We start from the raw sequence: 144,179 nt of genomic DNA, 5'->3' as shown, positions 1-144,179 counted from the left end.
TTAACAAAAAAATGTTTTATAAATATGTTCTCCATTTCTGTGGGTTGCCATTTCACTGTCTCGATAGTGTCCTTTGACGTGCAAAATTTTTTAATTTTGATTTTTTTTTTTTAAGTGTCACTGATGAAGTTTTTGAGTGTTGTGTCCCTAACCCTCTTTTTCCCATAAGCCTGTGGTTTTTATTGCACAATTTTGTACAGCATGGTGATTTTTAGGGATGACTATGTTGCATTACGGTAAAACAGAAAACCCCCCATGAAGGGAAAGTTTGTCTCCTTTGGACAACCAGAAGTATTTCAGTGTGGCTGGGGCACCTACCAGCTGCAGAAGCCCAGACAGACAGTGGCTGATACTCTGTGAGTCCAGCTGTGTGTGAGGCACTGCTGAAGTGTTCGCCTCACACCTTGACTCAGCAAACCCTCAGGATAACCTTGGAGGTAGGTCCTATTTTTACCAATATTTTACAGACCAGAAACTGAGGCACAAAAATTTGAGGAAACCTATTCAAGTCAACGAACAAATCTGTCTTGGAAGAAGTACAACTAGAATGCTCCTCAGAAGCAAGGATGGTGAGATTTTGTCTCACATACTTTGGACACGTTGTCAGGAGGGACCAGTCCCTGGAGAAGGACATCATGCTTGGTAAAGTACAGGGTCAGTGGAAAAGAGGAAGACCTTCAGCAAGATGGATTGACACAGTGGTTGCAACAACAGGCTTAAGCATAACAACGGTTGTAAGAATGGTGCAGGACCAGGCAGTGTTTAGTTCTGTGGTACATAGAGTCGCTATGAGTCAGAACCGACTCAACGGGGCACCTAACAACAACAACATTCAAGTCACGTGGAGCCCTACTGTCACAGTGGTTAAGAGCTTGGCTGCTAACAAAAAAAGGTCCGCAGTTTGAATCCACCAGCTGCTCCTTGGAAACCCTATGGGGCAGTTCTACTCTGTCCTATAGGGTCGCCATGAGTTTGAATTGACTTGACTGCAATGGGTTGCTCAAGTCACGCAGGGATAAATGGCAGAGGCAGCATTTAAACCCAGAAATCCTACCGGAAGCTCACGATCTTAACCAGACCCCAGGACACAGAATATTTTGTTTCTTTCTCTTAAGAATGTGCTGCAAAAAAACAAAATAACAAAAAACCCTTTTTCTTCTTTTGCCATCTCTTTTACCTTTTTCTTCCCAGGTCTTTTTCACTTATGTTCTAATTATGCCTGAAAAAAAAAAAATCGCTGATTCACATGTACCATAAAAGGCTGCTTAGTTCATTGCTCGTGAGTCAGGCAGACTTGGGTGGCTCTAACACTTGATAACTGTATAACCTTGCCTCTGTGTTTTAGCCTCAGCTTCCTTTTTAGTTGTTTATTAATCCTTGACTGAACAGCTTCTGCGGGATGTCTAATAGACATCTGCAGCCAAAACGGGGCTCTTGATTCCCAGTCTCAACCTTGCCCCTAACCCATCACACAGAGCCTAGTCCCAGGTGATTCTTCACCAAGCCTTCACCAGTTTAGTCAATGGCACCAATTTCTACCCTGATGCTCAAGCCAAAATATCAGGATCATTCTTGATTACTCTGTGTCCATTACCTTTCCCCAGCTCCTCCCACACACACATTAAATCCATCACCACATCTTTTAACTTGATTTCCAGCCATTACCTCCATCCCGGCTTTTGCCTTTCTATTCCCAGCCAAAGCCATCATCATCTCTGACCTAGAATCCTGGAATAATTCCTTCATTTGTTTCTGGGTCTTCTCTCTTGCTTCTCTTTAATCCACTCTCTACAAGGACTACAGTACAGGACTTTTCTTAAAAATTTAGCCTGACCAAGCCACTCCTCTGCTCAAAACCCTTCGAAGACTGTTGCTGCTCTTAAAGTCTGGCTTCCTTCCTGCATCCTACAGAGGTTCTACATATGGGGACCTATTTTTCCAACTTTACTTCGTACCACTCAGCCTTGATCTCCATGCTCCAGCCCTATTTCTGTTCCTTAAACAGGCCAGCCTCTTCCCCACTTCTGCTGTTCTCACCTTTCATGTCTCAGCTTAAGCCTCATCTTCTCAGAGAGGATCCACCTGACCTTCTGAACTAGGGTGGTCTCCCCCAGGCAGTCTCTCTCTTAGCACTCTGTTTACATCCTTCATAGCAAGGAGGTCCACATGTGATTATCTTGTTTGCTTATTTACTTGTTTCTGTTTATCACCCTGTTTGTTTGTTTTTTGTCTCCTGTGCTATAATGTAAGCTCCAAGACATCGATGACCTTGTGTGTCTTAGTCACCAGGCCTTGGCGCATGGAGGCCCCGTACAAATGAAAATGGAAGAGTGTCTCCACCACAATAGTGACATAAACAACAGGGAGGCATTGGGTTTGGTTTTGGTTTATACTAGTTGCTGGGGTAATTAAGACATCTTGGTTGTGAAAGGGAAGGCAGAAACAAAACAGGTAAGGTAATTACTATACTAGAGAGATAGAAAGATAGACAGACAGACAGATAGATAGATACACATATGAATATAAAGCCAGAAGGGGATGTAGATCAGGGAGTAATTAATTCTATTAAAGGAAGAGGGATACCAGAGAAAATACAGAGGTGAAGTGCCATGAGCTGAGCTTTGAGAGATGAGTGTGCCTTACAGATGGGGGAAGAGGTATTCTAGGGCACGTACGATGGTGTGAACCAAGGCGGAGGTGTAACTAACATTCCTGGTGTGTCTGAGATACAGCAAGGGACCCAGCATGCTGGACCCTAAGGTGACGTGGTAAGGGTGGTTGGAGAAGAAGCCAGTGGGTAGGCCGGACCTGGTTATAAAAGGCTGTGGGGGTTTTCAGCAGAGTTTGAAATTTTTGCTACCAGGCAATCGCTTTAAAGAAGAGGAGTGACATTTTCATTTTAGGAAGGTCTCTAACAGCAATATGGTGCGGACAAGACTGGGGTCAGGGAGCTCAATTAGAAGGGCACCTGAAATGTGGCAGAAGGCAAGGCAAGGAGTACGAGGTGCATTTCAGGGGTAGAATCCACAGGACTTTGGACAGGTGTGTCTATGAAATGAGGGAAAAGGAGTCTAGGATGGTGCAAATGGTTAAGTGATTGACTACCAGCCAAAAGGTTGGTGGTTCGAACCCACCCAGAGAAAGCTTGGAAGACAGGCCTGGCAGTCTGCTTCTGGAAGGTCATCGCAGCCTTGAAAACCCTACGAAGCAGTTCTACTCCGCACACATGGGGTCTCCATGAGTCGGAATTGACTTGATGGCAACTAACAGAGAGGGAAAAAGAAAAATAAGAGTCTGTCTGTAGGTTTTAGCTTGGGTAAAAAGTAATCCTGCTGTTAAGCATGTTGGCGTGGTTAAACTCCAATGCACCACCCCCCATCATAGATGTAGACCTCACGCCCCTGAGCTGAAGTGAATTGTCCAAGGCCGTGTAGAGAGTTGGTGAAAAGCCAGGGCTGGAGCTCAGGACAGTTAAGTGCTCCACTGTCTACATCAGTGCTTCTCAAACAATCAGGGGGGAAAGGGTTCTTCTAAAGCTTCTAATCCTTACCTAACTTATACTTTTGTAAAATAGGGTAAAAATGAATTACTAGAAATGATATTTCAAAAGCGACCCCAACATTTTTATTATTAATTACGAAATCATCTTGTCAGATTGCTGTAAAAGTTTCTAAAGGCATACTCTCAGCTTCTATACTTATGACAAACCATTGAGAATCAGTTTGCAAGTCAGCAATGGTTTCCGTACCACACTGAAGGAACAGTGGGATATGAATTTACAAAGATGATGAGATTAAGCAAAACTGAGATTAGCCCCGCTAGACTGCCACAGAGAATGGTGCAGCCTGTCCAGTTTACCAAGTATGGCCACTAACTGAAATGTTGGTGGTTCATACCCAACCAGAAGATGCCCCAGAAGAAAGGCCTGGCAATCTGCTTCCAACAAAGCACAGCCATGAAAACTCTGTGGAGCAGTTCTACTCTGCACACATAGGATTGGCATGAGTTGGAATTGATTTCATGGTCACTGATTTTTCATTGGTTTATTTTAATCTCTAGTAAAGCTGCTCTTTTGCACTGCTCCCCCTAGTGCATGGGAGGTCTTTCTGGCACAACTTTCCCTGTAAGGGGCCCTTGGGATCTTCATAAAGAAATAATTTCCAGTAAACCCCATCAGTCGGTTAGTGGCCATCCTGAATTTCAATCCCTAGGTAACTGGACATGTTCCATATATGGATTAGCAGGTGGGCAGGCTTCTTGGTTCAATATTCCTGCCTGCCAAGGGGAAGAAAGTTATGACTCGTTGCTTGCTCTTTCTATTCCTGCGCAGGGAAGAGAGGAAAGGATCTCAAACATTGCTTGCTGTATCAGTGCTGGAGGGAAAGAACTAATGTGCGCTTACACAATCCAACTTATTCTTGCATAATCCACTGAAGGAAACGGCAGAGTGACATTTGCACTAATACTTCCAGGGGCTGTGACTAAGTCTGCAAACACAGAAGGAATGCACGTGGTTGCCTGGCACACGGGGGCCAATGAAAGGTATTTGACAGGAAGGTGCACCTGCAATAAAGGCTCACACGGTGTTTTTTAAAGAGCTTCTTGCCTCTATGTTCCTCAAATGGAAGCACAACAAATAACCCAACTGGTGCAGAGCTGGGAAGTGGGCCACAGGGCTGAGTATTCCCGGGGAGATGTGGGGTGATGCAAGGAGAGAGATGAGATAGTTTGGGGGCAGAGAACCACAGGACCCCAAGACTACGTGGACGTGGTAGGATAGGACTGTGCTCATTTTACGCAGTTGCCTTGACTTTCTTCTCTACTGGGATCCTGTTGTGTCATCCAGGTGGTATTTCCTTGTTCCTTATTCAGATGAGAAAGGAGGAGGCCTTGTGTAACTGTCTCAGCTCTGCAAGGAAAGAGCACAGCAACGCATCACACGGGTGTCCTTTATTCCGCCTTTGGCCATCTCAGGACTGAACGGCCACTGTCTTCTTTTTGCTGGTTTCTTGCACTTATTTTAATGTTTTCTTTTTTTTTTTTAATGAAAAAATTTTCATTTTCAACATGTAATGAAAAGAATAGATGTTTATTGTTATTAAAGATTCAAGCACTGTGGTAAGAACAAAGAAAAAAAAATAACAAATTTTCCCAGATTCCACCACCTAGAAACCAGTGTTTGCAGTTGGTAAACGTAATTCCCAACAGCTCTTTCCCCATATAGACGGAGGCATAGATGGGAAGTTAGGTGGAACTTTTTATAAGAAAGGGATTATTCATTACACGTTGTTGCTGTTTGCTGTCGAGTCATCTCCACTAACAAATGTTTTAATGATAAAACAATAGCATTCTAGGGACAAGGATTGAGATTTTGGCCTCCTTGGTATTCTTCATCGGTACCTGTTTGGGTTCTTGTAGTTAAGTATTGTTTAAACTCGAGTTAGCTGTCATCCATCAGCTATTTTGACTAGAAGAAACCTCAGAGGGACTCCCTGTATTTACTTGTCTTTCATCATTCCAGTCACGCTGGACTGACCACCTCCGTTCCCTGGATTCTCCCCCATCTGCTCCTCTTAACGTAAGCACCCTTATACCAAACATATCCTCTCTCACTTACCTGATTATGCAAGATAGGAACTTAGGAGACATCCTGGATTCCTTTTTCCTCATTTCTGCCTTGACACTCATGTGTAATCAATCACAAAGTCTTACCAATTTTGTCCTTTGTATACTTTTACTCCAAATGCCTGATTTCTTTCCCTCATGTTTCACTATTTTTAATAGTTTTTTTGTTTGTACTTTTTTGTGGTAAGATATATATAAGATTGACCATTTTAACCACTTTTAAGTAGAGGCATACCTCCGAGATATTGTGGGTTTGGCTCCAGAGCACCCCCAGGGAGAGAGTAGAGTGACAAAGTGAGTCACACGAGGTTTTTGGTTTCCCAGTGCATATAAAAGTTATGTTTACACTGTCTTGTAGTCTCTTAGGAAACTCTGCTGGCATAGTGGTTAAGAACCACGGCTGCTAACCAAAAGATTGGCAGTTCAAATCCACCAGATGCTCCTTAGAAACCCTATGGGGCAGTTCTACTCTGTCTTCTAGGGTCACGATGAGTCAGAATCGACTAGACAGCATTGGGCTTGGTTTTCGGGTTGGTACTCTATTAAGTGTGCAATAGCATTGTATCTATAAAAACAATGTACATACCCTAATTAAAAAATACTTTATTGCTTAAAAATGCTAACCATCATCTGAGCCTTCGGCGAGTCATGATCTTTTTGCTGGAGGTGGGTCTTGCCTCCATGTTGGTGGCCGCTGACTGATCAGGGTGCTGTTGCTGAAGGTTGGGGAGGTGTAGCAATTTCTTAAAACAAGGCAATGAAGTTCGCCACATGGATTGACTCTTCCTTTCATGAAAGATTTCTCTATAGCATGTGGTGCTGTTTGATAGTATTTTATCCACAGTAGAACCTCTTTCAAAATTGGAGTCAGTCCTCTCAAACCCTGCCCAAGCTTCATCAAATACATTTATGTAATATTCTAAATCCTCTGTTGTCATTTCAACACTGTTCACAGCATCTTCACCTGGAGTAGATTGCATCCCAAGGAACCACCTTCTTTGTTCACCTGTAAGAAGTACCTCTTCATTAGTAAAGTTTGATCATGAGATTGCAGGAATTCAGTCACATCCTCAGGTTCCACTTCTAAGTCTGTTGCTATGTCCACCACATCTGGAGTTACTTCCCCTACTGAAGTCTTGAACCCCTCAAAATTATCCATGAGGGTTGGAATCAAATTCTTCCAAACTCCTGTTAATGTTGATATTTTGACCTCCGAATGTTCTTAATGACATCTAGAATGGTGAATCCTTTCCAGAAGCCTTTCAATTTATTTTGCCCACATCCATCATAGAAATCACCATCTATGGCAGGTATAGCCTTACAAAATGTATTTCTTGAATAATAAGACTTCAAAATTGAAATTACTCCTTGATCCATGGGCTGCAGAATGGATGTTGTGTTAGCAGACATGAAAACAACATTAATCTCCTTGTACAGCTCCATTAGAGCTCTTAGGTGACCAGGTACATTGTCAATGAGCAGTAATATTTTGACAGGAATCTTTTTTTCTGAGCAGTAGTTCTCAACAGTGGGTTTAAAATGTTCGGTAAACCATGTTGTAACCAGACGTGCTGCCATCCAGGCTTTGTTGTTCCACTTATAGAGCACAGGCAGAGTAGATTTAGCATAATTCTAGGGGCCCTAGGATTTTTGGAATGGCAAATAAGCATTGGCTTAAACTTAAAGTCACCAGCTGCGTTAGACCTTAACAAAAGAGTCAGCCTGTCCTTTGAAGCAGATGTTGACATCTCTCCAGCTATGAAAGTCCTAGATGTCATCTTCTTCAAATATAAGGCTGTTTCATCTACAGTAAAATCTGTTGTTTAGTGTAGCCACATTCATCAATTATCTTAGCTAGAACTTCTGGATAACTTGCTGCAGCTTCTACATCAGTGCTTCCTGCTTCACCTGGCCCTTTTATGTTATGGAGACGGCTTCTTTCCTTAAACCTCATGGACCAACCTCTGTTAGCTTCAAACTTCTCTTCTGCAGCTTCCTCACCTCTCTCAGCCTTCATAGAATCAAAAGAGAGTCAGGGCCTTGCTCTGGATTAGGCTTTGGTTTAAGAAAATGTTATGGATGGCTTGATCTTGTATCCAGACCACTAAAACTTTCTCCATATTGGCAATAAAGCTGTTCCGTTTTCTTATCATTCCTATGTTCACTGGAGCAGCGTTTTTAATTTCCTTCAAGAACTTTTCCTTTGCCTTCACAATGTGGCTCACTGTTTGGTGCAAGAGGCCTAGCGTTCAGATTGTCTTGGCATTCAACATGCCTTCCTTACTAAGCTTAATCATTTCTAGCTTTTGATTTAAAGTGAGAGACCTACGACTCTTCCTTTCACTTGACAGTTAGAGGCCATTGTAGGGTAATTAACTGGCCTAATTTCAATATTGTCGTGTCTCAGGCAATATGGAGGCCCAAGGAGAGGAAGAGAGATGAGGGGAGCAGCCAGTCAGTGTAGTGGACAGAACACACACAACATTTATAGATTAAGTTTGCCATCTTGTATGGGCACAGTCTATGGCACCCCAAAATAATTACAATAGTAACATCAAAGATCACTGATCACAAATCACCGTAACAGATATAATAATAACGAAAAAATTTGAAATATTGCCAGAATTACCAAAATGACAACACAGAGACATGAAGTGAACACATACTATTGGAAAAATGGTGCTGATAGACTTGCTGAATGCAGGGTTGCCACAAACCTTCAATGTGTAAAAAACGCAGTATCTGTGAGACGCAATACAATGAAGAACAATAAAACGAGGTGTACCTGTATACAGTTCAGTGCTGTTAAGCACATTCACCATGTTCCCTCATGAAATCCTGCCTGGACTATCACAGTACCCACCCTCTATCCCCACCCACCACACACCTGTCTCATCACCTGTATTCTGTCCCCCTCAGATCCATCCTCTTCACTGTCACCAGGAAATCCACCTAAAACACAACTGTGATCGTGTTCCTTTCCAGGTTAAAAACTCTCCAGTGGCTCCCCACAGGTAAGAGGACAAAGCCCCTCCCCACAGGGTGTTGGATGTGGGGTTTGGGTCATGAAGCTAAAGCAGGGTGGTGAAGTTCCTTTGGCCTTTGCCTTCTTTCCCTTCTATTCATTTTTTCTTCTTTCTTAACGTTGTTGTTAGCTGCCTTCAAGTCGGCCCCAACTCATGGAGATCCCATGCACAGCAGAACAATCTGCTGCCCAGTCCTGCAGCATCCTTATGATTGGTTTAAGATCAGAGCGTTGTGATTGGTAGGGTTTCCATTAGCTGATTTTTGAATGTGAATCACCAGACATTTCTTCCTAGCCTATCTTAGTCTAGAAGTTCCACCGGACCCTGTGCAACATCATAGTAACATGCAAGCCTCCACTGACAGATGGGTGGTGGCTACACCTGAAGAACATTAGCCAGGAATTGAACTATGGAAGGCTAGAATTCTACAACTGAATCACCACTGTCCTCTCTTCCTCAATAAATACCAGTAATACTTAAAAAAAAAAAAAAAGAAGGCAAAGCCCCAGCTTTCAGCATGGTAGACGAAGCTGTCTTTGACCTGTTCTCTGTTTTCTCTATAGTTTTTTCTTTCCAGACCCACTGCTGATGGTTACTGGCACAGACGACTCATAACTGCCTAGGGGGACCCTGCTACTTCACGCTTGTTTCCTTCCCTTCTGCCGTGCTGTCTCAACCCAGGTTTCCTCCCTGACAGCCCCAAGTGGCTTAGGCTCTATGCTCCTTTATCATACTTTATTGAAATTATTTGTACCTGGGCCTGTCTCCCGTACTAGGCTGTGAGGTTCTTGAGGGCAAAAACAAAACAAAAACCAGTTGCCATCAAGTCAGTTTTGACTCCTGGCAACCTCATGTGTGTCAGAGTAGAATTGTGCTGCTAGGGTTTTTAATGTGGAGTAGATTGCAAGGCCTTTCTTCTAAGGTGCCTGTGGGTGGACTCGAACCTTATACCTTTTGCTTAGCAGTGGAGTGTGTTAACCATTTGTACCACCCAGAGATCCCTCTTGAAGCAGAGACTTTTCAACTATTCCCAGGACCTAGTTTAATACTTAATACCTCCTAGCACTCAGTTAGAGCCCTAGTGGCACGGTGGTTAAGAACTCGGCTGCTAACCAAAAGGTCTACAGTTCGAATCCACCAGCTGCTCCTTGGAAACCCTATAGGGCAGCTCTACTATGTCCTATAGGGTCGCTGTGAGTTGGAATTGACTTGACGGAAATGTGTTTGGTTTGATTTAGCAGTCAGCTAGTGTTTGCTACACACTCTGTTTTTCCTCCTTATTTTATGTTCATTCCCTGCATAAGCCAAATAAACCAAAAATTGTTTTTGTATATTAAGAAGAGAATTTGCTTGTAAGAAATGATGGTAAAGCATTTACAGTGAAAGAAATGTGTGTGTGTGTAAATCCTGACAGAACAAGACCCCAGGGGATCTGTGTGCTCCTAAGAAACTTAAATATCACCAGAGCCTTTATTCTGTCTTGTTATTTCTGATTTATTAATAACAACTAACAGTTACTTAGCATTCTAGAAGTACTTTGTCCTTCAGGATCTTACTCAAGCCTCACCATAGCCATGAGATGTCATTCTCTTCATTTTGAAGATGAGGAAACAGAAAGGTTAAATGCTGGGTCTTCTGGCTCCACATCCAACATCCACTGCTCTTCTTGCTCTGTGAGGTGAAACCACCTTAGGTTTAGGGGCTGGGATGATGAGGCCTCTAGCTCTTGGCATGTGGCTAAGTCACAGGGAATTGGAGTGTGTGAACATTTTTGTTTCTTTTATTTGACTGGTACTGAGGAGGAAGAGGATCAGTGTCACCCCACTGGGTGACCATTGTCAGCACTGAAGAGGTTCGTGGAAACCTCAGGGGGACTGGGGAAAATCAAGCCAGGTTTTCTCATAAAAACCTAAGAGTATGAGTTTTACAGACAGAAGGACTAGTTGGAACTACCACTTTTGTAACCAAGTTACTTAACCTCTCTGAATCTTAGTTTCCTCATCAGCTAAATGGGTTAAATCAGGATAATAGTGGTATCTATTTCATGGTGTTGCTCTGAGAATTAAATGAGATAATGCATTTAAAGCTCTTATATTTAATTTAGGTGTTAAGGATCATGGCGTCTGCAACTTACTCTCAAGGGGCTGAGCATTAAATATAGGAGAGAGAGCACAAATGTGGCAGAGCAGAGACAGCTGGCGAATCTAGGTGAAGGATGTTTGCTGTACATTTCTTATAATTTTTATGCATTTTTCTAAATTAAAATACATATATAACATATTTTAATTGTATTATATATGTTATAATATATATTTTAAAAAAAGAGCTCAGCACAGTTATTTTAATCTAACAAGCACTCAATAAATAGTAGCTATTAGTTCAAACCCCCACGTGCCTGTCAGTTTGTTGTACTGTGGGGGCTTGTGTGTTGCTGTGATGCTAGAAGCTATGCCACCGGTATTCAGATACCAGCAGGGTCACCCATGGAGGACAGGTTTCAGCTGAGCTTCCAAACTAAGACAGACTAGGAAGAAGGACCCGGAAGTCTACTTCTGAAAAGTATTAGCCAGTGAAAACCTTATGAATAGCAGCAGAACATTGTCTGATATAGTGCTGGAAGATGAGCACCCCAGGTTGGAAGGCACTCAAAAGATGATTGGGGAAGAGCTGCCTCCTCAAAGTAGAGTCGACCTTAATGATAAGGATGGGGTAAAGCTTTCGGGACCTTCATCTGCTGCTGTGGCACGACTCAAAATGAGAAGAAACAGTCGCAAACATCCATTAATAATCGGAACCTGGAATGTATGAAGCATGAGTCTAGGAAAATCGGAAATCGTCAAAAATGAAATGGAACACATAAAGGTCAATATCCTAGGCATTAGTGAGCTGAAATGGAGTGGTATTGGCCACTTTGAATTGGACAATCACATAGTCTACTATGTTGGGAATAGAATGGGTGTTGCATTCATCATCAAAAAGAACGTTTCAAGACCTATCCTGAAGTACAATGCTGTCAGTGATAGGATAATATCCATACGCCTACAAGGAAGACCAGTTAATACGATTATTATTCAAATTTACACACCAACCACCAGGGCGAAAGATGAAGAGAAATAAAAGATTTTTATCAGCTGCTGCAGTCTGAAGTTGATTGAACATGCAACAAAGATGCATTGATAATTACTGCAGATTGGAATGCGAAAGTTGGAGACAAAGAAGGATCAGTAATTGGAAAATATGGCCTTGGTGATAGAAACAATGCCAGAGATCAAATGATAGAATTTTGCAAGACCAACGACTTCTTCATTGCAAATACCTTCTTTCACCAACATAAACGGCGACTATACACATGGACTATAAACTCTATGGGGCAGTTCTACTATGTCCTACAGGGTTGCTATGAGTCGGAATCGACTCGATGACACCAAGGGTTTTGATACACATGGACCTCGCCAGATGGAACACACAGAAATCAAATTGACTACATCTGTGGAAAGAGATGATGGAAAAGCTCAATATCATCAGTCAGAGCAAGCCCAGGGGCCCACTGTGGAACAGACCATCAATTGCTCATATGCAAGTTCAAGCTGAAACTGAAAATCAGAGCAAGTCCACGAGAGCCAAAATATGACCTTAAGTATATCCCACCTGAATTTAGAGACCATCTGAAGAACAGATTTGATGCATTGAACAGTGGTGAGCGAAGACCAGAGGATTTGTGGAATGACATCAAGGACATCATCCATGAAGAAAGCAAGAGGTCACTGAAAAGACAGGAAAGAAAGAAAAGACCAAGATGGATGTCAGAGGAGACTCTAAAACTTGGTCTCGGTCGTTGAGCAGCTGAAGCAAAAGGAAGAATTGATGAAGTAAAAGAACTGCACAGAAGATTTCAAAGGGCATCTTGAGAAGACAAAGTAAAGTATTATAATAACATGTGCAAAGAGCTGGAGATGGAAAACCAAAACGGAAGAACACGCTCGGCATTTCTCAAGCTGAAAGAACTGAAGAAAAAATTCAAGCCTTGAGTTGCAATAGTGAAGGATTCCATGGGGAAAATATTAAACGATGCAGGAAGCATCAAAGGAAGATGGAAGGAATACACAGTCATTATACCAAAAAGAATTAGTCGATATTCAATCATTTCAAGAGGTGGCATATGATCAGGAACCGATGGTACTGAAGGAAGAAGTCCAAGCTGCTCTGAAGGCACTGGCGAAAAACAAGGCACCAGGAATTGATGGAATATCAATTGAGATGTTTCAACAAACAGATGCAGCACTGGAAGTGCTCACTCGTCTATGCCAAGAAATATGAAAGACAGCTTCCTGGCCAACTGACTGGAAGAGATCCATATTTATGCCTATTCCCAAGAAAGGTGATCCAATCGAAAATGGAAATTATAGAACAATGTCATTAATATCACACGCAAGCAAAATTTTGCTGAAGATCATTCAAAAATGGCTGCAGCAGTATATCAACAGGGAACTGCCAGAAATTCAGGCCGGTTTCAGAAGAGGACGTGGAACCAGGAATATCATTGCTGATGTCACATGGATCCTGGCTGAAAGCAGAGAATACCAGAAAGACGTTTACCTGTGTTTTATTGACTATGCAAAGGCATTCGACTGCGTGGATCATAACAAATTATGGATAACATTGCGAAGAATGGGAATTCCAGAACACTTAATTTTGCTCATGAGGAACCTTTACATAGATCAAGAGGCAGTTGTTTAGACAGAACAAGGGGATGCTGATTGGTTTAAAGTCAGGAAAGGTGTCCATCAGGGTTGTATTCTTTCACCATACCTGTTTTGTCTGTATGCTGAGCAAATAATACAAGCAGCTGGACTATATGAAGAAGAACGGGGCATCAGGATTGGAGGAAGACTCATTAACAATCTGCGTTATGCAGATGAGAGAAACTTGAATGCTGAAAGTGAAGAGGACTTGAAGCACTTACTAAAGAAGATCAAAGACCACAGCCTTCAGTATGGCTTGCACCTCAATATAAAGAAAACAAAAATCCTCACAACTGGATCAATGAGCAACATCATGACAAATGGAGAAAAGATTGAAGTTGTCAAGGATTTCATTTTACTTGGATCCACAATCAACAGCCGTGGAAACAGCAGTCAAGAAATCAAAAGATGCATTGCATTGGATAAATCTGCTGCAAAGGAGCTCTTCAAAGTGTTGAAGAGCAAAGATGTCACCCTGAAGGCTAAGGTGCGCCTGACCCAAGCCATGGTATTTTCAATCGCATCATATGCATGTGAAAGCTGGACAATGAATAAGGAAGACCGAAGAAGAGTTGACGCTTTTGAATTGTGGTGTTGGCGGAGAATATTGAATATATCATGGACTGCCAAAAGAATGAACAAATCTGTCTTGGAAGAAGTGTGGCCAGAATGCTCCTTAGAGGCAAGGATGGCGAGACTGGGTCTTACATACTTTGGACGTGTTGTCAGGAGAGATCAGTCCCTGGAGAAGGACATCATGCTTGGCAGAGTACAGGGTCAGCAGAAAAGAGGAAGACACTTAAGGAGGTGGATTGACACAGTGCCTGCAACAATGAGCTCAAGCATAACGATTGTAAGGATGGCTCAGGACCAGGCAGTGTTTCATTCTGTTGTGCATAGGCTTGCTATGAGTTGGAACTGACTCGACAGCATCTAACAACGACAACAACAAATTAGTTCGAAACTTGCATTTATTTCAAAAAAACAAATAAGAAAGCATATTCTTGAAAAACAAAAGAATCTTTTGGGAACCTGAAGCTCTCTGGGATCTAAAAACAAAAACAAAAGACCATTGCCATGGAATCAATTCTGACTCACAGCGACTCTATAGGACAGAGTAGAACTGCCCCATAGGGTTTCCAGGGAGAGTCTGGTGGCTTCAAACTGCTGACCTTTTGGTTAGCAGTCTGAGCTCTTAACCGCCATACCACCAGAGCTCTGGGATCTGGTAGAATATGTTTGCTTCTATAAAACTTTGAGACCATGTACTCAAACATGTCCCTTACACCAGGAATCTTTCCCACAATGTTCCTGCCTGGTACAGAATTCTCCAACCTTTGAACATTTTTAGAAAGATCACTACTTAAAAGCAAATTAAGTGCATAGCATCAGCTGAGCATTGGCTGAGCACATGACACTACTGCAGAGAGAGGGACTGCAGTTTTCTGGTTAAGGAAGGCTCAGTTTTGTTTAATAGAGGTAATAAAGAAAGAGGCTAATTTCAGGCTCAAAAATTCCGAGTCCAGGTCCAGAGAGGCAGCTTTGATTGTTAGAAAGATCTTCATTAAACTGTCCCAAAATTTGCTATGATTGTCTAGTTCTGTCCTCTGAATATGCCTTTATTATACCCAACTCGTTGCTCACTGAACTACTCTTCAGGTATTTTAAAGGTAGCAATCATGTCCTCCCAAAGGCTTCCACTGGCCAGGCTGACACTTTAGGCATCTCCAAGTCCTTCTCCTAACACCCTCATCCTCATCCACTCACATCAGGGACACTAATGCCTTGGAATAACATAGTACTGTGGCTGTGGACTACCTTTAGAAACCAGAGTCGATGGTTTACTTCTTGAATGGAGACTTCTGTTAACGGTACCCAAGAAGGCAGCTGGTAAGGTAGAGGGTCAGTGAAAAAAAAGGAATGCCCTCTAGGAGATGGACTGACACAGTGGCTGCAACAACGGGCTCAAGCATAACAGCAATTGTGAGGATGGCGCAGGACCGGGTAGTGTTTCGTTCTATCGTACATAGGGTTGCTATGAATCAGAACTGACTTGATGGCACCTAACAACAACAACAAGGCAGCATCATAAAATGTGGATTCAGGCCTATCTTGACTCAGATTGTATTGTACTAGGTAGGCTTGGTCAAGTTACTCTGAATTTCTCCCTTAAGATACCCTCAGCCTTGCCATACTCCCTGGGTGAGGCTGTGAGGCCTAATGGGGTGCACAACTAGAATCCCTAGCACGGTGTCTGGTGTATAGTAACTACTCAGCAAATGTTTGTTTCCTGACTACATCCCCTTGTGATCACATCAGCATTATTGTCAGTCACATCATAGTGGTGATTTTGTTTTGAATTCAAAGCTGACAAAGCTGCCTTTTCAGCTTCAGTGCTGTTAGGCCAGGTCTCCCTTAGTTCCGTGATTTTACTGTTGAATCTACATGCAGAACTTTTTATTCAGTTCTTAGTTTTGACCCATCTTCCTGGCTTGTTAAGATCTTTGCAAATCTTGATTACCGTATGTCATGGATTGAATTGTGTCCTCCAAAAATATGTGTTAACTTGGTTAGGCCATGATTTCCAGTATTGTATGGTTGTCCTCCATTTTGTGATTTTCCTATGTGTTATAAATCATAATCTCTGCCTGTGCTTAACGAAGATTAGGGTGGAACGTAACACCCTTGCTCAGGTCACATCCCAGATCCAAAGTAAAAGGAGTTTCCCTGGGGTGTGGCTTACATCATCTTTTATCTCACAAGAGATAAAAGGAAAAGGAAGCAAGCAGAGAGTTGGGGGGCCTCATATCACCAAGAAAGCAGCACTGGGAGCAGGGCATGTCTTTTGGGCCCAGGGTTCCTGCAGAGAAGCTCCTAGACCTGGGGAAGATTGAGGACAAGGACCTTCCTCTAGAGCTGACTGAGAGAGAAAGCCTTCCCCTAGAGCTGATTTCCTTGAATTTGGACTTTTAGCCTACTTTGCTATGAGGGAATACTTTTCTCTTTGTTAAAGCCAACCACTTGTGGTATTTCTGTTACAGCAGCACTAGATGACCATGACAGTGTTTTTATGCAAATAATATGCGACTTAGGTTTTTTTTTGCCAACTGTTCAACCCCCGTCGCGCATTTTTTTCCTAAGTGTGCTGTGTACATTATATGCGCGGGCACGTTATTTACATCAGCATGTTGTTTGCAAAAATACAGTATGTACATGAGTGTACTAACTGACTGTGATGGCTTCGGTTATCTATAAAGTTGATGAGAATGTCTCTACTCACGTAACTGAGAAAATATATTGAAAAGGACTGAACCTTATGGCTTTCCCAAAAGATTCCCTCCAATTAGGTTGTGCTCCATTCATTGACATTATTCATTTATTCATCCATCCATTCATTCACTGACTCTTTCGTTCAAAAACATTTTTGGGGGAATGGAAGGAGGAAATGGAATGTGTGGCTAACTTGCCTCCTTTGCCATGAGGCCAGAATTGAATGATGCTGGCTACCATTACTGAAAATTTTGATCAAGGATTCTATAGAACAATCCTGATCAAAAAGGGAAAATGCAGAACAGAATTTCAAATTCTCATGGAATCCAGATTTTCTGGAGCCGTGGAGGCTGAATGAACCCTCAAAACTATTGCCCTGAGATAAGTTTTCAAATCTTAAACTAAAAATATCCCCTGAAGTCTTCTTAAAACCAAACAATACAAAGATTCTATAGAAGAATCCTGGCCAAAAGGGTGGAAATACAGAACAGAATTTCAAATTTTCATGGACTCCAGGCTTTCTGGAGCCCTGGAGACTAGATGAACCCCTGAAATTATTGCCCTGAGATAATCTTTAAACCTTAAACAAAAAATATCCTCTGAAGTCTTCTTGAAACCAAACAATATTTTGCCTTAACTAGGAAAAAATGTCTGCCTTCAGCATTATGCTCTTTTTAGAACTATCTATATGGAATCAAACTGACAACCATAACTCAAATGATTAGACAGGTATGTTAGGGGCCAGTGAGTCTATGTTACTGGGGGGAGGACAACTCAGAAAAGGAGCATGAGAATGGTTGCACAATTTGAAGAATGTTATAAATGTCACCAAGTTATACATGTAGAATCTGTTGAATTGGTGTGTGTTCTGCTGTGTATACATGTTTTCCGCAAAACGGAAAGGGTTACCTCAGTGAAAATGTAGAAGCTTCACGTTATGGAATGTCCTCTATATCAGACTGGATTCTTTGACCTCAAGTAACAGAACACCTTACTCAAACTGGCTTAAACAAATAGAAAAATTATTATCTCACATAAAAGAAATCCAGCAGGAGGAAAGGCCCTAAGGTTGCTTGATTCAAGAGCTTATTGATGTTGTCAAGGACCCAGGTTCCTTCTGTTTCCGCTCGCCTGTGCTCAGTGTCCTCGCTATGTCCTCAGGCTGGTGCTCTCATGTCGCCAAGATGGGGCGACTCATTCCTTGTTCACATGACAAGGCAATACAGAGCAATCAAGGCACACAAGTTAGATCTATATGCTGTTGTTAGGCGATGTCGAGTCGTTTCCAACTCATAGCAGTCCTATGTATAACAGAAGAAAATACTGCCATCCTGCGCCATCCTCACAATCGTTGCTATGTTTGAGCCCACTGTTGCAACCACGCTGTCAATCCATCTCATTGAGGGTCTTCCTCTTTTTCACTAACCCTTTACCAAGCATGATGTCTTTCTCCAGGGACTGGTCCCTCCTGATAACAAGTCCGAAGTATGTGAGACCAAGTCTTGCCATTCTCACTTCCAAGGAAAGTTCTGGCTGTACTTCTTCCAAGACAGAGTTGTTTGTTCTTCATTGTCCAACTTTTGCATGCATGTGAGATGACTGAAAATATCATGAGTTGGGTCAGGCACATCTTAGCCCTCAAAGTGACATCTTTGCTTTTCAACACCTTAAAGAGGTCCTTTGCAGCAGATAGATCTATATGTCCCAACATAAGTAGACACAAACAATGTTGAGTGATAAAGCTACCAAGTATAAGATGTAAAGCATCATTGCATTTTGTGATTTTTTTTTTTAGTTGGAGAAGAAAACCCAAGTGCAGAAATACATGTAGAGTAGACTATCATTTGTGTAAAAAGGTGGGGGAGGATTGCAATATATTCTTGTATGAGCTTTAAAAAACCCTGTAAGGGTACAGCAAAAAAATAATTTTGGCATATTTGCAAAAGCCTATTTCTTGTTTTCTATTCTGTGGCATTGGTCTACGTGTCTATCCCTCCACCAGTACCACACAGTATTGTAGCTATGTATATATGTATTTAAAAAAATAATGTTTTATTGTGTTTTTGGTGAAAGTTTACACAGCAAATGGGGTTCCCATTTGGTAATTTCTACAAATTGTTCAGCGACTTTAGTTACATTTTTTTTGCAAGGTGTTAACATTCTCTTTAATTGCTTCCTGGTTGTTCCATTTCCAGTGCTCTAGCTTCCCTGCGCCCTTATCTTCTCATCTTTGCTTTAGAGTAATTGTTGTCTTTTTGATCTCCTGTCAATGGTTTTTTAATAGAGCATTGTGCTCATGGCTAATATCCTTTATTTTGTGTGCCAATACCTTATTTTGCTAAAGATGGCCTCAGGGGAAGTATTGTAGCTATAAGTGTTGAAATTTGGTAGAGTGATTCTTGTCACTTTTCTTTTTTGAAATTGTTATAGCTATTCTAGTTCCTTTGTCCTTTCATACATTTTAGAACAATCTACTGAGAATCTTGCTACAGTTTTGATAGGAAATGTGTTAAGCCTATGTCTTAATTATCTAGTGCTACTATAACAGATTTTTTTACTATAACAGAAATACCACAAATGGATGGCTTTAACAGAAATTTATTCTCTCACAGTCTAGGAGGCTAGAAGTCCGAATTCAGGGTGCCAGCTCCAGGAGAAGGCTTTCTGTCTCTGTTGGCTCTGGGGGAAGGTCCTTGTCATCAATCTTCCTCTGGTCTAGGAGCTTCTGAGCTCAGGGACCCTGGGTCCAGAGGACATGCTCCATTCCTGGTGCTTCTTTTTTGTTGACATGAGGTTCCTCTCCTCTCTGCTGGCTTCTTTCTTTTATACCTCAGAAGAGATTAACTCAAGATATAACCTAATGTGTATCAACTTGAAGAGAATTGATATCTTTACTATGTTGAGTTGTCCAATCCATGAACATGGCAATATCTCTCCATTTACTTAGATCTTCTTTGATTTGTTTCATCAATGTTGTGTAGTTTTCAGCATACAAATCCTGCATGTTTTGTTAGATTTAAACCTACGTGTTTCTTTTTTTTTTTTTTTGAGCAATTGTAAATGGTATTTATTTCTAGTTTCGGAGTCCACATGTTCATTGCTAGTATATAGCAATAAAATTGATTTTTGTATTTTATCCTGTATCATAGGACTTTGCCTTAGCTCTAGAAGTTTTTTTTGTAAATTCTTTGGGATCTTCTATGTGGAACATCATGTCATCTGCAAATAGGGACAGTTTTACCTCTTCCTTTCTGATGTATGCTTTTCATTTACTTTTCCTAACTTGCTAGAACTTCTAGGACTATGTTGAATAAGAGTGGTGAAAGCAGATACCTTTGCCTTGTTTCCAGTCTTAGGAAGAAAACTGTCAGTCACTCACCATTAAGTGCAGAGATTGTAGGTTTTTGTCAATGCTAGTTTTTTTTTTTTTTTTTTTTTTAGCTTAGCTGAAAGTTTTTTTGTAGATGCTCTTTATCTAGTTGAGGAAGTCCCGCTCCATTTCTTTTTCAGAGAGTTTTTTTTTTTTTTTAAATCTTGAATGGGTGTTGCATTTTATCAAATGCTTTTTCTGTTTTGATTGATAGAATCATGTGATTTTTCTTCTTTAGCCTGCTAATAAGGTGGGTTACATTAATGGATTTTCAAATACAGAACCAGTCTTGCACCCCTCGAATAAACTTCACTTGGTCATGGTGTCCAATTCTTTCTATATATTGCTGAATTCTATTTGCTTAGAGTTTGTTAAGAATTTTCAGGCCATTTTTCATGCAGTGGTCTGTAGTTTTGTACTGTCTTTGGTTTTGGTATCAGAGTTCTGGCTTTCCTTGTGGTCTCCACTGATGCTGCAGTGTGGGCAGCCACTGGGCAATGGTGAAGATCCTGACTTCTGCTGGGTGTCCCCTGGCACTACCCCATGGGGGAGGGAGAGGAGTGCCTTGTTACCCCCAGATGGAGGCAGAAGTTCAGGCTTCCCATATGTCCCACCGACATGCTGGGACCACAGTGGGACTCAGCCTCATTACCAGCCAACTCCTATTTGGCTCCCTACATGGCCTTCTCTGGTACCACTGAGGGGGAGGTGCTGGAGTGCGCCCCTCCCTGTCATCTCATGAAGATGGAATTCTAGGTCCCCACTCTGGTTTTCTGGGTCAGGGTGGGGCACAGATTTTTTTCTGTTGTGTTTGGATAGAGTAGTTACTGCCTAAAAGTTTCCCGTCTTAATAAGCTTCCCCTTTCCTGGTTCTTTGGCTTGAGAGAGAAAGCTTTTGTTTGGGCTGCTTTTGTCTGCATCCATTGGCATTTCTGGGTTGCTAGCTTCTTCAGCTCCAAGTCTGGGATACGTGAGGCGAAAAGAAATCCAGGGGCACTCGCCACTGTGTTTCCCTTGGGTCTCAAGTCCCTAGTCAGTCTGTCTTTTCTCTCTACCTTTTGAATAATGTTTATTTTATACTTAATGTGCAGAGTTTTTAGTTGTACTTAGCAGGAGGCATAGAGAAAAGCATGTCTATGCCATCTTCCCAGAAGTGGAAAATATTGTAAGTGGGTCTAGAAAATCAAGGTTGGGTGGATGAAGGGGTTTCTTTAGACTAGAACATCATTATAAATAGAAATTTCTGAGATGATGGAAATATTCTGTATCTATGCTGGATACAGTAGCCACAACCACATGTGGCTAGCGCTAGCATTGTGTTCAGTGTTACTGAGGACCTAAATTTTAAATTTTAATTAATTTAAATTGTTACATGTGACTAAAAAAAAAAAAACCCCACTACTGTAAATTTGATTCCAACTCATAGCGACCCTATAGGACAGAGTAGAACTGCCCCATAGGGTTTCCAAGGAGAGTCTGGTGGATTCAAACTGCCAACCTTTTGGTTAGGAGCCGAGTGCTTAACTGGGTATGACAGATACATTATTAGTCCTTAAAAAGAAAGGAGAAAAAGCAAATAAATGAACATTTATTGAGGTCCTATTATGTAACAAGTGTTATCACATAAATCTTATTTAACAAAAGACGGATGCACAACCTAATGAAAAGAGTGGAGGGTATACAGGTGGTAAGGACAAGGTCCATGCTTAAAGGAACTCACAGTCTACTGAGAGAGAGAGAGAGTCTAATAATAAAGAGTAAGATAAGAAAAAAAATTTTTTTTTTTTAATAGTATAATAAAGCTTAGCAACCCTGGAAGGTAAGTATTTTTATTCCCATTTTAGAGGTTCCGAAACTAAGGTTACCAGAAGTTCGGTGATGAACTCACAGCTACGCAGTCAGGACTAGGTCTTCAGTTCCGGTCTGAATCTCATCAAAACACCTCCTGTTAGGAGAAAACCTGCTGGAAAAATAGTTTAAATTTCATTTCAAATGTCAGAATGAGAAAATAAGAGATGATGACCATGCACCATTATCCTGTTCTGCCCTAAAACAGTAGCAGGAAAATCGTCAGCTTTGGCTCCACTCAATCTTCAAAAGGTACAGGAGTAGAACTTTATAAAATGGGCACTGTGATTGAGTCAGGCGGGAAAGTCAATGAATTTCCCTCTTGGTTCCTGGACATTCTAGGGGTGTGAAAATGGGCTTGTACTTAATGTCTTCTAAGCCTAAAATCCCTCACCTTTACGGTAAAAAGAAATGCTGCCCACTTCACTGAGTGAGGCTTTTACCAACCACGTCTCGGGTAAATGCTGCCCACTTCACTGGGTGAGGGTTTTATCGACTACGTCTGGGGTAAATGCTGCCCGCTTCACTTGGTGAGGGTTTCACCAACTACATTTGGGGTAAATGCTGCCCCCTTCACTGAGTTAGGATTTACAAACTATGTCTGGGGTAAATGCTGGCCCCTTCACTGGGTGAGGGTTTTACCAACTACATCTTGGGTAAATGCTGCCCAGTTCACTGGGTGTGGGTTTTACCAACTATGTCTCAGGTAAATGCTGCCTACTTCACTGGGTGAAGGCTTTAACAACTACGTCTGGGAAAATGCTGCCCACTTCACTGGGTGAGGGTTTTATCGACTACATCTGGGGTAAATGCTGCCCACTTCACTCGGTGTGGGTTTTACCAACTTTGTCTCGGGTAAATGCTGCCCACTTCACTGGTTGTGGGATTACCAACTATGTCTGTGGTAAATGCTGCCTACTTCACTGGGTGAGGGTTTACCAACTATGTCTCGGGTAAATGCTGCCCCCTTAACTGTGTGAAGGTTTTACCAACTACGTCTGGGGTAAATCCCTGCTTCACTCGTTGGGGGTTTTATGAACTACGTATGGGGAAAATGCTGCCCGCTTCACTGGGTGAGGGTTGTACCAACTATGTATAGGGTAAATGCCTGCTTCACTGGGTAGGGATTTTATCAAGTATGTCTGGGGTAAATGCTGCCCACTTCACTGGGTGAGGGTTTTGTCAACTATGTCTGGGGTAAATGTTGTCCAGTTCACTGGGTGAGGGTTTTACAAACTATGTCTTGGGTAAATGCTGCCCACTTCACTTGGTTAGGGTTTTACCAACCACATCTGGGGTAAATGGTGCCCACTTTACTGGGTGTGCGTTTTACCAACCGCATCTGGGGCAATTGTTGCCCACTTCACTAGGTGAGGCTTTGCCAACTATCTCCGGTGTAAATGCTGCCCACTTAACTGGCTGAGGGTTTTACCAACTACATCTGGGGTAAATGATGCCTAGTTCACTGGGCGAGGGTTTTATCAACTATGCTGGGGTAAATGCTTCCTATTTCACTGGGTGAAGGTTTTACCAACTACATCTGGGGTAAATGCCTACTTCACTGGGTGAGGGTTTTACCAACTATGTCTGGGGTAAATGCTGCCCACTTCACTGGATGAGGGTTTTACCAACTATGTGTGGAGTAAATGCTGCCCACTTCACTTGGTGAGGGTTTCACCAACTACATTTGGGGTAAATGCTGCCCCCTTCACTGAGTTAGGATTTACAAACTATGTCTGGGGTAAATGCTGCCCACTTCACTGGGTGAGCGTTTTACCAACAATATCTGGGGTAATTGGCTGCTTCACTGGGTGGGGGTTTTCTGAACTATGTCTGGGGTAAACGCCGCCCACGTCACTGGGTGAGGGTTGTACCAACTACGTCTAGGGTAAATGCTTGCTTCACTGGGTAGGGATTTTATCAACTACGTCTGGGGTAAACGCTGCCCACGTCACTTTGTGAGGGTTTTACCTACTACATCTGGGGTAAATGCTGGAACTTCACTGGGTGAGGTTTTACCAACTATGTCTGGGGTAAGTGCTTTCCACGTCACTGGGTTAGGGTTTTACCAACTATGTCTGGGGTAAATGCTGCCCACGTCACTGGGTGAGGGTTTTACCAACTATGTCTGGGGTAAATGCTGCCCATTCACTGGGTGAGGGTTTTACCAACTACGTCTGGGATAAATGCCTACTTCACTGGGTGATGGTTTTATCAACTATGTCTGGGGTAAATGCTGCCTACTTCACTGGGTGAGGGTTTTCCCAACCACATCTGTGCTAAATGCTGCCCACGTCACTTGGTGCGGGTTTTACCAACTATGTTTGCGGTAAATGCTGCCCACTTCACTGGGTGAGGTTTTTACCAACTACATCTGGGGTAAATGCTGCCCACTTCACTGGGTGAGGGTTTTACCATCTACATTTGGGTTAAATGCTGCCCAGTTCACTGGGTGTGGGTTTTACCAACTATGTCTCCGGTAAATGCTGCCTACTTCACTGGGTGAAGGCTTTAACAACTACATCTGGGGTAAATGCTGCCCACTTCACTGGGTTAGGGTTTTATGGACTACATCTGGGGTAAACGCTACCCACTTCACTGGGTGAGGATTTACCAACTACATGTGGGGTAAATGCTGGCCCCTTCACTGGGTGAGGGTTTTATCAACTACATCTTGGGTAAATGCTGCCTACTTCACTGGGTGTGGGTTTTACCAACTTTGTCTCGGGTGAATGCTGCCCACTTCACTGGTTGAGGGACTACCAACTATGTCTGGGGTAAATGCTACCTACTTCACTGGGTGAGGGTTTACCAAGTATGTGTCGGGTAAATGCTGCCCACTTAACTGGGTGAGGGTTTTACGAACTATGTCTGGGGTATTTGGCTGCTTCACTGAGTGGGGGTTTTATGAACTATGTCTGGGGTAAACGCTGCCCAGGTCACTGGGTCAGGGTTGTACCAACTACGTCTAGGGTAAATGCTTGCTTCACTGGGTACGGATTTTATCAAGTACGTCTGCGGTTAACGCTGCCCACGTCACTTGGTGAGGGTTTTACCTACTACATCTGGGGTAAATGCTGGCACTTCACTGGGTGAGGGTTTTATCGACTACATCTGGGGTAAATGCTGCCCACTTCACTCTGTGTGGGTTTTACCAACTGCGTCTCGGGTAAATGCTGCCCTCTTTACTGGGTGAAGGTTTTACCAACTACGTCTGGGGTAAATGCCTGCTTCACTGGGTGGGGGTTTTATGAACTATGTATGGGGTAAATGCTGCCCGCTTCACTGGGTGAGGGTTGTACCAACTACGTATACGGTAAATGCCTGCTTCACTGGGTGGGGATTTTATCAACTATGTCTGGGGTAAATGCTGCCCACTTCACTGGGTGAGGGTTTTACCAACTATGCCTGGGGTAAATGTTGCCTACTTCACTGGGTGAGGGTTGTAGCAACTACGTCTGTGGTAAATGCCTGATTCACTGGGTGAGGGTTTTCTGAACTATGTCTGGGGTAAATGTTTCCTACTTCACTGAGTGAGGGTTTTACCAACTACATCTGGGGTAAATGCCTACTTCATTGGGTGAGGGTTTTACCAAGTGTGTCTGGGGTAAATGCTGCCCACTTCACTGGGTGAGGGTTTTATCAACTACATCTGGGGTAAATGCTGCCCACGTCACTGGGTGAGGGTTTTACCAACTATGTCTGGGGTAGTGCATTCCACGTCACTGAGTGAGGGTTTTACCAAGTATGTCTCGGGTAAATGCTGCCTACTTCACTGGGTGAGGGTTTTACCAACTATGTCTGGCGTAAATGCTGCCCATTCACTGGGTGAGGGTTTAACCAACTATGTCTGGGGTCAATGCTGCCTACTTCTCTGGGTGAGGGTTTTACCAAGTACGTCTGGGGTAAATGCTGCCCCCTCCCCTGGTGAGGGTTTTTCCAACCACATCTTGGTAAATGCTGCCCATGTCACTTGGTGAGGGTTTTACCAACTATGTCTGGTGTAAATACTGCCCCCTTCACTGGGTGAGGTTTTTACCAACTATGTTTGGGGTAAATGCTGCCCACTTCACTGGGTGAGGGTTTTACCAACTATGTTTGGGGTCGATGCTGCCCCCTTCACTGGGTGAGGTTTTTACCAGCTATGTCTGGGGTCAATGCTGCCCATTCACTGGGTGAGGGGTTTACCAACTATGTCTGGGTCAGTGCTGCTTACTTCACTTGGTGAGGGTTTTACCAACTATGTCTGGGGTAAATGCTGCCCATTTCATTGGGTGAGGGCTTTACCAACTATGTCTGGGGTCAATGCTGCCCATTTCTCTGGGTGAGGGTTTTACCAACTATGTCTGGGGTAAATGCTGCCCAGTTCACTGGGTGAGGGTTTTACTGACTACATATGGGGTAAATGCTGCCCCCTTCACTGAGTTAGGATTTACAATCTATGCCTGGGGTAAATGCTGCCCACTTCACTGGGTGAGGGTTTTACCAACTATGTCTCTGGTAAACTCTACCCACTTTACTGGGTGAGGATTTACCAGCTACATGTGGGGTAAATGCTGGCCGCTTCACTGGGTGAGGGTTTTACCAACTATGTCTCGGGTAAATGCTGCCCACTTCACTGGGTGAGGGTTTTATCGACTATGTCTGGGGTAAATGCTGCCTACTTCACTCGGTGTGGGTTTTACCAACTTTGTTTCGGGTGAATGCTCCCTCCTTCACTGGTTGAGGGATTACGAACTATGTCTGTGGTAAATGCTGCCTACTTCACTGGGTGAGGGTTTACCAACTATGTGTCGGGTAAATGCTGTCCACTTAACTGGGTGAGCGTTTTACCAACTACGTCTGGGGTAAATGCCTGCTTCACTGGGTGGGGTTTTTACGAACTATATCTGGCGTAAATGCTGTCTGTTTCACTGGGTGAGGGTTGTACCAAGTACGTCTAGGGTAAATGCCTGCTTCACTGGGTACGGATTTTATCAACTACGTCTGGGGTAAACGCTGCCCACGTCACTGGGTGAGGGTTTTACCTACTACATCTGGGGTAAATACTGGCACTTCACTGGGTGAGGGTTTTACCAACTATCTTGGGTAAATGCTGGTTATTTCACTGGGCGAGGGTTTTATCAACTATGTCTGGGGTAAATCATGCCAGTTCACTTGGTGAGGGTTTTACAAACTATGCCTTGGGTAAATGCTGCCCACTTCACTTGGTTAGGGTTTTGCCAACTACATCTGTGGTAAATGGTGCCCACTTCACTGGGTGAGGGTTTTATCAACTGCATCTGGGGTAATTGCTGCCCGCTTCACTGGGTGAGGATTTACCAACTATGTCTGGTGCAAATGCTGCCCACTTCACTGGTTGAGGGTTTACCAGCTATGTCTGGGGTAAATGCTGCCTAGTTCACTGGGCAAGGGTTTACCAACTATGTCTCGGGTAAATGCTGCCCACTTAACTGGGTGAGGGTTTTACCAACTACATCTGGGGTAAATGTCTGCTTCACTGGGTGGGGGTTTTATGAACTATGTCTGGGGTAAATGCTGCCCGCTTCACTGGGTGAGGGTTGTACCTACTACGTCTAGAGTAAATGCCTGCTACACTTGGTGGGGATTTTATCAACTATGTCTGGCGTAAATGTTGCCTACTTCACTGGGTCAGGGGTGTACCAACTACGTCTGGGGTAAATGCCTGATTCACTGGGTGAGTGTTTTATGAATTACGTCTGGGGTAAATGTTTCCTACTTCACTGCGTGAGGGTTTTACCAACTACATCTGGGGTAAGTGCCTACTTTACTGGGTGAGGGTTTTACCAACTATGTCTGGGGTAAATGCTGCCCACTTCAGTGGGTGAGGGTTTTACCAACTATGTCTGGGGTCAATGCTGCCCCCTTCACTTGGTGAGGTTTTTACCATCTATGTCTGGGGTCAATGCTGCCTACTTCACTGGGTGAGGACAGTACCAAGTATGTCTGGGGTAAATGTTGCCCACTTCACTGGGTGAGGGTTTTAGCAACTACGTCTGGGGTAAATGCTGCCCAGTTTTTCACTGTGTGAGGAGTTTATCAACTACGTCTGGGGTAAATGCTGCCTACTTTACTGGTTGAGGGTTGTACCAACTACGTCTGGGGATGTAGTGGCCACACATTGAATGTCAGAGGATTTTGAATGCAGCAGTTTCTTTGTTTTGGCTTTTTCCTAGGATTTGATTTTACTTTATTCAATTAATTTGCTTTTTAGAATAAAAAAAATTAGGGTGAGGGACAGAGGGAGCAACAGTAGAGTCAGAAGAATGAAGCGTGTTGAAATTCCAGAGGAGGAGTAGTTAGTTAGGCTTCAAGATTGCAAAGTGGTATTGGTTGGCACTCAATGGTGCTTCAAGTCCTGGCACCTGGGAATTAGCTCCCAAGGAGTACAGACTTAAAGCCACCCTGTATCGAATGCCATTTTAAACCAGTGTATCCTATATGGTAATATGAGGCCTTTATGCTTGGAACCACTTGATGGGCTATAAATTGACTTAAGGCATAAAACTGGATGACACCAAGACATTTTGGTTGAATTAAATTAACCCAGGAAAAACAAACAAACAAAATGTAAAATAATCCTAAAGATGGAGTTGCTCATTTCACTTGGGGTGGAGCTGAGCATAATTGGATCTCCCACACTGTCTAATGACACTTCTGAGTACGCTGCTCCCTAAACTGGTGCTTTCCCAAATGATCATCAATAGAAAATCCTGAATGGCCAACCATTGAAAGCATTCCCTAAATTACCGCCTCCTGGGTGGTGCAGTGGTTAAACACTTGGTTGCTAACCAAAGCGTCAGCAGTTCAAACCTACCAGCTGCTCCTTGGGAGAAAGATGTGGCAGTCTGCTTCCATAAAGATTTATAGACTTGGAAGCCCTATTGGGTGGTTCTACTGCACAGTCCCTATGAGTTGGAATCAACTCAACGCTAACGGGTTTGGTTTGGGGACTGCTTTCTTCTCAAGGGTGCCAAGCTGTGCAAAGACACCCCTTGGGGCCGACATCAGATGTTTGGGTAACTCTAGAACACAAGACTCTCTGCAAAGGCCTTAGGGGAAGCCACCAACCTCCCCATATCTAGCCATTTGGTCCCAGGTAAGCATGTCCTTGAGCAGAAAGCACCAAATTTATACCTTCTCCATCCTGGTACCAGGATGATCTGTGTGCTGGGCAACTGGCTTCTATAGCAATGCCTTGTGTGCCACCTGACTTCTCCATCCCGGCTGACGATGGAAGACAGCCAAGGAAGCGGGGGTGTTGGTTCATTTATTTGCATCTGCCATCTTTATTTGCCTCCAGGATATTAGGCTGCAGGCCTCCTTAAGCATGAGCTGTTTGTTAAAGTCTGCTGTTGGCTTTTGGGGACTGGTCTAGCCAAGAGTTGTTTTATCCCCTTGGGGAGAAGGGGGTGGGGCTGGGGTGGGGTAAGACATCTGCAGAGCCCAACAACCGTTACCAAGGCTCTGCCTCTACCTGCCAAATGGTAAACAAAGCCCCTGGGAGAACCCAGAGCGCGCTGAACACCTTGGTCAAACACTAAGCAAACCTCTACCAGGTGTGCTTACAGAGCACTCTCCATCAGCGTCCTGTCATGCAGAAAATGTTTATCCAATTTGTCAAGATAATCTTTCTTCAAATAAGCCTTGGGTCTGCTCCTTGGAGCAGCCCGAATTCAGTCAGTATAATGTAACTCTATTTTTTTCACCCATTTTCCTTTAATCGCTGTGTCAACTTTTCCCTGTCTTTAAGCAAACTGAAAGTAATTATATCATTCTTAAGTGAGTAATCTTTTGACTGGGTTAGCTGATTCGTGAGTTACCTTAAAATTCTTCTAAACTGTGCAGTCGTTTTCCAAACACATTTTCTTAGATATTTCACAAAGTTCGGCTCACCGATGACCCACGGGCATGTTTATTCTGTCACGTTTCGTGGCTACGCCTTGACTATATTAGGGCATTTGAAAAGAAGTTGAGTGTAGAAATTGAAAACGGGGAAATAAAGGTAAATTCACCTACTATTTTAGGTATTTCTTGGAAATGTTACAGCTGCTGTAAACAACTCGCTGCTTCGAGCATGAAGAACGTTTGATTAGTGCTTTGAATTATGGTGTAATATTGAAGGCTGGGCTTGGCAGACCCAAAAGCATTCATTTCTTTCATTTCATTATACAGTTTCCTTGCTATTGGACACCCTGTGTGATATTGTTTTGTTTTGTTTAGAAAACAGAAGCACTCAAGGTTATGACATTTTTCTGAGTTCTACTCATAGACATAGCTAGTTCCACAGAACTCATGATATGGTTAAAAATAGAAAGCCCAGCCATCTGGCTATTTGGTGGTTTCTATTTTTGTTTTTCTTTGCATTCACAAACTCTGTTGAGTCTGAAACTCCCTGTGTTCTGCACTATATGTAATTGTGTATACATACACACAGACTTTCTCATTTAAATTTAGCCATTATCAATCTGGGTTTGTTTGGGGGAAGGGTGCTAACCTTAGATTAACCACGAAATAAAGCAAAACAAAAAAACCCTCTGCCATCAAGTCAATGCTGACTCACAGCGATCTTATAGGATGGAGTAGAACTGCTCCACAGGGTTTCCAAGGCTGTAATCCATATTGAAACAGACTGCCATGTCTTTTCCTGTGGTTTGGCAGGTGGGTTTGAATTGCCCACCTTTCGGTTAGTAGCTAAGCACTTTAACCACTGCATCACCAGGACTCTGTAGTTAATGTTTCATCTATCCCTTAGCCAAGCCTACATTAAATCCTGACTTTGAAGATTTGTTACCCAAAGTCTGGGAGATCCCAAATCACAGGCATTTTTTTATTACCATGTACCCACCGATGTTTACTTGAGTGCTGCATTGACTGACATGTACTCTTGGCTTCGGCTTTGATGAAAACGACGAAAGCACAGGACTAGAAGGAACATGAAAACTCACCTAACCACCATCATTTTACACGTGAGGAAAAGGGGGTCCAGAAATGGGGAAGTGACTAGTCGAAGGTCATACAGCCAATTAGGAGCAGAGTTCCCATCAGAACCCAGGTCTCTTGGCTATTAACATCTAATATGTTCTCCCTTTTCATAAAATTATGTGAGGGCTATTTAAAATTTTCTTTATGTGCAAAGCTAACAAATGAATATTTAAACTACATGAATTATGCATTTACAACTATTGTTATTTATAGAGTAGTGTTAACGAGCAAAAGTGAAGTATGATGTTATGCCTTGATGGCTGAAGAAAAGATTTTTCCTCTCCTTTTTTTCAGGGCCAGTAACCCCCCAACTTAATTACACATGAGTGAGCTTGTTACAAAGGCAGATTCCTGCATTGCTCCACCTCCTTTCCCCGCCATGCTGACTTAGTGGTGAGGCCCTGGAATCTGCATTTTCAGCAAATAGTCTAGCAATTCTGATGGAGGGGGGAAAACTGCATTTTCAGAAACCCTGTTCCCCACCCTCAAGCCTGCTGAGGATGTAGCTCATATGTGAAAGGGAGAAGGAAACATACAGTGTATTCAGCCTACAGACAATGCTGGCTTTGAATTTGCTAACCCATAACCTCCTGAAGGAAACCCTGGTGGCGTAGTGATTAAGTGCTATGGCTGCTAACCGAGAGGTCGGCAGTTCAAATCCGCCAGGCGCTCCTTGGAAACTCTACGGGGAAGTTCTACTCTGTCCTATAGGGTCACTATGAGTCGGAATCAATTGACGGCAGTGGGTTTGGGTTTGGGAACCTCCTGAAGCAACCCACTGCTTGGGAACCCCTACTTTGTTATTGTTGTTGATTTTGTTGTTAGGTGCCGTCAAGTCAGTTCTAACTCCTAGCGACCCGATGTACAACAGAACAAAACACTGCCTGGTCCTGCTCCATCCTCACAATGGTTCCTATATTTGAGCCCATTGTTGCAGTCACTGTGTCAATCTATCTCACTGAGGGTCTTCCTCTTTTTCAATGACCCTCTGCGTTACCAAAGATTATGTCCTGCTCATTAAGATAGTTAAACCCAAAGGCCAAACAGTCCTGGAAAGAGGCAGCATGTGGGCAGAGCCACAGCGTGGTTCTCTCCCTTTCTGCTGGAGGTGAGGGCTGGAGGTGCTTTCTGCTGACCAGACTGTTAAGCCTGCCCTGGCTGGCTGCACCTGCTTCTGGCCTTTGTTTCCCTGTCCTGTGATAAGAGAACAAAGCTTCAAACTCAAGAACTGGATGCCAGAGCCAGTAGGAGCAAAGTATTTCTCAAAGAGTTTGTCCTGATCAGGGGCTGAGGAATTCTCTCAGCTTAGCTGCAGGCAATAGCAAGCCAAGTAGGAAAGGACATCAACTTGAGAATTTGAGGTCCTTCCTGATTGCTTAGCATTTCTGAGTTGTTTCTTGGGGGTCTCATGCTTACTATGTGCAGGACATTTTATAGGCAGTGGGGATATATCAGGAAGCCAAATCCTTGCCCGTGTGGAGCTTATACTCTCTTGACAATAGCTAACATTTATATAGGGCCACCACCCATCTGTTAGTGTGTCACACTGTGGTGGCCTCCTGTTGCTGGGATGCTGGAAGCTATGCCACTGGTATTTCAAATACCAGCAGGGTCATTCACTGTGGGCAGGTTTCAGTGGAGCTTCCAGACTAAGACAAACTAGGCAGAAATGCCTGGTGCTATACTTCCAAAAATTAGCTGATGAAACCCCTATGTTGGAAGGCAGTACACAATGGCTGCAACCCTGGATACAAACATACCAACAACAGTGAAGAGGGTACAGGATCTGCAATGTTTCCTTCTGTTATACATGAGTCTGCATGAGTCAGAGCCAACCCAAAGGCAGCTAACAATGGTTGCCTCCCACTTTTCTAAGCGCTTTTTCTGCATTAATTTATTTAACTCTTACAACACTCTGAGTTAGGTGGCATTACTATCCTTGTTTTACAGATGCAGAAACGAATGCACAGAGAGGTCAAGTAGTTTGTCCAAGGTCACACACATCTCTGTCCAAGCCCAAGACTGTGGGTGAGTGCCCCCATAGGGCGTTACTTAGCAGTTAGCTCTCCCTGGGGGCCTGGTGGCACAGTGGTTAAGAGCTCGGCTGCTAACCAAATGGCCAGCAGTTCGAATCCACCAGCCACTCCTTGGAAACCCTATGAGGGCAGTCCCACTCTGTCCTATAGGGTTACTATGAGTCAGAATTGACTCAATGGCAACAGGTTTGGTTTTTGGTTTTTTAGCACTGCCTTGTCAGTGTTAAATTATTCACAAGGAGGGAAAGGGCACCCAAATTGCCTGTGTACCAACTATATGCCAAGAAGGTGGTTAGGTACTTTCTATTTGTGATCTTATTTAATCCTCACTCAACCTAAGTGAGAAGTCCCAGAGCTGGCAAGAGGTGGAGTCTCCCTGATTCCCAGGTCCACATCGTGCTGGGAAAACGTGTATGGTTGGCCTGGCACAAGCTCACTGTGGTTACTAGAGAAAAGCAGCAAACACACACTAGTGTTCTTGACTCAGAGTGTCTGCACGGGCTGCATAGTTTTGTGAAGAACTTACAGTTGTACCCCAGCTAAATTTGAGAGGAGCAGGATACTGCATGGGCTTTAAGGCCTCACAGACTGCTTGTTAGTTGTAGGGAAGGACAAAATAAAAACACAGCAATTACACGGGGCAGAAGTTAGGTGACACCTGGATTGGGTGGTCCAAACTAATACCACCAATGGGAAGTTCACAGGGTTCCCTAACTGCCCAGAAGGCAAAGCCTCAATCTAAGCCTACTGCCATCAGGTTGATTCCGACCCAGCCATCCTATAGGACAGGGCAGAACTGCCCCGTAGGGTTTCCAAGGCTGGAGGAAACCTCAATAAACAAAAAATGAAAACTGTTCTTTAAAAAAAAAAATGGCGAAGGGAACTATATTCTTAAAAAAAAAAAAAATGCCTTTATAAAAAATGACAAAGAAAGGCTGTGGAAATGTTCCAGTTTAAGGGGACTAAACAGATGTGACAATTAAGTGCAACACCTGACCCTAAATCCGATCCTGCCCCGGAGAACAACAACAGCTATAAAGGTCGTTATAGCTCAACTGACAAAATTGGAATATGGACAGTGGATTAGATGAAAGTGTATAAGATTATGTAGTTCATAACTGTACTCTGATTAAAGAAGAGAATAGTCCAATTCTTAGAAAACATACTCCTAAGTATTTAGGGGTAAAGGACCATGATGTATGCAACTAACCCTCAAAAGATTCAGAAAAAAATTCATATACATAGGAATATATGTATATATCCACACCAGTTGCCATGGGGTCGATTCTGACTCATGAGGACCCCAGTATTTCAGAGTAGAACCATAGGGTTTTCAAGGCTGTAACATTTCAGAAGTAGGTCACCAGGTCTTCCTTCTGAGGTACCTCTACCCAAAAAGGTACCTCTAGGTAGAATCAAACCACCAACCTTTCGGTTAGTAGGTAAGTGCTTAACTGTTTGTACCACCGAGGGACACTCACTTTCTCTCTTTTTTTCTCTCTGTCCACGCACAGACACATGCACACAAACATATAGGTATATATACATGTATGCATATTAAATGATCAAGCGATATTAAATATTAATATTAAATGATCAAATGATGAAACAAATGGTGTTGGTAGGTGAATTTGGGTAAAGGGTATAGGGTTATTTCCATTTTTGCAAGCTTGAATTATTAAATAAAATGTTTTTAAATTGCTAAGTATTTGTCTGGATGGGTACATGCCTTAGTCAGCTAGTGCTGCTATAATGGAAATACCACAAGTGGATGGCTTTAACAAAAAGAAATTTATTTTCTCACAGTTGAGTAGGCTACAAGTCCAAATTCAGGGCGTCGGCTCCAGAGAAAGGCCTTCTTTCTCTTTCGGCTCTGGAGGAAGGTCCTTGTACTCAATCTTTCCATGGTCGAGGAGCTTCTCAGGCACAGGGACCCCAGGTCCAAAGGACACGCTCTGCTCCTGGTACTGCTTTCTTGGTGGTATGATGTCCCCAACTCTCTGCTTGCTTCCCTTTCCTTTTATCTCTTGAGGGATAAAAGGTGGTACAGGCCCCACCCCAGGGAAACTCCCTTTGCATTGGATCAGGAATGTGACCCGGGTAAGGGTAGTACAATACCACCCTAATCCCCTTTAACATAAAATTACAATCACAAAATGGAGGACAATCACAGAATAGTGGAAATCATAGCCCAGTCAAATTGATACACACATTTTGGGGGGGGACATAATTCAATCTATGACAGTACATACGCACTTTTGTGGAGAGAGGGTCCATAGCTTTCCTTAGATTCTCCTAGAAGTGGCTTAGAAGTAGCATCTTGACACATGAAGAAGAGTTTATCCTTCATTAGAAAGGAGATTTGTGGTTCTAATTTCTGGTACTCAGATCTGCTTTCTACCTTAGCAACCCAGAAATGTATCCTATTTGTCTGCAGTATCTGGTTTGACCTCTACTCTTCCTTTGTTGAGCATTCATTGAGGACCTACTATCCAGCATATGTTGTTATATAAAAATGAAAACCAAACCAGTTGCAGTGGAATTGATTCTGACTCACGGTAGCCCACCTGGTGCTCCGTAGGGTTTTCAGTGGCTGATTTTTCAAAAGTAGATCACCAGGCCTTTACTTACAAGGTGCCTCTGGGTGGATTCGAACTGCCAAATTTTCAGCTAGTAGCCAGGCATGTTATCATTTCCACCACCCAGGGATACACAAACAGATGTAACTGTTAGTAATTCTTTGTCTCTTAAGAAGCATACAACCTAGTAGAGAAGAAACCTACAGAAAAATCACTGTGATTCTGGCTAGAAAGTACTGAATGTCTCCAAACAGGTATGAAAGAGAAAGTTACAAGAAGTTCATAGGAGGGAAGAAGGTTTTAGGCTGAGAGAAGCTGGGTAGACTTCCAAGTGGAGGAGTCATTTAAGCTGGACTTGGCATAGGTCGCTATGTGTCGGAATCGACTCAACAGCACCAGGTTTGGTTTTTGTTGTTGTTGTTGTTTTGGCGTAGGTAGAGAGTGTAGGGGTGTGTGTGTGTGTGTGTGTGTGTGTGTGTGTGTGTAGAGAATGCACAGATGGGTAAGTCTGGGCTGCTTTGGAAGGATTTTCCATTCGGGCTGGTGTAAGTGGCATATGTAAGAGAGAATTTGGGGGTTATTTTTGGTAACAGAGAACATTAATGGCTGGGCTAAGAAATTTTGATTTGATTTATTAGTGAGTAGGGCAACACTAGATTTTTTGAGCTGCTAAGTGGTATAGAGCAATGCTTGAGGAAGATTGAGCCAGTGTTGATGTGGAGATGGGTGCAGACGCAGGGAAGAAGCAAAAAGGGGACCCTGGTCCGGACTGGGGGGCTCCCTCAGTGTTCTGAGTTATCTGAAGTGGTAAGTGATGGCAGAGAGCAGATAGCACGGAGCCAGGGCTCCCAGTGAAGACTGAGGGAGGGATGTATGCTGCCCACCAGAGGCAGAATGTACAGAGATGAAGGCTAAGCAGACATCAAAAAAGAGCTTCAGCCAGGACATCAAAGAGCCCCAGGTGGCCACGTGGCTCCTGGGCAGGGCAAGGGGGAGGAAGCTACTCATGGAGGGCCCTTCCCTCTCCACCACAAACCTGTGCCACCCCTGTGAGCACACCTGGCCAAGGACAGGGACATGTGGGTGTGGATAAGTGAAGGCAATGCTGGGGCTTACAGCCTGCCCCAGGCACTGGGTGACATCACAGCAGCCCTAGACCAGGTCTCTGTTTGGAGGGTGCTTAAGACTGCTAAAACCCCAGGGCTCACAGAGCAGCCCTTTTGATGCCCCCTGATTATTCATGAATGCTTCTGCATGGCATGGCTACAAGCTTGTTTCTTTACCGTGGAAATAAAAACACAGCTCCAAACACCAAGGAGAAGAAAGACAAATGCCAACTCACCCGATGCATCCAGGCCTTTCGTGTCTACTTGAGGAGTGTTGAACCTACACTCTCAGGTCTCAGTGTTGGCAAGAGTGGGGCTAGGTGGAAATGCCTCATATTTCGCCTGAGACTTAGTTGTTGTTAGGGGCCATTGAGTCTGTTCAGACTCACAGCAACCCTATGTACAATAGAACGAAACGCTGCCGGGTCCTGTGCCATCCTCACAATTGTTATGCTTGAACCTACTGTTGCAGCCACTGTGTTAATCCATCTCATGGAGGGTCTTCCTCTTTTTCACTGACTGTCTACTTTACCAAGCATGAGACTTAGACCATGCATAAATTCCCATGTCTCTTATTTTGAAGGAAGAACCTGCCAACTTACCCTAAGTCTCCCTGCCACTCACCTTCAGAAGGAATTTATTCCAAGTCTGAGAATTTTAGGCTGAAACAGACTTTAAACCAGCAGTTGCCATCAAGTTGACTCTGACTCATGGCGACCCCAGGTGTGTCAAAGTGGAACTGTGCTCCATACGGTTTTCAATGGCTGATTTTTTCAGAAGTAGATCTCTAAGCTTTTCTTCCAAGGTGCCTGTGGGCGGACTCGAGCCTCCAATCTTTCAATTTGCAGCCAAGCGCGTTAACAAACGGTCCCTGTTTGCAGTACCTGTGGACTCCTGCAACAGACGTTAGAGGTCATCTGCTCCAATTTTGTCTTTGTACAAATGAGGAAATGGAGGTCCCTAAACTTTGGGTGGAAACCCTGGTGGTGTGGTGGTTAAGTGCCACGGCTGCTAACCAAAAGGTCGGCAGTTTGAATCTGCCAGGCGCTCCTTGGAAACTCTATGAGGCAGTTCTACTCTATCCTATAGGGTTGCTATGAGTCAGAATCGACTTGACGGCAATGGGTTTTTAGGATAAACTGGGTGGCTTGTCCAGGGTCATATGACGAGGGCAACATATGTCCAGAACCCAGTTCTGCTGGCCCCCTGTCCGGTCTTAGCAAGTTGTGGGCCTCCCAAAAGTTCCTTCTGAACTGTTAGAGCTCATCTCATTCTCTGGAATTTTCTGTAGAGGATGTCTCATAGGCAGCTGAAGTCAGAGGATGGTTCTCCAAGGTGCTGGCCCTATGGGCTGGGGAAGGGTCAGGGCTGGGTGTTTAAGCTTGATGATATGACCCAAATCTCTGAGAGCCTTAAAGGAAATGGAAAGAGCAAGTGTTTTACAAAGTCTGACACAGGTATCTGGTTTGTTCACAGGCTCTTTCCCGAGAAAGCCAAAATGCATCCTGAAAGAGAAGAGAAAATCATAAACTTTTAAACAGATTAGATAGTTGAGATTAGCTTTTTGTGATCTTGCAATGTTTTCATTTATTTCAAAATCATATAAGGCTGAGTATGTTGAGCAATCAGCTGAAAATCACATGCAAACAGAGTCTAAGTACTGATAAGAATCCTAAAGGTAAACAATGAATTCCTACTAATGGCTAAGTCACTAAGGTAAGATCCAGTCTAAACACACACCCTCAGTTAAATAAGGTTTCATTAGCTCAGGTTACAGTGGCTCAGGGAAATTTTTCCTTTATGCTTGTCAAGTGAAATTAATTATATATCATCCATCAATCATTCCTTCCACACAAGTTCTATGTGGATATTAAGAATTCCACGGGGGTCTCCCACTTGTCCCCTGCCCCCCCCCCCCACCAGGAGCACTCTTTGGCATATTTTGGTACCCATAGCTAAAAGTTCCTGGGGTTTTCTGGGAAGTCACACTGTTCTTTCTTTTTTTTTTTTTTTAACCAATAACCTGTAAAAGTTTCTTTTTTCAAAATTTGACACTCAGTGTGTGCTTCAAGCTACTGACAAATATTTGACTTTGCAGAGTGTATCTCAGCCTGCACAGCACATGAGGTCCTTGTAACTTTCTGATATTAATTTTGTTTTCACTGAAAAAGTAGTGCAAATAATTAAAACACTTTTAAAAATAAAGAAAATTATTAAAAAAAAAAATCACTCACAGTCTCATCACTCCATTAAACCACGGCTAGATTTCAATGTGTTTTCTTCTATTTTTTTCTTTTGTTTTTCTATTTTTCTCCTCATTACAAAAGCAACGCACATGTACTACAGAAAATTCAGGAAATATAGGTAAGAAAAGAAGAACATAAAAACTGGCCACCGACTCATTGATCCAGAGATCATCAACCTTCCCAGTCTTTTTTTACTTGCATTTATTTTACTTGGAAACTCTGGTGGCATAGTGGTTAACTGCTAAAGCTGTTACCCAAAGGACTGGCAGTTCAAATCCGCCAGGTGCTCTTTGGAAACTCTATGGGGCAGTTCTACTCTGTCCTGTAGGGTCGCTATGAGTCGGAATCGACTAGACAGCACTGGGTTTGGTTTTGATTTTATTTTACTTACCATATTGCAAAGATGCTTTTTCAAAATGTATTTTTTAAATAGAAGAAATACATACCTACACACTTTAAAAAAACAGGTAGAACATCGTCATTTTATTGATGGTTTCGTAGTCTCTCTCTAGTGAATATTTAATAATTTATGTATTATAAACCAAAAAAAAAAAAAAAAACCTTGCCATTGGGTCGATTCTGACTTATAGTGACCCTATCAGATAATTTGACTTTACTGGCTTTGATATTTAGGATTTTTTTCCCCCCTTATTACACATATCGTAAACATATTTCTCGGCATAGGCACTAGGTTTGGCATTAAGGACAGAAATGTATTTGTTTCTTTAAAAATTTCTTTTGAGTATTAACGGTATGCGAGACAGTGTTCTAGGTATTTGGGATGCCCAAACCCAGTGCCGTTGAGTCGATTCCGACTCATAGCAACCCTATAGGACAGAGCAAAACTGCCCCATAGATTTTCCAAGGACCGCCTGGCGGATTCCAACCGCTGACCCTTTGGTTAGCAGCCGTAGCACTTAACCACTACGCCACCAGGGTTTCCATTTGGGATGCAGCAGTGGACAAACAAAACAAAATTCTCTGCCTTGTTGAAACTTAAGTTCTGGTGGGAATGAACAAGAATAGTCATTGATGAGTTCAAAATACAGCATCTTCAGGAAATAAAACAGAGGTATTGACTGATATCTGTATTTAACCCTTATGACTATTTATTCTGTGTTCTGCTACACCAGATGATGTGGATGCAACAGTGAACAAGACATCATCTATGTTCCCAAGGAGCATATGGCCCACATGGGCATATAAGAGACCTGGGAAATTATTGTCCGAAAATGGACATGGTAATCTTGTCCTATTCACTCCATTGGTTGAGTGTGAAATCAAATGATATGATGGGTCTGCAAGTGCTTTGAAAGCTTTTAAGTGAAATATCTGATTGAAGAGTTGGTTTTGTCTACTTAGCAGTGGAAGGACACACAGCACATCTGAAACCAGGAGATGTCAGTGATGACAAATGATGGATAAAGGCCAGATGGTCAGACAACTACTAGGATGGGCTTTGCATGCAAAGATGCATGCAAAGATGCATGCAAAGACATAATTATAATCAATTAAGAATTTATACTTTTCAGAAATACAAAATGTTCGTGGAGCCCTGGTGGCATGGTGGTTAAGAGCTTGGCTGCTAACTAAAAGGTCAGCAGTTGGCATCCACCAGCCTCTCCTTGGAAATCCTGTGAGGCAGCTCTACTCTTTCCTGTAGGGTCACTATGATTTGGAATCTACTCTATGGTAATGGATTTGGCTTGGTGTTTTTGGTTTATGGTATTAATAATAATGATAATGGCCCTTAGCACTTCACTGTATCAACACACTGATTCTCACAACAGTGCATGTTTTCAAAAAAACTGAGCACTGACTCTCATCCTTGCTCGGTGGTTCTCAAACTTTGGTCAGTATCAGAATCACCCACAGAACTTGATGTACACATGAGGGCCCAGGGCCTAGCCTCTGTGTGCTGCCTTAGCACTCCAGGAGAATCTGACATACACCAAAGCCTGACAATCCCTAATTTTTAGCTTATTTGTGAACACACAGTTTTCAGAGCTGAGAAATGCCTTGGAAATCATCCTGTCTATGCCTTCACTATACATGAGAGAAGACTGAGATCCAAAGATATTGAGTGACTTGTTCAGAGTTTCAGAGCCAGCCAGTGGCCAAGCCATGAACCAAACAGCTCTTTTGACTGGACTGGTCGGTGTGAGTCCCATCCTCCCTTCTGTTCCGGGGCCTTTATGTGAAGGTGGAGCTAGGCCTCAGTGTCCTCCTCATCCTCGTGGGAGTGCCTATGGCACTGTCGAGGGTTGATGGCGCACAGCCACCAGCTCTTATGTTAGAAGTGAATGTGATTTCCCAAGGAAAGCTGCTCTTCAGAGCTTCTAGCATTGCCTTATCTAACCACAAAGTACTTATTTTGTCTGAGAACAATGTATTCTATGTAGTGGCTCCCAAGATAAGTTTTTAAAGCATTGTACATTCTCCAGCTGGACATTGTAGGAATTTCCAAATTAATTCCTCCAAACTATTATTATCATTTCCCATGCAGAACCATTTCTCCATCTAGGTCATTCTGAATCTGATACGTGAATTCTGACTGTCTCTACAGCACAAATCTACACATTGTAAATGTTATAGCTGACACTTACTAACATGCTATTTCTGGCTTTGTTTTTATTTTGGGTGGGGGGCTGGGGGCACATGGGGTAGGCAATGATGTTGTTCTCTTGTCCTATGAAAACACTTGTTTGCTTTTATTAAACCTTTGGTTCACTGGGGCAGCAGCAACATGGGTATTTCTGAAATGCCCACTGTGTGCCCTTTCTCCTCTAGGCTGAGTTGATCTCAGTTAAAGTGATTCCTTATTAAACAAGTTGATAGTACCTGGTGTGGTGAAGTGGCAGAGAAGTTGGTGTTCTCATTCACCCAGAGCGAAGCAAAACTAGTACACACAGCCGTTTAGAGGGAAAGACTACAAGTACTGATTTGAATAAAAATGTGGATGTTCTTTGGGCAAGATTTTTAGAAAACTATCGTATTTTTTTTATCGTATAGTATTTTTAGCACAAGTGTGCAAATACGTGTGTGTGTGTCTATACACACACATACAAGGCTGTTAGATGCAGTATTTTTGTAATAGCAACAAATAATGAGGAAAATAATTACCTGTGTGAGACTGAATGGAAAAACAAGGCCTGTATACACTACAATGAGGAGCCCTGGTGGTGCAAAGTGCTGGGCTGCTAAGCAAAATGTTGGCAGTTGAACTCACCCAGTAGCTCCACAGGAGAAAGACCTGTTGATCTTTTCCCACAAAGATCACAGCCTAGAAAACCCCACGGGGCAGTTCTACTCTGTCATATGGAGTCTCTATGAGTTGAAAATCGACTTGAAGACATATAACAACAACAACATGCACTAGAATGCTGTTAATAACAAAAACAAAAAACCTGCTGCTGTTGAGTTGATTCTGACTTGTAGTGACCCCATAGGGTTTCCAAGGTTATAAATCTCTATGGTAGCGGATTGTCATATCCTTCTTCCATGGAGCCACTGGTGGTTTCCAACCTCCAACAATGCTATGTGCTATGTAGCCACCAAAAAATGAGAGAAAACTATATTGCTAAGTGATAAAAATGTGCAAAACACCATTATTGTTTATTTGTTTATCTATGTGTAGTTTAATGTTATCTACCTATCCATAATTCAGAAAATTTCAAAGGGCAGCTTGGGAAGACAAAGTGTTACAGTGAAATACGCAAAGACCTGGAATTAGAAAACCAAAAGGGAAGAACACATTTGGCATTTCTCAAGCTGAAAGAACCAAAGAAAAAACTCAAACCTTGACTTGCAATATTGAAGGATTCTGTGAGCAAAATATTGAAAGATGCAGGAAGCATCAAAAGAAGATGGAAGGAATACACAGAGACACTGTACCAAAAAGAATTAGTCCACATCCATTTCAGGAGGTAGCATATGATAAAGAACCGATGTACTAAAGGAAGAAGTTTAAGCTGCACTGAAGGTGGTGAAAAACAAGGCTCTGAGAATTGACAGAATACCAATTGAGACGTTTCAACAAAGGTATCAATGCTGGAAGCACTCATTCCTCTATGCCAAGAAATTTGGAAGACAGCTACCTGACCAACTGACTGGAGGAGATCCATATCTGTGTGCATTCCCAACAAATGTGATCCAACAGAGTGTGGAAATTTTTGAGCAATATCATTAATATCACACATGAGTAAAATTTTGCAGAAGATCATTGAAAAGCAGCGACAGCAGTACATCAACAGGGAACTGCCAGAATTTCAAACCAGATTCAGGAGAGGACATGGAATGAGGGATATTATTGTTGACATCAGATGGATCTCGGCTGAAAGCAGAGAATACCAGAAAGATGGCTGCCTGTGTTTTATTGACTATGCAAAGGCATTCAACTGTGTGGTTCATGAAAAATTATGGATAACATTGAGAAGAATGGAATTCCAGAACTCTTAATTGTGCTCAAGAGGAACCTGTAGATAGTCCAAGAAGCAGTCATTTGGACAGAACAAGGGAATTCAGTGTGGTTTAAAATCAGGGAAGTTGTGTGTCAGGGCTGTAAACTGAGCAAATAATCTGATAAACTAGACTATATGAAGAAGAACGAGGCATTAGGATTGGAGGAAAGCTCATTAACAATCTACAATATGTAGATAACTAACCTTGCTTGCTAAAAGTGAAGAAGACTTGAAGCACTTACTGATGAAGATCAAAGACCACAGCCTTCAATATGGATTATACTTCACGTAAAGAAAACAAAAATCCTCAACAACTGGTCCAATGAGCAACATCATGATAAATGGAGAAAAGCTTGAAGTTGTCATGGAAGCAGCATTCAAGAAATCAAAAGACGCATTGCATTGGGCAAATCAGCTGCAAAAGACCTCTTTAAAGTGTGAAAAATCAAAGATGTCACCTTGAGGACTGAGGTGAGCCTGACCTAAACCGTGATATTTTCAATCGCCTCATATGCCTATGAAAGCAGGACAATGAATAAGGAAGACCGAAGAAGAATTGATGCCTTTGAATTATGGTGTTGGCAAAGAATACTGAATATGCCATCAACTGCCAGAAAAACGAGCAAATATGTTCTGGAAGAAGTACAACCAGAATGATCCTTAGAAGTGAGGAAGGATGGCGAGACTTCATCTTCTGTACTTTGGGCATGTTATCAGGAGGGACCAGTCACTGGAGAAGGACGTCATGCTTGGTAAAGCACAGGGTCAGTGAAAAAGAGGAAGACCCTCAATGAGGTGGATTGACACAGTGGCTGCAACAATGGGCTCAAACATAGAAAGGATTGTGAGGATGGCAAAGGACCGGACAGTGTTTACTCCTATTGTACACAGGGTCGCTGTGAGTCTGAAGTGACTGGATGGCACTTAACAACAACAACAACAGCAATCTATCTTCCTTTTACCTAGCAGTTTCAGTATCAGTCAGGAGTCAGAGTGATACCTGTCAAACTGCTAAGAGTAATTATCTTTGGAGGGTGGGGCTATGGGGGATTCATTTTCCTATCGTATTCCCTTTGCATTTTTCATTGCATTACAACTCTTGTATTCAGGCAAAAAACAAACAACCTAACTAACTAAACAATGACAACAACAAAATCCAGTAAGTATATGTTATTGTCTTAAAAAATCAATTCTTGTATTCTGAAAACAAAACCATTTGTTCTACCCAGGTTTTACAGCCAAGCAACGACATGGAGATTCAAGCTTGTGAAGATGACAATTACGTTTTGTTTTCCTTAGGTGCTCTTGTGTAGATTTCAACTGAAAGTGACCCTATAGTCTAGAGTAGAACTGCCTCATAGGGCTTCCTAGGCTTTAATCTATATGGAAGCAGATTGCCAGGTCTTCTCTCCCTTGGAGCTGGTGGGTTCAAACTGCCCACCTTTAGGTTAGAAGCCAAGTTCTTAACTGTTGCACTACCAGGGCTCCTAATTAGATCATAGCAGCCTGAACCTGCGGGAGGCCAACACCAGGTGAGTTCAAGACCAGGTGAGGCAGCCTGGGGTGGTTGGGGTTAATTTAATGCAAATGGTAGATTGGTTTGAGGGAATTTGTGGAACTAGAAGTTTCTGGTCCCGGGGACAAGTTAATATAAATGGGAATGTAGATTTTTGGTTCAGGAGATGTTAAAGACACTCATCACCTTCAATTAGTACTTACCAACAGTCAAAAGGAGCCTTCGGGCTGGGGCTTAATTCCCTATCACTTAGCTCCTGGCCTCCAAACCCTTCACCTTCCTGCCAGTGTGAACTTGGCACATTTGGGTTGGCTGATTTGGCTTTTGTCAGGTTCTGCCTTGCTTTGTCAAGGGAGAAAGATGTGGCAGTCTGTTCCCGTAATGATTTATGGCCTCGGAAACCCTATGGGGCAGTTCTACTCTGCCCTACAGGGTTGCTATGAGAACGAATTGACTGGATGGCAGTGGGGTTGGTTTTTTGTTTGGCCTTGCTTTGTGCGTAGAGGTGCCTTAGCTCCCTCACTGGATGGTAAATTCGGGGAGGCAGCAATAATCATGTCTAGACTTGCTTGTATGACTATTATATTGCCAGTGCCTTTCATAGAATGAAGCTGTTGTTAGGTGCCTTCCAGTCACTTCTGACCATAGTGACTTCATGTGACAGAGTAGAACTGCCCCGTGGGGGTTTCTAGGCTGCCCTGGTGGTGTAGTGATTAAGAAGCTTGGCTGCCACCCCAAAGGTCGGCAGTTCAAATCCACCAGCCACTCCTTGGAAACTATGGGGCAGTTCTACTCAGTCCTATAGGATTGCTGTGAGTCGGAATGGACTAGACAGCAACGGGTTTGGTTTTTTTGGCTTTTTAATCTTCACGGGGCAGATTGCAGGTACCTGATAAGTTCTTAGCTGGTTGTGTCACTTATCTGCTCACATCCTCTTTGATGCTCCACACTTCACCAAGTAAAGAACAAGTTCCTTGGATCCGGTTCGGTTCCAGTTAACTTCCCAGCTTTGTCTTGTCTGTTCCCCTAAATGCACTCTGTGCTCCAGAGAAACGTGACTGAGCCAGTCCCCAAAAATAGCCAGCATCCTCCCTTCTCCAAGCTAGAGCCTGACTTATTGTCTTCAGAAAATAAATCTAAATTTTGGAATGACATTGAAGCTGTGCCAGGAATAACAAGGAATATGGTGGAGTGATTAAATGCACGTCCTCCAGAGCAAGTCCTAGTTCCCCTGGCAGGAGCCCTGACCTTGAGTAAATTACCCTTGGGAAATGAGAATAAGAATGGCTTAAGCAGTTAATGGGTGATTGGGTTAGCATAGTTCTGGGGCTTGAGCTAAGTGCTGGACATTGTCATTATTATTTATTTAACACCTTTATGTTAATTACCTGCTTTCCCCCACTCCCAAGGCATTTGAATTTGCCACCTTCGGAGTAGGAGGAAGGAAACCTTTAGCTATATGGGGCATGGAAAAGGATAAGGAGTAAAGAACAACCTGAAGCAAATAAACTTTGAATTTCTTAAAAGATTAGCAGATTTTAAAGAATGAAGAACTTAAAATACCTTGCTAAAGATTTGAACTGTTTGGCATAGTCAATGAGCTTTGAGAAATAAATATATATACATATATATTTCAAAGATAATTTGGGTACATAATTGGTAAACCTTCCCAACCCATTAGGTATTTTTCTTCCAACTCCCCTCATTACATGAGGTAGATAATGACTATTATTATTAACAATGCTATTGTTGTTAGTTGCCATCTAGTCATTTCTGACTCGTGACGACCTTGCCTATGGAACAGAACGAAATGTTGCCTGGTCCTGCTCTGTCTTCATAATTGTTGGCATGTTTGAGCCCAGGCGGATAATATTCTGTTGTGACCCACGGTGGACAGGCTTCAGCAGAGCTTTCAGACTAAGACAGACTAGGAAGAAAGGCCTGTCCACCATGGGTCGGCTTGCTGGTATTTGAAATATTAGTTGCATAGCTTCCAGCATCATGGCAACACTCAAGCCACCACAGTACCACAAACTGATAGGTGGGTGATGGTAACCATCAGAAAAACCCAACCCAACCCACTGCCGTCCAGTCGATTCCATTTATTGAATACCCAACATAGGCTAACCAAAAGGCTGGCAGTTCAAATCCACCAGTGACTCCTTGGAAACCTGTCCTATAGGGTCATTTTGGGTCGGAATCAACTTGATGGCGATGGGCTTGGTTTTTTTTTGGTACCGAGTATTAAATACTTTAAATTTTCATTATTAAGACACTGAATCATTCATTTATTCATTAAATGTTTGCTGAGCACTTCCTAGATGCTGGGCATTGAAGTAGGTTTTGGAGAAGACTGGCAATGAGACTGACAAGGCCCTGCCCTCATGCAACTTTCACCCTCGTGGAGATCAGATACTAGACGAGGAAGCTCATACAAACCGTGTGAGGTGTTATTATAAAAGACAGAGCCTGGCACACGTGTCCTTCCTGTCAGTTACTATTAGAATCAGCACCTGACCCCAACTCACTTTTCCATCCGTGACACGCTCATCAACACCGTGTCCTCCAGCTCTAACGAACTTGTTTCTGGACTTTTCTGTCCCACACGGTTCTAACAAAATGTGCTACTGTGTACGTTTGCCTTTTGAAGGTTTGTACATCCTTTATCACCTATTTAAATACCACTTCCTCTTTTTTTTTTTTTCCCTCTGCTGGTGTTATGGGCCATAGGGTTAATTCTGACTCATAGCGACCCTAGAGGTCAAAGTAACACTGTCCCATAGGATTTCTAAGGATGAAATCTTCATGGAAGTGGATTCCAGGTCTTTCTCCTGTGCAGCTGCTGGGTGGGTTCAAACCACCGACCTTTAGATTAGCAGTGGAGTGCTTAACCGCTGTGCCACCAGGGCTCCTCACCAACTCTTCTAGGAGCCTCCTTTGGTCTTCTTGGTTGGGGTTACAATAGTTACTCCTTCCTCCATACAGCAGGGCTAGTTTGGACTTCTTGTGTGGCAGTTCACCCTTCCTGAGTATTTAATGTTATTGTTTGTACATATTGGTTATCTGCTTTCTTTCTCACCAGCATGTCCACTGCTCATTTTTCACCTTGCTGCCTCTTGCCTGAGTTAACACGACTAGTCTGGTCAAGGGAACCCTGGTGGCACGGTGGTTAAGTGCTACAGCTGGTAACCAAAAGGTCTGCAGTTCAAATCTACCAGGCTCTCCTTGGAAACTCTATGGGGCAGCTCTACTCTGTCCTATAGGGTCACTATGAGTCGGAATTGACTTGACTGCAATGGGTTTGGCTTGGTTTTTGTTGTCTGGTCAAACCAGGCTCGCTTGTCTACAGTCTGTTCTGCAAACCTGGGGTCCTCAGTCTTCTTTTCTACCCCTGAGGCCTCCAGCCGAGCCCAGCCTTGGGTCTAAGTCCATGATTAAGGGTAACTGCCAATATAGTGATCTTTCTGAAAGGCAAACCTGGGGATTTCTCTGCCTTACTTAAAACCTGTCAATGGTTCTTGCAGGGGAGATAAAATCCAAACCCTGTGGCATGTCACTCATCCTCTTTCATCTTGTTGTTGCTGTGGAGTCCAGTCAGACTCATGGCGACCCCATACATGTCACCGTGCTCCATAGGGTTTTCAGTGGCTGATTTTCCAGAAGTAGATTGCCAGGCCTTTCATCTGAGGCACCTCTGGGTGGACTAGAGTCTCTGACCTTCCAGTTAGCAGCCAAGCATGCTGTTTGCATCACCCAGGGGCTCCCTCTCAGAACCCAGGTCTGCTTAGACCTCCAGTTTCTTTTCTTACTCTCTGTCCCTCCAATTTGGGCCTCCGTGTACCCAGCTGCTCACTGCCACAATCTGTCCAGCCTTCATCAACCTTTCTCACACAGTGTTCTCTGCTGGGAACCTCTCTCCTAAAGTCCGCCAATCTTTCATTGTCTCAGTTTAGGTTGCACCCCATCCAGGAAGCTATCCTTGATTTCTCACGGGCCTCTTATGTGCTCATTTGGGACCTAACACTTATTCCAGGCCAAGGTGGTGCCATTCCTTGCTACAATGATGTATATAATATTCTATCTCAGCTGCTAGACTATATGTTGTGTCAGGGAAGCCCCTGGCTATTGCTGTTCCCTGCTGTATCCCATGTCTAATTTGTGCACGATGGCCCTCAATGAATATTTGTTGAATTAATTCTCTTTGTATCTCACACAACACTCCCCTTCAACTTTCAGGTATTTTTAAAAATATACACATATAACATGAAGACAATATGTGAATACAAATGTACGTTCCCTTTTATCTCACGCCCATCCTTCCCTCATGGAGCCCTGGTGGCGCAGTGGTTAAGCGTTCGGCTGCTAACCAAAAGGTCAGCAGTTCAAACTCAACAGTTGCTCCAAGGGAAAAAGATGTGGCAGTCTGTTTCTATAAAGATTTACAGCCTTGGAATCCCTATGGGGCAGTTCTACTCTGCCCTATGGGGTTGTTCTGAGTTGGAATCAGCTCAACAGCAGTGAGTTTGGTTTTTTTGGTTTATCCTTCCCTCTCTAATTCTACTTGTATCCCAGAGATGTTAACAGTTTAACGTGTATCTCTCCATTCCTTTACACTGCTCATACAAATGCACATACATGTATACTCTTAACCTGACTATACTAGATCCAAGACGGAGTCACTTATGCTAAGCCCCAAGTCAGCATACCCAAATCTAGCTAGTGTCTACTTCCTGTAAAATTTTGACCTTCTCAGGAACCTAAGTCAATCAATCTAAATTTAATTTAGAACTAACCAATCGGGTTTTTTTGCCCAGCATTACTTCCTTGTTCTTAAACTGCTTTGCCCATATAACTTTGTTCTCTTCTGCTCCTCCTTCACAGCCCTTTTCTGACTTCCAGGCAAAAGACTCCCCAATTTATGAATTGCAAATAAGTCTTATGAGTTCATACACAAATGTAATCCTTTGTGGAAATTTTATTGCTTTTTCGTTCAATGGATTTCAGAAATCTTCCCAGGTTGCCATGTAGATTTACACCTACTTACCTCATTCTTTTAATAGCTTTGTAGTATTTCATAGTAAGGTTGTATCATAGTTGATTTCTTAGTTCCCTGTTAACAGACTTTGTACATTCAGGTTGTGCTCACAAATGCCAGTATAGTTGTAGGACAGGTTTCTAGAAGCAGAACTGCTGGATCGTAGAATGCACGCATCATAAAATTAGTAGACACCGTCCAGTAGTTCATCCTGCGATCAGCAATTCCTTTTCATATGTGATTCCCTAGTGAGAGTTATGCCTTTTCATCTTCATCGTTTTGGTAGGCTAAAAGTGGATATTTTTGGTCAATTTTATTTCTTAAATTATTATTATTATTTTTTTAACCATTTGTTGATATCCTTAGCTTATATTTTAGTTGGGTTGTCCATCTCTTATTGTAGATTTTTAAGAATTCTTCGTTAAAATGACTAATTGTTAAAAATATTTCCCCTCACTTTGTTCATGGTAATTTTGCTCTGTAGAAGTTTAAAATTTTAAAGTAGTCAAATTAAATTAACCAGTGTTTTCTTTTATGGTTTTTGGGTTTTCAGTTATGCTTAGAAAGATTCCCACAACTCCAGAAAAATAATTAAAAATTTTACTATATTTTCCGAAATACCTTTGGAGTTTTAAAGAAATTTATGTTTAGACTCTATCTTACTGTGAGAAGTTGGAGTAAAAAAAAAAAGGTTAATAAATTGAATTTATTTAATGAATGGATACATTCTGTTTATCCTGACTTTCCATGCCAATTGTAGAAACCGTCTTTTGCAAGGGTATGGATGGAGGTTTTAATCATTCAGTCAATCCCTCAGACCCCTCATTTGTGGAGTACTTACTATGTCACAGGCATTGTGCTGGATACTGGGGAAGCAGAGGTGATAGTAGCTAATGCCAAATAGCATTTACTACTTAAGTTCCAAGTGCTTTACATATGGTATTGTCGTTGAGTGCCATCAAGTCGACTCTGATTCGTAGTGACCCATGTGACAAAGTAGAACTGCCCCAAAGGGTTTTCTACTGGAGCAGATCTCCACGTCTTTCTCTTATGGAGTTGCTGGGTGGGTTCAAACCACTAACCTTTTGGTTAGCAGCTGAACACTTAACTGTTACACCACCAGGGCTCCTTGGTTTTCATATATTAGCTAATTTAATTCTCCCAGGAACCCTAAGACAGGTGCTAAAATTATCCGCATTTTAGAGATGATAAAACTGAGTCAAGGAACTGTCAGCTGACTCGTCCAAGGTTGCCTACCAGTAACTGGTAGAGCTAAATAAGATGCCAACCCAGATAGGTGGGCACCAGGGGTCTCCCTTTTAAGTCCTTGCACTACTGCTTCCCAAGACCTGTCTTCTGGGATTTCCTAGCATAGAGGGAGAGACCAGCTTTTCTACACTGAGGGTAATTCTGGGCAGGCAGTGGTGAGGGCTAGACTACAGAGCAAAACAAAGTCTGTAGGAGCCCAGCATATGGAGGAATTAGTCCTGATCAGGGGAGACCTGTGAAGGATTGGCCAAAAAAGACGTGTGAATGGGATCTTGGAGGGATTTCTATAAGAGTAAGACGTAGAGATGGTTGAGAATTCCTGATTTTTATCTGTTTCTGGTGTTTAACATTTTTGATTTATGTCCTGTGCTGTGCCTGGCTTGTCGGACTGCGAGTTGTGTGAGGAAGTCACTCTGATGCATTGTTGGACGTCCAGTTTTGGCGCTGTGTGTGGATGACCGTACTTGCTCAACACATGTTTGTTGATTGAACAAGGGAATGCCTGAAGACTTGACCCTGACTTCAAGTGGAAGCTTCAGGAAGGTAGAGTCCTGGCTTGTGTTCATTTGGTCAGAGCCTAGTATGTGGGACTGTTCATTTGAATATGAACAATGGATAATAATTAAGTTGGGAGCCATATGTTTGAATTAATCTAGGTGTTTATAAGGCCTACAGGAAAGTGTTGGCTTTTTGTATGGAAACTAGGTTTACCTGCTTGGTCTTTTTCATCAAATGTTTGTCACTGCTGTGTTATAAAGGCTAGAATGTAAACCTATGTCTTTCTAGAATCATTGCTATGCCTGGCCCCAATACTTGTTGAATGAATTTAGTGCTACCTGGCAGACTGAGATGCTTCAGGAAATGGTCAAGGCCAGGTTCTGGGTTCCTGCCCTCCAGGGGATCACTGATGGTGGGAGCTGCAAATGTGTACTCAGGTGGTGGGAGGAGGGGCAGGAAGGGAGGGGCTGAATATTTATGGCTCACTTCTTTTCTGCAAAGTAGACATTACGACTTGACTCCCTTGACTTTGTGGTTATCTGTCTTGTTGTTACCTGTCACTTAGTTGCTGTCCATTGGATTCCCAATCACGGCCACCCCACCTGTGCAGAGCAGAACTGCCCCTAGAGTTTTAGAAGCTGTGACCTTTCAGAAGCAGATCACCAGGCTTGTTTCCTGAGGCGCTGGGTGGGTTCTATCAGCCTCTCAGCTAGTAGTCCAGTGCTTAACAGTTTGCCACGCCCAGGGACTCCTGGTGTTACTTAGCAGCTGTGAGATCATCGGTAGATAACTTTTCCAAGCCTGAGGTTTTTCAGGTGTAAAATGAGGGAAATGGCAGCTCCCTCTGACGATGGCTGTGGGCATTTACATAAGCATTTAGAAAGTGCATAGTAATCCTAGTTCTCCTTTCTCTGCTATAGTCAAAGAGTAAGGGAGGAGCAAGGAGATCGGTCTGATTCTCAGCTCTTTTCTCACATAGTTTTTAGTGAGGGCATCACACCAGTAAACCACCAGTTGATGCCAAGTCATCTCTGACTCATGGCGACCTCATGTGTGTCGCAGTAGAACTATGCCCTATACTTTTTTTTCTTTTTAAATTTGTCAGCATGTATAATTTTATTAATATTCTTAACAATGTTGGATTTTTGTCGAGAATAATTTTACTTTTAACTAGCAGAAAACCCAGTTTAATTTCATACCCCTGTAATGAAATTACTTAAGCCTTATATATGTCAGAAAATTTCATGAAATTTTAAAACTTCAACAAATTATCAAACTGAAAACAAAGCATTCAATGTGGTTACCTTCTTTTATAATGAGCCTTGGTGGGACAATGGTTCAGTACTCAGCTGCTGACCAAAAAGTTGGTGATTTGAACTCACTCAGAGGGTTTTCAGTGGCTAAAAGATCATCAGACCATTCTTCCATCTTCAACCTGTAGTTAGCACCACCCAGGGGTGGGGGTGGGACTTAGGAAATTATAACTTTTATCAAATATTTGTCAACCTGGCCCTTGGCAAAATGGTGACAATGGGGACATTTTTGTCTTCACATCATTTTCTACACCTTCTAGAATTAAACTCTATGGGGCAGTTCTACTCTGTCCTGTAGGGTTGCTATGAGTTGGAATTGACTCAATGGCAGTGGGTTTGTTTTGGTTTGGCCTACTGCCTTCTCTATCCCTCCCATAACACCCGGGCACGCCCTACACGATCCCACATGAATGAAAAATTTAGCAATTCCTGATAGCGAGAAGAACACTCCTTCCCTGCATGTCCACCACCTTCTCCAAGGTATTTTCTGTTCCAGTCAAAGTGGCCACCATCCAGCCAGAGAAACAGCCTTTCTGATACAGAAACCTGGAGGCTTTCCTAGACTCCACCCCCTTCTAACCCACCCTCAGGTAATCACCAAAGCCTTTTATGCCCCTCCCGGATTCTTCTGGGATCTCTACCTAGGACCTGTCACCATTATCTCCAGCCAGGGTTCCAACACAGCCCTGGTCTTGGAGAGGTGGGGTGCCTTTTCCATATTACAATCAGAACAACTTTTCTGAAATTCTAATCTGTTCTCAATTGTCTTCTACTTATAACCTTTCAGGGGTCCTTCAGGACAAATCCACACTCCTTAACTCTTCAAGGACCTTCCCTCTCTGCCTCTAGGAGAAAAAAAAAAGGCCCTCTTTTAGCCTCATTCCCAGAAATCCTTCTTCACACCCTATCTCCAGCTCCACATTCATCTGCAGTGGTTTCCTGGGAGGCACCACAATCTCTTTCATCTTTATGCTTTCTGCTCCCACTTCTCTCCAACCCACCTTTGACTTTCTAACTCCTACTTGTCCTCGGCCCACCTTTGACTTTCTAACTCCCACTTGTCCTCAAGATCTCAGTAGAGATAGCATCCCCTCCCTGATTTCCTTATTGTTGTTAGGTGCCTGTAGAGTTGGTTTGACTTAAAGTGACTCATGTGCAACAGAAAGAAATGCTGCCCGATCCTGTGCCATCATCCTCACAATCATTATGCTTGAGCCCATTGTTGCAACCACTGTGCCAATCTATCTCACTGGCCCTCTACTTTACCAAGCATGATGTCCTGATCTTAGATTGGCTTAACTGTCTGTCCTCTATGTTCCCATCCCATGCGAAAAGCCCTCTCATCTGGCCTTTCATATCCCCGTCACACTTTTAGTGTAATTGCCTATTCACCTGTTGACTCCTCCCTAGACTGTAAGCCCCCTGAGGGAGGGGATTGTGTCATATTGTCATATAAAAAACCATACCCATTGCCATTGAGTCAATTCTGACTCATAGCAACCCTATAGGACAGAGTAGAACTGCCCCATAGGGTTTCCAAGAGGTGGCTGGTGGATTCCAACTGCTGACCTTTTGATTAGCAGTCAAGCTCTTAACCGCTGTGGCACCCACTGAACGCGCTGAGCCTGGCACACTTCTTGCAGCAATACAAATTTGTGGATTTGAGTGTATGGGCAAATGAGTGAGTGAATTAGATGTTTTCCAGCAGCTTGTACGTTTTAACTCAGACATACTAATATTAATAGTGATAATTTCCATTTTAACAATTTATTTTGTGTCAGGCTTAGCTGTTCATATATACTGTGTAATTTAATCCTCATGTCCACCCTGTGAAGCAGGTATCCTTAGCACCATTCAGTGGGGATGCTGAGTTGCAGAGAAGTTGAAGCACTTGCCCTCAGCCTCAAGACCGGTGAGGAGAAATCTGGGACTGCGAGCCTCTGATCCGCGGGCTTGTGCTCTTAAACACATTGGGCTCTGTCTTTGCTGTTTCTGGAGTCCTGGTGGCACAGTGGTAAAGCGTTTGGCTGCTAACCAAAAGGTTGGCAGTTTGAATCCACCAGGCGCTCCTGGGAAACCCTGTGGGGCAGTTCTACTCAGTCCTATAGGGTCGCTATGAGTTGGAATCAACTCAGTGGCAACAGGTTTGGTTTTTTGGTTTTACCGTTCTCTGTTGATCCTGGTGCTAATGGAGGGCTCTACCGGGTGAATTTGGACTGGTGGAGATTTCTGTGCCCTTTAAACCATGCTAAGTAGGTGCTCGTCACCCTCTCCTTTGGTGTAGGCCCGGTCGTGATGGGATTGTGGAAGTACTTTTTGCTTAGCAGGTCAGAATATATTACCAAGATATCCAGTTAAAAAAAAATTTTTTTTTAATTTTTCTTTTTAAAATAATTTCAACACACAGAAGAGTTGCAGGAATTGTGCAAAGTATTCCTGTGCACCTTTCTCTCAGATTCACCAATTGTTAAGATTTTGCCAAATTTGTTTTATTTCTTTCTCTTCAAAAAAAAAAAGGCGGGGGGGTATTTTTTGGAACCATTTAAAAATAAATTCCAGCCATCCTGCCCTTTTAGCCCTAAATACTTCGGTGTGTACCTAAGACACGGACGTTCAACTATCTAACCAAAGTACAGTCATCACATTCAGGAAATTTAACATCGGTTACATATTATTATTATATTAAAATTGCACAAATTACCCCATTATCCTCTATAGAGTTTTCCCCCAACACAGGATCCAGTCCAGGGTCACACAGTGTATTTAGTTGTCATGCGTTTTCCATGGACCCTTTCAGCATGGCCCCTTAAATCAAGTTCAGGGAAGGGCAGCACGTTTGCTGGGCTCTGGGGTGATGGGACCCCAGGTCTTGCCCTGCTCTTGACCTTGAGAAATCCCCAGGGCTTCAGGGCCTCAGTTTCTTCTCCTGTCAACCAGGAAATGAAACAGTTAGATTTAAACATCTCCAAAATCCTCTCTAACTCTTGCAGCACAAAAATAAATAAACCAAAAAAAAAAAAAAATTATTTTTTATATTTAGGTAGAAAGAAACCTGCCTCCTTCAGAACCTGTCAGTTCTAAACACCTGTAAATGATTTTATTTTCTGGAAGTCTTACCTCTAAGGCGTTGTCTTTTCTTCTGCCATTATCTTCTGTCAATGCTTGGTTGACAGTCTTTTTCATCTTAGGAGTATTTTGAACATAATATGACTGTTTATTTAATGTCTCGTGCACTTCAGAAGATAATGACCAGAAGAAGGGACTATTTGCCTATTTTTTCAGCACTGTATCTTACTCAGCTCCAGACTCTCGAGACAGCCAGTATTAATATGTCTTTGTTTTGTCAGCTTGAAGTTAGATTAGCACTTGTGAGCTTTTTTTTTTCTTTCTCTTCTGAAATCTGATGTGAATTTGTTACCCCGATTCTTTCGCATTTACATTGTACTTTTACGGGTTTTACTGACCAGATACAAATACTTTGCAGGGCATTTCATGTGGGGATTGCAGAGTTGTAAAAGTGTGAGAATGATACTATAGCCTCACGATTTCAATATAATTTTCATTTTCTCCTCCCTGTTACCTCTAACTCCCATTTTCTAAAGAGTTGGTGGCAGATTTTAAGGTGACAGGCATCTGTGACTTCAAAGGTGGTTTTCCCTGTGGCTTTATGTACAGATCTAAAATGTCTACACCCTCAGCACGCATTTCTGAATGCCTGCCATGTTCCGGTGCCAAGTTGTTGCTGGGAAGCAGTGGACAAATGAGACACTGAGTGCTGTCAAGTCAACTCATAGCGGCCATGTGACAGAGTAGAGCTGACCCATAAGGTTTCCAAGGAACTGACAACCTTTTGATTAGCAGCCGAGCTCTTAACCACTGTGCCACCATGGCTCCAGAGGAGACATATTGTACACAAATAATTCCAAAGGTGAGGTAACTGCTCTGCTAGAGGTGTTGGTGTGAAACATTCTGGTACAAAAGAGGAAGTGATCCACTCCACTAAGAGGGGTGAAAAGAAGCTATATATTCATGAGCTTTAAAACCCTAACAGCGCTGTGTCTTATGGACAATTGGTGGATTGTCCCCCGAATGCAGTTGCACCCCCGTCTTTCCATGTTATACAGCCCCACTGAACTCTGGGCTCCTCAAAGGAAGCAGCTTTTTTTTTTTTTTTTTTTAAATCTTCACTGAACCAAGGTGTCTATGCTTAAAACTGGGCACATACTAGGTGTCCTATTTATCCAGTGCTGCTATAACAGAAATACCACAAGTAGGCGGCTTTGACAAACAGAAATTTATTCTCTCACAGTCTAGGGCATCAGCTCCAGAGGAAGGCTTTCTCTCTCTGTTGGCTCTGGAGGAAGGTTCTTGTCATCAATCTTTCCCTGGTCTAGGAGCTTCTCAATGCAGGAACCCTGAGTCGAAAGGATACACTCTGCTCCTGGCTCCTCTTTCTTGGTGGTTTGGGGTCCCTCTCTTGGCTTGCTTCTCTCTTTTATATCTCAAAAGTAATTGACTCAAGATACAACCCAATCCTGTAGATTGTGTCCTGCCTCATTAACATTATTAGAGGTTATGATTTACAACACATAGGATAATTACATCAGATCACAAAATGGAGGCCAACCACACAATACTGGGAATCATAGCCTAGCCAAATTGACACACATTTTGGCAGGACACAATTCAGTCCATAACAGTAGGCTTACAATAAATGTTTGCCAGAATAAAAAATTGCACTGATATGAATAGTTTATAATAGGAGCCACCCTATTTGGTATTGCCAGAAATAGAATTTCTGATGATTCCACTTTAAGGAGGCAGCTGGGCATGAAATATAGGCCAGGAATAGACCTAGGGAAATGGCACTGAAGGCATCCTGAAAGGCTATGGGCCACTTGAATTGGCAGAAGGCCAAGAAGCCTTAGAATTGGCAAGGCTGATCTAAACCCACACTTCTGGAGCCTTGAGGGGGGTCTTTCTGTGTGAGGTAGGAAAGGGCATGGGGGTACGAGAGAGGCATCTCAGCACTGCGTTCTAAAGAGGCTCCCTCTATAAGGTGCGGGGTTTAAGATAAGATTTAAAACAGTATGGTTTCAATTCTGTAAAAAAAAAAAAAAACTTTTTTTTTTTTTTTTGGCTTATGAGATAGCAAATGTTTTTTGTTTATATCTGTGAGCTTCTCTGCATTTTCCCACATTTCCTACACTGAGCTTGTACTGCTTTGGTAACAAACACATAACCCTCCCCCCCCCAAAAAAACCCACTGCCGTCAAGTTGATTCCGACTCATAGCGACCCTATAAGACAGAGTAGAACTGCTCCATAGAGTTTCCAAGGAGTGAATGGTGGATTTGAACTGCCAACCTTTTAGTTAGCAGCTGTAGCTCTTAACCACTACGCCACCAGGGTTTCCCACTAACACATAAAGACTATTTTAAAAAATGACCTTGGAATGAAAGTGTTAAAAACAGCAAGATGTTTTGGGCTCTGGTTAAGAGAAGGTGTGGTTAAACAGCAGCACGAGTGTAAAAGGACCTGTTGGTTGACTGAAAGCTCATTATCTGTAAGCAATGTGTTCAGGCTGGGGCCCAAAATGCTGATGCCATCCTGGGTATTGACATGACATACAGACATTTTGGCCTAGCTTCCTGAGGAAATAATCAGAAATGAAAACACGTATTTATGAACAAAGATACTCATTGCCATTTTCTTTGCAAGACTGAAAAATGGAAGTAAACTAACTGTCCAGAAATAGGGACTCAGAGGTAAACGATGCAATATGATGCTATTAAAATTCATTGCAAGAACAATTAGTGATATGGTAAATATTTTTATATTAACACATTAAGTAAAAAAAGGAAAAGCAGGAGACTCTCACCTAGAAAAATCTCCTCAAGATGGCAAAAACAAAGGGGAATTAATAGATGTAAATGTAAAGTGTCCTGGACAAGAGAAAAGATAGACAGTTTAACTATACTTGTACAGTACCTGCAGTTTTGTGATGAAATGTTGAAAACTCCATTTTATGAGATGAGTTTATGAACTGAGGTGCATGCAGAAGGGAAGGACTAGTGTGGTGTGAAAAAGAGGGACAGAGAGGAGAAGGCACTCAGCTTGGAGAAGAGAAGACTCAAGTAAGACATGGTTGCTGTTGTTGTTCGCTGCTGTCTGGTTGGCCCCTGACTCAATGGAGACCCCATTCACAAAAAAATGAAATGCTGCCTGGTCTTGCATAGCTATCTTCAAATATTAAATACCCATTTTATGGAATAAGAAGTCCTGGTGGTACAATAGTTAAGCATTCAGTCACTAACCTAAAGGTTAGCTATCTGCTGAAATGGTTGATTGTCCACCCATTATTTTTTGTATGGTGACTCTGTGTATTCCTTCCATTTTCTTTTGATGCTTCCTGTATTGTTCAGTATTTTGCCCATAGAATCCTTCAATATTGCAACTCAAGTCATGTTTTTTTTCTTCAGTCCTTTCATCTTGAGAAATGCCAAGTGAGTCCTGTAAATGTCAATTAGGTACAGTTGGTTGTTAGTGTTGTTCAAGTCTTCTATATCTTCTCTGATTTTCTGTCTAGAATTATAGATTTGTTTATTTTTCCTTTTACTTCTGTCAGTTTTTGCCTCATGAATTTTGAAACTTTGTTATTGGGTGCATTATACATTCAAGATTGTTATGTCTTCCTGATGAGTTGACCTCTTTACTATTATGAAATGTTCCTTTTTATTCCTGATAATACTCCTTATTCTGAAATCAACTTTATCTAATGTTAATATAGACATCCCAGCTTCCTAATGCTTAGTATCTTTTTCCATCTTTTTAATTTTTACATATCTATGTCTTTTTATTTTAAAGTTTTTATTTATTTTTGGCACCATATAATTGAGTCTTGCTTTTTAATCCAGTGTGACAACCTCTCTCTCTCTCTCTCTTTTTTATTGTAGTATTTCAACAATTTATATTTAATGTAATTATCTGTGTGGTTGGGTTTAAATCTACCAACTTGCTATTTATTTTCAATTTGTTCCATTTGTTTTATTCTTTTAAAAAGCACATGGAGCATTTACTAGGATTAATCATATAGTAGGCCATAAAGCAAGTCTCAACAAATTTAAAATAACTGAAATAATACAGAGCATGTTCTCTGACTAAAACAGAGTTAAATTAAATGTAAATACCAGAAAGATGTCTGGAAAATCCCCCAATATTTGGAAATTAAATAATATTCCTAAAAAAATCCATAGGTCAAATACATTATAAAAATTTGTTGACTATTACTGAAGCTCTGCTTCGAAGGAAATTAATACCTTTGAAGGCTTACATTAGGAAAAAAATAAAGGCCTAAATCAATAATTGAAGCTCCCATGCTGAGAAACTAGAAAAAGAAGGGTAAATTATATGCTATTTAAGTAAAAGAAATAAAATGAGAACAGAAATCAATAAAATGTGAAATGGAAAAACAATAGCGCTTCCTTTGTGAAAAATAAAAGCTTTCTTTGAAAAAGAAACCCTGGTGGCATAGTGGTTAAGTGCTATGGCTGCTAACCAAAAGGTCGGCAGTTTGAACCCACCAGGCGCTCCTTGGAAACTCTACGGGGCAGTTCTACTCTGTCCTATAGGGTTGCTATGAGTCGGAATCGACTCAATGGCAGTGGGTTTTGAAAAACATCTATGCAACTAACAAAACCTAGCTAGATTCATTAAGGGGGGAAAAAAAGATAGAAATCATGAATATCAGGAATGAAAGAAGGAACATAACTGAAAATTATAAGTATAAAAGTTAAAATGATAATAGAGAAACAGTAAGTACAACCTAATTTGACAACTTAGATGAAATGGAGAAATTACCAGAAAGATAAAACTTACCAAAACTAACACAAGAAGATATAGAAAATACAAATAGCCCCTCTATATGTATTACAGAAATTTAATTTGTAATTAAAAATCTTTCCCAGAAAACAAATAACCTCCCTTGAAAAAAAAGAGGTTAAAGCCATTCAAATAAATTTTGTTTTTAATCCATTTCTTCTCCCATTCCCCTACTAGACCTAGCAACTTGCCTTTTTAATATGAGATTTCATCATTGTGTCTCTTTACTAAGTTGGTGACATCCTATTTCGAGTCATTCTATTTCAAGATGGCTTTTTAAATTTAATTTGTCATTTTTGATTGCTTCTGCTCACATTTTGGCAGGTAATTTAACTGGGGCTCAGTTTTTAAAAATAAACTTTTACAACATTGAAATATGACATATGTCAGAAAACTGCATGTATCATAGGTGCACAGCCTGAGTTTTCACAAAAAGGGCATAAACCCTTTTAAAGCAGTACCTAGGTAAGAAATAGATCATTACCAGCACCACAAAAACCTGCTTCAGGTTCGTTCCCAATCACCAAACCCTTTTTCCTCCTCAAAGTTAAATACAATTCTCCTTTCTAATACCATATTACCTGTATTGAGCCTTATATAAATGGGATCACAATATGCAAGCTTTTGTGTTTGGCTTCTTTCTCTCAAATTATGTCAATGACATTTGCCCATTATTATTGCTGTATAGTATTTTGTCAGAAGACTGTATTACAATTTATTTATCAATTCTATTGTTTGGGCCCAATTTTTATAGCTATTAGGATATGACTGTAGAGTGCTTGGTGCATTATCCCTGTGCCCTTTAATTCTGTATTTCCAGGTGAAAAGGATTGTTTGGGCACCCAACCAGTTGGTAGCATGGTGACATCTCCTCACGTGGAAATACAGTCTTATTTGAACAATGGCAGATTCTTTCCTTTTCCCGTTGCAGATTGTTACAAGCAGGTTGTTGTTACAGGTTACAAGGAGGTCGTTGTTTGTTATTGCTTGCCTGGTATTTCTCCATCGTGGCATAAAATGAGAACTTTCTATTATAAATATCATAACATTGGTATATTTGAGAAATGAAACCCTTGAATCATAGCATTTCAGTCAGATGGTTCTTTAGATAATATAAATTGGCATATTCTTTCTTGAAGATAATTGGATAGCTTAGCAAATGTTTACAAAAATCGTAAAAGAAATCACATACTCGTGAACTCAGCAAGTCTCCTTTCTGAGAGAGACAGTAATAGCCTAGGTTCAAGTCCATGCTGTTCTACGTACTAGCTGTGTGACTTTGAGCAAATTAGTCACCTTTCTCTACTAGGTTTCCTTTTTTGTAAAATGGGGATAATAAGAAAACTTACCTCATATGGCTATTTTCATGATAAATTAAATTAGTAAAGCTACTACTGTATCGAAGAGCATATCAGTAATACAAAGATTTATGTTCAAAGATGCTTTTAAGTAGCATCTTTGTAAGATATTTGTAAAAGTGAAAATTTGAAACCAACCTGAATGTTGAATCCCGGAAAAATGAGAAGATAACCTAAGAACATACCATTTATATAACGAAATATTTTAAAACCATTCAAAACGTTTCCAAAGAATTTATAAAGCTTTAGGAAAATTATGAGTTTATAACACAAAATGAAAAAAGCAGGCTATAAAATTTCACACAGTTTAACTCCAATTATAGAAGAAAAAGCTTTGGGATAGATGCATAAAAATGTTGTCTCTAGGTTTTTTTTTAGGTGGTGGGATTCTGTTCTGGGTTTAATTTTCTTCATCTTCCTCCTTATAATGGCAATAATGATAATTTCTGTATTTTTCAGAATTAATTTTTCTGAGCATTACCATAATAATCAGGAAATAAAACAAAACAAAAATAAAAGCATTAGTAAATATCGTAAGAGAAAAGCAGGGCCCTTAGATGTCAGCCAGCCTGACCTCTGGGGAGGTTGGGAAGTCTGAACCTTCTGACCACAACTGCTCCCCAGGATTGTTTTTCTAAGCGTGCGTTACGGTAATCAGTGTACCTCAGCAAACGCCTGCCAAGTCCTGGATTTCTCTTATATCTCCACTTCCTTCTTTTTTAAACGAGAAGGTAGTGACTGCCCTGGGAATTCATGTCCTTTCAGCACTCCAGTTGGCTCTGGAATTGTTGCAGCCTGTTTGCTTGGTAATCTCCTGGTCTGTGGGGGTTGTTAGGGGTAACCAGAGGCAGCTGATTACTTAATTGTTCGGGGCCGGAAATCAAGCTCTTTCATTAGTTCCCATCGTGTTCTTGAGAGCAGTCCAGTGTTTGGCCTAGCCAGACTTTCCATCCTTCCTAAATCAAAAAGTGTACTTTTTTTTCCTGGTATAGTTGTTGAGACTTTAGCTGAATACTAAAAACAAATTGAACTTTTTCTACACCCAATAATAGGTTTCAAGGCAGGTAAATGAAGCTATCTCAGTGTCATTGTGATACCATACAGTTTTTGTTTGTTTATTCATTGCATGAAAGTGTTCCTCATTTGATTTTAGTAGCTCATTGAATGCTGGTACTTGAATACATGGAATTTGTGGGAACTGGTATTCATATCAAACAAAGTTGACTTCTCAATGGGTCTGTTTCCTCACGTTTTCTAGATTATTGGTTTTTAATGGTAAGCACAATTAAATTTAGTGCTTGAATTTAGTTATAGAGTTTCAAGGAGCTTAATTTGCCTTAAAAATAAATTTTCTCTTCCTCTTCACCCCTTTGTTTGATTTTTCTGACACTGAGGCTGTGAGAACCTAGTGCCAAAGCAACCAGTTGAAAAGGGAAATATCCCCTTAATTACTAAGGTGTTTTGTCCATATAATGTGAAACAAGAAGTTGGCATGATTTTATTTTTCACCTAGTTGACAGTTTTATTTTGTATTTTTTTTGTTGTCGTTAGAGTTCTTTGAACTGAAATGATTTGTTGATTAGGTATTGTATGAACCAAACCCAATTCCACATTAGTTCTATGACAGTTAGGCCAAAAAAAAAAAAAGCAAGTCAAGAGTGAAAAGGATAATTAAATTGAAAGCCAGGAGACTTTGTGGTTGTGTTCCAGCTTTGTCCTCAAGCAGTTACATGACCTTGGGCAGGTCATTCCACATCCTAGGTCTTCTATTTCCTTAAGTGTCAAATGAGGAGGCCCGGGCCAGCCAGGTCCTCAGAGGCCTGGAGGGGGGAATCCAGCTCCTGCGTGACTCCTCAGGGATCAGTCGGTGACATGGCAATTTTGGTGATCTTAGTGGAGAGGATCCTAGTTTTATGGGTTTTTTTTTGGAAAAATAAAATTTTGGGCTGGATTTTAACATTTGAAAACATTATTTTTTTTTTCTCTCCTTATTATTATAAATTGATATGTGTTGCTTGAAGGAAACGTATTCAAATTAGCAGAAAGAAGAAAATTTAAATCAACTAAAATCCTATTCCTGAATGATAACCAAAGTCAACATGGCATACGTGCTTTCAGATTTAGAAATAACATCTAAATACAGTCAGTTCTGCCATAATGCTTGTTTTGAAAAATGTGAACAAATTTGTTTCATCACGATTGATAGATTGGGGAGCAATTTGAAGCATAATGCGTTTTGCATTTGTTTATGCTCAGTTTTGTACGTGAGAAGTGCTAGGTGAATGCAGAAAACTGCACCCAACTGAATCACGTAGTCTTCTAGGAGTGCTACACACACACACATACACACACACACACACACACATGCCCCCACACCCCCACCCATCCCTTACAGCTTGCCCTGGTTTACTTTCCACCACTTTGCACTAACTGGCTACCTGCAACCCTTCCTTCTGCCCTGGGCCCAGTCCCTCCCTTTAATTTTCCCTTCTCTCCTATTTTAGTCTGGAAATCCTGGTGGCATAGTGGTTAAGTGCTACAACTGCTAACCTAAAGGCCGGCAGTTCAAATCTGCCAGGTGCTCCTTGGAAACTCTATGGGGCAGTTCTACTCTGTCCTATAGGGTCGCTATGAGTCAGAATCAACTTGACGGCACGGGGTTTTGTTTGGTTTGGTCCTATTAGTCTATCTTGCATCACTTCTTTCAGTTCTCTGTCCTTTTTCTTGATTTCCCTTATTTCTCTCTCTTTTCCCTATCTCCTTGTTTGCTTTCTTCCTCTCCCACATAGGGTGGCAGGCCTGGGCTGTGCAGACACCCACTTCCACAAGCAGACGGCAGAAAACTTTCAAGGTTCCGTGCCATGTGTATAACATATGTATGTATTCTATAACCATTCAACATGTGTAAAACCCTGCTGCTCTTTTTACTAAGTTTCCATTCTTTTCCATGTGTCATTGGCAAAGTTTTTACTTGCCCTTAAACTCATTTCCCTATAGGTCTTAGAAACTTGATTGCCTGATTTTGCATAGCACAGAGATAATTTTTAATGACAACTAAATAATAATTAATAAACACAACAAACAATAAAAAAAACAATAGTTTATTTAAATAAACGTTTGAATGATTTAATTAAATAATAATCCAATTATTAATTTTATTAAATCTGCACCCTTGAGCACACACTTAATATTTTTCCTGATGAAACAAGACATACTCACAAAGCGTTTCTCCTGCGTACAGAAGGAACAATGAATGTCTGTAGGGAAACACCTGAGTGAATGTTTGAATTTCTAGTCAATTTCTCAGTTTAAATTTCTAACATAATACATATCAACAGGTATAACCCACATAAACAAAAGCTCTTTGGGGGCCTCAATAATTTTTTAAGAGCGTAAAGGTGTTGCGAGACCAAAATGTTTGAGAACCGCAGTTAATCCAATTTCCTATTGTTGGGATCTTTAGATTTTTGCTTCTGTAGCTAAATATTTAAGTGTATAGATTCTTAGAAATGTAACTTCTCTGCCAAAGAGTATGAATAATTTTAAAAGGTTTACCTGTAGAGTATCAAACTGTCTGCCAGAAATATTGTAACAATCTAAATTCTTACCTTAGTGTATGAATATGCACACTTAATTTTGTCAATATCCCAGGACACTGAACACCAGTTAGGGTTGCAAAGATGATCAAGTTGAAGCTATTCCAACTTTTTAGAGATACTTGGAGCTTTATTTTCAAGTGAAAATGACCTTGAAGTGTCCTTGTTGGTATATTAGTGAATTAGGAAGAAAAGATGAAAACAGACCTCTTTTTTCAAGCTCTTCTTGAGAATAAAACACTAAAAAGGGGACAGAAAACATCCCTGTGATACGTCTTCATGATTCAAGGCTTGGTCAAAAACAAAGAATGTACCTTTAAATATTGCTGTGGTCAAACACTCTGAGTTCTAAGTTAAAAGTTGGCTTTTTATAAAATCACAGCCAGGAGGAAATACCTCCAGGCAAACACCACTTAGGAAATGGCTTGGCCTCTTAGACTAGAAATGCAAGAAAATTGCTGTCCTGGCCCTCCTTGTCTTCCTGGCCTTCCCTTTACCACCCTCCTCTCTCCCCCTCCTAATTGGACCCCTCGAGTCCATATTCTCAAGAAGGCTTTTCTAAGAAGCTTTGGTCCTTGCAAGAACTGATCAGAGTTCAATAAAGATGAAAGAGCATTACAGAAACAAAGCTGGTCTTCCACCTCTCTGGTTTTTCTTTCTTTAATTAGCCCATATTTTGGTCCAAACTCTTTCCTAATTTCTCTTAGTGTATAACATATTAAATAATCTTTTGTAATTACGTGAAATGAAAAAATTGCTTAAATAGTATTCATCTGAAAATCTTCAGAAATTCTGCATGTACGATTTCACTGAGTCTCTTGGTGTTTCTGGACTTTGTTAGCTTTTAGACATCTGGAACAAAGCCATTTGTTTCATTGTCAGGAAAACAGGCTGCAAATTCATCACTTTTTTACAAACTGGTGCACCCCACAATGGAATACTATGCAGCTATAAACAAGAATGAAGAAGCTCTGTTTGTAGTTACATGGAAAGAGTTTTAAGATACATTTGTTAGGGTAAAAAAGACAAGGCTTAGAATTGTCTGTCTAGAATGCTATTTTTTGTGTGTGTAAAAGGAGGGGAAATAAGAATATATATTTGCATTTGTTTGTTTTTCTGTATAAATAAATTCTGGAAGAATGTACAAGAAACTAAACATAGGTAATTGGTTTGGGCAGGAGGAGGGAAACTAGGCAGACAGAAGACAAGGGCAGAAGAGAGACTTTTCACCTTTATCATTTTTGCTTGTTTGTTTTGAACATGTGAGTGTGCTATCTTCTTAAAAATTAATAACAATAATAATATGAAAAAAGAATTGCACTTGTGTTCAGTAAACAGAATAGGAGCCCTGGTGGTGCAGTGGCTAAAGTGCTTGGCTGCTAACCGAAAGATCAGCAGTTTGAACCCACCAGCCGCTCCTCGGGAGAAAGACGTGGCAGTCTCCTTCTGTAAAGATTACAGCCTTGGAAGCCCTGTGGAGCAGTTCTGCTCTGTCCTGTACGGTCGCTATGAATGGGAATTGATTTGACGGCAACAGGTTTTCAGGAAGGAGAACCATGACATGTTAATAGCATGTGTTACTGTTGTGGATGGGTGCCGTCTAGTTAGTTCTGACTCATAGCCACCCCATGTGACAGAGTAGACAGAGCTGCCCCAAAGGGTTTTCAAGGCTGTAAATCTTTACAGAAGCAGGCTGCCACATCGTTCTCCCAGGCCTTTCTTCTGAGATGCCTCTGGGTGTGTTCAAACTGCCAACTTTTGATTAGTAGTTGAACGCTTAACCTGCTATTGCCACCCCAGGGCTCCCCTATAGCACGTAAGGGAGCCCAGTTTATGATAATAAGGAGATGCTTTCTCACAGGTTTGTATTTTCCTTATAATTCTGGGGTCCTCTGTTTTATTCTTCCCACTGGTCCTGTGTGTGACCAGCTTGACCTTGGGCCTTGGCAGCTCTCCTTAGTGGGAGGGCATCCCTGGAGAGGAGCAGTGAATCTTTTCCTTCCCTCCAGGCAGAGACAGGACCCTCTTCTGCCTTCTTCCCATTCTTCAGCTGTCTGGATCCTGCTGGTACTGGCCCTGCAGACTCTGGCAGGCTAGGGGAGGCGGCAGGCGCAAGTTCTAGCACTGTCCCTAAGGTGAGCTGTCTCTGACTCTAGGTATCACAGAGAAAGCACTTTGAAGAGCTGGCGAGACCAACCCCTGGCTTCCTTGGCAGGATGATGAAGATGCTAATACTGGGGCAGTTGGAAGCAAACTCTGAATGTTCTTATTCTTGGAATAAAAACCTTACCTCAGAGGACAATACTATTAACTTTCCTTGGCCAGACCCAAAGTTGGTTATATATTCCAAATACCTAAGAATAGCTCAGCAGCACATATCTAATTTGAAGTAATTTATTCCTTTTAATATTTTGGTTTTCTGCTGCCAGGAACTCCGGGCATATGGCATTCCCCTAAGACATGGAGAAGGAAACCACTATGGGTGATAATAAGGGATGAACATTCATCGATATGTTGAACATCTTGGCTTGGAGATGAAATTTTCAGCCATCTGTGAATAGGTTAAGGTACGTTTCCGTGTCATTGCTCTACTTATTCCAGTAATGCAATGGCTCTGGACCACCCTGAGCCTTGGCCTTGTGGGAGTGATAAGAATCACCTGGAATGCTTGCTAAAAACACAGATTCCTGGATTCCACCTTAGTCTGGGAAATTGGCTTTGTAGCATGCCTCAGATAGTCCTTATCATCTCCCAAGTTTGGGAAACACTTCATTTTAGAATCTTGAGTGTCTGAGTTCTTCCATGCAGAATGACAAAATCAGTCCCAGAAAGTAAAACAAAACAAGAAACAAGCATCCTCCATACCCACAAGGTCATTGAGTAGCAATGTCAGAGAACATATGTGGTCTTCATTTGGTGTTAGAGTGGCTCATATGCTTATAAATCTATGACTTTTTTTCCCCTTAGGACAAATACCTATCTTTCCCTAGTAGTGGTTTCTACCTTAAATGCAGAGCTCTGAAATCTGTGGAGTTATATGTAACTTTTGGGGTTGTCATGGGTAGAAGAATCTTGTAACAGCGACACAATTCAGTCACACTTAAAACTTCACAATTGGCCACGTCCTCTTTCCTCCATGAGACGTATATCGCCAGTTGCTGTGGAGTCGATTCCGACTCATGGCGGCCCCGTGTGTGTGAGTAGAACTGTGCTCCACGGGGTTTTCAGGGGCTGATTTTTTGGAAGTGGATTGCCAGACCTTTCTTCTGAGATGTCTGTGGGTGGATTTGAACTTCCAAACTTTCATTTAGCTGTCTGGGTCATGCTGGAACTGGTACTGCTCACACTGGCAGGCATCAACCGTTTGCACCACCCAAGGACTCCGTGAAACTTATACTGGCCTCTAAAGAGGACAGACCGGGTCCAAGTAGAATGCATTTGTGTGGCACCCTTTGTTGTTGGGTACCATCTAGTTGTTTTTGGCTCGTAGTGACCCCATGTGACAGAGTACAACTGCCTCAGAAGATTTTCTAGGCTGTAATCTTTATAGAAGCAGATAGCCAGGTCTTTCTACTTTAGATCTGCTGGGTGTTCCAGCTGCCAACCTTTCAGTTAGCAGCCGAGCACGTAACCATTGTGCCACCAGGGCTTCTTGTGGCACCTCTAGGGAGCACAACAAAACGTTTCTTCTGTAGAAAACGCATTCTCACCCACTGTCAAGTAAGCCCCCATTGGAAGGTTCTATTTAATGAACTTAGAAATTGGAGTGACATCTTCTAAAGTAAGAGGTGAAAAGATACAGGAATCAGCCCCACCCCGCCCGTCTTTCTCAGTAGTAACTTAAAAAAATCTCACCCGCAGCTGAACTTGTGACTGTGTCACCAAGCAAGTTTTATATTTGATACAATGTAACTGATCAGAGAACAGACAAGTTAATATAAACAACAGTCAAAAAAAAAAAAAAAAAGGCCAAACAGCCTGTTTGACAATTTTGATTTCGATCTGTCTCTGTTGTATCAAATCGATCAGACAGCGTCAATTTTTACGAGCTGAAAGGCAGTCCAAGCTTTAAGCTCAGCATATTTTCCACGAACTTCTCAGTACTGGACCCTTCCACGCATCTCATTCAAGGGCAACGTTTTTGTTTTTTGTTTTCACTCAGTGGCGTGAATCATTAAGTGCTCACAAACTAATCAAAATGTCCTGGTGGGGCCTGTTTCCTCAGCTCCCTCGTTTCTTTTGGTGAGACAGAAGGAGCTCCAGGCAGAGGATCAGGGGCCCTGGGTTCCAGTCCCAACTTCCCAACTATTAGAATGGGGGAGGGGTAGTTGAGCTGCCCCATTCCGCAGATGGAGAGGCTGAGGTCTGAAGAAGTGTGGCTGCTGGCCCAGGGTCTCACAGCCCAGTACTTGTCCTACCATGCACTTTGCTTCTCCTGGCTGTGCCTTCTAGGGAAAATGACTTCTGATCCTTGGTTTCCTCGATTGTACAGGGAAGATGTAGGACCAGATAATGTGTAAGTTCCTTCCAGTTGTAATGTTCTCTGATTCTCCTGCCCCGTCTTTCTTCCCTCCCTTTTCCTGGTGGCTCCCCAGCTTCAGCTGATACGTGGATGTTCAACTCCTGGTTGGCTAACGTCCTGGGATTGACCCTAGTGCCCAGCACAGGATTTGTAGGATGCTGTTTTTTTTTTTTGTGAGGAGGTGGGAAACTCTGGTGGCATAGTGGTTTAGTACTACGGCTGCTAACCAAGAGGTGGGCAGTTCAAATCCGCCAGGCGCTCCTTGGAAACTATGGGGCAGTTCTACTCTGTCCTATAGGGTGGCTAGGAGTCGGAATCGACTCGATGGCTATGGGTTTGGTTTTTGGTTTGGTGAGTAGAACAGAGATTTCAAGCCTTAAGACTTGCAAGGGAGAGGGGTGGGGCAGTGAGCAGAATGGCTTGCATGGTGGGCTGCTGACCTCTGAAGTTTGCAAATGTGATAGTTCTCCTAGAACGAAAGGGGCAGAGGTTCCTGAGAAGGGTAATGTATGACTCATTAAACAAAAGGAGGCAGGGGCCCGGAAGCCCTCCTTGGCTGTATTCCTAACACCAGTGATGAGGGAAAGTTGAAGACCGAGTCCCCAGATTCTCAGTCTGATGCTTTCACCACTACTTTCTTTGCAGCCTTGGGTTGTTCCCACCAGTCCACAAGTGCATAAGGTCACTTCTAATAAAACTGCTTTTGAGAGACCTGGGTGTCTGGCCTCCAGAACAGACTAAAGTTAAAGATTCTGGGTAGGACCCATCTCAAGGTTATCCTTGCTTATCTAAAGTGAAGTTCTCTGTTGTTTATGTACTCAAATTAAAATGCAACATGGTCTATTAGCACATTTTCTTACTTATTTCTCAGGTCTGTAGTTTTTTTGGCCACTGTTATGAACATAAGGGACGCGGAATGTTATTATTTAAATCTTGCTTCTAGAATGTTCTCTTACCACCAGAAAATAACAGGGACCTTCCTGTTTAATATTCTCTCTGGGAATCCCTTCCACCAAGTCATCTTCCTCTGCTTTAAAAACTACATTCTTTCCTTTGAAGCCATCTTTTATCCAGTACACATCCTAACCCTTTCCCACCAGGTTCTAGAAAGCCCCGCTTGGTGCAACACTATCATGTTGTTAGCTGCCATGTAGTCGACTCTGGCTCATGGTGACCCCACGTGCAACAGAACCAAACACTGCCAGGTCCTGTTCCATTTTTGTGGCATAGTCAGCAGTTCAAATCCACTACGTGCTCCTTGGATATCTGTGGGGCAGTTCTACTCTGTCCTACAGGGCTGTTATGAGTCGAAATCGACTCGACGGCAATGAATTTGGTTTTGTTTTTTTTTCTTTTTTGGTTTGGTACCATCTTCACAATCGTTGGTATGCTTGAGTCCATTGTTGTGGCCACTGGGTATTTTGAGCGCTTTCCAACCTAGAGGGCTTTCCAGAACTATATGGCACACAGTATTCTGTTGCGATCCATAGGGTTTTCACTGGCTAATTAGGCCTGGAAGCAGATCACCTGGTCCGTCTTCCTAGACTGTCTTAGTCTGGAAGCGGCACCGAAACCTGTCCAACATGGATGACCCTGCTGATATTTGAAATACCTCTGGCATAGCTTCAAGCAACACAGCAACCTGCAAGCCAGCACAGTACGACCACCTGTGGTATCATGAACGACTTCATTTCATCTCCTAGTCACTCTGTGGAGTCTGCACAAGTTCTTCACTTGTTGAGATGGGGAATTATAACTTTCCTGCAGGTCTACAGTTAGCTGGTGGCAACGCCAGGATTCCAGCCCGCTTTCTGAATCAAATTCTGATATTCTTTTTGCTATCTCATAGCCACCTGCAGGACGGAGTGTGACGAACTCCACAAAAGTCTTTGAGACAACAAGGAGTGGGGCTTTGGAGGAGCGAGCGACTCCTTCTATTAGCTGAGGGTAGAAAATGCTTAGCGTACAGGTGCCATTCAAGTCTGAGCTGGGAAGGCCAAGTGGGATGTTTTAGGCAAAGATGAGGCGTGTATATGTTGGAGAAGCATAGTCCATGTATGAGGGGTTGGATTTGGGCTAGTGTGGACCAGCACTGGCTGGGCTTGGGGGCCCGAGAGTCATGCCTGTTGCTCCAGCCATTTGGAGGACAACTGGCTGTTATCACCAGCTCTCCCTGCCGTTTCTTCATCTATAAATAAATTATGCTTCTGTTTCCCTACATCTCTCTCTCTCTCTTTTTTTTTTTTTTGCTTTCCCTTTTGTAGAAATAGTTCTTGCAAAGTTCATGTAATAAAAGGTACCTTGTATTAAAATTTTCTTTTTTTTTTTGTATTACCTATTTGACTTTACCTAAAGGCAAAATTCCACCATTTAGCAGCTAGTCTTGGTCTGCAGCTTTAGGACTTTTTTAATGGCCAAGAGCATTTTCTCCTCATTAGCATCTCCTTAAGTTGAGTAGAGCTAGGAGGCATCGACTTGGCCCTGAGGGGTTTCAATGTGATAATGAGAAAACATTTTGTCAGCAATGCCTTATTTTAGTTCCTGGTGTATTTGCTTTATTATGTTTGGCTGGTTTTAAGTCATTTTGTTAGGGACCGTGTCATTCTCAGGGTTGAGTTCTCTCTCTATGTGAGGCTTGTCCCTGGCACGGCCTGGAAGCTCAGGTAACTGCAGGTCCAGATTGGGGTCTCCAGAATTTTTCTGATGAGAAGGGTGGAAAGAGAATCAAAGATTAGAAACCTGGGCAGTGCAAGCACCTCATTCAGGTGAGGCTGGCTGCTCTACATTCATCATGGAGATTTTTCCAGGGCCGGGAATATTTCTGTGCACTGTACTGGAACACATTTTTGGGGATCTAGGTATTTATCAAGGTTTCTGAGTGGTGCAAACAGTTAAGCCCTCTACTACTAGCCAAAAGGTTGGCAGTCGGAACCTACCCAGAGGCGATTCGGGAGAAAAGCTTGGTGATCTGCCTCTGAAAAGCCGTATGTAGCCTTGAAAACCCCTCGGAACAGTTCTACTCTGCACATGTGGGGTCACCGTGAGTCGGAATTGACTCAACAGCAACTGGCAACAAGAACAACAAGAGGTATTTGTCAGACGGTTGCTGATGAATGCAGAATGTGAGCCACAGATGGCTGAGAATTGCGAGGGTCATTTCATCCAGGTTTTGGTGAAGACTGAATAAGCTCTCCTTGCCCCCAGCAAACAGCACACCCCTTTAGGGAAAGACAGATAGACATGCTGTCACCTACCACATTTATTCTCTCTCTTCCCTGGGCAGACCTGACTTGTTCTCAGACCCCACTAGAACTTTGCCTTCATGGTGACTTGATGTCAACAGCTTCAAATGCACTCCTGAGGATACCAGCCATTTACTGACTACATCTTAGGTTGGCCTGTGTATTTTTTAAATTGTTCACGCTGTTCATTGTATTTCTACCTGCGCTGCCGGATGGGGTCAGATTGCATGGACGGGAATGAATTTAAGCAGAGAAGGTGTGGTGGTGGGGTGAACACTATCGCTTGGCAGTTGGTTCAGGCACCAGTCACTTGCACTGTATCTCATTTAATCCTCCGGACTACCCATGAGGATTCAAACCTAGGCGACTTCAGAACCCATGTCCTTTTCCCTACATTCTACTGCCTCCCCGTGGACACCATCCATCTAAAGGTCTCAGCTCACCCCATTCCTGCCTCTCTCTAGTAACGGCAAACTAACGGTATGGTTGGACTCTACTGCTTGGCTGAGATTTGAGTTCTCCAGACCAGGCTGATAACAATGTCACAGTGCAAGCAGGTGGGAGTTTGGAATAAAATTGAGCATTTATTATGTGCCATACATATTATGGCACCCTGGTGGCACAGTGGCTAAGAGCTCGGCTACTAACCAAAAGGTCGGCAGTTTGAATCCACCAGCTGCTCCTTGGAAACCCTATGGGGCAGTTCTACTCTGTCCTACAGGGTTGCTATGAGTTGGAATTGGCTTGATGGCAATGGGTTTGGTTTTTTGGTTTATCATCACTAATGTGCCAGTTTTAGGGTGAGGAACTTGGATGTAGGGAGGCTAAGTGCAGGGTGCTGAGGGTGCAGATCACCCTATGGTAAAACGTGAGTCTATGATACACATAGAGGAAGGTTTGGTGGGAGGTGGACTGCAGGAATCAGTGTAGAGTTAGGAGGCCTGATGGAGACAGGAGATGGACTGCTCAAGGGAAGGAGAATGAGGAAGCTGAGGTCAGCCACAGGGAGGAGAAGGAAGATATCATGGGCAGGGCAGTCATGATGGTCAAGGTAAGGCAGAGACTTCTACTCCTGGAAGGAATGTCAGAAGCTATGGCTTTCTGACCAAGAATATGGCACCATATAGCAAACACCTCAAAAATGTGCCTTTTTTGCACTTTTAATAATCTCTTTTAAGAAAATAATGAATGATGGCCAAAGATTTCTGCTAATCACAGTGTTATTTAAAATAGGGAAAAACTGGACTTGCTCTGTTCCAAAGTAAATTTATTTAATGGAATAGTATGCAGCCATTAATAGTAATTTTAAGTAGGGTTTTTAATTCTTATGGCAACAACTATCTTTTACATCTCATTCAAATCTGTGAATTTTTTGCATAAGATAATGGCTGGCACATAATAGAGCTCAAATAATAATGTTAAATGGAGGGAAATAAATCATCAAAAGGATGCTAAATGGAATCTCTTGCTTTGGAAAAGATCCTGACCATAGAAAAAACCAAAAGCCAAACCAGTTGCCATGGAGTAGATTCTGACTTATGGTGACCCCATGGTTTCAGAGTAGAACTGTGCTTCACAGGTTTTTCAATGGTTGATTTTTTCAGAAGTAGATTGACAGGCCTTTCTTCCAAGGCACCTCTGGGTGGACTTGAGCCTTTAGCCTTTTGGTAAACAGCTGGGCACATTAACCCTTTGCATCACCCAGGGACTCCAAGAGATGAAGTTAAGTGTGGTATAAAACACAATGGCACATTCAACACAGAATTTATACAAATCTCATCATCTATTCTTAGAAACAAGTAAAAATTGCAAGTGAAGGAAACTCGTGGTTGTATCTTCTAAATATGAGTTCATCTTTCCCCTGGAACACCTTCCTTCCTTTCTCCACTTCCAGCTATTGAGTGACTGCGTTTGATCCTGGGGATTCTTCAAAGAGCAAAACAGACAGGGGCTCTGTCCTCAAGGGCATGAAAACTGACTTTCAACAGTCAGACAGCAGATGTTTACCCCTGGCTTGGTGTCCACGCTCACCTTTCATGACCTGGGTGCGGGTGTTATTATGCATTGGCCTTTAATGCACTCTTACTGTTTTTAGTTGCTGTTGAGTTGGCTCCAGCTCATGGTGGCTTTATATATAACAGCATGAAACCTTGCCTGGTCCTGTGCCGTTTCATGATCATTGGTATGTTAACATGCTCCACTAGATCAAAAAGGTGGTGTTGGTGGCTCAGTGGTAGAATTCTCTCTTTCCATGCAGGAGACTGGGGTTTGATTCCCAGCCAATGCACCTCATGTGCAGCTACCACCTGTCTATCAGTGGAGATTTGTGTGTTGCTATGATGCTAAACAACTTTCAGTGGCGTTTCCAGACTAAGACAGGTTAGGAAGAAAGGCCTGGCCATCTACTTCTGAAAATCAGCCAATAAAAACCGTATGGGTAATGATACCAAGGAAGTTTGTTTTATTTGGTTGGTGAGGTATTGCAGAGCAATGGACATTATTTCCCCAGCAGCCACGTGCCCCCCTTGGTGGGGGTAATGGAAAATGTGATAGGATTATATTTTGAGGTGTACTTTGCCCACGAGACATTCCCATTCTATTTTAGGAGGTAACCTACCACAAGCATCTAAATAAGGTTTGGATTTTATATCTGTACATAGGGTGAGGCTGGTCTGTTTCTGCCTCTGACAGATAGCTTGGAACATTTCCTTGAGTGCAGGAACTCAGAAGGTTCTAGTGGACAGACTTGGAGTGAGGAGCTGGAGCTGCAACACAGATAATGGCTATGCCAAGGTTCCAGGCCCAGGGCTGGGTTTATGGGCGTGTGAGCTATGATGTCCCACAGACTCCATGCTTAGAAGGGCCCCACACTTGGTTTAATGGTCTGCTCTTGCCATCTTGAAATTCTTAATAATTTTTGAACGAGGGGCTGGTGTTTTAATTTTGCATTGGACCCCACAAATTATGTTGCCGGTCTGTCCATGTGCCATCAGTGCAGGAAAATCAGACAGATTGGGGCTCAAATTTGGTGTGAGATCATGAGCAAACCCTTACTTAACTCTCAGAACTTCAGTGTCCTCATCTGTTAAATGGAGATAACTACTCAGTGTGAGAAATACTTAAATGGGAAAATATACTTAGAAGAACTAGCTCAATGCCAGGCACATAGTAGATTTGTTTCCATCCATCCATCCGTCTGTCCGTCTGTCTGTCCATCCACCCATCCATCCATCCAACCATCTAACCATCCAACCATTTTTCTATCCTTCCATCCTTCCATCTAACTTCCCATCCATCCAACTCTCTGTCCAGCCATCCATCCACCCACCCATTCAACCATCTATCTAGACATTCAACAAACATTTACTGGTTGCCTGTTTGTGCAAAGCACTGCGATAGAGAAAGGTAAGATATAAAACTTAAAGATGTTGTAGGACCTTAATACAAGGCCTTGGAAACTCTATGGGACAGTTCTACTCTGTCCTATAGGGTCGCTATGAGTCGGAATCGACTCGACGGCAGTGGGTTTTTTTTTTGTTGTTGTTGTTTAGGACCTTAATCTCATGGCACAGCTCACTTAATTGCCATAATATAGTTCATTAAGTACATGTTCTGCATCCCAAAGTGGTGAGTAGTGTCTGGGGTCCTAAAAGCTTGCAACTAGCTATCTAAGACACAACTATTGTTCTATATGTCTCCAGAACAAAAGTGAAAGAAGGAAACCAAAGACCAATAGTCTACAAGAACCACGGCCTCAGATACCCTGAGACCAGAAGAACTAGATGGTGCCCGGCTACCACTACTGACTATTCTGATCAGGGCCACAATAGGTGGATCTTGATAGACTGGGAGAAAAATGTAGAACAGAACTCAAGTTCTTAAAAAGCCCAAACTTACTGAACCCGTTAAGACTAGAGGGCTCCCCGGGACTATCGTCCTGAGATATTCTTTAAACCTTCAAAATTGCCCTTTGAGATCACCTTTTAGCTAAATAACAGATTGGCTTATAAAATTAAGACTATATGACCCATAAGTAATGAGCTCCTTTAAAAAATCATCTATAGGAGACCAAATGGTCAAACATTACTGTAAAGCAAAGATGAGAAGGTAAAGGAACAGGGAAACTAGAGTACTGCATATGGTACAACCAGAACGGAATGAATGAGATTGATGACACCTTGTGAAAAATGTAACCAATATTACGGAATAATTTGTGTAGAAATTGTTAAATGGGAACCCAGGTTGCTGTGTAAACTTTCACCTTAAACACCACCCCAAAAACTTAAGGATGGAGAAGGTAAGCTTGAAACCTGGGATAGCCTGTGACTTAGGGAAAATTTAACAGGAATCTTTGACAAGCTGTGACCTCATTTTAACAAATACCCCAGGGAGGAGGAGGGTGATGGACATAGGCAGACAGAGGAAGGGTAGGGAGAGAGATGGCTGAGTCACAGGCCCAGGATCGAGACAAGAGCAAAACTGGATCAAATAATTCGATAGAACACAAAACTTAACAATCACTTTGTCAAACCATTTTAAATAATAACATATTTCTGGTTTTAACCATGGCATTTTTTATCAGGTTAAGCAGGAAAGCAGGCTAACCTTGCACGTAAATACACCGTCTTAGTTTAATAAAGGGCTCGCATGCTGTGTAGAAACAGTGAGACTTCCTTAATCCAATATCTGATGAAGGAGCAAGGATAGAAGAATTAATTTGCCACACACTAATTAAAGAGGGGTATGCACTGTATATACAGTGAAAGTCTCTGAAATAAATATTTGATAAATAATATCTGGTAAATTAAAAACCTGAAATGTTAAATTAAATGCAAATTAAAAATCTGGAATGTTAAATTAATTAAATACAGAAAACAGCATCAAATAGCATTACAGGTCTCAGTTAAATCAGGGAGAAAAAAAAAAGCCAGGTTGCTCAGCATCACATCTTGCCAGGATGCACTGTCGACTCACCTGCTGGGAACCAAAGAGGGCAAAGAGAGCATCAGCTCCCTCTGTTAATTTATGTATCGTGTAGTCCGCCATTGCTGGGAACTTTATACTTCTGAAGCTTGATGGGAAATAAAACGGACTTTTATTTGGCTGTGGAAAAATTTCCAAGAGATTTTATTCAAATCATTGGGTCCCCTCCCTCATAACCAACAAAGATTGTTTCTTTCTATGTGTAAACCTTTTTCATGAGTTTTTACAGAAATGGTCTCCTACAATATTTGTGCTTTTGTGATTGACTTATTTCACTCAGCATAATGCCCTCCAGATTCATCCATGTTGTGAGATGTTTCACAGGTTCATCATTGTTCTTTATCATTGCTTAGTATTCCATTGTATGTATGCACATTGTTTATCCATTCATCTGTTGATAGGCACTTGAATTGTTTCCATCTTTTTGTGTTGTGAACAGTGCTGCAGTGAACATGGGTGTGCATATATCTATTGTGTGACGGCTCTTATGTCTCTAAGATATATTCCTTGGGGTAAGATTGCTGGATCGTATGGTGTTTCTATTTCTAGGTTTTTAAGGAAGCACCGTATCGTTTTTCAAAATGGTTGTACTATTTTGCATTTCCACCATCAGTGCCTAAGACTTCTAATCTCCCCGCAGCCTCTCCAACATTTGTTATTTCCTCCTTTTTGATTCCTGCCAGTAATGCGGGGGGGGGGGGGGGGGGTGGGGGGTGTTGGTGAGATGGTATCTCATTGTGGTTTTGATTTGCATTTCTCTGATGGCTAGTGATCTAGAGCCATTTCCTAATGTGCCTGTTGGCCACTTGAATGTCTTCTTTCTTGAACTGTCTGTTCATTTCTTTTCCCCATTTTTTAATTGGGTTATTTGTCTTTTTGTTGTAGAGGTGTTGAATTTTCCTATAGATTTTAGAGATTAGACCTTTGTTGGACTTGTCAACGCCAATTTTTTTTTCCCAGTCTGTAGGTCCTCTTTTACTGTCTTGATGAAGTCTTTTGATGAACTAAAACCATATATTTTTAAAGTTAAAAAAAAAAAACCTGTGCAACATACATGGTTTTGTACTATATCTACCATTCATCAACTTTTTTTTGTACTTCACCGTGTTGTAGAGAATCTTGTGATACTGCATTATAGACCTAGCTCATTCTTTTTACGGCTGCACAGGAGGCTGTATCATCACTTATTGAACTATTTATATATTAATGGGCAGGAGACTCTGAGTGGTGCAAACACTTAATACACTTGGCTGCTAAAAGCCATACAGAGGCACCTCGGAAGAAAGACCTGGCTATCTACTTCTGAAAAATCAGCCATTGAAAACCTTATGGAGCACAGTTCTACTCTGACACACATGGAATCCTCACAAGTTAGAGTTGACTCAGTGGTAACTGGTCTTATATTGATGGGCTTTTAGGTTATTTTTGTTTTTTCGCTAACGTAAACAGAACTGTACTCCTTAATTATGCCTTCTTGTTCAGTGTTTCTCTAGAAATGTAACTGAAAAGCAGAGTTAAAGGACGGGCATGTTAAAAAGCTTAAAAGATGCTACTTAAATGCCTTTAAAAGCAGCCAAACCACATTATATTCTCATCAATAATATATAAGAATATTTGCTCTCCCCCAGCCTCAAGACTGAATGTAGCCACAATGTCTTACCTTTGCCAATGTGACTGGTGGGAAAAAAAAAAAGGTAACTTATCCTAATTCACATTTTTATGAATAGCAATAAGGTAATAAAGCAACTTTTATATGTTCAGTGTCCATTTTTATTTTCTTTTTAGAATGAATGATCTGTTTATATCCTCTGCCCATTTTTTAATTAAAAAAATTTTTTTTTGCTTTTTTGTTGTTGGTTTGTAGAAGTTCTTTATATATTCTAGATACTATTCTTGTGTTTCAAATATTTTCTCTCCATTTCACTTGTCTTTTATTTTTTCTGTATTGTCTTCTTATATAGATAAGTTAAAGTTTATGGTATAATAAGATGTATCATTTTTCACATAAAACATTTGAATTTTGCATATTATAATTATTTGTTTACACGACGTCTCTGTACCAGTAGATGATGAGCTCTTTGAAAGAAGGAACTGTGCTGTACTTATCTCTGTGCCTCTAGTGCTTAGTATGGAGCCCTGGTGGCTCACTGGTTAAAAGCTCAGCTGCTAACCAATCAGGAGGGATCAATCACTGGAGGAGATCACCATGTTTGGTGAAGTAGAGGGCCAGCAAGGGTGAGGAAGACCCTCCGTGAGATGGACTGCCACAATAGCCACAACAGTGGGCTCACACGTGCCAGTGATCATGAATATGACAAAAGGCAGGACAACATTTCATTCTGTGGTACATAAGGTCACCATGAGTTGGGATTGACTTAACGATATCTGCCCATCCATCTATCCATCCGTCCGTCCGTGCATTCATCAGCTATCTATACAAAAAAAAAAAAAAAAAGTGATGTCTAAATTCCCTGTTTTAAAAATACCTGATTAAAAAATTATAAACTCTTTTTTTAAACCTAAGTAGTATTCTCTTTATAATCTGAAAAAATGCAACTATTTCCATTTTGAAAAATTTATTTTCATTTATTTATTTATTCACATTCTACAAACATTTATTGAGCTCTGACCTGATGCCAGCGCTGTATCATGTGCTCAGGATACAAACCTGGGTAGACAGACAAGGTCCACGCTTTCATGAAGTTTACATGTCCGTGAGGAACCTAGACAATAAACAATCAAAAAAGATAATTTCAGATAGTGACAAGTTCTAGGAGGAGATTGAAATAAGTTTACTGTGCTGGGGAAGGACTTCAGGTGCAAACGGTGGAAGCAGCAAGGTTACATCAATGGCCAGGGAGTTGCCTGGGGGAGATGACATTTAAGCAGAGATCTGAGTGATGGGGAAAGAAAGGCTACTTGAAGATGGCAGTGGGAATTGGGGAAGGGGATAGTGATCCGGGCTGAGGGAACAGCATGTGCAAAGTCTCTGAGGCAGGAATGATCTGAGGCAGGAGCTTATGGGTGGAGGGTAGCGGGGATTCGGGGGAGGAAGTTGTGAGAGGCAGGCAGGGACCAGGCCCTTGCAGGGATTTGTAGGCTAGAATATGACCTTGGCTTTTATTCTGGTATCAATGAGAAGCTGTTGGAGGGTGTTTAAGTGGGAGATTTTTTTTTTTTTAATTTGTTTGGTTTTTTGATAATCACATTGACTGTTGTACGGAGAATATATTAAGGAGGGTTTGTCATGATAGGGAGGTGGCCATATTTATGACAGAAAATTTGGAAAATACAGAAATCATTCAGAAGAGAATTTTAAAAATTACATAGAATTCTCTTATCTAGAGATAAGCTTTAATAATTGTGTTAGTCATCTAGTGCTGCTATAACAGAAATACCTCAAGTAGATGGCTTTAACAGAAATTTGTTCTCTCACAGTCTAGGAGGCTAGAAGTCTGAATTCAGGGCACCAGCCCCAGAGAAAGGCTTTCTCTCTCTGTTGGCTCTGGAGGAAGGTCTTTGTCACCTATCTTCCCCTAGTCTGGGAGCTTCTCAGTGCAGGGACTCTGGGCCCAAAGGATGCTCTCTGATCCTGGCACTACTTTCTTGGTGGTCTGAGGTCCCTCCATCTCTCTGCTAGCTTCTCGCTTTTATATCTCAAAAGAGATTGACTTTTATATCTCCAAAGAGTCTAATCTTGCAGATTGAGCCCCGTCTCATTAACATAACTGCCTCGAATCCTGGCTCATTAACATCATAGAAGATTTACAACACATAGGAAAATCACATCAGATGACAAAATGGTGGACAATCACACAATCCTGGGGATCATGGCCTAGCCAAGTTGACACACATTTTGGAGGGACACAATTCAGTTCGTAACAATAATATTTTACATATGTTTCCAACCCTTTTGTTTTTCTCTCTCTGTGTTATAATGTATAACATTAGATCATATGGCACGTACCGTTTTTGTATATAACCTGCTTTCTCGCTTAATTTATCATAAGCATTTTGTCATAACCTGAAGTAGTCTTCAACAATGTGATTTGTATAACAACAACAACAACAACAAAATGGAAATAACCTAGATGTTCATCAACAGGATGCTTATCAACGTGCCATGAAAACCATGTAACCAGTAAAGAGAATGAGGAACAGCCAGATGCACTGATACCAAAGAACCTTAAGGGTCATGTAAGACAAACAGGTTGCTGAGCAAAATGTTTATATGAACTCCTTAAAAACCACACACACACACACACACACGCCCATGTGTGCTTAGAACATTTCTGGGAGAATGTAAAAGAACTTTTTACTAATGGGGTTGGGACTCAAGGGCCAATGGTAGAATTTTTTTATATTACATTTATACCCTTCCTTTTGGTTTTGTTACCATGAACATGTATTACTTTTACAAATAAAGCCTATATAGAAATCAATCAATCAATCTGAGATGACCAAAGGAAGGAACAAAAGGAAAAGTGACCTTCAGGAAAGGTAGGTGGGTAGGTACTCCTTCCACTCATCTGGGGTACTTCCATCATTGTACCTGTAGCAGCAACCAAGTTTGTCTAATCAGAGGTCTGATTCCCTGGATCTGTTATCGGTGGGCTCGTTCTAGTCTTTTCTCAACCTGTTAATATTTTGTATGCAAATGTTTTTGCATTATTATATAAAACAGTATATAATACTGTGTTCTAGCGATTTCAAGGCTGTAACGAACACTTAAAAGTCTATTTTGCACAGATTCATGGTGAAATGACACACCTGGTTCATCTATCTTAGGGTCTCCCTTTCTCATTCAGAAAATACTACATTTAATGAGTACACCTTCTACAAGGCACCATGTTAAATGACTTGGGGACGCAAGTATAAATTAGACTTAGTGCCTGCTCTCCAGGGCCTTACATTTAAAGACAAAGACAACCAAGCTCTTATATTGTTGTTGTTGTTAGCTGCTGTGGTTGGCTGCAGATTGGACCATTGTGATTGATAGGGTTTTCTTGGCTAACTTTTGGAAGGAGATCACCATACCTTTCTTCCTAGTCTGTCTTAGTCTGGAAGCTCCACTGAAACCTGTTAAACATCATAGCATCATGCAAGCCTCTCCTGACAGACACGTGGTGACCACACATGAGGTTCATTGGCCAGGAATCTAGCCTGGATCTCCCAATGAGGTTGGTGTTATTATTTATTATTATTCCCATTTTACGGATAAGGAAATTGAGTCACAGAGATAATAAGTGAATTGCCCAACCTCACACAACTGCTAAATGCCGGAGCTAGGATTTAAATCTGGTAACTTCTTCTCCCCTTGATGTAGCCTGCTTCCTCATCAATAACCAAGTTGATTGACTATGATGATGTCCTATTACATTTTTCCTTCTTACTTGCTGGCCCTTCTATCCCCTGACTGAGGTTCTATAAAGCAGGGAGCATTGCAAAAACTCCCATAATGTGCATAAGGGAAAACAAAAAAAGACCATGCAATGTCTGGTGTTTTCTTTTCCCATTCTTGTTGTAACTTAAGTGCATTACCTTGTGGGAAGAGACCAGCCTTGTCATTCCGGACTTTTCTGGTGGCAGTTTACTGAAATGCAGTTTTCGGAAATGGAAGTATTTCACTTTGAAGAGACCACCTATTAAATGATGCCATTGGGCTTTTTTTTTTTCCTTTAAAGGTTTTATTTTAACATCATTCCAGACTTCTGAAAAGTTGCAAGAATAGTACCAAGAATTCTTGTATACTCTTCATCCAGATTCTGCAAATGTTAACATTTTGCTACGTTTTTAAAAATGCTCTCTCGATGTACTTAGGTTGTATTCGTATATAATCACTGTGCACGTAACTCTCAATTTTGCCCTGTTTAAGAGTGAGTTGCAGCTGTGACGTCCCTTTACTCCTGAACACTTAAACGCGCATCTCCTAAAAATAAGGACATTCTCTTACTTAATCGCAGTGAGAGTATCAAAATCAGGAAATTAACATTAATACAATGGTGTTAGTAATATTATCCTCTAATCCACAGACCTTCTTCAGATTTTGACAATAGTCCCAATAATGTCCCTAGTCTTCTTTAGTCTGGAACTCCTCCTCAGTCTTTCTTTGTGTTTCATGGCATTGACATTGTGGGAGACTACAGGCCAGTTACTGTGTAGAATGCCCCTCAGTTGGGTTTTTCTGATGTTAGATTCATGTTATGAACTTTAGTAAGAATACCACAAAAGTGATTTTACTCTCAGGACATAGTATCCAGAAGCACCAACGGGTGATGTTAACCCGGATCACTTGGTTAAGATAGCGTTTGCCAGGTGTCTCGACTATGCAGTCTCTGTGTTTCCTCTGGTGAGAAGATACTCTGAGACTATGTAAATGCTCTGTTCCTCAAACTTCCGCCGCATAATTTTAGCTTAATTTGATGATTCCTGCGTGGAGATTATTTTGATAAGGACATGCATCATTGTTTAAATTTATGACTTTAGTTGGCTTGGCCCACGAGTTTACAGGTGAAGGAAATACTGTCCCATGGCAAGTATCTAGGCCTTCAGGCTGCTATACAGTTGTCCGGGGTCCCCTGGCATATGTATTCTCTGAGTTCGACTTTTTCTTGAGCCAGATGGGAATAATGATACTCATCTCTAGGAGCTGTTGTGAAGATTAAATTATATAATACAGATGAAAGCACAGGACCTGGTACATTACAGCTGTTCAGTTAATAGATAAACTTAAAAAAAAAATCTTTATGCTATGTATATTCAAGCTATTTATTGCTCTGTGAAAAACATTCCAAATTTAATGGCATGAATAAATCATTTTATTATACTCATGGATTCTGTGGGTCAGGAATTCATAAAGGGTACTGTGAGGATGGCAGGCGGGAAGACTCGAACGATGGGGGCAGTCAATTATTGAAGGCTCGTTTACTGACATGTCTGGGGGCTTGGTGATGGCTGTTAGCTGGGACTCAGCTGGGTGTATTGAACAGAACATCTCCATGTGGTCTCTCTGGCTGCTCGGGCTTCCCTGTAACAGATTAGTAGCTTCCGGGGTGAGGATAGGGGAGCAGATATCCCGAAAGAACCTGAGAGAAGCTCTACAACCTTTTAAGATTAGTGTTGGAAGGCATATAACATTAGTTCCACAGTTTACCTCTTAAGGGGAGGTATATTAACACATTGCAGAAGTGCGGGTGGGATGACAGAGAGTGTTGAGCCATCTTTGGATAATACAATCTATCATCATCTATCTCCTGTAAAGAGACACTGAAATCCCTATGATGAAACTGTTGCTAAAAGTACAGTGCTGTATCCTAGTTAATCTTCCATCAGAAGCTTGATATGTAAACTATTCTATCAGCTGTGATAGAGTGGAGATTGGTTAGAGACGTCGGAGGCTTGGGTTATGGGTCTAGTTTACCATTATCTAACTCTTTGAAATTAGGCAAATCATATGACCTCTATGGGCTTCAATTTCCTTACGGGTAAAAATGAGATTGAGCAAGATGACTCCAGCTCTAGACATAGGTAAAGTCAAATCACATTTAGTCCCTATGTTCTAGATTGCTGTGTGCTTTTGTGTTACCCTGAGACAGTTGTGATTCCCGGTCTAGCCAGGATACAGATGAAATGATGTTTCATAGCATGAGACTGGAGGTAAGAAGGGAGTGTGTTATAATGATATATTTGTAGCTGGGATAGTTTTAGAATTTACTCAGAGAAAGTTCCCAACTCTAAGGCTCGGATTTACTGGAATTTTTGACAAGTCCACCAACCAAACGAAGCCCTTGGAATAATCTGGGCAAGAAAATATGCCAGCGTTCAAATTGGTAATTTAAATTGATTTAGGTAACTACAAATTATATCAGGCCAGTTCTTACACTAGTTGAGTTGAATTGGCTATGAAATAAGATTCTAACGGTCATTCCTAAATAGCAGCAGACGTTTGTGAAGGAGGAGGGGCAGCTGAATTGGTATTGATTGCATTCACAGGTTTGTTTTTTTAAGTCCTCAATTTGCATCCCAGACAGTAAGCAGCATAAGCTCATGCTTTAAAATTAATCCATTACATGAGATGAGCGTTTAAATCGGGGAGAATCAGTTAATAGTTGACGTGGGTTCACTCCTTCGATGAGAGACGAACACAGACAGGCTCTGGACTAAACAAAAATATTTTATATCTGTGTATATACATGTATCTGTGTACGTACATATCCATATATTTGTGTATGTACGTGTATGTGTGTGTGTGATACACACAGATACATAAAATTCTAGGGTACATGAAATAGAAAAGTAAACGTGATGCAAAGAATCAAAACTCCAAGTGGATGATGATACTACGGTGAACATTAAAAGCTTGAATTAAATGCAATTTCAAGAACAACTGGAAATGTACAATCTGGTAAGTAATCTGGGGTAAGGAAATAAAACATATAGAAAGGTTTATGGGATCTGAAACATGACCCCCTCCCAGAACACACAAGTGCACACATGCATATTCACAATTAAAGAATTACCAGAGTTAATATTAACCCTTCGGTTTTCTTTTCTCCGTAGTACTAACCTGATTCTATGTTGAGGTTTTTATTCATGAAGAAAAAGATATCTCCATATTTACACACCGCCGCCTCCTCACTCCAAGCACATGTACGAGAATAGTCCAGAAATAATGTGTGTGTTCTGCAGTAATTAAAAAGGGAGCTTCCTATGTCCTAGCACCATTTCCCTGTAGGTACGGTCAATTTCCTAGAGCAATAGAAGGTGCAATTATACTGATGTAAATCACAGTGAGATGACTAGGAGGGACTGGTCTTGCCCCTTCTTTAATTTATTGAAAGATCTTATCTTTTTGACAGGTACTGTCAGGCAGAGCAAGGGGCTGGAGGCAGGATATTTTTCTGGTAAGTAATTTGCTTAAAGAGGGAAAAAGAAAGTATTTATTGCAAACACTCAAAAGAAGTGAGATAATCTAGCCTTAACAGAGAATTCTCAAAGTCTTTTCTCCTCCGTCCTTGTGTTCCCTGCCCTTTCTATTTCTCTGTCCTTATGTCCCTCTTGCTCTTTTTCTCCTTTATAAAACATTAGATATTCTTTCAGGCCTCCTATTTCCAAAAATATATATATATTTTAAAAGTATATCTACATATCTATAAATATTCCCTGGGTGATGCAACTGGTTAAGTGTTTGGCTACTACTGGGGGTTTGAGTCAACCTGAGGAACGTCAGAAGAAAGGCCTGACAATCTACTTAAAAAAAAAAATCAGCCATTGAAAACCCTGTGGAGTACAGTTTTACTCTGACGCCCATAGGGTTGCCTAAGTTGGAGCTGACCAAATGGTAACTGGTGCAGGTGTGTATGTACAGATATATATATATATATATATATATGTATGTATAAAACTAAACCAAACCCACTGCCGTTGACCCTATTCTGACTCATGGTGACCCCTTGTGTGTAAGGGTAGAACTGTGCTCCTTTTTAATGGAGTGGGGTGACTTTTCAGAAGTAGATTACCAGGACTTTCTTCCAAGGCACCTCTGGGTGGATTCAAACCCAGCACTTAACCATTTGCACTACCCAGAAACTCCCACACACATAATATATATAAAACATATTTACACACACACACATTTTTCTTCCTTAAAATGAATCCCTGCTGCCTGCTTGTGTGCTTTGCTTTGTTTGTACAGAAAAAATCAACACTGGAAGAAGCCAGCATTATGGGAACTACTTTTTTTCCTCCACAAGGTCTGATTTGCTTTCACAGTTGCTTCCTGGTTGGCTGCCTTTGTTCCGGAGGCATTTCATTTTGGACAAAACCACCTAGGATCTAAGGCTGAATGTCTGGGATTGCGTGAGAGCCAGGGCAGCCCCAGTGGCAGATGGGAGTCGGTGCTGAGAAACTCAGAAGCAGAAGGAGATGTGGCATCAGCCACCCAATTGGACATGAAAAGAAGCCCCAAGTTTGGTGGTTTCTTTCCCCTCCCCACACCTCTTTTATTTTTTTTGTGGCAAAACTTGAAACAAAGCTGGAGCAAAAGTGCTTTTCATTCAGTGGGTGGTGGAGGTTCTGACTCAGGCTTTGCAAACATGACATTGCTTGAACCCCAAGATGAATGCCTCACAGGATTCTGGAAAAACAAAACTGCCTGCTCCGTTCTGTGGCATCACCTACCTTGGGAACCCTGGCAGAGCTGGGAGGTGGCAGCCAGGTGCGGGGCTCCTGAGACACATGAACGGAATCCCCAGAGTTCAAAGAGGTTTTTGAACTTTAGTTGTAAGCTTTCTTGGTTGCCTTTAGTCTATTTGGATAACAGGTTCAGGTCTGGAATTGCTAAAACAGAATTCTCCAAAATGCTCATTAATGTTCATTTTAAGAAATCAGTTTATGTTAGTGAAAAATATATATAGGGGACTATTGAGGAAATGGCAGTATGTCTGTGTGATGGGATACTACATGGTCATTAAAGTGATGCCATAGAAGTTAATAGAAAAGTTTCGTGATATATTGTTATGTGAGGAAAAATAGATTACAGATCTGTGGTACTATATCATCCCATTTTGGGGATTTAAAAAAAAAGGTAGAAAAGAGAAAAGGATAGCTGCATCTGTTTACCTGAATTTCAAATTCAGAGAATGTGCGTTACTTTCGTAATAATAAAAATGACAACGCGATTTCACCAAAGCAGCAGGTTGTGTGGTGTTCTGATAGCTTCCCTTTTTGCACTTGGCATCAATGTAAAAAAAAAAAAGAAAAATTTTTGTGGCATGCTTGTGGAATGACCAAATAATAGAAAGCCCCAAGAAATTCCCTTAGAAACCCTGTTGGAAAGTCATAACCTTTGGAACGGAATACACTGGAACCTGGCAACCCTGGTCATTTCTGATGCCAACCCATATTAGGGTAAATGAATACACTGGTGCCCATGGGTGTAGAGGTACGGGCCTGAGGCTCTGTAATAAGGTGAAGCTGACTTCACCACAGAAAGGTAGTAGGCCAATATTTATTGATATAAATGCTCTGCTGATTGAGAAATTCTAGCCCAAATATTTGAAGTTATGGAGGCTGCGCACTCTGAGCCAACACGCTGGTCCATTTTGGTGTGTAGAGAGAGACATTCCAGGTTTGCTTATGATTTTTGCCAACTTTTCACCCTGTTGGTTTGCAGTGAGTGAATGGATGGTTAGGCTGCTGATTTAGTGGATGAATGGCAGGGCTATAGATAAGCCATAGAACCATGAAGGCAGGGCTCTGTGGTGTCCATAGACCCAGTGACTGGGATCTTGACATCTTTGGTCTTGTCATCATTTACTTTGGTCAGCAAGACCCTTGCCTTTACTAGACTAAGAGGAAGGTTATTATTTATTAATGCCCTACTGTGGGCCAGGCATTTAACATGCCTTGTCTCTAATCTCTACACAAATTCTGAAAGGTAGGCACAATTATCCTTTTTTAACGGATGAAGAAACTGAGGCTCAGAGAGCCTAAGGCATTAGGTCTAGAAATTTGCAGCATTCAAGTAGTCAGATCTGTCTGCCTGAAAGACTGCCATCATTTCAGGGCTGTGAGACTATTCCGTAAGATACTGTAATGGTGGGTACATGACATGCGTTCCTCAAAACTCTCAGGACCGTACAACACAAAGAGCAAGCTCTAATGTGAACTAGGGACTGTACTCAATGATCATGTATCCATATTTGTTCCTCAATTGTAACAAACATACTACACTAATGCTGGGTATTAAAAATAGGAGAAACCGTGTACAAGGGAGAGAGGGTTTGGGGACTCTCTGTACTTTCTGCTCAGTTTTTCTATAAACCTACAACTGCTCCAAGAAATAAACTCCATTAATTAAAAAACAGATATAAAAACCTGAAGCTTATTCAATTGCCCATACTATGTTTTCAATATAAACACAAATCCCACGGTCTCAACTGTTTTCAAAAGGCCTGTTCAAATCCCAGTGGTAAGCTGTATTCCTTCTTTATGCTGATGCTTGATTTTCCCTCCCTCCCTTCCTTCCTCCTTCCTCTTCTCTATTCCATTCTTTCTTTCTCTTTCTTTATATCTGTTAAACAAAGAGAAGCAACATTTAAATTGAAGAAAAGGCAACAGGTATTTCATTCAATATTCTCTGCTCTGTAGCCTACCAAGGATAACTTTTGCTTTTTCAAAAAAGTTATGCATCTATATAGCTTTCCTCTTTCCACCCTGGGTATCATGTTAACTCTTACTTTACTCACAGAAGAATGGAAAGAAGGAAACTAATATTTCTTGATACCTTTTTTAAAAAGAACTCTTCATTAAAGATTTTAAATAAATATAAGCAGGCAGAAGAGTGTGATGAACCCTCACATACCTATCAGCGCTCAGCTTCAACCCAAAACTCTCCTATTTCTTCTGAATTCCCCCCCTCTCCCATATTACTTTGAAGCAAACCAGACATCATATCATTTCATCCATAAATATTTCAGCAGATATCACTAAAAGATAAAGGCTCTTAAAAAAATTCATATCTAAAAAATAACAATAATGATTTAATATCAAATATCTAGTCAGTGTTTAAATTTCCAATTGTCTCGCAAACATTCTATTGCTTTTATAGATTATTTGAATCAGTGCGCAAGTGAGGTTCAGGCATTGTGATTCACTGATAAATCTTTTAACTCTCTAGTCTGTAGGTCCCCACTCTCATCATTGTCTCTCTCTGTCTCTCCATAAACTGTGGTTTATTTGTTGAAGAAATTGGATCATATAGCCTGTAGAGTTTTCTATAGTCCCAATTTTGTGGATTATATCTTCTGTCTTTTGTCTATATTTCTTGTAAATTGGTATTTGGATCTAGAGGTTTGATCAGATACAGATTAGTTTTTTTTTTTTTTTTTTAAGACTATTCTCTCTTTTTTTTTAGGGCAAGGCTATTTCATAGTTGGTGTTTGGTGCTTCCATTGGGGGCACATATTGACTGACTGTCCCCTTTTTTGTGAATTAGCAATCTTTACCTAGATTCACTAACTCATTAATGGCTGAAAAGTGGTGACATTCCAACTCTATCATTCCTTCTTCATTTATTAGCAAGAATACTTCTGTTATGAAACACTTATCCTGTCTTCTTTTTCTTAAACTGCTACTATATGCCAGGTATTTAACATATAATGTTTCATAATTCAAAGTGCCAATAATTCATCTATTTTCCTTTAAAATTAATTATTAGACATTTTTTCCTTTGGTTGAGATATTTTTCCTCCTATTTTCATCCTTCCTTCAGTTTTCTCTTTTTTACCCTTCAGACTTTTCTCTGCAAAGCCAGAGTCACATCAGTGATCACTGTCAGATCGTCAGCAGAGATGGAGGCCCTGAACACACAGAAACAAAGCCTGAGTGGAGTTATCTTTTAATTTATTTTCTCTTTTTGGCTATGCAAGAAAATGCAGCCTTTTCCCAGCAGCACCTGCCACTTGCAGCTGGATTTACTCAACATGTACCAGATCTGATCAGATTTTGCCGGAATCCTTGAGATCTGGAGGATGGCGCTCACTCTGCAATTTATGTGCCCAATTTTACCTTTTTGGATTGACTCATTACTGTTTTCAGCCTATATAGAAAGGCTTGTGAGTAGATAACTAAGCTGGTTGTTTTTCAAAGGGTTTAAATCACGTTTTTGCCGATATTTGTATGACACAAGATGCCATCCAACAGCGAGTCAAAGGATGCTGTGATTTCCCACAGATTCTGCTCTTGGTCCACAGAATCACCACCTGTTGGTGAGGCCAAATGTTAGCAGGGAGGAGCCTTTGTAACCTCAAATGCTGGGATAGTTAAAGTGTGTCACCCAAGTGTCCTGACAAACCCAGGGCTGGGGGAATCTGTCTCCCTGTGGCGTGGCCTGAGGCAGGCAGTTTAAGGAAAGGACAATACAGAAAGGTCAGGAGGTAGCCTTGGGTTCAAGTGGTGGCTTGGCCACTCCTAGAGAGGGACTCTACGTAAGACTAGAATCTCTCTGAGCCTCAATTTCTTTATTTGTCAAACTGCAATTGATTTGCTTACAGGGTTCCTCCTCACCGCCCCAAGCTTGTTGTGAAAATCAAATAATTCCAGTGTTTTGAAAGCCACTGTGCTCTAGTTAAATGGAAAATGTTTCCATCAATGTCTCTTTTAACTGTGAAAAGTAGCGAAATTAAGGAAAAAAATTGAAGACGATACTGTCTCACTGTCTTAACACCTTGTATTTAAGTTTATGTATTATTTCTGGTCATTATTCACATACCAAATTTTTGCAGATTTGAAGTCATGGTAGAATCCAATTTTATATTTTGCTTTTGTAGTTCACTATTTTTTTTTTTTATTAAATATGGTTCTGAGCTGCTACATTATCATTGTGCTTATGGTTCATTTGTTATAACCATGCTTGAAGGTTTAAGTGATTTCACTTTTATATATGAAACGTCCACAGACACCTTTGTGTGTATGGCCTTGTGTCATGTGCTGAATTATTTCCTTAGGATAAGTTCCTGGGCGTGTGATGACTGGCTGAAAATATATGGCCTTTTTTTATGGCTCTTAATAGATTTTGTCGTATTGCTTTCCAAAGGTTAATAACAATGAACTTGACACGAGCAATAAATGTGTGTCATTTAAAATGATTGTTTTAGATCAATTATTCCTGCCATACTTGAAGGCATATCCTTGGATCCCTGTCTGCCAGGACCTTAATTTCTAACAAATCCGTTCATAAGAATTAAGTAAATAAAATAAAATACACTGACTGTATGAAGGGCTGTATTACTGAGGATTCTAGAAAAGCCAGTGGGCCGTTGTTGTTGTATGTGATGTTTGTTGGCTTGTATGATTTTATAGATCTGGTGATTTTTTTTTGCAAATTTCGTGGAACACCTAGAGAACTTTAACATAACATTGTGAGGGTTCAGTAAATACTGCATTGTCGGGAATCTTATATCAAAGCATATGTAGCAGTAGGATTCTTTTCTGATGCTGGTTTTCAGCAACTTGTCTTTTCATACCAATCAAGTTTTTTGTTTTGTATTGTTTTTGGCAGTGGATTACATCGGTTATGTTTCAGAAGCATGATTAAACCTTGAGTGGATATTAAAAAGTATAATTTCAACTATGGAATTATAATGGCATCATCTGTGAGTATAGAGCGTTTAACTTTCGAAAGCTGTTTCATGAGTATTTCTTATTTGGTCCTCAGGACAACTTCCTGAGGTAAGTGGGGTTAACATTATTATCTCGGTTTGAGTGATGGAGACTGAGGTGCAAAGTCTTGCCTAAGATCTTCCCACTTTTCAGGGCTGGCACAACCACCCGTCTCTCAGCTCCTGGTTTCTTCACACCCAACTGTACAGTTTTTCTTAATACCCTTTTATATAAGTACATTTAAAAAACTTGTGTTTACATAGGACTAGCTCTACTTTTAAAAAGGCATTCTTGCAGAATGGTGTTGGTTTTTCTCTGCAATGGCGGTGGAATGAAGGGGCTTCTTTAGTTAATGCAATAGCAATAGCTGTCATGTGCTGAATGACTAGTATGCGTTGGGCACTTGTTGCTGTTTGAATCCCTCCCACGACTCCATGAAGTAGTAGGTGTTATCCCTCACCATGATACACGGCAGGAAATTGCAGCTGAGAGAAGAATTTTCCAAATTCACAGAGCTGGTCGGGTGGCAGAGCTGTAAAACCCGAATCCATCTCCACCTGAATCAAATGAATTTTTATTTGTGCCACACAAATGTCCTCAAAGAGCAGCCTATGCCACTTTTCAAATATTTACTATCACATACATCGATTTTTCTTTTTATAAAAACATATCTTCACCAAAATACATTTGGAAATATTGAAAATTATATTTAAGCAATGTCAGGTTATGTCTTTTCATGCAGAGCACCTAATCTAAGATGTTATACACACTTAAGTTTAATTAGCTGTCATCCCAAAGACGAAAGCATTGCAGTTTTAAGCCTTCAGTCAGCAATTTCTTGCCCCCCAAACTCCAGCCTTTTTTTTTTTTAAGTGTAAAAGTTTAACTCATTAAATTCTATCTGGTTTATGTACTCTCTAGTTTCAGGTCTTGTACTTATTTTATTTGTTCTCTTGGGAAGAAAGCAAACACAACAAAAAGAAATTAAGCCCTGACTCCATACAGTAGCTAATAGCACATCTTAAGTCAACACAGCAACGTAACTTGTACTGATTCAAGTAATGATTTTTGTCTCTGGTGTTTGTTTCCCATTGTCCCTACTACCAAAACTTCCTGATGCTTAGACAAGGAACAATGGAAGAGCCAGATGTTTATTGCTATAGAGCTCATCTTTGCCTTACAAAAGGAAAATGCAATTTACAGCCTTGTCTCTCAGACCTCCAGCCTCACACCCTGTCTTTTGACTGCATTAAAGTGGTCGCAGAAAGCATTCCTCGGGACACAATGGAGCAACTTAGCAGCCGCCCCACTGCTGGAGTTATTAGGTTACCACTCTGCATTTTTTTTTTCTTTTTTTGTTCATGCCATACCTGTTTACAGGAAAGTTGGGACAAGGTCAGGGAAAGTACGTAAGTGTTATCAGCTTTGCTGAGGCCACACCTGAATAAAAATTTAGTGCTGAAACAAGATGAAACTTGAGTATTATTTGGTGCTTAAAGCAGTAAAAGTCACCAGAGAAATGAGACTGCCTCATCAAGTTGTGTTAAAGGGGACAAAACCCCAGTCCAGGCAATTTATTTCCACTTGGCTGCCATTCCTTGGGGACCTGTTATGTGGTACGCAGCCCAGGGTTTGCCTGTGGAGACTATTCTGGCCACAGCTGCGTGTCCCAGCAAGTAGCAGCTCAATGTCGAGTTCTGGTTGCACACACTCTTTTACAGCACTAGTGGTTATCACACTCATTCGGATCTAATACAGGTTAGGTCCTGCTCCTGGAAACAACCTCCACACAGCAGAAACTTGATCGAGCAAATTAACCTGTGTCCTGTTCTGTCCCCTGACCCTGGTGATATAAAGATCTTCTTTAATGTTTTGCTCATATCCTAGCTGCTGGCTCTTTTAATGAAATTTATATCTGGCCTTCGGAGTTGTCATTAGATGAAATTTATTACTGAGCCTGCGAGCAACTCTCAGATGATTTTGAGAGCTCAAGAATTAATTATGCTTCGAGACACTGCAAACTACATTGGGTCAATCTGTTTCTTCTCATTTCAAGTAAATTGAATTTACTGAACATTCATTGCATTCCTACTGCGTGCCAAGTGCTGCGTTTACAAAAACGAGCGGGACACGGTTCGTGCCCTGAGGAGTTCTTGGTCTAGCAAGTTTTGGAGCCTGTTGTTTCTCTCTTGCTTTATTTACAGCCGTGCTCTACTCCCATTATTGCGGGGGGGGGGTACCATTTCTGTTCTTTACACCAGGTGTGGGTGGGCTTTCTCCCTTCTGCGGTACGTAAATTGTCCCCAGGGCTGTTCCTAACTGCTGTAGTCTTCTCAGTTCTCAAGGCAACGGTGGCTTTGGGAGGGCAGACACGTGTCACTGGATTTCATGTGTATACGGTTATCATTATCAGAGAAATGAAGCCAAAAGCTGGTGTATCATGGCTTTGTCAGGGGGAAAATAGCTATGCTGTATTTTCTGAGTTATGGGCAGAAAAGGAGTTGTGATTTTAATTCCCCTAGAGCATTTGGATGGAAGAAAATATGCAGAAGACTCCAACCTTTTCATTCCTGTCTCCTGTTTTGAAGAGTTCCCCCCATCATTGCAGGCCATTTGCTGGCACTAAGAAGCATGACTGTTTAGAAGTTTTAATGGAAAATTTGGCCTGAATCTTTCAGTTTGGACCCGCAGATGAGAATCTACATTTTGAGGCATAATTCAAAATGAGCAATTTGCCTTGAAAACAGGCATAGTTTCCAGTTTCCTATGACTAATAGCACAAAAAGAGGATCTTGTAATCACATAATTAGTTTGCCATTACTAAGAAATCATTTTCAGAGTCCATGAGATGTGGTTTGCAATAAATTCAGTGGTTCTGTACCAACAACCTAGTCTTTGGAGGCCCCCATTTGAAGACAAGGGCCTGATTTTCAATGACAGAGCTAAGGGGAATTCTTGTAATTAGGGGACAAAGCTTGGTTTAACTTATTTTCTTCGTATTTCATTTAGAATCTAACCCTTGGGCCAGATTCAGGACAGTTTCCTAGAGGATTTGTAAATTTTTCACATATCTCAGGCCCTACTCAAGTTCATATTCTGGCCTTGATTTCATTCTGAGTTTGACAATTTGATGGGTCATTTATCTTTTGTGGAAACCCTGGTGGTGTAGTGGTTAAGCGCAATGGCTGCTAACCAGAAGGTCGGCAGTTCAAATCCACCAGGTGCTCCTTGGAAACTCTCTGGGACAGTCCTAATCTGTCCTATAGGGTTACTATGAGTCAGAATCGATTTGATGGCAGTGGGTTTGGTTTATATCTTTTGTAAAATTGTTGTAACTTGTAACACTGTAAATCATGATTCCAAAAAGATTGAGTTACTTCTTTATTAAAATCACCTAAATTGTGAGCAATATTTATGTCTGAAAATGATTCCTGAGATATTTTAGATTTTAATAACAGAAACTCAAGTGACCGCATATAACAAGTAAACTGAAGAGAAAAAAAAGGGCCTTCATTTTTTTCCTGTCAAAAGTTAACCCTTTAATCCTGGTCAAAAGAGGGAAAATGCAGAGCAGAATTTCAAATTGTCATGGACTCCAGACTTCCTGGAGCCATGAAGTTTGGATGAACCTCTGAAACTATTGCCCTGAGATAGTCTTTAAACCTTAAACCGAAAATACCTACTGAAGTTTTCTTAAAACCAAACAATAGTTTAGCTTAACTAGTAAAAAATGTCTGCCTTTAGGCATTAGGCTCTTTTAAGAACTACCTATATGGGATCAAATTGACAATAGCAACTTGAAAGATTAGATAAGAACCTTAGGGAGCAGTGAATTTATGTTAATGGCAGAGGATCAACTCAAAAAGGAGGGTGAGAGTGGTTGCACAACTCCAAGAATGTAATCAACGTCACTAAATGGCACAAGTAGAAACTGTTGAATTAGTGTTTGTTTTGCTGTGTATACTCTCAACAATAACAACAAAATAAATAAAGTAAAAAGAGGTAAACTTTTAGAAGATTAGCTACAGGTTGGTGATTATTAAAGCTGGGCAATAGATGTCTGAGAGCTCATATTCTTTCTACTTTTTATAAGTTTAAAATTTTCTATAACAAAATGTTCCACATAAAACTTCAGAGAAAGAAGAGACTCATAAAAATATAAAAGAAAATTACAGAACAAAAGAGTAGCCTTTTAAAAAGTACATATTGTTGTGTTTTTAGTTAAAGTTTACATAGCAAATTAGATTCTCATTTAACAATTTTTTTTTTTAAACATATTGTTCATATTGTTCAGTGACATTGGTTACATTTTTCACAATATATCAGCATTTTTATTATTTCCACCCTGGTTGTTCTGTTTCCCTCAATCTAGCTTCCCTGTCCCTCCTTGCCTTCTCATCTTTCGTCTAGGGTAAATGCCTACTGTTTGGTTTCATTTAGATGACTAGAGGAGCACAGTATTCACTGGTACGTTATTTATTTTATGGGCCAATCTTGTCTTTTGGCTGAAAGGTAAACTGTGGGAGTGGTTTCAGTTCCAAGTTTAAAAGGTAACCCAGGGTGGTAATCTCGGGGGTTCATCCAGTTTCTACTGGTCCAGTAAGTCTGGCCATTTCTTTTTTTTTTTTAGGAAATTGAGTTTTATTCTCCCATTCTATCCAGGACCATTTGTCGAGACCCTTGTCAGAAAGGTTAGTAGCCAGGCACCATCTAGTTCTTCTAGTCTCGAGGTAGGTGAGGTCGTTGTTTGTGTAGACTATTAGTTTTGTAGACTAGTTTCTTCTTTGGGTCTTTGGTTTCCTTCTTTCTTTTTAGCTCCAGATGAGTAGAGGCTGGAAGATTTATCTTAGATGGCCACTTGCAAGCTTTTAAGACCTCAGACCCTACTTCCTGAACTAGGATGTAGAACATTGTCTTTATGGGCTATATTATGCCAGTTGACTGAGTTGCCCCATGACAATATGTCCTAAGCCCTCAGACCCAGTAAACCAATCCCATGAGATGTTTGGTTGTGTCTTGAAAGTATCCACAACTGTGCTCCCTATGTGCTTTATTTTCTATTTGAAACTCTATGCAGCACACTTAAACATGTATATACTTGTGCCTACAGCTACACCTATATCTGCACTTTTGCATATTCATATATGTCTTCCTGTACGTATATATGGGATACATATACACGTTTTTTAGTTGTCATTACTGTTGTTGCAAAACCGTACATCCTCCAATGATTTTTCTCTGACATTAGTTACGTTTGTCACAATTTGTCAGCATTCTCTTTAATTGTGTCTATACCCTTCTATTTGTGCTCAAACACTTGTCTTTATTGTGGTTGTGCTGCACTCACTACTTCCACACTTGGAGCCACATTTCCCATCACCAAAATTAACGAGTCTTTAAGCTCTAAAGCTTACCCCTCCCCCGACCTTTTCCCTGGTAGCCACCAAAAAACATTGGTTTCTCTATACTTATCTGTTCTTGGCTTCTTATAAAAGAGCTTGACTTATTTCCTGAGGCATTATGCCCTCCAGGTCCATCCATGTTCTAGTATGTTTCACAGACTCATCATTGTTCTTTATGATTGTGTAGCATTCCATTGTGTGTATGTACCACAATTTGCTTATCTACTCGTCCATTGATGAGCACTTTGGTTGTTTACATCATTTTGGTTTTGTGAATAAAGCTGCAATGAATGTAGGTGTGCATGTGTCTGTTTGTGTCAGCAATTTTAGGTCTCTAGGGTATACTCCTAGGAATGGGATTGCTGGATTTTAAGGTAGCTCTATTTCTAGTTATGTGGTTAAAAAGCCACAAGGCCACTATTTCTGGAGCCATTGAATAATAATGATAATAGTTAATAATAATAGCCTTCTGGGTTTTTGAATACTTAATATCTATTCACAGGATCTTGGAAACCCTGGTGGTGTAATGGTTAAGTGCTATGGCTGCTAACCAAATGGGCAGCAGTTTGAATCCACCAGAAGCTCCTTAGAAACTCTATGGGGCAGTTCTACCCTGTCCTATGGGGTCGCTATGAGTGAGAATGAACTCAATGGCAATGGGTTTAATGGGTTATTAGGACCTTTATGAAGATTATCAGATCTATCCTTTACAACCATTCTGTGACATGAGTAGTATCAAAATCAGTGTTTTCAGAAATATGGGACTGAGGCTTGGAGAGATTGTAAGACTTGCCCAGGGTCACAAATCGATCAATGGCAGATTATTTGCCACCAGAGCCCAGCACCCCAAGGCACAGTGCTGTTTTGTAATTGCCTCCTAAAGAGTAGAGGAGCTTAGGTGGGGAAGAAGTCTTCATTTAGAGTTGTGAAGACGCATTTCTGTAAAGCTACCCACCATCATGATAAACGGAGAAAAGATTGAGGTTGTCAAGGACTTCATTTTACTTGGATCCACAATCAACACCCATGGAAGCAGCAATCAAGGAATCAAAAGATGCATTGCATGTGGCAAGTCTGCTGCAAAAGACCTCTTTAAAGTGTTGAAAAGCAAAGATGTCACCTTAAAGACTAAGGTGTGCCTGACCCAAACCATGGTGTTTTCAATTGCCTCATATGCATGTGAAAGCTGGACAATGAATAAAGAGGACTGAAAAAGAATAATTGCCGCTTTTGAATTGTGGTGTTGGCAAAGAATATTGACTATACCACAGATTGCCAAAAGAACAAACAAATTTGTTTTGGAAGTTGCATAACCAGAATGCTCCTTAAAAGCAAGGATGGCGACTATGTCTTACAAACTTTGGGCACGTTATGAGATGGGATCAGTCCCTGGAGAAGGACATCATGCTTGGCAAAGTAGAGGGTCATCGAAAAAGAGGAAGACCCTCAACAAGATGGATTGACACAGTGGCTGCAACCATGGGCTCAAGCTTAACGATGATGGTGAGGATCGTGCAAGACCACGCAGTGTTTCATTCTGCTGTACACAGGGACCAACTCGACAGCACCTAACAACAACAACAACAACAAAAACACCCACCACAGTGCACTGGAAACACTTGGAGCCAGATTGACCTCTCCTTGATTCTGGCCTCTGTAGCTAAACTGTGTGACATCAGGCAGGATGGAGCATCTCTCAGCCCTAGTCCCCTCAGGTGTAAAACGTAGCACCCAGTAGGCACAGGAACACATAGTAGGTGCTCAACAGAGCATACCCTTTGCTTTACTCTCGCCTGCTCATTTCACGTCTGATTCTGCTCCAGCAAGTGTTCATACTGTTCCATCTTTTCCTGAACAAAAAGGCCGTATTAGATGGAATTCATAGTAACTTTTAGCAATGAGAGGAGGTTAAAAACTGACCTCACCTTATATTAACAGAATATAAAGTCCAGGCCATATTTATTTCAAGTCAATCTGACTTCTGGGCTTTTTTTTAATCACACACATACACGGGTATTTTTATAATTGCTTGTGAGACAATAGTGAATCATCTTATTACCACTGAGTCATCCCACCAGTACTGGGAGAAATATGAGCAAGGGAACATCGGGGCTAATCCCAGCATTCTTCAGAAGTCTGGAAGTTCTTTGGACGGATTGATTTTTCCCTACTCTTCCCATGAGCCAGAGATAGTCTTCAGGCCATAGCAGCATAGTCAGGGGTACCTACTCTGAGGCTAAATGTGCTTAGATTTTCTGTTTCAATGGGTCAAAACAAAAATTGGTCAAGTCAGTGAAAAATCATATTAGCCGCACAAGTTGTTTGAAAGAAACAACTAGTTTAATCAAAACAGTAACCCAGTAGCCCCTGCCGACCAAACAAAGGAAAGTAAAAGTAGCTTAATGTTCTCAAATGCGTCACATCATATGTGGAGCTGATAATCATATGGAAAAAAAAGCCCACAAAAGACAGAGAGTGAAAGGTTTCTAAGTGCCTTGTGCATGTATCCACAACATAACGAGTCTCTCTTGGTTTTCTTCCTCCACCTGCCCCCTGTGCCCCAACTAGGATAGTGTCTACTGACTGTGAGTTCCGAAATATCTAATTATACAGGGGTTTTCTCAAACTGCTCCTTAGAAGCATAGAAGAACTTAGTATTATGGAACAAACTTTTTTCTTTTTTTTTAATTATACTTTAGATGAAAGTTTACAGAACAAACTAGCTTCTCATTAAATAGTTAGTACATATATTATTTTATGACATTAGTTACCAATCCCATGACATGTCAACACTCTCCCTTCTCAACCTTGGGTTCCCTATTACCAGCTTTCCTGTCCCCTCCTGCCTTCTTGTCCTTGCCCCTGGGCTGGTGTACCCACTTTGTCTCATTTTGTTTTATGGGCCTGTCTAATCTTTGGCTGAAGGGTGAAGCTCAGGAGTGACTTCATTACTGAGTTAAAGGGTGTCCAGGGGCAATACTTTAGGGGTTTGTCCAGCCTCTGTCAGACCAGTAAGTCTGGTCTTTTTTCGTGAGTTAGAATTTTGTTCTACGTTTTTCTCCAGCTCTGTCTGGGACCCTCTATTGGGATCCCTGTCACAGCAGTCAGTCGTGGTTGATGGGTACCATCTAGTTGTACTGGACTCAGTCTGGTGGAGGCCGTGGTAGTTGTGGTCCATTAGACCTTTGGACTAATCTTTCCCTTGTGTCTTTAGTTTTCTTCATTCTCCCTTTTTCCCAAAGGGGTGAGACTAGTGGAGCATTTTAGATGGCCACTCACAGGCTTTTAAGACTACAGATACTACTCGCCGAAGTAGAATGTAGAATATTTTCTTTATAAACTATATTATTACAATTCAGGAAGGTGTTCCCAGAGACCATGGTCCCCACAGCCCTCAGTCCAGTAATTTGGTCCCTCAGTGAGTTTGGATGTTTCTGTGGGGATTCCATGACCTTGCCTTGTACAAGTTGTGCTGGCTTCCCTAGTATTGTGTACCATCTTACCCTTCACCAAAGTTACCACTTATCTATCGTCTATTTAATGTGAAACCAACATTTTATACATTTTGTGGAACAGGCTTTCTTCCGACATAAGGAAAGCAATATTTCTTTCCAAGTGCTGTAGTTAATTTCAGCTCTGATATTTTGCTCACCATGGGGTGGACATGGCCTACAGCAATAGGTCAAGTACTTAATGCAGGTTTGGGTCAACCCAGGTAAAGAAGCTGGTAAAAGAATATTTCTACTCAAAACATACTTTTTAAAATTTTTTTGCTATAGGAAGCCTTTAATATTCTAAGTTATATATATTTAAAGTAGCTTCTTATTTACAACTTCGCTTTTAAGCATTGGCATGGTAGTCTGAGGAGACAGAATAAAACATTACTGAGTAAAAGAACACGGTGCCTCTTGAATCTTGTTCAGCAATTTTAAAGTGTAGTCTTTCTGAGAAGGAAGGCTTTCAGTAGCTGTGCAGAAACCTCTTAGTCTGTAAATTAACTATGTAATATATTTCATTTTTGCAGGTTGATTTAGTAGTTTCTTGCTTGATCATATTCTCTTTGGCGACGTTGCGAGTTATGTCTGAATAATTATTTAGGACTGGGCCCAACACAGATTACTTAATGGGCACGTGTTAGATGATGGGTGAAAAGTTTTGGTGTCTGTGTACCGGGCAGGGAACGAGGATGTGAAACCTCACAGTTTCAGAAACTAACACACCTTTTGTTTTTGCCCTGTTTGGTAGGACTTACGGATATAGTGCAAGGCAGCTTCCGTGTGGAAGCCGCACATTGTTATGTGGAAAAGTGAGACTCTGACATGTGCAGAATCCTGAGAATTATCCTGAAAAATCCATTTTCAGGAAAAAAACCACCTTTAGTCAGTTGCTGTTCAGGTACAGGTGGTCTCCCAGGCAGCTGTTTTTGTGTGAACAAATGAACAAGTGGAGGAATCTGGCTGTTCCATTAATGAAAAGCTGCTTTTGGGGAAAAAAGCAAACTGGATTAAGGTTGGATTTTCTAAGAAAGGGGATAGGATCTAAGACCTGGAGATTGGTATTTGGTTTTTACGTACACAATACCCTTTTAGTTATTGGTACAACACTTGGCAGTAGGTCTGGAAAAGAAGTCTAGCCAGCTTTCACCCACACTGGAAGAGGACCTGACGTTAGTGACATGGGAGCCTGGGTGGGTTTGAGGGCTAAGGGTTTGGGCAGGGCTGGGAGCACTGGTGGCACAGTCTTAAGAGCTCGGCTGCTAACCAAAAGGTTGGCAGTTCACATCCACCAGCTGCTCCTTAGAAACACTGTGGGGCAGTTCTACTCTGTCCTGTAGGATCACTATGAGTGGGAATTGATTTATTTAGTCCAGGGCAAAATTGACAAGAAGGGGAAGCTTGGTTTTCAGAAAAACTCTCATCTCCAATCCAGGCATTCAGCAACTTCCATTGGGGGCGATGCAACTGTGGTTTCTTACCTGAGCTTGGATTGCGTGGTAATGATCCAGATTTCAAAAGAAACAAGAAAAAGGTAGACAAACAAACAAACAATAGCAGAAAAAACAAAAGCCAGGAAGTCATTAATTAATTAATTTGCAATTATAAAAATAGTAGAAAACTCTGAATATTCAGTGAAGGCTAAAGAACCTGAGTCACTCCTAGTTGATCACTCAGAAACGTGGCTTATTAGCATTTCTGTTTCTATTATACACCACACACATTTTGGACAAGAGTGAGGATATCACCGTTGACATTTAAGATTATTTTTTCCTTTCCATCAGGATTTATCGGTCCTATACCTCATTTCTTTAAGATCCTATTGAGTGCTAGAGGTACCGTAAGTTCTGTTATAACACTATATACACACTCCTAAAAATCGTCCTGCTATGTGTAACCGTGCAATGAAAATCACAGTGATGGTGGAAAAATAGGTTTAGGGGACAGCATTTGAAAGCTGTGTGTGACAAATAATAATAAAAAAAGGAACCTAACAAAAATGACAGCGCAGTTGTACACATTAAATGGTTAAGAAATACATAAATGCTAAACTAAATATCGCCCATTACCTTGAGAAAGAGCTGATGTTTACTTGTACAAGTGGGCGTTGCAAGGGCTGTGTCTTGTGAGTTATTGTGAAGCGATGAAAGGAGTTGTCTGAAACCAGTGGAAAGTCATAACGCCTTATGTGGAGGGGTATAGCTCATTTTGTCAGTTTGGTATTGGCACCAAACATCACAGTTAAGTGATATTTTACAGCATGCTTTTCTGCCTTTAAGATATAGATCTTTCCAGACATTTGTCTATAACACAGATACCTGTTTTATCAAGATTGAAAATTTAATCCAATATCTAACCTTCTTTGTCAATTCTGTATGGCTGCTGGACACTCTTTTGTAGCTTTCTTGTTTGCATTCCTGCCTTTGCTGGACATCTGAAACTTTGGAAATTGTAGAGATGATTGAAACAACTAAAGTAGGGACTAAAAAGCAGTTGTTGTGGAGTGGATTGACCTTTTGAATGTTGATTGACAGGACTTTCTTCTGAGGCACTTCTGGGTGAACTTATACCTTTTGGCTTGCAGTGGAGCTCTTAAGCACTGTGCCACTGGATCTCCCTTCAGCATCAAAAGAAGGTGGAAGGAATACACAGAGTCACTGTACCTAAAAGAATTGTTTGATGTTCAACAATCTCAGGAGATAGAATACGATCAAGAATTGATGGTATGGAAGGAAGAAGTCCAAGCTGCACTAAAAGCATTGGTGAATAATAAGTCTCCAGAAATTGACAGAATACTAATTGAGATGTTTCAACAAATGGATAGCAATGCTGGAGGTGCTTGCTTGTCTATGCCAAAAATTTGAAAGACAGCTAGCTGCCTGGCCAACTGACTGGAAGAGGTCCATATTCATGCCCATTCAAAAGAACGGTGAGCCAACAGAATGCAGAGATTATCAAACAGTATCATTAATATCACACACAAGTAAAATTTTGCAGAAGATCATTCAAAAGTGGCTACAGCAGTACATCAACAGAGAAGTGCCAAAAATTCAAGCTGGATTCAGAAAAGGACGTGGAATGAGGAGTATCATTGCTGATGTCAGATGATATCTTCGCTGGAAGCAATACCAGAAAGATATTTATCTGTGTTTTATTAACTACGCAAAGGCATTTGACTGTGGGGTCGTAACAAGTTATGGATAACATTGCCAAGAGTGAGAATTCCAGAACTCTTAATTGTGCTCATGAGGAACTTGTACACAGAACAAGAGGCAGTCGTTTGAACAGAACAAGGGGGTACTGCACGGTTTAAAATCAGCAAAGGTGTGTGTCAGGGTTGTGTCCTTTCACCATACCTATTCAATCTCTATGCTGAGCAAATAATCCGAGAAGCTGGACTATATGAAGAAGAAAAAGGCATCAGGATTGGAAGGAGACTCATTAACAACCTGTGTTACGCAGATGACACAGCCTTGCTTACTGAAAGTGAAGAGGATTTGAAGCACTTACTGAGGAAGATCAAAGACCACAGCCTTCAGTATGGATTACACCTCAACATAAAGAAAACCAAAATCCTCACAACTGGATCAGTTGGCAACATCATGATAAATGGAGAAAAGATTGAAGTTGTCAAGGATTTCATTTTACTTGGATCCACAATCAATGCATGTGGAAACAGCAGTCAAGAAATCGAACAACATATTGCATTAGGCAAATCTGTTGCAAAGACTTCTTTAAAATGTTAAAAGGCGAAGATATCACTTTGAGGACAAAGGTATTCCTGACCCAAGCCTTGGTGTTTTCAATGGCCTCATATGTATATGAAAGCTGGGCAGTGAATAAGGAAGACCGAAGAAGAAATGACGGTTTTGAAGTATGATGTTGGTGAAGAATATTGAGTATACCGTGGACTGCCAGAAGAATGAACAAATCTGTCTTGGAAGACGTACGGCCAGAATGCGCCACGGAAGCGAAGATGACGAGTCTTTGTCTCACATACTTTAGACATGTTGTCAAGAGGAATCGGTCCCTGGGGAAGGACATCATGCTTGGTAAAATAGAGGGTGAGAGAAAAAGAGGAAGACCCTCAACGCGATGGATTGACACAAGGGCTGCAACAATGGACTCAAACATAGCAATGATTGTGAGGATGGCGCAGGGACTGGGCACTGTTTCCTTCTGTTTGACATAGGATCACTATGAGTTGGAAAAGAATTGATGGCACCTCAGAACAAGAACAACCTTAAATAATGTTGCTGTTTTTGTTAAAATAATAGTACTCCTTAATGTCCTTCTCTATGTTCCTTTTTTTAGATTATTTGGTTTCACTTCATCAGTGACACACATATGCTGACAACTCCAATATCTTATCTCCATTGCTGGGCTTCAGACTCCTATATTTAACTGCTGACTGGACATCACTGATGTGGATGTCCCATGGCACTACAGAATCAGCATGTTAATAACTGGACTCATTTTCTCCTTGTGTTTTAGTGAATGGAATAACTATCATCCCAGTTTCCAGAGTCAAAATTCTCTACTCATCTTTGTTCTCTTGCTCTCAACTTCCACATCCTATTTCTACTTTCAAAATATACCTCTAGTGCCCTTTTTCTTTCCCCTAGCCTAGGCCACCATCACCTTCTACTAAACTACTGTGGCTGCATGACCTTCCCTCTTCAGACTGTCCTTGTGTAATCCGTTCTCCGTGCTAGGGCTGATGGATCTTTCTAAAATGCATGTAGTAGTCTCCCGTTATCCATGGTTTCACTTTCCAGGGTTTCAGTTACCTGCAGTCAACCATGGTCCAAAAATATTAAATGAAAAATTCCAGAAATTCCACATTCTGAGTAGCGTGATGAAATCTCGTGCCATCCTGTCCAGGACGTGAATCATCTCTTTGTCCAGGATCTCCACACCTTGGAACCCTGGTGGTGCAGTGGTTAAAAGCTCGGCTGCTAACCAAAAGGTTGGCAGTTCAAATCCAGCAGCTGCAATTCTAGTTTGTCCTATAGGGTCTCTATGAGTCGGAATCACCTTGATGGCAACCAGTTTTTTTTTTTTCCACACTGTATATGCTACCTGCCCCCCCCCATTAGTCACTTTGTAACCGTCTTGGTTATCAGATGGGCTTTCGTGGTATCAAAGTGCTTGTGTTCAAGTAATTCTTATTTTACTTAGAAATTGTTCTGTTTTGTTATTAGTTATGGTTAACCTCTTATTGTGCGTAATTTATAAATTAAACTTTATCATAGGTATGTGTCTTAGCCATCTAGTGCTGCTATAACAGAAATACCACAAGTGGCTGGCTTTAACAAAGAAAAATTTATTCTCTCACAGTCTAGTAGGCTAGAAGTTCAAATTCAGGGCATCAGCTCCAGGGGAAGGCATTTTCCCTCTGTTTGTTCTGTAGGAAGGTCCTTGCCATCAATCTTCCCTTGGTCAAGAGCATCTCAGTGTAGGAACCTCAGGTCCAAAGGACCTACTCTGCTCCCAGAGCTGTTCTGTTGGTGGTATGAGGTCCCCAACTCTCTGCTTGCTTCCCTTTCCTTTTATAAGATACAAGGTGGTAGAGACCACACCCCAGGGAAACTCCCTTTATGGATCAGGAATGTGATCTGAGCAAGGGTGTTAATCCCACCCTAATCCTCTTTAACCAGGCAGACATTATGATTTATAACAAAATAATCACAAAATGGAGGATAACCACACAGTACTGGAAATCATGGCCTAACCAAGTTGGCACATATTTTGGGGGGACACAGTTCAATCCATGACAGTATGTATGTATAGGAAAAAACAATATATATAGGGTTCAGTACTATCCACAGTTTAGTCATCCACTGGGGGTCTTGGAACGTATCCGCCAGGGATAAAGGGGGGGAACAGCTGTAACTACTGCATTTGATCATGTCACTCCCTGGCTTAAAAATATTTAAGAGCTTCTCTTACTACCCTTTGAAGCCAAAACATCTTATAATGGCTTGCAAGGCCCTGCTTAGCTTTCTGGCCTCATCTCCATGACCTTGTACCCTGTGACACTATCCCCGCTTTACATTCAATGTAGGTATCCCTGCCATGTGCTCCGTGGCACCTTGTGTCTCCCCATCAGAGCCTTCATCAGACTGTGTGTAAGTACTTCCTTCATTACCCATCTCCTCTGTCATCGGACTCTAAGGTCCTCCATAGCAGGACACTGCCTGTCTCATTCATCATTGAGTATTCCCATGGAAAGCCCTCAATTAATATCAGATGAAGAAATGAATGAATGAGCTATTTTGGCATAAGAGGATGTGAGGGCAGGGGTGGGGGCTTTTATGCTTCTCAAGGGACACCAGTGAGGGAACTCAATTTAACCAACAGTTATTATTGAATATTTGTCATGCTTTATTGGGCATGTCACAAAGTCAGTGAAGACAATGCCTCTGCCCTCAAAGGCCTTTGCCCTAACCTAACCTGTCACTGCATGGCACCCTGCTGTTCATGGACAGATGGTTCAGAATCACGCCACCGCTGATGCCCTGACTTTAGGGATTGTCCAATGCCTCCACTCACCCTTGGTACCCTCCTCCCCGACTCTGCCCAAACCATGCTTGGGTTTATTACATTCATCATCTGCTACTCAGTGAGCAACCACTTCCCATATGCCAGGTAACATTGATAGGATTTTAAAAAAAGTTTTAAAATAAAACTTTTATTTGCATCATCTTATTTAATCCTTTTTTTTTAAACCCTATGAGATATGAGATAAGTATTTTTATCCTGTTAAGTATGGAAACTGAGCATCAGAGGTAAGTTAGGCTTTTTGTTTCAGACCACGTAATGAGTAGTGATTAAGATAGTGTTCTCAAGACAAACAGAACCAGCGATACTGTATATCTAAATCTGTATTCTTACCTATCTACATGGAACTCTGCTCGTGCAATGGTTAAGTGCTTCGGTGCTGACCAAAAGGTCAGCAGTTTGAACCCACCAGCTCCTTCTCAAGAGAAAAGACCTGATGATCTGCTCCCATAAAGATATAGCCTAGGAAAGCCTATGGGGGCAGTTCTACTCTGTTATATAGGGTTGCTATGTGTTGGGATTGACTCTATGATACGCAACAACACACACATATGCATACGTACAGAGAGAGAGAGATTTATTTCAAGGGATTGGCTCATGCAATTATGAGAGCTGACAGGCCCAAACTCTAGAAAAAAAAAAAACAAAACTCTAGAGGCTAGGTAAAAAGGAGAGTGCAGAGTGGAGAGAAAGTGAGTTCTGAAGGCAGAACACACTCTAAGATAACACACTTTACAACTGAATGGTTATATTACATTACGAAAGGGGATTACATTATATTACATTACATGTGCAGTGGAAACTTGTCTAGTGCTTGGCCAAATCACTGCGAACCATAGCCCAGCCAAGTTGACACATAAAATTAACCATCACAGATCACCAGGGTGGAATTGGGATTTAGAATCAGGTGTGATGGACCACTAGGTTGTACTATTTTTGGACCTTCCATTGGACTAGCATCTTCCCTGTTGGACTGTCCCGAAGCCTTCAGTTATGAAAAATATAATGCTCTCTTAATCAACTTATTTGAATTGAGCAGATGAGAAAAAGAATTGTGTATTGACTGGATTCTCTGAAGGACATTTCAACCTCCTTAGGCATTGGAAGACAAGCAATTTCCATGTAGGAGTATGTTGACAGCATGATGGAGCAAGGCCAAAATCTCAATTCCACCATTTAATATTCATATCAGCTTGGAAAAATCTCATCTATAAATGGAGATAATAAGAACCACCTCATAGGTTTTTGGGAGTATTAATACTATTAACAAAAAATAGCAATGATAAAGAGTTATAGAATGTTTGCTATATGCTGGGCAATGGTCTAAGTTAGGCTTAACTTATTTGTTTTATTATTGTACTTTACATGAAGGTTTATGGAACAAACTAGCTTCTCATTAAATAATTAGTATACATATCATTTTGTGACATTGGTTACCAACCCCTAGACATGTTAACACTCTCCCTTTCTCAACCTTGGGTTCTCTATTACCAGCTTTCCTGTCTCCTCTTGCCGAGGCTTAACTTATTTAATCTTAACAATAGTCCTATGCAGTAGATACTAACATTATCTTCATGTTACAAGTAGGGATAGTAAGGCTTAAGTAATTTTCCCGAGCTAACAACTGAAAGGAACAAAATTTCATCCAGGGAGCCTAGCTCCAGAGTCTATGCTGGCAATTGCTATGGTACCTCCTTGGGATGAATAGAAGATGCTGATAAAATTTCTATGTTGTTATTGGGGGATTTATTTCCCTACAAGGAAATATTTTTTAAAAGGACTCATTTTATTTTACTGTAATTCTCTTATTTTCTAGGATCTAGAGGGAGTGTGGAGTCTCTGGTTGTGCAAACAGTTAAGCACTTGGCTACTAGCCTAAAGGTTGGCAGTTCGAGCCCAACCAGAGATGCCTTGAAAGACACACCTAGTGGCCTGCTTCTGAAAGATCACAGCCTTAAAAATCCTATGGAGCAGTTCTGCTCTGCACACAAGGGGTGGCCATGAGTCGGAATAGACTCAACGGCAACTAATAACAAGAGGGAGTGCAGGAGTTCCTGGGTGGTGCAAATGGTTAATGTGCTCGGTCGCTAACCGAAAGGTTGGAGGCGCAAGTCTTCCCACAGGCATCTTGAAAGAAAGCCCTAGTGACCTACTTCTAAACAATCAGCCATTGAAAACTCTGTGGAGCACAGGTCTACTCAGACACACATGGGATCACCATGAACCGGAATAGACTCAGTGGCAACTTTTTTTTTTTTAATTTTATTTATTTTGTTGTTGTTGAATACACATAGCAAAAACTTACACTAATTCAACAGTTTCTACATGTACAATGTAGTGACACTGATTGCATTCTTTGAGTTCTGCAACCATTTTCACCCTCCTTTTCAGAGTTGTTCCTCCCCCATTAACATAAACTCACTGCCTCCTAAGGTTCCTGTCTAATCTTTTGAGTTGCTGTTGTCAATTTGATTCCATGTAGATAGATCTTGAAAGGGCACAATGTTCAAGGCAGACATTCTTTACTAATTAAGCTAAACTATTGTCTGGTTTCAAGAAGATTTCAAGGGATATTTTTGGCTTAAGGTTTAAAAATTATCTCAGGGCAATAGTTTCAGGGGTTCATCTAGCCTCCTGGGCTCCAGAAAGTATGGAGTCCATGAGCATTTGAAATTCTGTTCTGTATTAACTGTTACATGTAGTTGGGTCACATGTGACCTGGCCTCACAGATACCCAGCCCCTTTGGAAGCTGGATGGTATAACCGGGCATATTTGGTGAAGAACACAATCCTTCTATTAGTTAGCTATCAAAGGAGCTGGCTAATTCAGCAGTCACGATAATTCTTAGCTACAAGCGGCTGCCTTCACTACAAATTTTTGCTGCATATGTATTATTATCTTGATTATATGGTAAAAGTGAAATAATTTAGCATCATGATAAGAGTTTTTATCCAAGTGTTTGTAGAGAAACAATGACTTCAAAGGAAGATTATAGTTTACAGTGTGGTCAAGAGGGAATTATACTATTTTTTTTTTTTAAACATTTAATTCATTTGCAGATTTGCCTAGTGTCTACTGTGTGCTAATGGTTTTTAGGTTGTAGGGATTTGGGGATTCAGAGGGTATAGTTAGTGACTGAATGTGTCTAACATCCATTATCCTAAGATGCTCCTATGGCTATACTCCCATGGGCCTCAAGCTTTCTTTGTACAGGGCTCCACTGTGAGGAATCACATTTACAGAGATAAATATTTGGGTTAAAGGGCCAGCCTGCGATATATAATTGACCTCAGTGGTGGTCAAATAAATTTTATTTCTTTAGTAACACCCAGCTCTAGATAACTGAGGTCATCTACCTACAGGTTCATATTGCATTCTTTCAAAAAAAAGTTAGTTTTAGTGTCAGGAATGTAAGCAAATATGCTATAACTTTATAAACTTATGCATATTTACATATTTATACACATTAACACCTAGACTGTAATACGATTTATCGCAGTCAATGGGTCCATTAGCAAAGGGTACATTTATGATGTCGCTGAAGCATTTAAGAGCTTAAATGCTCCAATTGTTCATATTTGGGCTTCTACCTATTTGAAAGTAGATTCTAAAGTATAGACATGAGTCCCTGAAAATACATGCATAAACACATATGCATGAAATAAATAAGACTGGAAATTTAGTGAGATTAAACATGAGCATCTAGAGAAAGCTGACATTAAACAAGCATATAGAAATCCATAGGGGCCCTGGTGGCACAGTGATTAAGTGTTTGGTTGCTAACCAAAAGGTCGGCAGTTCGAATGAACCAGCTGATCCTTGGATGTTGGATTTCAGAGCATTCTCGTCATTCAGTCATCTTATAATGAGCTTTCAACACATACAACCATTCAACAATTTCTCCCTGACCCTCCATTTATGCAATTGATTTTTTCGAACTCAAGCTCAAGAACTTATCGCTCCAAACTTTTTTTCTACTTTAGTTCTGCAACATGTTCAGCCAGTCAAGATGATTTGAGTTGACTACTGTCTTTTTCTCATCTATGAATATAATAAGCATCCCTCCTTTGTCCTCATTCAGGGATAAACTTGAAAATATCTACAGGGTTTCTCAGCTTCTGACCTGCCTCAACTAAAGCTGCAACATAGAAATGAAACACTTGTGATTTGTCAGCTCTTCTGAGAGCCACCTCGTAGAGCCAAATCAAATACAAGAAATGGAAACAATATGTGTCTTCAAGAAGAAAGGCAAGAGGGTCAACGGGATTGGGAAAACCACTAAGAAACATTTCTCTCCACATTCTGAGTTATGGATTTCCATACCTGTAGCCGTCGAGTCAATTCCGACTCAAAGGACCCTATAGGACAGAGTAGAACTGCCCCATAGAGTTTCCAAGGAGCACCTGGTGGATTTGAACTGCCAACATTTTGATTAGTAGCCTTAGCTCTATAACTGCGGCCACCAAGGTTTCCTTTCGTTTAGTAGTTGAGCTTAAAGTACTCAGGTCTCAACAGGGATTGGAAACAGTGGTCTTTGGCTGTACTGAGAGTCTGTTTGGCCTGGCACTTCTAGATACTGGTTGAATTTGATTTATCCCGAGGTTACTGACTTGAATAGTGACCTGCCGATCTGTGTTTCGCCTCTAACCTATGCTGCTGATAAGATAACCAGAAACAGATCGATCTAAGAAACACGTGTTTACCTGTGTAGCCTAGTGAAATCTTATGCTGAGAAAAGTCCCCTTTTTAATGAGCTTTAAACAAAAAATTCTACGCTAGGTGCTAATTAGAATCTAAATTCAGGTGTTAACCTCTTTGAAAGTGCACGTTGAGTAATTGCGGGAAAGCGGCCAATTTCAGGCACAGCAGTAATTACTGAATTAGTAGAAAAGTTCAAGTAGGGCTTCAGATTTCAGATCATTACTGAGCTTTCTGAGGAACAGCTAATCCTGGAATGATTGGGCTTCTCACACCTGTGTGTGCTTGTTTGTGTGTGTGTGAGCGTGAGCTGGGTGAAGGGAGCTCCGCTGAAACGTCAAAGAAATGGCCTCACAGATGGCCACAGAATTCCATTCCAACATTGCATGGTATTTAAAAACATAATTTTAAAGACTTCTGAATTGGCCTTTAATGCCTTTTTCTTTTACTTCTAAAAATAGGGAAAGAAAATAGCATCTGTTTTATTTGATAGTATACTGTAACTTCATTCTTTTTTTTTTTGTAACTTTATTCATGAAATTTAACTCTTGCATTATTTACTTCTTAATGTCCTATGAATCAGCCTTTAATATGCCAGGGAATACCCACATCTGACATATACTTTACGTTCAGGGCCTCGTTAATTTGGTTGTTGCCAGGCTTGGCTGAGTCCTTAACCCTGTTATCGTGACACCTCGAATGATACATAAAAGGAAACCATACAGAGACCACCTGCTGCCTTGTTTTTTGGTACCTGGTGTGTTGGTCAATCACAATGTTATCCTCCACCTTCACCTTCCAACAAAATCTAATGATCCCAAGACCTGTAAAGACAAAGTCAACCCAAATTTTCAGGGCACAAAGTAGCTCGTGTCTCCCTTCACTATGGTGACTATTTCCTCACCTCTGAGTGCAATTTCAAGTGTTAGCCCTGGTTTATAAAGTGCTAAATGGCCTTTAGTCTGGTAAAGAGCTTCTTGCCTACCCTAACAACTATGGTGAATTATTTTTTTTATTCTCTGACCTCGGAAACCCTGGTAGCCTAGTGGTTAAGTGCTACGGCTGCTAACCAAGAGGTCAGTAGTTTGAATTCGCCAGGCGCTCCTTGGAAACTCTATCAGGCAGTTCTACTCTGTCCTATAGGGTCGCTAAGAGTCGGAATCGACTCGATGGCAGTGTTTTTTTTTTTTTATTCACTGACCTCAAAAATAAAACTGGGAATTTGCAGTACCAGGACTGGATATGGGCATTTTTCTTGGAGCCTTTTAAACAGAGGGACAAGTACACACCATCTTTGAAGCACACATTATTTTTTAGTGTTCACAGTGTGTGACATAAAGACACATGCGAGAGGCTTCATGTTCTATTGGAGGGTTTACAATCCAGTAAGCTGTAAGACTAACCGTGTGTACAGTTAAATGGTAATACCAGATAGACAAGAGCATATAACTGGAATAAACCTAACTGTTCGTCAGTGTGAAACCAGGTAAATAAGTTATGGAACATCCAGATAGTGGGATACTCTATACCCATTAAAAAGAATTGTGTAGCTCAATATGTATTGATGGAGCCCTGGTGGCGTAGTGGTTAAGAGCTCTGCTGCTAACCAAAAGGTTGGCAGTTCAAATCCACACAAATTCCAAGTGTTAGCCCCGATTTATAAAGTGCTGCTTGGAAACCCTGTGCGGCAGTTCTACTCTGTCCTACAGGGTCCCTAGGAGTCAGAATTGACTCTCCGGCAATGGGTTCAGTTTGAGTTTGGGTATGTATATTGACATGTAAAGAGCTTCAGGATATATTTTTAAGGTAGGAAAAACAAAAAACAATGTAGAGGATAATATATCTATCTTTATATTCTATATAGTTAGCTAACTTGTACAAACTTTTTTTCAGAAATGGATAGCTATACATACATGTATATAGTTAGATAGGCATACTTTTTTTTTGTAATATCCTACAAGCAATATAATAGTAGTTACTTTTAGGAGAATGGACTGGGGATAATTATGCGAGGTTAGGAGTGGGCGCTGCTATTCATAAGGTTTTCACTGGCTAATTCTTTTAAGAAGGAGAATGCTGGGTCCTTCTTCCTAGTGTGTTTGAGTCTGGAAGCTCAGCTGAAACGAGTCCTTTATGGGTGACCCTGCTGGTATCTGAATACTGGTGACATAGCTTCTAGCATCACAGCAACATGCAAGCCCCCACAGTAAACTGACAGACATGTTGGGGGTGGGGTGGGGTGGTAAATTAATCTTTATCAAATGGATGTTTAAGGCAGTAAGTTTCATAGAAGTTCAATGGAGAGAGTGATCATTGCTAGGTGAGCTTCTGAATAATGACTGTAATAATATTTTCATTTATGGAACTGTGCCAGGCCCATATTTGATGTGTTTCCATCCATTAGAGTTACTATCCTTATTTATGCCAAAGTATCCCCTCTTTGGCCAGTGGAAGTCTCTTCACGTTGGATCTGAGTCCTTTTGGCGCGGTAACCTCAGAAATCTTCATTTTTGGTATGACAAGATATTCCAGGATCATCTTGTACATTTCTTACCCCAGACCTGGAATCAGACATTTTTTAAAAAGCCCTCTCCCGTTTCAGTGGGAAATGGTATTTAGAGACCACAGCCTGGTCATTAGTGGTGATTATTGCTACTGCATTGGTCATTTTTTTTCTAGATGTTCTTAGTAAACAGATATAGTGTGTTATACATATATTTATGGAAACCCTGGTGGCGTAGTGGTTAAGTGCTATGGCTCCTAACCAAAGGGTCAGCGGTTCGAATCCGGCAGGTGCTCCTTGGAAACTCTGCGGGGCAGTTCTACTCTGTCCTATAGGGTTGCTATGAGTAAGGAATCGACTTGTTGGCACTGGGTTTGGCTTTTTGGCTTGTTTATAAATATTTATATATGATAAAATACACACGAGTTCATAGTGATACTTTCAATTCAGATTTAGGATTATAGGGTTTTCCTTAATCTCGTTGATTTTATCTCTGTCTCTTTTGTTCACACTGAAAATTCCAGTTCTCAAAGATACCAATATAATTATATAACAGTCTCAGATTAATAATACCGACACTACTACTGCTAATATAATTACTGAAATGAATTGTAATTCCTGAAAACAATTGTCTTTAGAGTATATCCCACCAAGAACATACAGTCAAATAACTGGGCTGGTAAATCATTTGGAATAGTTGCTGTGAGGCTATGCCATCAACTGGCTACACAGTGAGGTTCATTTTTTTCATTATACTTTTGATTTTTAGGGATTACATTTTTAAATTAATAATTATGTAAAGATTTCAAAGTCAAATCTATAAAACAATATGTATTCAGAATGTCTTATGTACAGGTAATCTTAAATATTTTATTTTATGATTTATTCTTCCCTTGTTTTATTTTTAATATAATCAAATGGATATTCTTAGAGAAATAGAACATTAAACTCAATATAGGATATCATGTCACAGTAGTAGGTAAAGATATCCTTTATTTCTTTTTATCACCTTGTGTAACTGTTTTCTCGGAAGTTAATGTTCTCTTTCTATTTACTTGTTTTTAATTTTTTCTAGATATTTGTGTATAAATATTTCTAATATATCATACAATATATCATATAACATTTATTATATGATATCGTGTAATAAATATTATGATACAATAATGAATATTATATGATATATAATAAATATTATATATTATCATATAATAATATATGATATTTTCTAAAAGTGTTTTGCTTTTTCTAGATATTTATGACCAGTTTATCTTCACACACTCCCCAGTTTCTAAATCTTTTCTCAGTATATTTACACACATCAGGCATTCTAAGTTCATTTTCTTGGATTCATTCTCCCAGCTTTTGCTGCCCCTGGCCTGTTACACAGCTGTCATCCTGCCCTAACAATCTCCCTTCACTGACATCTCAGAAATTTACTCCTTTTTATTGAGTGAAACCACCGGCTTTCTGGTTCCCATGTTGCCTTCTTTCTTGGTTTGCGCTGTCATTTTGATGAAGCATAGCTTATCTCCTTTAGGTCGATACTGTGATGAGGTTCATGAGTCTTATTCACACTGTCATATGACATCATGCAAAGAGGAGGATGTCACTGGAGCAACTGTGTCTCATGGTGTTTTTTCATATGAATCTTCAATCATGGAATGCCTAAAGGGATCTCAACTAGATTCAGATTCTACCCTTCGTCAAGTTGGCCATGGCTTACGGCTACCTCCATGACATTTAACTAGAGAATCGTTTGCTCCAAGTTCACAGAGTTCCTTTGCCTACTGCAGAGTAGTTTCTGTTTCTGATATAACAGAAGTAAAGCCTGGCAACAGACTTAAAAGCTGTTTTCTGTACATGGTCGAAGTATGCAATGCACCCTAAACAAAGCCTTGAACTCAGTGTGATTATTTGCATCAGATTATCAGTGCGTTTGTAGGGATGATGAGAGTGTGCAACAGGTGTAATATCTTGATGCCAATACAGCGTGATTCTCCAACAGGTAAAATAAAATTCCCAGGATGAGTTGAAAATGATGAAGGGTATAAAGTACAGGTGTTTAAAGCAAGCAAGTAAAAAAGCAAGCAAACGAAGAAACAAACGATAGCACTACCCAACTAAACCACTTTTAAATGAGAGATGCTTGCATGCATGCATGAGTGGATGTAACAGGAAAAAGAGAAAAATCCACTGACGGGCTTTTGGTGATGTGTTTCAGTCCTGTACAGGGTTTGTGGTTTATAACATCATTAGAGTTGTACAATAGCATTATATCCCTGAGAATGGTGTAGTTATCTCTCCCTTTCTCTCTCTTTTCTTTGCATACAATGGGGGCTCTAAGCCTGGATCCGTGCCCTGCCCAGGACATTTCCTCTTTGTGGCATGTGAGCCGTTACCAACGCTAAGATTTACTGCTTTGGGGATTGGTTCAAAACAAATGTTCTAAACAACCGTCTGCCTTGAGCAAGGTAATTTTGGACAGCTTCAACAAGACTTCAAAGGAAGCCACCTACTACAATACCTAAGGAGAATGAAGACCTGATTTAAATGAATGTATTTCAATCAGTGGGTATTTACTTTATATGTTGCCAAGTTCTGATAGCTTTTGCTAAGCCTCAGGGAAATAATATATATATGTCTGCTTCTGGTAAGGCGAAGAAATGGGATATGTGCTTCCCAGAGAGACAGGTGTTGAGAACATACCAAAAACTCAAACCCACTGCCATGGAGTCAATTCTGACTCATAACGACCCTACAGGACAGAGTAGAACTGCCCTATAAGGTTTCCTAGGCTGTAATATTTACAGGAGCAGATTGTCAGGCCTGCTCTCCTGAGAAACCGCTGGGTGGGTTCAAACAACCAACCTGTTGATTAGCAGCTGAGCACTTAACCACTGCACCAACAGAACTCCTTCTGTGGGGGAGGAGGAGGGACAAATATTTATGACACTTCAAACCCACTGCCTTTGAGTCAATTCCGACTCACTATGAGTTCTATAGGACAGAGTAGAACTGCCCCATAGGGTTTCCAAGGGTGTAATCTTTAAGGAGCGGACATCTTTCTCCTGTGGAGTGATGGGTTGGAACTGCCAACCTTTCAGTTAGCAGTCCAGTGCTTAACAAGTGCACCACCAGGGCCCTGCCACCAGTGATCCATTGAGAACACGTTTTTGTTGTTAGGTGCCCTCGAGTCAGTGCTGACTCATAGCGACCCTATGTACAACAGAACGAAACACTGCCCGGTCCTGCGTCATCCACACAACCATTGTTATGCTTGAGCCCATTGTTGTAGCCACGGTGTCAATCCGTCTCGTTGAGGGTCTTCCTCTTTTTCACTGACCCGCTACTTTACCAAGCATGATGGCCTTCTCCAGGAACTGATCCCTCCTGATAACATGTCCAAAGTACATGAGATGAAGTCTACCATCTTTGCTTCTAAGGAACATTCTGGCTGTACTTTTTCCAAGACAGATTTGTTCATCCTTCTGGCAGTCTATGTTATATTCAACATTCTTCACCAACACCATAATTTAAAGTCATCAATTCTTCTTTGGTCTTCCTTATTCATTGTCCAGCTTTCACACGCATATGATGCAATTGAAAATGCCATGACTTAGGTCAGGCGCACCTCAGTCTTCAAGGTGACATCTTTGCTTTTTAACACTTTAAAGAGGTCTTTTGCAGCAGGTTTGCACAATGCAATGAGAACATACACAAATCTAAAAGAGAAAAGACGAAAGTCCACCAAAGCTGGAAAAAGACAAAGAATAAATGCAATGTTTGTTTTGAGGCAAAAAAAGGTGAGTGCAAGTGTTGTCCCTGAAAAGAGAGAGATCCTCTCCTGCAAGACTCTGTAGTCTTTGAAAACAGCTCACACTGGCTGAAGAAAGCAAAAGGAAGCCACATTTAACGTTGATAAACACGGAAAAACCACTGACCAAGTAGAGGAGTCTGGGACCACCGAGCTGACTGGGTACATTCTGAAGCGCCCTGCATTTAATCCAATCATTCAGCATGAAGCATTCCAGCAGTAGAGGAAATTAAGGATAAAACTGTGGTGGGAAAAATGAGAACGCAAGATGCTGGATGTGTAGTTTGAGCAGACTTCAATCAAATCAAGCCAGAAACAGACCAACACAGAAATCTTATAGCCCAGTGTCTCATATTCATGTCCGTGGTTTCATTCCAGATCTTACACTTTAAAAGTCAGGTGTCAGGTTTAGCTGGAGCGTTGTCACAAGAAAAGATCAGCGTGCTCTCTTGGTGTTTTCTCACAGAAAGAAGGGATGTTGAGAGAATCAACCCCAAATCTGGCCAGGAAGTATTATACATAGACTTCTGTTTTGGAGGGGACGCTACATGCCAATGGTTCCCTAATCAGACCTCTTTTTGCCCTGAAAAGATCCTAAAGAGAGGGACAGCCAAACTTGCTCTAATCTGTGTCCCTGCTTAGTTCAGACAGCACACAACTGAGCAAATAAACTCACACTGGAACTCTAATTTAGTCAAGAAGTCCTGTAGAAGACTTCTATTGTGTGTGTGTTTCGGGGGCGGGGGGAGCAGAAGAAGGGGCACGCCACGTCACGACATGACGTTCAAAGCAGTTGTAGAATTAGTAGAAGCCTGCCGTATTCAGATTTTGGAGTGCCTGCGTGGTGCAAACCGTTAATGTGGTCAGCAGCTAACTGAAAGTGTGCAGAAAGTCTTGGAACAAAGGCTTGGTGATCTACTTCTGACAACGTATCAGCCATTGGAAACCCTATGGAGCACGGTTCTATTGTGACACACATGGGCTCGCCATAAGATGGAGCTGACTACATGACAACCGGTGTTCAGACTTTAAAGCCTTACTTCTCTGGACCATTGCCAGTGTTCTCTCCCACTGGAAACATGACTGTATGCCTCCAACACGTATGTCGCTAATCCCTTCCTGAATTTTGGATTCAAAATCACTTTTTGATGATTAGAACTTATCTGACAGACAAGAACACCTTCTAAAACTAGCCGGTGCACACAAAACTGCTCAAATCTCTTTTTGATAATGTTGCAATCTTTTGCTGTCTTACACACATTTCCCAGTCTTATCAAGAGATGTTCTGTGAACCAGCTCCATGTTTTGTGGCTGGTGGGGTATTTTCTTCTTGGAGTTGTCCTGCACCATTCCTATAATTCAAAAACTTTACTGAGCAATACCAAAAAAAAAAAAAAGGCGACAAACAAAACAAAACCCACTGCCCAGCTGAGTCAATTCTGACTCATAGCGACCCTGTAGGACAGAGTAGAACTGCCTCATAGGGTTTCCAAGGCTGTAAATCTTTAAAGAACAGGCTACCCCATCTTTCTCCCCTAGGGCGGCTGGTGGGCTCCAACGGCTTACCTTTCGGTTAGCAGTCGAGCGCTTTCACCACTGGGCCACCAGTGTTCCCAGGCAATGCGCTGTTTTTCTGAGGTCGTTGCTATGGGATGACTGGTGTTTGGGCGGAAGTGGGAAAAGAGAAAAACTGGTTTAGGGATAAGGAGAGGGACTATTTGTTTTAATCGTGCTAAAACCATTTTGACAAGTGTTAATGGCTGAAATGTAGGTGTCTTGTAGGTGTGTGGCCTGGCGTTCCTCCCCCCTGCTGTTTACTTTAGCGGCTTGTCTGTCTGAAAGTTATGATACCACAAAAGCCCCTGCAGGGTCTCCAAGCAGGATGCAGCACGCAGCTACAGAAGCCAGCACCCCCCCGCCCCCCTCCCCCGCTAGGCCTCTAAGCCGCTGAGGGGAGGAGCTGGGAGGTAGGCGTCAGGAACAATGCCGAGGGGCCTCGGATGCCGCCGCCTGGCTTCACCTGGATGCCCTGAGACAATTAGGCCACTTTCATCCTAAAAAGCTCTCCTTCGGGAAGATAAAGGGAAATCTGTTGTTAAGAGACTACTGTCACGTTCTGAAATGCCAGGTGATGCTAATTTTTCATTTCCTGGACCTGCCATTCCACACAAATCAGATTTGGCCCAGCACGCTTGTTAGCAAAGCAGATCTAGTTGAATGTTGGCTTTTCAGTAAGGAAGCTTTCTAATTTTTAAAAAACACATTAGCAAAGTGATTTATTCTCAGATAAGGCGGAGTGAAGTAGCAGTGTAAACACAATGACCTAAAGGAGAGCCGGCTTTAAACCACACACGTGCAAACACACACACACACATACATACATATGCACACACATACACACAGACACCCAGGTGGCACACATAAATAAGAAAAAAAAAATCCGTTTCTTAAATCTGATCATACTTAAGCGAATATATTTTTGTCTTAATCATTTCTAAAAATGATTTACAATATTTAAAACTTCCCCTTTGATGATCTGATTTTGTCATTTTTCTTAGACATGTCTTACACAAATATAGCCTTATTGTAAAAGATTCAAATCATGCTTCATCTTCAATTCATGGCCTCCTCACCCCCACAACCCCCCCCCCACAAACACAATTACCAACTCTTCTCCCATCGACTCGAGGGCACTGGGTCTGGGTACCGTCACTACTAACCAAAAGGTCGGCAGTTCAAACCCACCAGCTGCTCCCAGGAAGCCCTAGGAATCCTTTCAATTTCCTTTCTTCACATTTATGTGCAAAAGTGCACTGGACACCTGGGAGCACAGCAGTTAAGTGCTTGGCTGCTAACTAGAAGGTAGGTGGTTTGAACCTCCCCAGGGGCTCCCCAGGAGAAAGACCTGGTGATCTGCTTCCATAAAGATTACAAGTTAAGGAATCCTGATGAGGCAGTTCCATTCTGTCACATGGACTTCCTATGAGCCAGAATCGACTCGATGGTACCCAACAACATACACAAATACACAACTTCTTTGGAGGTTTTTAAAATAAACATAAATAGAAACATGTCTACTTTTTTTTTTTTTACACTTAAAAATATGTCTTGGAGATTTCCCTATGTCAGCATGTATTTGATTCTTCGCATTTTTAAAAATGGCTTCTTAGTATTCCTTAGTGTGGAGTTACTGTAATTCATTTACTCATTCCTTTATAGGTGGACGTGGAGGTTGTCTATTTTTTCTATTACAGTTAAACTTTGAACTTTTTTTTTTTTTTTTGCACATAGGTATGAGTGTATTTTTAGCAGAAATTTCTAACAAATAGAACGATTGGGTCAAAAAGGTCAAGTTTGCTCTTCTTTCCCAATAAAACTCATCTTTTAATTGATACATCATTAATAAGGTAAATTGAATACCTAGGAGCCCTGGTGGCACCATGGTTAAGTGATCGGCTGCTAACTGAAAGGTCAGTGGTTTGAACCCAGCAGCCACTTCACCTTTTAGACAGCTGTTGTACTGTCGAGTTGATTCTGACTTATGGAGACCCTGTAGGACAGAGTAGAACTGCTCCATAGGGTTTCCAAGGAGTGACTGGTGGATTCCAACTGCCAACTCTTTGGTTAGCAGCCTGAGCTCTTAACCACTAAGCCACCGGGGCTCCATTGAATAGTACATGTAAAAAATGTTGAATTGGCAAATAGTGTGTTGTATATATATATTTACAATAAAGCAAACCCAAACAAAAAACCCTACTGTCTATAAGATGCCACTCTAGAACAGTAGGCGTGTGCATTCAGGTGTCATGCAGCAATTACAAAGGATGGGTAGAGGATACAAAGGATAAAATAAGCATTAGTTTGCCCCAGACTGGGGAAAACATCATGAACTGCCTTCAGTCATTCAGAATCCATAGAACAAAAGGGTGTCTCGGTTTTCAGTCATTTTAGTTTCACTGACTTATCTGTGGAGCCCTGGAAGGCAGAGGCCATGTCTACCTGTCTCTGTAGCCCCAGTGCTTGTGGCCCTTCGGGGAGAGTGAGTTAAGTAATGGCTCGGAGACCTGCTAAGTAGTGATTCCAATGAGAAAGCATATCCTATTTGTGACTGACTTTCTTTTCACTATATCAAGTTTTCCAAAATTGCTCTTTGAATTGGTGCCCACTATTTGAGTCACTATTGGCAATGGGTTTGGTTTCAGGTTTTATTTGAGCAAAGGAGCCTGGTGGCAGGTGTTTAAGGACTCGGCTGCTAACCAAAAGATTGGTGGTTCAAACCTACTGCAGCTCTGTGGGATCTGCTCCTGTGAAGATGACAGCCTAAGAAACCTGATGCAGCAGTTCTAGTCTGTACTAAAAGGTCGCTAGGAGTCTGAACTGACTGGATGGCACACAGCAACAATGACATTTGAGCAAAAAATTTATATTACAGAGTTGAGAAAGAGACAGTTTTTATGCAGCGTACGGTTGCTTTTCAAGCTCTGGCTGCAGTGGGGAAAGTGTTTAACATGTATTTTCTTTACAACAACTCAAACCGTAAAGAAAGAGGTCTGCGTGGCATGTGAATTGTGATCACCTGCTAACCTAAAGGTTGGCAGTTTGGACCCATCCAGTGGCTTCTTGAAAGGAAAGGCCTGGCAAACTGCGTCTATATGGCAAACTGTGTCTATAAAGTGGCTTTTTGGAAGGAAAGGCCTGGCAAACTGCTTCTGTAAAGTTTGCAGCCAAGAAGACCCGTGCAGCTCAGTTCTGCTCTGCAGCGCGCGGGGCCTCTGTGAGTCAGAGGCTAACGTGATGGCTGCTAACAACATGGTTCAGGTTGAAACTGCTTGCAAATTTGATCCCTGTGTTTGCACAGTTTAATGGTCTCTACCTGTCGGACTTTTCCACCTCCTTTAAAGCCCCAGCTCAAATGCCCCACTCTCTATGGAGCATCTTTTTCTCTCCTCCTCTGTGTTTCCAGACTGAGCAGAATTAGTCATTTCCATCTTTCTGTTCCTGTAATGCTTTGTTCGTACCTCTGTTTTGACACAGCGCTTTGCTTTATGGTTAAGTATATACATGTCTATCTTTACTGCAAGGTGGAGTTCCCCGGGAGGTTCATTGATTATCTTTGTATCCTTAGTACCTGGTATGATGCAGGGTCCAGGGAAGGGGCTCATGAACTCATGATACTTTTAGGGACCTTTTCTTCAGCATTATCAATTGTAAATGTACGCAAGTTCTTTGTGTGGCTGCTAAGCTGAATCAGTGATGATACACAGCAAACTCAGGCTGTCCTTTGTGAATGGGTGTTCTCACCTGGGTGACTTCCCAGGCATCTTCAGTCCATTGTGAAACCCCAGGAGGAGGCGCTGTGGGTGGGGTGGGGTGGGACTCCTGAGACAGATGTCTTACTAAAACTCTCCACAGGCTCTTACTAAGCAAAGTGGCTTGCTTCTTACCCTGTTGCCCTTCCAAACCCCAAATGTGTTTAATCACCTACGGGTACCTCTCATTAACTGCCCCTAAAAACAATAATTAGGCACCATATTTGAATGTGAACCAATCCATGTAACTATTGTCTCTCCTGCACAGTGACTTGCCCACTGCTGGTATTGTGACAGCTGAATAAAAAGGCCAGTAATATGTGGGTTTCTGGTTTTTGTTTTTTTACCTTGAGGAAACAAAGGCTCCCCTGATGTAATGAGATACTAGGAATCTCAAAAGAGCCAAACAGAACAATACAGATTCCTTTTCTTATATTATTATTACAAAGCCACCAATAAAACGTGGGAGACTGGTTATTGTTACAGCATTCAGCCCATTACTGGGGGAGAAACCAAGCTGTTCAAGGCGACCTGTGAGGGGGTGGATGACCACAAAGCCGTATAAATTGTTACCGAGAAGGTCTCCCAAACACAGACATGAAAAAGCAACAAAAATGCTAATAAGAATGGGCCAATGCACCTTTTCAACAAAGCTCTCCAGTATTAAACCAAATTTTTTTTTAAAATAGAGGCAAGCCTCTATTTAAAAAAAAAAAAAAAAAGGGGTTCTACCAAGTGTTAGCCTGTTCAACACGTCTTTTGGAGCCACCACTGAAAAGGTATCTGCTGTCATTTCTCAGGAATTTCTCCATTTGCTCAGGAGGTTTGGAATATGTCAGTGCCAAGATTCTAATTCATTAGCCTGAGGAATTAGCCTTCTTCCAACCCCCAAGGATCCTCCCTGTGTTCTAGGTGGAAAAAACTGTCTTAACTGCCACATAGGGTGCTCAGAGCAGTTAACTGACATGTCACCATAGCCTCTGCTTGGCCTGGTGCCCAGGAGCACCATGGGAAAGGACTTGAATGCTGTTGACAGTTGGGATTCAGACCTTGACAGTTATAACCAATGGAACGGGCTGGAGACAGCTCGTTGAAGTCAAGTTTCTGAGGGGAAAAAAATCACCCAAGTAAGGAGTTTGGCATGATAGACTAGACTCAGCAGGTGTGCTAGAAAGATGTGGTATTTTCAGGGGCAGGTCGGAAAACCCAGGTGGATCACTATTCCTGAGAGGGTTGTGTGTCTTGTGAATGAGAGGGTTATAAGGTAAAACTGAAAAACAAAACAATATCCTTTGGGGCACCAGCCACTTGAAAGATCTGGGCCGTAGAAGGAAAAATTTGTTTCCCTGTTGGATGGAAATAGATGTTATGGCTGGGAATTCAGAGGCAGATGACAAGGGGATACAGATGGGGGAGAACAGATGTAGTCATTGCAGGTTGGGAATGTGTCAGCTCTCAAGGAGGCTCTGTGTTCTTATCACATTATCAGGCACTGCTCTGAGGGGATGTGAGAATTTTTTAGAATCAAAAGGAAGTTTTAACTTTTAAAAAGGGGATACTCATGTAAAAGGATAGGACATAATGACCAACAATACAGGGCCATGGCCTGGTGTTTTCAATTGCCTCATGCATGCGAGAGCTGGACAATGAGTAAGGAAGACCAAAGAAGAATTGACACACTTGAATTATGGTGTTGGAGAAGAATACTGAATATACCATGGACTATTAGAAGAACAGGAAACCCTGGTGGCATAGTGGTTAAGTGCTATGGCTGCTAACCAAGAGGTCAGCAGTTCAAATCCGCCAGGTGCCCCTTGGAAACTCTATGGGGCAGTTCTACTCTGTCCTATAGGGTCGCTAGGAGTCGGAATCGACTTGACGGCAGTGGGTTTGGGTATCAGAAGAACAAGCAAATCTATCTTGGAAGAAGTACAGTCAAAGTGCTATCTGAAAGCAAGGATGGCTAGACTTTGTCTCATGTACTTTGAACGTGTTATCAGGAGGGACCAGTCCCTGGAGAAGCATATCATGCTTGGTAAGGTAGAGGGTCATTGAAAAAGAGGAAGACCCTCAACGGGATGGATTGACACAGTGACTGCAACAGTGGGCTCAAACATAGCAAAAATTGTGAGGATGGTCAGGCCTGGGCAGTGTTTCATCCTGTTGTTCATAGGGTTGCTATGAGTTGGAACCAACCCAACGGCACCTAACAACAACAACAACCAACAGTAAGAGAACTAGGGATTTGAACTGCTGACTTTTTGGTCAGCAGCTGTAGCACTTAACCACTACGCCACCAGGGCTTCAAGAAGGGTCTTAGAGGAGCTTTAGTTGAAGAATCTTAAAGGAGGATCAAAATTTAGGTAGCTGGAGGAAGAAACGTTGGGGGAAAGGAAACCTGAGAACAGAGATGTGGCTAGACTGTGTCTGCACCTTTGGGCAACTTGGTGTCCCACCTATTATAACCATTGTCCTTACTTTGGGATTTTCAGTGTCTTCTCCAGTTTTCTAGAAGTCATCATGAGGGGCTCTGACTACCTAAGAGACTCACACCCACCACCATCCCCACCACAGTGATCTTATTACTGCGTTCCTCCAAGATGGCCACTTGGGAGGAGGAAGACTGCTGAGCCTTCCTCAAAGGATCTTTGGCAATGAACTGAAAACTGAAGTTGAGAGACAAATCTTCAGATCTGGAGTAAGAATCTTATCTAAGTTTGAAGTAAAATTCTTGAAGGGAATGAGCTTTTCTGAGATAGCGAGAAACCAGTTAGTCATTTTGTCAATGTGTCTATTTGTGTAATTTATATGAGTTCACATTTTGTTACCAGAGATGAACACCTTTACCCTGATTCATTTTTGGCTCTATCTCAATAAAAGGGCGCTCTGAAGTGGAGGCACAAAATATTAAGCAGAGAATTTTCAGATAGGCGCTAATCCCCACTGGTGCTACTGGGAAATGAAAATCAGTGCAATATACATTGGAGAATACTGTAGGCAGGCAGATTTTATGTTTCTGCTTAGTCCCGGATAGAAGAATTTACTATGCAATGAGAATAATTTTTCCCTAGTGCCGTCTTGGCCCTTTGACCGACTGCAGCTGGTTTCCAGTGAGGACGTGAGAAGCAAAGCACCAGGTGTGTATATTGACAGGCTTGGTTCTCAGGTAGTCCACACTGGTGGTCACACTGCCCTGTGATGCAAGTCTACTTTCCCCCGGAATTTTCCAGGCTGGATCTCAGTGCACCTGAAGTGTCAGGTGGATAAAAAGTGTCCCCTTTGCACACTCTGCCCTCCCCCAACACTCTCTTCTTGCTGTGCTTCTAGATCTAGAGATTTAGCAGTGAAATATTGGAGATACTGTTAAATGGACGTTTTGGGGTTTTGGCTTCACGACTGGTTTAAGATGTCATGTTTGAAAGGAAAGGTGACAACGTTCACCACTATCATCACCCCAACTCTACCACTCCCTACTAAAGATCAGCCCCAAACAGGCTTCTGGGGTTTCCAGGCAACCGGTTTATCAAGGGTACTGGCAATTTTAAACTTCAAGTTACTCTGTGTCCTACTTTTATTTCTTATCTGTCTGTCTACCTACCTATCCAATCCATCCATCCATCCGTCCATCTGTCCGTCAGTCCATCCACCTACCTACCTACCTACCATCTATCATCTATCCATCTCTCCACCCACCCACCCACCCCTCCACCCCTCCACCCCTCCACCCACCCACCATCCATCCCTCCGTCCGTCCGTCCGTCCATCCATCCAATCTTACCATATCTCCATCTTACAACCCACATTAAACTCGTGGCTGCAGTCTCCCATGATCACCCAGCCTGGTGGGTGACACCCTGTGAGACCAAGCCTTTCAGAGTATGTCCTGTCACCTGGATCTCCTGGCCCTGCCTCAGATCAGGTGGGCCACAACAATGACCTGTAGGTTTGGGAAGGATCTTTGCTCTTCAACCCTAGCTGTTCCACAGTCATAATTCTCTAACCACTTTCAATCTTTTACATCCATTGTCTGATGGTCAGATGCAGAACCAGGGGGTCAGAGAGGAATTAAGTCCCTCCCTTCCTCCTCCTCTGGCATAAACCAAAAAACCAAGCCAGTTGTCCTCAAGTGAATTCCGACTCATAGCGACCCTATAGGACAGAGTAGGGCTGCCCTGTAGGGTTTCTAAGAAGCAGCTGGTGGAATCGAACTGCCAATCTTTTGGTTAACAGCCGAGCTCTAGGGATATAGGGGAAAATCATGGGATTCAAGATTAAGTGAGGTAACTACTGATTTCTCTGGAACTCTTTTCCCCTCAGGACTTTTAGGCTGAGTAAAACGCATGGTTTGTTTGCAACTGCGTGGAGCCTACAGCCAGAAGTGCTCTGAGCTGTGTAGAGAGCTATCAGGCCTTCCAGTGAGCCATTGGCCTGGGATGCAGCCTCTAATGTTGGGGTTGGTGGCCTGCAGCTGTAAAGAATTCATAAAGAGGAATATGCATAGATTTAAAAACAGACCGGAAGTAAGTAGATGGAAGAAGTTACAGCTGCATTGTGAGATTACAGTTGATAGTTTCCTTCTTTGTTTTTCTGCACTTTCCAACCCTCAAAGAGCATCTGTTATTTTTATCAATAGAGGGGAAAAAAATACCTTTAAGGAGAAATAGAGTAGGGGTAGGAATTGTGCTTCTTTCTTTCATTTCACTGTTGTGGTTTATGACTGTACAATAGACACCTGGCGCCATGTACACCTGGGTAGTGATTACTAACATGGCAATCTGCAGTCTTCTTAAATGCTTGTTGGCCAGCAGAAATAGTGGTGGTTTGGAGACCTGGGAATGGCGGCTGGGGATGAGTCTCTGAATGAGTTCCTTACTTACGGAGTCCTGTGGGCTTGCCATGGTAATCAAGGCATGCTGCCGGCAGAAATGCCTCCTATTTAAACATTTTTCTTTAAGTAATATGCTAATTTTGATAATTGAATCCAAGTTTTAGACCTTAAGAATCATCTGTCTCATTTTCTCATTTGGGGGCAGAACCAGAATGAGAGCTTGATAATAATACTATGTCTTAGCAAGCACCTGCTATGTGCTAGGGATGATAACGAAGCATTTTATGTAGATTATTATTATTACTTTTTAAACATAAAAATACTTACATTTAGACAGCTCATATCCTTTCACAGAACTTTTTTTAAGTTATCTTAAGATACTCCAATAATAATAATAAGCAATAATAATGGTGGAACACTTACAGTTAGTCCACGTTTCACAGAAAAGGAAACTGAGATTCAGAAAGTTAACTGTCTGGTTCAAGGTCACACAGCCAGCTGAATAATGGAACCCCAGCACCAACCTCCAGGCCAATCTGTAGATTATATTTAAATTGCGCTATCAGGGGAAGAATTGTTGCTACCTTGGTTTTAAAGACAAGGAAGTTGAGGCATAGGAATAAAGTAACTCACTCCCAATCACCCAAGTAGTCAAAGTTAGGTCTTGAACCCACGTCTGTCTGATTCCAAAATGGTTCTTTATGGGTTACCTGATTCCCAGTTTTAGAGCTTTATCTCTCATCTTTCACATACAAAACTGGGGCCTGTTTTTGCCTCTGAGAGCAGAGCAGACCTACCCCCAATTACATCCTTCTTGCTGGGGCAGCCTGGTGTTGTCATGAAGAAACCTGCTCCCACGTTTAAATACCCACATTTGCTCTCCCTCAAAGCAATGTTGTCTAGCCTTCCACCTGAGCTCAGACTTGTATTCATGTACGTACCCACTTCCTTTTCATTGTGAGTGTTCCCATTCACAGGCTGTGGGAATACCCAGCTGGAGTGAGGGTGTGGTGATCAAGAGATCGTCACCTGCACCCTAGCCATGGAAGGGAGCCGAGAGGGGAGTTGTACCCTCAGGCCTCTGCTGATGGCGGCTCGGGCAACCTCCTTGAAAAGCATTGACCCTTCTGTCAGAAAGCTGGGGCTGACCTGGTCTGTGGAGAAAAGAGCCTTGAGGACTTTCTGAGGAGATGGCCAAGGGGAAGGAAGCAGGGCAGACAAGGCACCTTCTCTCTTTAAGAGAGCTAAACACTCTGAAGCCTTGAAAGGGATCATTTTAGAGTAAACTCTCCTCGTTTCAGCCTGGCTAGAGGCATTCTGGTTAATCAAACATTCTTCACGAGGATGACGGGGTGTGCTATACGTGGCTGAACACTTTTCCAGGGATTATAACATAATAAAGTGTGGGTAAGACCCAAACTGCACTAAATATAATTAAACCTTTCTTTGATGATTCATAGGGCCGTCAGGATCCCAGAGTGCCGCAGGGTCACCATTATGTTTATTGTCATCCTTGACAGGGCAGGCAGCTGCATAAAAACACGGAGGTAAAGTTAGAGGCCTCCGTTCCCACCCTGCCTCCCTGGGTGGCCTTGGGCAGGTGATTTGACCTTGGGAGCCTCAGGGTCCCCTTGAAAAAAGGATGGCAATGTTACCTCAAAGGGTTGTCATGAGGATCAAATGAGACAATATCTGAGAAAGTATCTGGCAAACTGTGGAAAACGATGCTTATAAAGCATATTGTTGTCATTGTTTTTCTTACTATTAAACTATGAGGATGTCGTGTTGGTGGTTGATAGCGAATTCTATTAAATGTTTTCTTGTAACATGCTTCAAAGTAATTTATTTTAGTCTCCTTTCAAGGAAACATGGCTTTCTTCGGCTATTTAGGCAGCAGCCAGGAAGAGCGTTTTAAATATTGTCTATAAAAGGCAAACAATAAAAACCCGAAAAACCGAAACAGCAGTATAAAACAGTACATCACAAAATAAAAGTCCCCTCTACCCTTCTTGGAGTTTCTGGGTGGTGCAAACACTTAACTGCTCAACTGCTAGCGGAAAGGTTAACAGTTGGAACCCACCCAGAGGCACCCCAAAAGGCAGGCCTGGTGATCTGTTTCCAAAAGGTCGCAGCCTTGAAAATCCTGTAGAGCACATCCAGGGTTGCCATGAGTTGGAACTGACTCGACAGCAACTACTGCCACCAGCAACTACAAGTACGCTCCTCAGGGACCTTACTTTCTTTCCCAGAGATGGGCCTTACGTGGTTTCATGTGTGTGTGTTAAATTGTACTATTCATTATGGTTCTATGGCTGTTCTTTCCACTTAACAGTGCATCTTGGGGATCTTTCCATATCGATGCTCATTCTTTTTTATAGCTGCACAGCCTTTCATAATGTAGATGAGTTTTGCCTTGTTTTACCATTGACCTGTTGGTGAGCATTAAGTCATTTCTAGCTTTTCTGTGGCCAAAAACGCACAGTGAAGATAGGATAGTATTTGTGTACCTTAACTCAGTTGTTGGTGCTCAGTAAGTTTTTACCTCAGGTTGCTTCAATGCAAACTTCCTAAAACATATTCCACTTGATCCATGCCTCCAAAGAGAGGTAGCATCAAATATGAACAAAATGAGTGACTTTTCCTTTTGCTGGTTTGATGTTTTTTTAGTAAATTTATACCCTCGTACAACTTTCACCACAACCCATGTTTAGAGCATGTCCGTCACGGCAAAAGTTCCCTTGTGTCTTTGTTACCTAGTGCTGCTGTAACGAAAGATAGGGCACATGCGTGACTTTAAAAAACATACATTTATTTTCTCACAGTTCTGGAGGCTAAAAGTCAAAATCACGGTCTTGGCAGTGTCAATTCCTCCTGTAGGCCTCTTTCCTAGTTTCTGGCTACCACTTTAATCCTCGGATCCCTTGGCTTGTAGATGGTCCTCAAATGGCATCTGCCATCCCTCTGTGTGTGCCTATTCAGCTCATTTTATAAGACACGGGTCAGGACTGATTAGGCTTAGGAATCACCTAGGCTGATATGACCTTATTAATGTAACAAAAGATAGCTCCTATTTCCAAGCAGCACCATATTTTCAGGAACAGGAGTTATGACTTCACCATAAATTTTGGGGGGACACGATTCAATCCATTATACCTCATACCTGTTTACTATCAGTTCCCAAACCTACTCCAGCCATTGGCAACGACTATTAAGATTTCTATCTTTATGGTTGTGCCTTTTCTTAGAAATCTCATATAAATCAAATCATACAGTACGGACTCTTTTGTGTCTGACTTCTTTTAATTAGAAATTTTTTTTTTTTGAGGTTTAACTGTGTTGTATGTATCAGTTACTGCTGAGTAGTATTTCATTGCATGAATATACCATATTTTGCTTATTCATTTGGTTTGGTTCAGCTTGGGGCTATTTTCAATTTTTGCCTATTGTGAATAATGCTACTATGAACATTTGTATACAAGTTTTTGCCCTCTGAATATTCTTTTTTTTTTTAATTATGGTGAAAATGTACACAATAAAACCACCAATTCAACCATTTCTACATGTGCAATTCAGTGATGTTAATTACATTCCTCATGTTGCTATCCTTTTCCAAACTTTTCCACCACCACCATTAACATAAACTCAATGCCCCCTAAGCCCAAACTCCACTTTTTCTCCTTTCTGGTAACCACTAATAATCTTTGGTTTCTAGATATTTACTTATTTCATGTAAATGAGACTTATTTTGCTGAATCTTGAATGTTTTCAAGATTCATCCATGTTGCAGCACGCATCAAGACTTAATTTCTCTTTATGATTGGGCAATATTCCGTTGTATGTACATACCACATTTTGCTTATCCGTTCATCTTTCAATGGAAATTTTGCTTGTTTCCACATTTTGGCTATTGTGAAAAGTGCTACAGTGAACATTGGTGTAAAGATTTCTGTTTGCCTTCTGCTTTCACTTCTTCTGGGTGTATGTACCTAGATCTGGGTTTTCCAGGTCGTATTCTATGTTCAACTTTTTGAGGAATGGCCAAATGTGTATATGTGTTCTCCACAGCAGCTGTATCATTTTACATTCCCACCAGCAATGGATGAGGTTTCCAGTTTCTCCACAACCTCACCAACACCTGTTGCTTTCCAATTTTTTGACCATTGCCATTCTAATTGGGGTGAGGTGGTATCTCATTGTGGTTTTGATTTGCATCTCCCTAATGACTAATGGAAATTCTGGGGCGTAGTGGTTAATTGCTACAATTGCTAAAGAAGAGGTCGGCAGTTCAAATCTACCAGGTGCTCCTTAGAAACTCTATGGGGCAGTTCTATTCTGTCCTATAGGATCAGTATGAGTGGGAATCGACTCTATGACTAATGACATCGAACATCTTTTCATGTGCTTATTGGCTATTTTAATATCTTCTATCTATGGTAAATGTCTGCTCAAGTCCTTTGCCCACTTTTTGATTGGGTTGTCTTTTTGTTGTGAAGTTGCAAAAGTTTTATATGTATCTTGGAAATTAAACTCTTATCTGTTATATGATTCCCAATGCAAATTTTTTAATATAAACTTATGCTTTCATTTTCCTTATTTAGATACCTAGCAGTAGATCTACTGGACCTTTAAGCATATGTTTATGTTTACATTTTTTTAAAAAAGCTGCCAAACTCTTTTCCAAAGTGCTTGTACTATTTTTCATTGCCTTCATAAATGTATGATGGTTCCAGTTTCTCCACATTCTCACCAATGCTTAGTTTTGTCAGTCTTTTTGATTACAGCCATTCTAGTGTGTATACAGGGAAATCAAATGGCGTTGACTTGCATTTTCCTAATGACTAATAATGAGGACATTTTCTCCTGTGCTGATTAGACATTTGCATATGTGCTATGGTGAATGGCTTATTCAAATCTTTTGCCCATTTTTATTGGATTGTTTGTCCTTTTATTATTGAAATGTATTTTTTTATATTCTGGATATAAATCTTTTATAAAATATATGGTTTACAAATATTTTCTCCCAGTCTGTGGCTTGTTTTTTCATTTTCTTTTTAAACTTTATAGTGCTTTAGGTGGAAGTTTACAGCTCAAGTTAGTTTCTCATTCAAAAATTTATACACATATTGTTTTGTCACGTTGTTTGCAATCACCACAAAGTGACAGCACTCTCTACCTTTACACCTTGGGTTCTCCATGTTCTCCAGTTTTCCTGTCCCTTCCTGCCTCTTGTCTTTGCTTTTAGGCAGGAATTGCCCATTTGGTCTCATATATTCGATTGAACTAGGAAGCACATTCCTCTTGTGTGTTATTGTTTGTTTTACAGGCCTGTCTAATCTGTGTCTGAAAAATGGGCTTCAGGAGTGGCATCAGTTTTGAGTTAGTAGGGTATCTGGGGGCTCTAGTCTCGGGAGTTTCTCTAGTCTCTGTCAGACCAGTAAGTCTGTTTTTTTTTTTTTTTTTGTGGATTTGATTTTTGTTCTACATTTTTCTCCCATTCTGTCTGGGACTCTTTATTGTGATCCCTCTCAGAGCAGTTGGTGGTGGTAGCCAGGCACCATCTAGTTCTTCTGGGCTTAGACTAGTGGAGGCTGTGGTTCATGTGGTCCTTTAGTCCTTTGGACTAATATTTTACTTGTGTCTTTTGTTTTCTTCATTCTCCTTTGCTCTAGATAGGATGGGACTAATAGATGTATCTTAAATGGCTACTTGCAAGCTTTTAAGACCCCAGACACCAAAGTAGGATGTAGAACATTTTCTTTATGAAGTAAAGTTATGCCAGTTAACCTAGATGTGCCCTGAATCTATGGTCTCTAGCCCTCAGGCCCAGCAACTGGGCCCCTCAAAGTGTTTGGATGTGTCTAGGAAACTTCTGTGACTTTGCCTTCACCAAGTTGTGCTGACTTCCCCTATATTGTGTGTTGCCTTTCCCTTCACCAAAGTTGGCACTTGTCTACTATCTAGTTAATGATTTGCATTTTTTTTCATTTTCTTAATGGTGGCTTTTGAAGAATAAAATATTTAATTTTGATGAAGTCCAATTTGTCAATTTTTTCTTTCATAGGCTGTGCTTTGGGTATCATAACTAAGAAATCTTTGCTTAACTCAAGGTCACAAAATTTTTCTCTATTTTATTCTGTAAGTTTTATGAAGGCAGGGGGATTTTATAAATTATTTTATAAATTATTTCAAAGGCTAGATAGCACTAATATTTTCCATAGGTCCTTCCTATGAAGTCAGTGGGCCATGGAGTTAAATCTATGGGGCAGGCGGTTCCTACCTTTTGATGTAGTTTTCACAGGCTGGCTAGATTGTGTGGTTATGCAATCCACCAAAGTGACCTTTATTATTGATTCCCCCAACATTTTTCCAAAGAAGAAAATGTAAGATCGTATTTATTTAGAAGAATCAGGAAAGGTTTCCTTGAGAAGGCAAAATTTTTGATGGTCATATTTATTTTATGTACCACGAATAGAATGTTCTGAGTGTGTTATTTCATTGATCACAAGTATAGGGCAATTTCTGTAAATACCAAAGCAGTGAAAAGGCATTTCCTATTTATTAATGGTTTTGGCATGATCATAGTTCTAATTGATTCTCTTTATTCGTAGTAATTTATTTCTCTAGGTAATGATGCTGCTATTAGCCCTTAATAACACTCTTTGACCTAATGTGTGTGTGTGTGTGTGTGTGTGTGGTGAGTACTCAAAGAGCCATATTGCTCCTGATTCTTGGGAAAAGTTGAATCCCAATTCTTTGAAACCTTCATTGGTCGTAGTATATGAAGGCCCTCACTTCTTATTTAAAACCCTTGTGACCAGATGTGTTTTAGATTTCACAGTTTTGGGATTTTAGAAAGATAGGACAGTGAATATACTGAATGTAACATAACATCCCTAGGGAGTCGAGGTGACTAATATTTTCTAATATGGATGAGTTAATATTTTAAAATATCTCAAATATTCACAATATGTGAAAGACTGCAATTAGCTTCATATTGGTTCAGGTCAGATTTTGCTCCCATTTGAACTAAGGGCTGGTCAGTTTTGAGGGGCAAAAGAAGTTATAAAAACCTTTCCACTTTGGAGCAGTTTTGGATTTCAGCACTGAGGTTAAGGGCTGGTGGATCTATATGGCCTTTCCCGGAAACACACCGCTCAAGTCTCTGATTGTGGTTCCTTGGTCTTAGTTGACCACTGGTTCTGTATTTGGACCTGCTGTGAGCAGCTTTCACGTTCCGGGAGGTGTGGGGAAGCATAGACTTTGTGGAGCCTTGGCCAGGCTTTCAGCCTGAGAGGGTTGTCTGAATGAGCATTTTGAAGAGAGATAATTTCCACTGTGTACAGTCTTACGACTGATATTGTTCTCTTCTAGGGGAAGATATCCTACCATTTGAGATCAATATATGCTTTAAAAAAAACATTTCTTCATCTTCTGCTAACTCCAGTGCAGCATCTGGTTCATGGCATAGGCGCTCAGTTGCAGATGCTCAATAAAATCCTTAGTCTGGTGGGCATAGGCTCCTGGCTTGGGGTGAAATTATATCCTATAGACTGGAATTGAGTCAAGCTGTGATGTATTTGAATCACACTGGGAGCTGGATTATAAGATCAGTGGCAGCTTGGAAGCACACCTGAATCATGGAGCACATCGACGCTGACCTGACTATGACGGCTTGTGCATGATCGTTGGCCCATGCGTCCAGAGAAAATGAACGCCTCCTTGGTGCCCACAACTTCCTTCCCCCTGAGTAGGAACAGTCTTGGCATTTCATTTACTTCAAGGAAAGATTGCAGAGGCAATGCATACTTATTATAAAAAATTTACACAAGGAAGTTATATACAAAAGTTAACATAAGTATATAGAGTGAAAAAATAAAAGACCCCCAATGCCACTTCCCCACTCCATTCCTGCCATGCTCCTCTGAGGTCACCAACTGGTCGTATTTTGGTGCGTATTGCTCTAGGCCTTTTTCTTTGTAACCACGAGCATGCACTCAGAAAAAAAGTGTGCAGGCGTGTTTATAGATAAACGGGGTCATGCTCTTCAAGTTGTCCTGTCACTTGCTTTTCTTAAAAATCTGTCGAAGGCATCTTTTCTTGACACTACGATCCTTTTTGGTGGTTGTAGAACATTGCCAAAAATATAATCACTTTCCCAGCGAAAAATGTTTATGTAACTTTTTCTCCCCACTACAAACCATGCTTTAGTGGCCTTCCGTATTGGTATATGTCTTAGTCATCTAGTGCTGCTGTAACAGAAATAGCACAAGTGGATGGCTTTAACAAACAGAAATTTATTCTCTCATAGTCTAGGAGGCTAGAAGTCCAAATTCAGGATGCTGGCGTTAGGGAAAGGCTTTCTCTGTCTGACAGCTCTGGGTGAAGGTCCTTGTCATCAGTCTTTCCCTGGCTTAGGAGCTTCTAGCTCAGGAACCCTAGGTCCAAAGGACTAGCTATTCTCCTGGCTCTGCTTTCTTGGTGGTAGGAGGTACCTCTCTTCTCTGCTCACTTCTCTCTTTTATATCTCAGCAGAGATTGACTGAAGATACTACTTAACCCTGTAGATTGTGTCCTGCCTTATTAACATAACTGCCTCTAATCCTCTCATTAACATCATAGAGGATTTACAACACATAGGATAATTGCATCAGATCACAAAATGGAGGACGACCACACAATACTGGAAATCATGGCCTACCCAAGTTGACACACATTTTCTGGGAACACAATTCAAGACAATACGTATTTGTGTATATGTGTATTTTTATAGAAAGAAAAACTTCACGATTTTGGTTTCTCTCCAAGGCACTACTCCCAGCAATTGCCTTAGTGACTCAGAATTTCAGCTTTCTCCTATGTTCTCCATGCTTATCCAGAAATCAGTTTGGGCTCTAGTCTTTGTTGCTGGATACATGGATATCTCTTGGCCTGGAGATGGGGGACTGGCAGGGACGAGGGTTGTTTGTGTTTACAACTTTTGTATAATTTTTGTTTTACCTACTATTAACTTAATGTCATGTTCTTTTATTTCCTCCCATGTATGGGAGGCCAGATTAAATAAGAGCTTGCCTTTAACTCTATAAATGATTACAACCTTTTTGGAGGGCCCTTGACCATACCCACAACTGTGAAAATGGCAGCATGGAGGTGTCTGACCTCCTCTAACTTCACAACGGGGAAGGCAAATCAAGATCAACAGACCAAGACTGATTCATATGAGGGAGAGATCAGACATGCCTTCCCTCCCCAACCTTTTTTTTTTTTTTTTACCAATTCTGTCACAAACCATCCCTCCCACAGCACTCTCTCCTCTTCTGCTGGGTTTGATAATTCATTGCAATGGCCACACAGAGGTCACAGACCATACTCACAGTTATGTGGTTTGTTAGGGAGGTAACAGTGTACAGTTCAGGATACAATTCTTTGATCAGGACAGCTTTTTCTCAGCTGTGCCCACAGGCAGGCCTCTCTCTGGCCCTTGGCCCCTCAGCCCCTGCCTGGCTCGACAAGTGTTACAAAGCTCTTTAGTTCCATCAATAAGTGCCTGGAGGCACCTCACTTCACCAGGAAACCTTGGCCCAAAGGCATTTAGCTTTCTTGCTCTGTGGCCAGGAAGCCGACCTTACCATCTCTTGCTGATCTCTAGTTCTGCTTCCTTTGCTGCCACTGTTTCTCTGTCCCTGCTTCTCACCTTCTCTCACCGTCTCTGGTGTAACAGCTCTGTGTCTCCAGGGTCTAGGAAGTTCTCAGCACAGAGATCCTGGGTCCAAAGGATGTACTCCACTCCTGGCTCTTCTTTCTTGGTGGTAGTCAGGCCCCCCTCTTACACCGCTAAACAAAACAAAACAAAACCCACTGTCAATTTGAGTCAATTCCGACTCATAGTGACCCTATAGGACAGAGTAGAACTGCACCATAGAGTTTCCAAGGAGTGCCTGGTGGATCCAAACTGCCAATCTTTCAGTTAGCAGCTGTAGCTCTTAACCACTATACCACCAGGGTTTCCCTTCCACCTCTGGAATGGCTCATTCAAAGACTAGTGGGATGGCAAAACTGACCAATCCCCTCGTTAGGGTGCCATACACCTTATTTCATGGTCTCACTCCCACAAGAGTGCCATGCACATTATTTGTATTACTAGCAAGCTGTCCAATCCCCTTGGTGGACCACAAGCACCTTATTTGCAAAGTCCTACCCAATTTTTCCTCTGCATATCTGTTAGTTTGTCATACTGTGGTGGCTTGCATGTTGCTATGATGCTGGGAGCTTACCACATGGGTATTTCTAATACCAGTAAGTCAACAGGTATCAGCAGAGCTTCCAGATGAACAGAGAATATTATTCAAATTTTTACACCAACTGCTAATGCCAAGATGAAGAAATTAAAAATTTTTACCAATTTTTACAGCTTGAAATTGATCAGACATGCAATCAAGATGCATTGATAATTATTGGTGATTGGAATGCAAAAGTTGGAAACAGAGAAGAAGGATTGGTGGTTGGAAAATATGGCCTTGGTGATAGAAACGATGCCAGAGATTGCATGACAGAATTTTGCAGGAGCAACAATTTATTCATTGCAAATATCTTTTTTCAACAAGTTAATTGGCAACTAAACATGTGAACCTCGCCGGATGGAATACACTGGAATCAAATCAACTACATCTGTGGAAGAGACAATGGAGAAGCTCAGTATCATCAGTCAGAACAAGGCCAGGGGCCAACTGCAGAGCGGACTGTCAATTGCTCTATGCAAGTTCAAGGTGAATCTGAAGAAAATTAAGACAAGTCCATGAGAGCCAAAATACAACCGTGAGTATATCCCACCTGAATTTATAGATTATCTCAAGAATGGATTTGACACATTGAACGTTAGTGACCGAAGACTGGATGATTGTGTGATGACATCACACATGAAGAAGGCAAAAGATTATTAAAAAGACAAGAAAGAAAGGACCAAAAGGGACATCAGAAGAGACTCTGAAACTTGCTCTTGCAAGTAAAGCAAGTAGAAATGATGAAGTAAAAGAGCGGAACAGATTTCAAAGGGTGGGTCAAGAAGACAAAGTAAGGTATTATAATAAAATGTGTGAAGACCTGGAGCTAGAAAAACAAAAGGGAAGAACACACATGGCATTTCTTAAGCTGAAAGAACTGAACAAAAAAATTCAGTGTTGAACAATTCTATAGACAAAATATTGAACAACACAGGAAGCATCAAAAAAGAATGGAAGGAATACACAGAGTCACTGTACCAAAAAAGAATTGGTTGGCATTCAACCATTTCAGGAGGTAGCATATAATCAAGAACCAATGGTATTGACGGAAGAAGTCCAAGCTGCACTGAAGGCATTGGCCTAAAACAAGGCTCTGGGAATTGACTGAGTATCAACTGAGATATTTCAACAAATGGATGCGGCTCTGGAGATGCTCACTTATCTGTTACAAGAAATTTGGAAGACATCTACCTGGCCAACCAGCTGGGAGAGATCCATATTTGTGCCCATTCAAAAGAAAGGTGATCCAAGAGAATGTGGAAATTATCAAACAGTATCATTCATATCACACAAGTAAAATTTTGCTGAAGATAATTCAGAAGCAGTTTCTGCAGTATGTTGACAGGGAACTGCCAGAAATTCAAGACAGATTCAGAAAAGGTTGTAGAATGGGGGATATCATTGCTGATGTCAGGTGGATCTTGGCTGAAAGTGGAGAATACCAGGAAGATGTTTTCCTGTGTTTTATTGACTACGAAAAGGCATTTGACTGTGAGGATCATAACAAATTATGGAAAACATTGGAAAGAATAAGACTTCCAGAACACTTAATTGTGCTCATGAGGAACCTGTACATAGATCAAGAGGCAATCACTTGAACAGAACAAGGGAAGGGATACTGCGAGGTTTAAAATCAGGAAAGGTGTGTGTCAGGGTTTTATCCTTTCACCATACTTATTCAGTTTGTATGCTGAGCAAATAATCTGAGAAGCTGGACTATATGAAGAAGAACATGACACCAGGATTGAAGGAAGACTCGTTAACAACCTGTGATATGCAGATGATGCAAACTTGCTTTTGGAAAGCTAAGAGGACTTGAAGCACTTCCTCACAAAGATCAAACTGGAGCCTTCAGTATGGATTAGACCTCAACATGAAGAAAACAAAAATCCTCACAACTGGACCAATAAGCAACATCGCGATAAATGGAGAAAAGGTTGAAGTTGTCAAGGATTTCATTTTATTTAGATCCACAAACAACTATCATGGAAGTAGCAGTCAAGGAATCAAATCATGTATTGCATTGGGCAAATCTGCTGCAAAAGACCTCTTTTAAGATGTTAAAAAGCAAAGATGTCACTTTGAGGACTAAGGTGTGCCTGACCCAAGCCATGGTATTTTCGATCACCTTGTATGCATTGGAAAGCTGGACAATGAATAAGTAAGACTAGAAAAGAATTGATGTCTTTGAATTATGGTACTGGTGAAGAATATTAAATACACCTCAGACTGCTAGAAGAACAAACAAATGCGGCTTGAAAGAAGTACAGCCAGAGTGCTCCTTAGAAGTGAAGATGCAAGACTTCATCTTATGTATTTTGGACATGTTATCAGGAGGGACCAGTCCCTGGAGAAGGACAATATGCTTGGTAATGTAGAGGGTCAACAAAAGAGAAGAACTTCAATGAGGTGGAATGAGTGACACAGTGGTTGCAAGGATGGGCTCAAGCATAGCAACAATTGTGTGGATAGTGCAGGACTGGGCAATGCTTCCTTCTGTTGTACATGGGGTTGCCATGAGTCAGAATCAACTGGATGGCATCTAACTACAACAACCGAAGCTTTTAGTAGTAGTTACAAGACCACAGCCAGAAGGCAATCCGTCACACCGCAAGCCAGCCTCTGGTTTTTCTAGCTGTTGTTCTTTCGTACTTGGAGGACAACTTCCCCCTTCTAGTCGTTTTTCTAGTCCGAAACAGTCATTAACAATTTGTCCTTCAGTAGGAAACCCTGGTGGCGTAGTGGTTAAGAGCAATAGCTGCTAACCAAAAGGCTGGTAGTTCAAATCCACCAGGCGCTCCTTGGAAACCGTATGGGGCAGTTCTACTCTGTGCTATAGGGTTGCTATGAGTTGGAATCGACTTGACGGCAACTGCCAACTGCTGAGGACAAACAGTCCTCAGGGTGAGGTTACTCAGTTATCAGCTGTTCAGGTCTGCTGCAGGTGTCAAAAAGACATCTCACTTCACCTTCCTGGTGTCTGATAAAATTTAACTGAGAGAAGATTATTCCCTTGCTCTGAGCCTCAGGAGGTAACAGCATAGCAAAACTTGTAAGAGAATTTAGGCTTGGCCACTGTGCTTCCAGTCCAGCAGTGTTTCCCCCTTAGTTCACTCTTTCACAGTTACAGCCTCTGCAAGTACAGTTTTTACAATCACAGTTAACCCTGCTAGCAATCGAGGCTCATAACGAAATCATAGAATCCCATCAACATCACAACCTTCAGATACTGCAACTCTACTGCTGATGGTACTAGGGAACTATATTTTGAGAACTGAAAGATTTTGTTCAGATGTGAATCTCAACAGCTTTTAGGACTTAAAAAAATGTAAATAGTACCTTTCATGCAAATACTGCAAAACCTTTATAAATATCGATGTTTTAATTACAGAATCATATATGCTCAAGCGAAATTGATAGAGTTTAAAGCTGTAGGGAATTCTAGACACTCTGTAAAATGAGAGGATTGGATCAGATGATGTCAAATTTTCCCTTGACTGGTAATGTTCTGTGGTCCTTTGGTCCCAGGGAAGAGATAATGGTAGAGGCAGGAGGATGACAGCGTTTGGCAGAGGACCAGCAAGGGAACCGTTACATT

The sequence above is a fragment of the Loxodonta africana genome, chromosome 1, assembly GCF_030014295.1.
Source record: "Loxodonta africana isolate mLoxAfr1 chromosome 1, mLoxAfr1.hap2, whole genome shotgun sequence".
NCBI lineage: Eukaryota > Metazoa > Chordata > Mammalia > Proboscidea > Elephantidae > Loxodonta > Loxodonta africana.
Note: the sequence above shows the minus strand (reverse complement) of the source record.